The sequence below is a fragment of the Chiloscyllium plagiosum genome, unplaced genomic scaffold (assembly GCF_037043375.1).
Source record: "Chiloscyllium plagiosum isolate Xiang-an unplaced genomic scaffold, Cpla_swu_hap1 HiC_scaffold_15, whole genome shotgun sequence".
Classification (NCBI taxonomy): Eukaryota; Metazoa; Chordata; class Chondrichthyes; order Orectolobiformes; family Hemiscylliidae; genus Chiloscyllium; species Chiloscyllium plagiosum.
In genome coordinates, this window is record NW_028270153.1 from 16,603,838 (window position 1) to 16,733,603 (window position 129,766).

At 41.8% G+C, this 129,766-nt stretch overlaps 3 protein-coding genes across 8 annotated transcripts in view; all 3 read left to right on the forward strand.

Annotated features, from left to right (window-relative positions):
* Positions 1-654: 654 nt before the first annotated feature.
* On the forward strand, positions 655-19,290 carry sack1d (scaffolding CK1 anchoring protein D). The gene is made up of 4 exons (XM_043710728.2): positions 655-1,668; positions 10,705-10,872; positions 14,754-14,878; positions 15,495-19,290. The coding sequence occupies exons 1-4, from the start codon at positions 1,195-1,197 to the stop codon at positions 16,495-16,497; spliced, it is 1,770 nt and encodes a 589-aa protein (XP_043566663.2). The 5' UTR covers positions 655-1,194; the 3' UTR covers positions 16,498-19,290.
* Positions 19,291-28,986: 9,696 nt separating this feature from the next.
* dhx35 (DEAH-box helicase 35) lies at positions 28,987-96,917 on the forward strand. The gene is made up of 22 exons (XM_043710727.2): positions 28,987-29,026; positions 31,538-31,671; positions 40,143-40,235; positions 41,277-41,354; positions 45,091-45,195; positions 54,575-54,636; positions 57,098-57,167; positions 59,587-59,646; positions 61,619-61,731; positions 63,477-63,573; positions 66,297-66,455; positions 68,524-68,734; positions 75,027-75,151; positions 76,452-76,506; positions 79,295-79,390; positions 81,509-81,603; positions 84,067-84,144; positions 90,083-90,212; positions 91,890-91,971; positions 92,499-92,570; positions 92,906-93,017; positions 96,308-96,917. The coding sequence occupies exons 1-22, from the start codon at positions 28,987-28,989 to the stop codon at positions 96,344-96,346; spliced, it is 2,106 nt and encodes a 701-aa protein (XP_043566662.1). The 3' UTR covers positions 96,347-96,917.
* Positions 96,918-127,815: 30,898 nt separating this feature from the next.
* Positions 127,816-129,766, forward strand: part of LOC122560241 (zinc fingers and homeoboxes protein 3-like) — an 89,495-nt gene continuing 87,544 nt past the window's right edge. For 4 of the 6 annotated variants that reach the window (XR_015759524.1, XM_087994773.1, XM_043710718.2 and 1 more), the window contains exon 1: positions 128,492-128,809. The gene's annotated coding sequence lies outside the window, so the exon portion shown is untranslated. Of the gene's footprint in view, positions 127,947-128,488; positions 128,810-129,766 lie in introns of those variants that run through there. The other 2 variants (XM_087994774.1, XR_015759525.1) reach the window with 2 other exon arrangements.

Consider the following 129,766-nt stretch of genomic DNA (forward strand, 5'->3'; position numbering starts at 1 on the left):
AATTCCACTCCATAACCCTCAGAGAGAAAAAAAATCCTCATTTTTGGGGCGGCACGGTGGCACAGTGGTTAGCACTGCTGCCTCACAGCACCAGAGACCCGGGTTCAATTCCCGCCTCAGGCGACTGACTGTGTGGAGTTTGCACATTCTCCCCGTGTCTGCGTGGGTTTCCTCCGGATACTCCGGTTTCCTCCCACAGTCCAAAGATGTGCAGGTCAGGTGAATTGGCCATGCTAAATTGCCCGTAGTGTTAGGTGAAGAGGGGAATGGGTCTGGGTGGGTTGCGCTTCGGCGGGTCGGTGTGGACTTGTTGGGCCGAAGGGCCTGTTTCCACACTGTAATCTAATCTAATTTCTATTTTAAATGTGCGCCCCTTTATTCTGAGATTATGTCCCTCTTGACCTGAACTCCAGGCTGGCGACTCCGCACTAAATATTGCAATTGGAGTTAAACTCTAAAAGGGCTGGTACTTGTCCACGTTTTTATGTCTCGGACTGGATCAGCTACGAAAGCATAAATTTAAAATAGACTGTCAGTCAGTGGGCGGAAAAATCCCAGCTGTTTTTGGATGAATTTAAACCAGCAGCCAATCGCGGTGGGGCTGTTGTCAGAATCCGTTAAAGAGTAAAAGGGAGAGTGCTGAACTAACAGTGGGTGGGAGGCGCAGCCGGGAAACTGGTTAGACGGCTCTCGCTGTAACCAATCGCTTCTCGTCGGCTGTGGGTTTGAATTGTCTGTCGGTGAGTTTCAATTGTGGAATGGAAGACAAGCAGCGAGCGAAGGAATGTGGCTGCTTTTGTTAAAGAAAAAGTATATTAGGACCCCTGCCTCTTCAAACCAGCAGAAGACCCCCGTATCTGTGTGTGCAAACCAGAAGACCCCCGTATCTGTGTGTGCAAACCAGCAGAAGACCCCCGTTTCTGTGTGTGTACACCAGCAGAAGACTACCCTATAGCTGTGTGTGCAAACCAGCAGAAGACCCCCGTTTCTGTGTGTGTACACCAGCAGAAGACTACCCTATAGCTGTGTGTGCAAACCAGCAGAAGACTCTCCGTATGTGTGTGTGCAAACCAGCAGAAGAGTCCCCGTTTCTGTGTGTGTACACCAGCAGAAGACTCCCTGTCTCCGGAGTGAAAGGGGACGCTGATAGCAGACTCTGGGTCTGAAGTCTCCAGCCTGAGGTGGACCGTGACCATGAATGATTCCCAATGCCTGGATGACCTGCCGATCGTTTCCAGGTGGTGCGGTGCCCCCAGGCAGGAGCTGGGACTACGGGAGTTTTACAGCGAGACCCAGCGCCTGGCTTTGGAAGAGCTGATCGCCGGCGGCGAGGGGGCTTACAGCGCCTTCCTGAAGAGGGAGAGAGCACAGGGCTTCCTGTCGGCCGATGAGATCTCCAGCATCCTGCAGTCCACCATCAGCCCCCCTGGGCTGGAGAGTCAGACACTGGAGCAGTCCTTCACTGGGTCCAATGACCTCTCCTCGGGGACCTACTTCCCCGATGCCTCGGACACTGAGGTGCCTGTTCTGGACATTGGGTGGCCAGACTATCCGAGCAACTGGTACCGGGGGGTGACCCAGGTGGAGGTCTATTTCCAGCCCAGCTATGGGGAGCTCATCTACAGCTGCAAGGAGGCGATACGGAAGCTCATCAGAAAGGCAGAGAAGGTATTGGAATGGGGGCATATGATTAATCTGGTATATTCCCCAACCCCTTCCCCCTGTACAGAATTTGTTTCATTTTGGACCTTTCATTTCAATCTAGAATCTTTCGTACGTCGAAGCTTTAATCTACGTTATATACTGAAGATGGAAACTTTTTTTTAAAATATAGAGCTACATTTAAGAGACTTGATCTAGCCAGTGGAAGGAAAGGTTGACAGGAGACAGCCAGTGGTGTTGGTGGAATGCATAGAGTCACTTTCAGCTCTTTACTTGGTCCACATTAGTCAGCAGGGCCTGGGTGTAAAAGCCACTATTTCAGGCACAGAATGAAGTTCAAGCTCTCCAGTGCTGGAATGATTATGATCTCTTGTTTTTGCCCACTCCAGCCAGGGTGTGATTCTGGACCAGGGAACAATCCCCCACCATTTTCTCAAAGGTTTAGGTAATGCACTTTGTAATCCTGAATTTTCATACTCTGGAGAAATAGGTTCAAATCCCACCATGGCAACTGGGGCAATTCAAATTGAATGTCTAAATCTGAGAATATGAAATAATGTCTAATATAACAGTGGCCATCCAGTGTTGTAAAAACCTTTCTTGCTCAGGAATGAATCTGCCATCTTTGCCTATTTTGGCCAACACGCATCATGGCTGGCTCTGAAATGGGTCAGCAAGCCCTTCGCTTCAAGGGGAATTTATGATCCGTAAATAATACAAACCTTCATAATGGGTCCTGCATCCCCTTCAAAGATTAAAGGGGAAAAAAAATTCCAAGACAATTAAAGCTAAATACCAGGAATAGCTCAGGCATAGTCTGAGAATTAGGGCCAGACAGTTCAGGAGAGATGGTAGAAAGCACTTCCACACACACTGTGTTAGAGGTTTGGAATTCTATTCCACAAATGGCAGTGGATGCTGGATGCATTGTTAACTTTAAATCTAAGATAAATATGTTTTTGGTAAGCAAAGGGATATGGGCTAAAGACATCATATGCAGTTTGGCCAGACATCAGCCATGATCTCATTGAATGCTGGAATGAGAATGGCCTACCCCTGTTCCTTTGTTCTGATGAGGGGTGGCACAGTGGCTCAGCAGTTAGCAATGGTGCCAGGGACCCGGGTTCAATTCCAGCCTTGGTTGACTGTCAGTGCGGAGTTTGCACGTTCTCTCCATGTCTGCGTGGCTTTCTGGGTGCTCCAGTTTCCTGCATATTCCAAAGATGTGCGGTTAGGTGGATTGGCATGCTAAATTGCCCCAGTATCCCCAGGGATGTACAGGCTAGGTGGATTAGCCGTGGGAAATACAGGGTTACAGGGATAGTGTCATAGAGATGCACAGCATGGAAACGGCCCCTTCGGTCCAACCCGTCCATGCCGACTAGATATCCCAACCCAATCTAGTCCCACCTGCCAGCACCCATCCATATCCCTTTAAACCCTTCCTATTCATATACCCATCCAAATGCCTTTTAAATGTTGCAATTGTACTAGCCCCCACCACTTCCTCTGGCAATCCCTTCCACACATGCACCACCCTCTGCGTGAAAATGTTGCCCCATAAGTCTCTCTTGTATCTTTCCCCTCTCATCCTAAACCTACACCCTCTAGTTATGGACTCCCCCACTTCAGGGAAAAGACCATGCCTATTAACCTATCCATGCCCCTCCATGATTTTATAAACCTCTATAAGGTCACCCCTCAGTCTCCAACGCTCCAGGGAAAACAGCCCTAGCCTATTCAACCTCTCCCTATAGCTCAACTCCTCCAATCCTGACAGCATCCTTGTAAATGTTTTCTGAACCCTTTCAAGTTTCACAACATCTTTCCGATAGGAAGGAGACCAGAACTACACACAATATTCCAAAAGTGGCCTAACCAATGTCCTGTACAGCTGCAACATGACCTCCCAACATCTGCACTCATTGGATCAGTGTTTACTGTGGAAAAGGACATAGATGTAGAATGTAGGGAACTAGATGGTGGCATCTTGAAAAATGTCCATATTACAGAGGTGGAAGTGCTGGATGCCTTGAAATGCATAAAAGTGGCTAAATGCCCAGGACCTGATCATGTGTACCCTCAAACTCTGTGGGAAACAAGGAAAGTAATTGCTGGGCCTCTTGCTGAGATATTTGTATCATCGATAGTCACAGGTGAGGTGCTAGAAGACTGGAAGTTGGCTAACCTGGTGCCGCTGTTTAAGAAGGGTAGTAAGCACAAGCCAGGGAACTATAGGCCAGTGAGCCTGAGGTCAGTGGTGGGCAAGTTATTGGAGGGAATCCTGAGGGACAGGATGTACACGTATTTGGAAAGGCAAGGACTGATTGGGGATAGTCAACATGGCTTTGTGCGTGGGAAATCATGTCTCTCAAATTTGATTGTTACTTCCTCAAAAAACTGAGGATTGATGAGGGCAGAGCAGGAGATGTGATCTATATGGACTTCAGTAAGATGTTCGACAAGCTTCCCCATGAGAGACTGGTTAGCAAGGTTAGATCTCATGAAATACAGGGAGAACTAGCCATTTGGATACAGAACCTGCTCAAAGGTAGAAGACAGGGTGGTGGTGGAGGGTTGTTCAGACTGGAGGCCGGTGACCAGTGGAGTGCCACAAGGATCGGTGCTGAGTCCATTACTTTTTGTCATTTTATATAAATGATTTAGATGTGAGCTTAAACTTAGTTAGTAAGTTTGCAGATGACATAAAAATTGGAGATGTAGTGGACAATGAAGAAAGTTACCTCTGATTACAACGGGATCAGATGAGCCAGTCGGTTGAGTAGTGGCAAATGGTGTTTAATTTAGATAAATGCAAGGTGCTTCGTTTTGGGAAAACCAATCTGAGCAGGAGTTATCCACTTAATGGTAAGGTCCCATGGTGTGTTGCTGAACAGAGAGATCTTGGAGTGCAGCTTCATAGCTCCTTGAAAGTAGAGTCGTAGGTAGATAAGCTAATGAAGAAGGTGTTTGGTATGCTTTCCTTTATTGGTCAGAGTATTGGGATAGAGGTGTGTCTGGTGGGATGCTCTTTTGAAGGGTTGCTGTGGACTCATGGGCCGAATGGCCTGTTTCCAGTTTGTAGGGATTCTACTTTTTTAAAAAAGTTTTACACTGAATAGCATTCCAAGAGGTGCAGAATTAATCCTGAAATTTCAGAAGAGAAATATTTGGAAAATATGTGTATTGTTAATAGTGAATGTGAGGAATTTTAATTGATGGAGCTAGAGCTGTTGTGGTTGGTAAATTCGTATATTGGTTTTATAATGAGACAAGTAACCTACTCATACCAATCTGTTCTGTCAGTTTTGTGACAAATTTGTGCTAACGTAGCTCCGATACTGTGATACCCTTGTCCTGCGAATGAATAATATTTAAAAAAAACTATCATCTGGGCATTTGGACATGGTAAGATTGCAGTTAAAACATGTTAAGTCAATGAAAGGCTGATTTGCTATTCTGTGTCCTGATTAATAGATGACCCTCTTATGGCGCAATGGTAATGTTCCGTCCCCTGGACTAGGAGGCCAGCTTCTAGTCCCACGCTCCAAAAGTGTGCAATAATATCTCTGAACAGGTTGATTAGAAAAATAGGTTAATTGCCCAACAGATCCTGCTGTGCACAATAAGGTCAGAACTTCTTTAGTATAAATTTTGCAGGTGACGCAGAAGCTATTGTTCATTTAGTCATCTAACACCTGTAGTGGAAGCAGATATGGCTCCTGTTTCTTATTCAGTGTCTGCTTTGGTTGTTTTTCTAAACAGTGAGTTCTTATGAACCAAGCTGATGTCAGATATTTAAATGTTATTTGCATGATTTTAAAACTGTGAAGTTAGTTATTCTGTGCCTCAGGCAAAATGTGTGGAGACAGAGATTTTCTGCAAAAAAAAAAGTGCAAAATACTAAAGATGCTGGAAATCAAAAGCAAAAGCAGAAAATGCTGGAAGCAGATGATGACACGTTACATAGTGCCTTTTAGAGCAAATAAGCAAGTTACCTATTGGTAGCCCCCTCACCTCTGAGTCAAAGAGCTGAGAGTTCAAACCCAGGCCCAGAAACATGAGCACAAAGTCTATGGTGATATGCTCCGGGCAATACCAAGGGAGGACTGGATATGCAGGAAGTGCCTTCTAACACAGCTGCCCCTTTGAGTGGACAAGGTCCCAAGGCATATTCTAAGAATAGCTAGATGAGTCTTCCCTAATATCCTGGTCAATATCTGTGCCTCAAACAAAACCAGAGATATACAACATGGAAACAGACTCTTTGGTCCGACTCCTCCATGCTGACCCGATATCCTAAATTAATCGAATTACATTTCGCCCATATCCCTCTTAAACTTTTCGTATTCATATACCCATCCAAATGACTGTTAAGTGTTGTAATTGTACCAGATTCACCACTTCCCCGGCAGCTCATTCCATATACGCACCAATCTCTGGGTGAAAAAGTTGCCCCATAGGTCCCTTTTAAATCTTTCCCTTTTAAAAGTTATGTCACTTTTGGAATACTGTGTTAAATTCTGGTCTTCCAACTATAGGAAAAATGTCGTCAAATCTGAACGGGTTCAGAAAAGATTTACGAGGATGTTGCAAGTGTTGGAGAGTTTGAGCTATAGTGGAATAGGCTGGGGCTGTATTCCCTGGAGCAGAGTCTGAGGGGGTGATCTTATAGAGGTTTATAAAATCTTGATGTATGGATAGGATGAATAGTCAAGGTCTTTTCCCCAGGCTAGGGGAGTCTAAAACTACAGGGCATACATGTCAGGTGAAGGGGAAAGAGTTTTCCATGATGCAGGATACTCTTAACTATGAAAGTAGGTAATTAGCTTGTTTGACTGAGTCAAATGTCTTGTCTTTAAAATTTTCATATTTGTTTTCAAATCACTGCATGGATTTACCCCCCTCTTTGTCTCTGTCACCTCTTACAGCCCCACAACCCTCCAAGATGTTTGTGCTCTTTTAGCCTTTTGTACATTCCCAATTAACCTCCAATGCTTAGGCTCCAAGCTCAGGCATCCCTCTCCACACATGTCTGCCTCTGTATCTTGCTTTCTTCCTTTTAAGATGCCCCTATAAAACCTACCCATTCAGTCAAGCTTTTGATCATCTGACCTGATATCTTTTTGTGGCTCATGTCATAATTCTGTTTTATAATGCCTCTTGGGATGTTTCCCTATATTGAAGACACTTTTTATATAAATTTTAAAGAACTTTTGGACATCCTGAAGTCATGAAAGGAATGTGGAAATGGCATTACATTCATTCTTTAGCATGAACAGAATCCTGTATGATGCTATAAAACAATCTTGATTCAAACTGCTCTAGAAGGTAAATTGACCCACTAAAGTGAATGGAAGGAGTGGAAATGCTAGCTGACTTGATGGCAGTAACAGGACAAAAAGCACATTGCCCTTAAGTTCCAATTACTGGAATCTGCTATTGTTGCCATGGAGATAGCAAGGTTGATCGTAATAAATAAGGAACATAGTGTTTGGGTGTGTGTGGTACAGAGGTGATTCTGTCTGTGGGAATACATAATAGTGCAGTGATTCACTCTTGTGTAATAGATGCGCTAACGTATAAAGAGCAAAGCTTATAAGGTTTCCGTCATGTGAGCCTTCAAGATTGGATTTCTGCTCTCTCCAAACCCACTGTAAAATATCAATGTACACATTGATCAGCTGCCTTAGAGAAATGGTGTACAATAACCTCAGGCTGGAATATCAAATTATTAACTTCCTTGGCTCTCTCCTGTACCTACACCATTAACAGTAGGGACAAGAGTTGGTTGTTCGGCGCATTGAACCTGATCCAACATTCAATAGGATCATGGCTGATTCCACGTTCCTCACACCCATTTTCTTACCCTCGCCTCATAACCCTTGATTCTCCAATGGCACATGTGACAATAAACTAATTCAATTCAATTCAATGAAGTAGATAAAGCACATGCTGCCATCTGTTTCCATTGCTAGTTTCTCCTGGAACAAGCTGTCACCAGTGTTACAGCTGGAGTTGAATCACTCCAGATCGAGTAAACTGTCAAGGAGACATTTTTCCCCTGCCTCTTGCCATCCGCCATTGGCAGACCATTAGGATTAATATTGGCCACGTTATTCATGCACTTTCTTTCGCCACCAAATCCTAGTGTGGAACTTGAATCTAGAGCTGCTAGCTCACAGCCAGTGCCACAAGAGCTCCCCATGTGGTTCTTTTAGGAAGGTGTTTTCCCACTAGTTCATTGGATATAAGAATTACTGGCAAATTGCCTTTGAGAAGGGGATGGCGAACAATGGTTCGGAATACTGCAGTGAGTCATTCAACTCCTCATCCCTTTGACGTATCACCACCATTTACAAGGCATAAAGTAGAATGAAATATTATCTCTTGCTTCAATGAATTTGTTTCCAACAACATTCAAGAAGCTCAAACATTGGGATAAAGCAACCTGTTTGGCAACACATCTAACACCTTCAACATTCACTCCTTCTATCACTGATGGTCAATAGCAGCATGTGTACCATCTTCACTGCAGCAACTCAGAGGCTCCTTCCAAATGTGTGATTTCTGCCACCTGAAACAAAGTCCTTCCATGGGTGGGATGCAGCAATACCACCATCTGCAAGTTCCACTCCAAGCCATTCATTGTCCAGACCTAGAACTGTATCACTGTTTTAAAATCTTGTTTTTGAAAGCTTGGGACTTTTTTTTTTAGAAACCCCTGCCAACACTGTGTAGCTGGAACTACACCTTGAGGAGTGCAGCAGTTCACAAGATGAAAAACCACACTGTTCTTAGGAGTAGCTGGAGCTGGGTAATTAAATGCTGGCCCAGTCAACAATGCCCTCATCCAATAATTGATGTCTTTTAAACTATAAAGTACTGCAGTCTGTGATGTTGAGGACTAAATACCAGGATTTTGATCCAATAAGAATTATGTGTAACTTGGAAGGGAACTTGGTACGGTCTGATGCTCATTTACACTTATTGTCCTTCACGATGGTGGAGGTTGTGGATTAGGAAATTGCTGCAGAAGAAGCTTTGAATTGCTGTAGCGCATCTTGGAGATTAATTCGCTGCTGGTGGTGGACAGAATGAATTCAAAGTGTAGTGCATTCAAATCAACTTTTCATTATGCAAGGCATTACTGCATTCACAATAGAACTCCACTGGCAGAAGTGGGAAGCAAAGGCTGATGGGTGAAAAAGAACAAATCCGTGTACTTACTCGATGGTATGAAGTTAAATACACTGGATGTCCAAAGAGACTTATGGGTTCAACTGCATGGATCTTTTAAAATACCACAAAATAGGTGCAGAAAATAATCAAAGTTGAAACTTTATTGCTGGAACAGCACAGCAGGTCAGGCAGCATCCAGGGAACAGGAGATTCGACGTTTCGGGCACAGGCCCTTCTTCAGCATCTGCAGACCTCACTTTCTCCCCGCAGAAAATAATCAAGGCTTCTAATGAAACACCAGCTTTTATTATCAGAGGACTATAGTATAAAGATGCAGAAGTTATGCTGCAGTTATACAAAATCCTGGTGAGACCCCACATGGAGTACTGTGAACTGATTTGGGTACTACACCTTGGGAGGGATATTTAGGCCTTGGAGTAAAATATGTTTACAAGATCGATAACTTAACCCCCAAAGTCCAGGAGTTATGAGGAGGCCTGTCTTCTTTAGAATTTACAAGTTTAAAAGGTGACCTGATTGAAGCCTTCAGGATATTAACGGAAAAAGATAGTTTATCATTATCTATTCTCTCTTTTCCTGTGGGGATTCAGGAACTAGGGGACATAATCTAGCAATTAAGGCCAGACCATTCAGAAGAGATGATATAAACCACTTCTATACTCAAGCATGGTAGAGGTTTGGAGCGCTCTTCTACAAATATTAGTGGATGCTGGATCAGTTGTTAACTTTTAAATAAACAAAGGCATTAAGGGATATGGGCCAAAGGCCACAGGGATATGGAGTTGAGCCACAGATCAGCCATGAGACGTTGCTGAACAATGGAGCCCCTTTATGAAGGTGCTTTGTAAGTGCAAGCCCAACTATCCTTTGTATGAATGAACTGTTTATATTTTGGCTTGAGCTGGTACTCATCCATTCATAGAGTCATAGAATTCACTCTAAATAAATTCCCAACCTAGAATGAATGACCTCCTCCTCTACTCTGACCTGTTGATTACAGGCCAGGTAAGTGATGACCTCCACCCTCTGTACATCAGTTAGCTATGTGCTGGCTTGGGTTTAGCACTTCCGCACCAAGGCCTAAGTTAGCTCAATATGAGTTAAGCCATCACCTTCTAATGGCCCACACAGTGAATAAGGTCTGAGTTTTCTCTTATCTTATGAAGGCTGAATGAGTTATGGCCTCTTTCTTAAAATATTATTTAAAAGATTGCACTCTTCAGACAACTGGGGTCAAACAAATAAGAGATGATCAGAGTTTCGCTATCTGATCACTGTCTTTTTTTTTTTTCCCCTCCTTTGCAATAGTTTTTATTACACTTGCATAGTTTACAACCACATCTGTGTCCTGAGGGTGGCAAGTCATGTTGTAAGTCCAGGGAAGAAGAATGCACTGCTTCATTCGGACCTTTTGAGTCTTTCTGGGGAGTGTGCTGGCTGGCAGAAAATATATCTTGTGTTTTATCAGCTAACGTTTAGCAGTGGTTCAAATTCTGAAACCTTTACTTGAATGAGGTAGCCTGTAGTATCCATGATAAATTATACAGGAGAGAAGACTTCAGTAGTGATGTGCTGTGATGGTTCTTGCAGTAAATGCTACTGAAATCACCTTTCCTGCAGTCCCAGTTGCTACTCTCCCTATAAGGTAATGTGATGCACTTCTGGGCAATGTCAAACCTATTCTAGAGGAGTTATGACTGTGGTTGGAATGGGCTTGGCTATTTCTGATTGCAAAAGTACATCTCCTTTATCTGTCTTCCACCCTCCCAAGCTAAACTCCGTACAAAAATTTGAAATATTAAATTCTAATATTGTCTTCCTCTTCTTTGGTCCTTTTAGGTTATTGCCCTGGTAATGGACACCTTCACCGATATCGACATTCTCAAGGACCTCCATGAGGCTTGCCGGAGGAGACGTGTCCCCGTTTACATCCTGCTCGATCAATCCGGCCTCCCACTCTTTCAGAAAATGTGTCGGGATGCTGGTGTCCAGGTGGAGGAGGAGAGGGTAAGTCTCTGTTTAAATGGAGATGGTATAGGATGCCACCTTTGTCAGAAAACATAGCCACTGTGCATCGAGAGCATGTGCAGGACTTCAAAAGGTTCAGGGCAAAGAGGAAAAGATGGGGAGATTTTTGAGAATCGTGGTTTTGTGCACCAAAGAATTATTATACTGTACATTTTCTACCAAAGCCCAGAGATGGAGAGGAATTAGACCAGAAACTGAACTGGACCAGTCACGTAAATAGCATGGCTAGTACAGCTGGCCAAAGGCTAGAAATTCTGAGGTAACTAACACATCTCCTGATTCCCTGAAGCCTGTTCATCATCTTCATGGCCCAAATCAGTGTGTGTGATGGAAAGTTTCCCACTTTCCTTGATATATCCAAGATTCTTTAATGCTTCAGAATAAAGCAGCCTGCTTGAACAGCATTGCAGCAACATGCCAAGGGTTCACTGATACGACATTCCAATTCCAGGGCAAAGGCAGTGGGTGTATGGAAACACCGTCATCAGCATGGGCCCCTCCCAGCCACACACCATCTTGACTTAGCTATGTAAGAAATAGGAACAGAATGGGGCCATTTGGACCCTCCAGCCTGCTGTGCCATTCAATAGGATCCTCTATCCCTCTTCCTTCACTGACATTTAGATCAAAGTCCTGGAACTCCCTCCCTAATGGCACTCTGTAAGCACAACATGGACTGCAATAATTTTAGACATCAACTCACCACCACCATAAGATAGCTTGGGAATGGGCAATAAATGTTAGTTTTGTCCACACAGTTCACATCCCATAAATAAATTTCCAAAAATTTGTGGTCCTATGATAATTCCTCATGAATTGGCAAAGGATTGACTTTTCACTGTGGTCATTATGACAAGTACGAATTGGAGACTGTAAAGCTTTTGTTGTTTGTCTATTATGGTTTTTTTTAGATTACATTACAGATTACATTAGATTACATTACAGTGTGGAAACAGGCCCTTCGGCCCAACAAGTCCACACTGACCCGCCGAAGCGAAACCCACCCATACCCCTACATTTATCCCTTATCTAAGACTACGGGCAATTTAGTATGGCCAATTCACCTGGCCCGGCACATCTTTGGACTGTGGGAGGAAACCGGAGCACCCGGAGGAAACCCACGCAGACACTGGGAGAACGTGCAAACTCCACACAGTCAGTCGCCTGAGGCGGGAATTGAACCCGAGTCTCTAGCGCTGAGGCAGCAGTGCTAACCACTGTGCCACCGTGCCGCCCACAAAGCAGCTCTTTTCTTTTCTAACCACTGCTATTTTACAGTCTGTCTAACTGATTTGATTGTTTTCCATTTGCATCCATACAAATCCTGCTTTCAGTTGCCTCCAATTGCTTGCTGCTTTGAAAAATTAACTTATTCTTTTCACGTCCTCTCCTGACATTATTTAAGATTGTGGCGTGTTGGAAGAATGAGCACAAAACCTGATTCTCCCACAGACCAATGCAATACCAATGTGCTGTGCCTTCTGCTCTGAAGAAGAGTCACGGAACTCGAAACATTAACACTGCTTTCTCCCTACAGGTGCTGCCAGACCTGCTGAGTTTCGCCAGCAAATTCCTTTTTGTTTTGTTACTGTGTCTCTGTCTTCAATTTCAGCCGTCCACAGAAAAATCAAACTTGCTTAAAACTTTAGATTTTTTTATTTAATTAAAACAGAAACCACCAAAAATACTCAGTGACTTAGGGGATGGTAGCCATGATGTGGAGGTGCTGGTGTTGGACTGGGGTGGACAAAGTTTAAAAATCACACAACACCAGGTTATAGTCCAACAGCTTTATTTGCAAGCTCTAGCTTTCGGAGTGCTGCTTCTTCATCTAAGCTTGTACTTCCAAATAAGCCTCTTTCAACTATAACCTGTTGATGTGTGATTTTTTTTTTTTAAATAAAGGGGATGAGAAGGTTCACATTTTCAAATTAATGACTTGCTGCCAGAATTGGGGGAAAAATTAATGATGTCATAGGTTTTAAGCAAATGGGAGGGATGGGAATGGATTTGCAAAAAAGCAAAAGGAAAGGTCTGTGATAGATGGGAAGAGATTTAAATAGCAAAAAAAGGTTGTGGTGCAATCGAAGGCAGTGGTAATGGGACAAGTAAAGAAACAAAAGTTGGCCGGAGGTGGTGTGAATGGCAGAATGGAGAAGAGCTACTGTCTTGAAACAAAAACAAGAGAGGAGAAAAAGATAAACGTGAAAAAAGGATGGGGAGGGAAAGATGGGACAGAGGTTGCAATATGAAATTGTTGATCAAAATGTTGAGATCAAAAGCCTGATGCAGGACACCAAGGAGAGAGTGGGAACCAGTTATGGGATTGAACCTTGGAGTCAAGTTTATGGAATGCATAAAGATGATCTACAAAGTGAACTCCCTACAATGGAGGAGATGGTATTGTGAGCAGCAAGTACAGTATACTGAACTGAGAGAAATACAAGTTATTGTCAGAGAAAATGGGGCGATGCCAGTGGCTCAGTGGTTAAAACTACTGCCTCACAGTGCCAGGGACCCAGCTTTGATTCCAGCCTGTGTGGAGTTTCCACAGTCTCCCCGTGTCTGTGTGGTTTCCTCCGGGTGCTCCGGTTTCCTCCATAGTCCAAAGATGTACAGGTCAGGTGAATTGGCCATCGTGTTCAGGGATGTGTAGGCTAGGTACATTAGTCAGGGGTAAATATAGAATAATGAGGTAGGGGAATGTGTCTGGGTGGGATACTGTTCGGAGGGTTGGTGTGAGCCTGTTGCCAAAAGGCCTGCTTCCATACTGTAGAGATTCTATGAATTTGTAGGGGTTGCATACCCAGGGCAAATTCCACCAACTGGGCCCTTGTCTTGAGATCAATCATACTGTACAGTTGCATCTTGTCCCAGCTCCCAAAGCTCTCTCGCTTTTCCTTCTATTCTGTTAATGACTCATAAAGCTCCTTCAACAGCAAAAACAAAGCAATGGAGAAACCCAGCAGGTCTGGCACCATCAAAAAGCAGAGTTAACATTTCGAGTCCAATGACTCTTCTTCAAAACTGGATCGTAAAACTCCTTTGTGGTAATGATGCCTTGCAACTTCCGCACTGAACCAAAAACAAAACACAAGATGCCACCCTCACCTATTCAAGGTGACTCCTCCCCTTGATTTCCAGTTTTTACCAATGCTGAGAGCCCCAGCTTGGGGCCTGAGGTTGTCACCCTGATTTTTCCTTACCCTACCCTAGGGGCTGTTCTAGTCATTGCTTCCTGTAGAAGGATTGTTTTAGGGCTTGGAAGGTGAAAGGCCAAGTGAAGTTGGAAGTGGGGGAGGTGGTGAGGAAGGTGACTTGTGGAATGTTCCAGCTATAGCAGATGGAATAATACCTTCAGGTTTCAGAAAGAGGAGGGGAAGGGAAGACACCTTTTTGGTGATGTCATGCTGGAGGTGGAAAATAGCGACCCATTGTGTAGATAGTCTTGTGGGATTCAAAGCTGCATCCTAACCGGAGTCTGGGAGGAGGGTGAGGGCTGAGAGTTGAAGTGTGGGAATCGGGACAGATCCATTTAATATCCTTTCAACTATGATAAGGGCAAGTCCTCAGCTAAGGAAAGAAGGAATATTCAAAATGTTAGTCATGTGTTATTATAGATGTGCAGCAAAATCTGAGATGTTATTTGATTATGCTTAGGAGGAGAAACAGACTATCTTACCATTCCCAAATCCAAGCATCAAGGTCTAACGATAGTGGCCTGTTGTTCTCTGGCTCATGTCCAGCATGGCTCTGTACACAGTCTCTTAACCAATGCGATGGGGATATATCACAAAACTGTCTCTGTGGTTTGCTCATTTTGGCCTGGTATCAAATGCATTTGTTTCCTTTCCTTGCAGAAGATGAGAGTCCGCACAATAACGGGATGCACTTATTGCACAAGAACAGGAGCTAAGGTTATCGGCAGAGTTCATGAAAAATTCATGTTAATTGATTGTGATAAAGTAGCCACAGGCTCTTACAGGTGAAAATTAAATGTTATTTTTATTTTATTCTCTGTATAGTTTGCAGTCAGTCAAATAGCTAGTTCTGTTCTACTTTAGTTCCTTTTTATATTATTGTCTGATTAGCCTCCCAAAGCTGTTTAATGGGTGAGGGTGATGAAAGAAAGATTCTAGGAATGCTCTTTGTCTGGAAGTGAGTGTGAGTGATAGATATTCTACACCCATATCTGCTGCTCGCTCTCTTTAGGTTTACTTCTCTAATGCAAGATTTTTTTTTTACTCATTCATAAAATATTATGTATAACTAAGTTGGTCATCTGACTGCAACATTGAATGCCACAACTGACTTTCTGTTTCTTGAAATGGGAAGCAGGAAGTCGGGTTTGGATGTCTTCAGTGTGTATGATTCAATGTTAGTTAAGAGTAACCACTTGGAAGGGTCACCCAACAGCCAGTGGTATGAGCCTCAAAGAGTCACCTGCTCCTGGGCTAGATTTGGGACAGAGGAGCTGGAATTGCTTTGGAAGTTGTTGCTTAGTTTAAGGTTATTCTGCAACCAGTCCTTGGAACAATCATTGTAACTTGTATAATCAGTGTTTGTCTTTTTCTGACCTTGCTGTTGTTTTCCTTCTGCAGTTTTACTTGGACTGATGGGAAGCTGAATCGCAGTAATTTGACTGTGCTCTCAGGACAGTTGTCTGAGTTTTACGATGAGGAGTTCCGAATCCTGTATGCCCAGTCACAGCCAATACCAACCCAGTCAGCAGATTTCAGAAATTGTGCCATCTATGAAGAGATTGCAGCAAAGAGGTTGGTGTCTAGACAGCCCACTGCCAGCAATGCCGTCAACAGACAAATAGTGCCATGTTCTCCATTAAAGTGTAAACACGAGGTTGTGGACCAAACAGCTGAGAAAAAGCCATGCTCACAAACATCTGTTGGCTCAGCAGAAAGCCATGTGTCAGAAACATCTACTCTCAGTGACAAAGCCCCTCATAGAACCAAGGATGTGAAGAGTGTTTCTATACAGACTGACCTGGAGGTACAGCCAGGGACTGTCATGCACAACACTTCCACACAAACCTGTATTGTGCTGAAGGATGTGGAAACCCAAACTGCACTCCTGTCAAAATCGAGCTCCACTCAGACCTACACTTGTACCAGAATTGGTGCACAGGCTGAAACTTTCACTGCTCCTGCTCCATTGTCCGTCACTGAGCAGTCAGATACAGATGGATGTCCAGCCATTGGAAAGTCAACTGACACTCCCGATCAGCCTCCTCCCTCCCCAACAGAGTCCAGCGATGGTTCAAGTCGTTCTTCATCTTCCGCAACCTCTGAAGGTCAGCAGTGTCATAATTCTGCCAGCTATCATCACGCAGGTTTCCACAGCACCAACTCCACACTGAGGAACTGCTTCCAGAAACTCACCAAAGAACGCCAGTTCCATTACATCACCATTCGCTCCAAACTGGACAGCATGGTTGCCATTCTCTCGAGGAGTCGACACTTGAACAAGTTCCATAGCCACGAGCTGGACCAGTATAATGTGAGAGGTAGCAGAGAGTTAATGAGCAGGAATAGAGTTTTGGGATTCAGGGAGGTATCTGCATTGGCTTCGTTGGCACTGCGTAACTAAACATTATTTCAATTCGCATCTGATTGATTTTTCACCATGTTGTGTGTGGATTATTTAGTGATTGATCAAACTTTGGTAGTCTTTAGCCAAGTTTTAACATCAGTAACCAGGATTTCTTTTTTAAAAAAGGATTTGTGATTCTATAGAATGTTCAGTTATCAAGTCAAACTATGATTTTTGTTCTTACTAGCATTGCCTTGTATGAAAGAGGATGACTATTTCCACAGGTGACACTTTGAGCCCTCTAAAATAAAAGTTGTCAATATTTTTTGAATAAACTACCTTTTGTCACTGTACTTCAGGTGTTGCTCAGTGGGTAGCAGTATAACCTCTGAGTCCTGATTCAAGTCTCACTCAAGTCCTGAGTACAAAGTTTAGGATGATACTTTAATTCAATACTAAGGGAGCATTGACTTAGTAACCTGCTAGTTAATGGATGAGTTATTAAAATGATGTCCTGTCTGCCCTCTTGGGTGGATGCAGAAGTTGTTGTACAATGAGTTAAAAGCATCGAGGTCATGAAGATGTATAAATGCAAGCCTTTCTTTCCTTCTGAATCTACAGTACCTTGTTAGTATTTTGATTTTCACAAATTATGGGTGTGATAAACGAGGACTGAAAAGTGACAATGTTAAAATATGAACAGAGAAGCAATCCTAAGCGCCAGTGATGGTAGATGCAGCAAGCTGAAAAGAAATTGGATTCATTCTGAGTTGGTTGTAAATTCAAATTTTGTATTTAAGGTGGTTCATTCTTAAAAAATAAAAAAAAACCTGTAAAGCTTAATATAAAACATGCATGTGAAAATATTCAATGCGTTCTCTCATTTGCAATTGAAGATGACAGTTTTGATATTTAACTCTTCTCTTGTAGCTTGATGTACTGAAGTGGACCATATTGGTTGACTTTCCAATTTTTAAAGGAGAGGAATTTTCTTTAGTCACCACAACTGCATTTAGTTCCTAAATTCAGAAACGTATGTACGTACGTAATTCCTCCAGTAGGAACCAGACGGTGCTTCATAGATTATGTACAATAAAATGACATGTTCATATCTCTCCATGTAGAATTTAGTGAAGGGAACTGGCCATTTGGTCCAACTGGCGTATGCTAGTGTGTGGCTCGTGAGTCTCCTTACACATTACTTCTGAACCTATTACGATATCCAGCAAATGTAGCACCTAGTTTTCCCTTGAATGACCTGTGCTATTTGCTTCAGCCAGTCTATGAAGTAGGTTCCACATTTTCATCACTGAATAAAGAAGTTTTTTTATTGGATTTGTTGTTGACCATCTCATTTATAACCCTTTGCTTTCAACAATCCCACTAATGGAAATGCCTTTACCCTAACTTGCCCAATGTTTCTAATCAAATGCTCTTAACATTTTTTCACTTATTGTGAATTTTATGTGCAAGTCATGGGAAAATTAGGTTTTGGACACTTATTTCCAGTATCTGGTTGGGTAAAGGCTGAAATCCCAGTTAACATCAGGAACAAAACTGGATATGGCTTTTAGAAAGCAATGGAAGAATTGCTATCCCATTTTCAAATTCCTGTTTGGATATTATATAACCTGCTAGACTGCCCCAGTCACACAATACAATCCTAACTTCTGCACTGTGAGAGAGATGTTTTATTTTGTCTCATGTCAACAATTCTGTAATTTCTTCTAAGTTGAAATAACAGTTCATGTGAATATATAGAAGATCATTTTGTACATAGCCACGGGAAATGCCTTGAAGTGCCTTAACTTTTCATTAGCAGGTCCTTACTAATGAACTCTGAAAGAATGCTGGTGTCAAATTAGCTGCATGAGCTAGAAATTCCTGTCAAATTGTTCTGGCTCAGCATCTACTAGTGATGGACTCAATCTTTTTTAAAAACATATTCTCAGTAACATTAAAAATGTAGCAATATTGATCAATGGGAACGTAATGTTCAGAGAGTTTGAAGCATGATTTGTAATGCCTTACATTTAAAGTAGCCCCGAATCGGTGCATAATTCAAGCTGTCAAAGTAACCACAACAGATTGTTGCCCAATTGCCATGTAATCTACTCCTAGCAATATCATTTAAGGGGTTTGCTTATAAATAGTATAAAACTGAGAGTGCCCATAGTACCTTCCCTAATGTTTTAAACTTGTATGTCAATTTCTCACACATTTAAATTGGATTGATGATGTAAACTTTATATCCATTTAATTTGGTGGCTGGGATATCTGATGGTATTTGTATGTTTGTTTATTGACTATTAGCTTTCTGTATTGTCTTTTTAAATGTATATCCTTATGCTGTAAAATTAAAGAATTGGTCTAAGTTCACTGCCACTCTGGGCTCCCAGACTGAATCTGTCCCTTGGCTTTTCAAATGATTGAATGAAATCCTTCATTTTGAGGATTGTTGCTATGGGAAAATTATAGAAATGGTGTTAATATTTGATCTACAGAGATTTGCAGCATCTATCTGCAGGTTGCAAGACTGGCTATTGTGGAATGCAATAAAAGATTTTTTTAAAAAATACTGATGACATTTTTAATTCTGAAGTGTGTTTAAATGGTGTACAGTACATCTTGTTTTTAATTAGTAACTCTGAAGCTGAGAATTATTTCTCATGATTTCAGAATTCTGAAGCCAAAGAATATGCCACATAGCAATTGCTATGTTTTTTTATTTCCATTTATATTAATGTACTTGAAAGTGGTGGATCAAGTAACCATAGAAATTGCCATACAGGCATGTTGTTAATAAAAAAAAACTTTACAGAAAAAGTATCACTTGTAGTTTTTAATTCCTTTCTGTGATGTGAAATGCACTGAGAGTTAAGAATGAGAAACTGTTTTCATCACTAGAAAGCATGGAGTTTGTTGTGAGAAACATCAAATAGCTACAATACTATAAGTAATTCTTCTGGTAATTGGAGTAAAAAGATATTTGTAATTCATGTATTCTGTGTTCTTACATACATGGATTCCATGATATAACATGCTTAAATATTTTTGATGCATTCAGGCTTGAATCTCTCAAAATGATGTTTAGTGAACCAAACTGTGTAATTGATATTCTGTCGAGACACAATTCACTTTCTTCCCTCCTTGTTTGAAACAGTTCTGGTTATGAGTGGGAGTGATTTAGACCCAGAAATCAATTTCTCTTTTATATTTTAATAGGCAGATTGGTAAATGGAGTCCTGATCTATATGTTTGTCAATGGAGTTCTGGTTTGAATGCCAGGCCTCTCGGACTTCCTGTGTGTGTCTTTGTTTGGCCGGTCCCAGGCTGGCTGCATTGTTCATGCTACCACACAAAATCAATTACTGATGAAGTGAAAGGACCCGATACCCACAGCCAACAGAACGAATATCCGATCCAAAATACCCTGCAACGACTGCAACAAACACTACATTAGACAAACCTGACAGGAAACTAGCCACCAGGATACATGAGCATGAACGAGCTGCCAAAAGACATGACCAACTATCACTAGTATCCATTCACACAGACTAAGAGCAACACCTGTTCTACTGGGACAGGCTAAACAAAGATACAGTGGAATTCCAAGAGGCCTGGCATTCAAACTGAAACATTCTTAACACACACATCGATCTGGACCCCATTTACCAAACTCTCAGAAACCGAACCAGAAATTATATCGGCCACCACAACAAACCAAGACCCACAAATAGCAAGCAGGGCAGAACACCAACGCTTCACCTGATGATGCCTAGCTATGTGACAAACCATCTGAGAATGAACCTATCAGCTCAGAGAGCCAACTGATGACGTCAGCCACAACCTGAGCTACAAACCTTCTCCAAAGCTTCAAATGTCAGTAAACATTCATTATTTGCCAGTGATTTAAGTGATTAAAATAAATCCCAAACTTAAAAATGAGTGGTATAGTCCAAAAATCATTAATAAATCTCAGATGATAACATTTCCAATAGGAAGGAGACCAGAGTTGCACACAATATTCCAAAAGTGGCCTAACCAATGTCCTGTACAGCCGCAACATGACCTCCCAACTCCTGTACTCAGTACTCTGACCAATAAAGCAAAGCATACCAAACGCCGCCTTCACTGTCCTATCGACCTGTGACTCCATTTTCAAGGAGCTATGAACCTGCACTCCAAGATCTCTTTATTCAGCAACACTCCCTAGGACCTTGCCATTAAATGTATAAGTCCTGCTAAGATTTGCTTTCTCAAAATGCAGTGCCTCGCATTTATCTAAATTAAATTGCATCTGCCACTTCTCAGCCCATTGGCCCATCTGATCAAGATCCAGTTGTAATCTAAGGCGACCTTCTTTGCTGTCCACTACACCTCCAATTTTGGTGTCATCAGCAAACTTACTAACTATACCTCTTATGCTCACATCCAAATCATTTATATAAATGACGAAAAGTAGAGGACCCAGCACCGATCCTTGAGGCACTCCACTGGTCACAGGCCTCCAGTCTGAAAAACAACCCTCCACCATCACCCCCTGTCTTCTACCTTTGAGCCAGTTCTGTATCCAAATGGCTAGTTCTCCCTGTAGTCCATAAGATCTAACCTTGCTAATCAGTCTCCCATGGGAACCTTGTCGAACGCCTTCCTGAAGCCCATATAAATCACATCTACTGCTCTGCCCTCGTCAGTCCTCTTTGTTACTTCCTCAAAAAACTCAATCAAGTTTGTGAGACATGATTTCTCATGCACAAAGCTGTGTTGACTTCCTAATCAGTCCTTGCCTTTCCAAATATATGTACATCCTGTCCCTCAGGATTCCCTCCAACAACTTGCCCACCACCGAGGTCAGGCCCACTGGTCTATAGTTCCCTGGCTTGTCCTTACCACCTTTCTAAAACACTGGCACCACATTAGCCAAACTCCAGTCTTCCAATGCCTCACTTGTGACTATCAATAATACAAACATCTGGAGCGTCCGAGGCTAAGGGATGACCTTATAGAGATTTATAAAATCATGAACGGCATGGAAAGCATAAATACTCAGGGAGTCCAGAACTAGAGGGCTTAGGTTTAGGGTGAGAGGGGAAAGATATAAAAGAGACCTAAGGGGCAAATTTTCCATGCAGAGGGTGATACGTGTATGGAAAGAGCTGCCAAAGGAAGTGGTGAAGGCTGATACATTTACAACAGTTAAAAGGCATTTGGAATGGTATATGAATAGGAAGGGTTTGGAGGGAGATGGGCTAGGTGCTGGCAGGTGGGACTAGATTGGGTTGGGATATCTGATTGGTATGGACGTGTTGGGCCGAAGGGTCTGTTTTCATGCTATACATCTCTAGGACTGTATCTAAATAGCATTTGTGAATTAAACTTTGGTTTCATAGATACTTAATGTTATGTACTAAATCTGATATTCTCTTGTAAAATCCAGTGAAATAAATCATCGGTGGCTCCAATAGTAAAATTTTCTATCAGTCAGTAAATTGTGCAAGGTTATAACTTTTTAAAGTAAATCCCAATTTCAGAAGAAGTTGGAATTTGATTCTTGTTTTTTGATATTGCCAACACTACCTGTATTGTTCTTCTACATGTCTGTTATTAGTATTGCCAATTCCTACAATTATATCTGGAGAATGACCACATGTCAAGGTTTTCATGTTAAACACTTTGTGTGATTAGTACTGAACCTTCCTGAAGTGTTGATTTTGCCTCCTACCTTATCCAATGGTGGTTTCTCCATTGTCAATACCTTTTGTTTCTCAGATTCCTCCAATCTGCTTTTTCCCATCCCCACTCCAACCTACATCTTTAAGTAAATAGATCAGAGTCATGCAGCATGAAAACAGACCCTTTGGTCCAACCAGTCCATGCTGAACATAATCCCAAACTAAATTAGTCCCACCCATCTGCTCCTGACACACATTCCTCCAAACCTTTCCTATTCATGTACTTATACAAATGTTTTTTAAACATTGTAATTGTACCCACATCCACCATTTCCTAAGGAAGTTCATTCCACACTGTGTGACACAAATTTGTCTCTTGTTTTTTTTTTAAATCTCCCTCATCTCACCTTATTGTTCCTCCCTAATCTTGAAATCCCCCTCCTAGGGAAAAGACACCTACCACTAACTCTATCTGTACTCCTCCAGATTTTATAAACTTTATCAAGTCGCCTCTTGATCTCCTACGCTCCAGTGAAAAAAGTCCAAGCCTATCCAACCTTTTTTTTAATAAGTCAAACCTTGCAAAGGTGGCAGCAACCTGGAAAATCTCTTCTGAACCCTCTGCAACTTAATAATATCCTTACTGTAACTAAGTGACTAGAGCTGGACATAGTACTCCAGAAGAGGCCTCATCGATGCTCAGTGCAACCTCAACATAACTTCCCAACTCCTATAGTCAAAGGATTAAGGAAGGAAGGCAAGAGGGCCAAATGCCTTTTTAACCATCCTGTCTATATGTGATGCAAGCATCAAAGAATTATGTTCCTGAACCCCTAAGTTTCTCTGCTCTACAACACTACCCAAGGCCCTAATTGTCTAACTTCTATCCCCTTTTGTTGTATCAAAATGCAGTACCAGAGTGAAATCCATCTGCCATTTTTCAGCCCATTAACCTATTTGATCAAGATTTCTTCGTAGTCTCCAATACCCTCCTTCGCTGTCTACTATCTCACCAATTTTGGTGTTGTCTGCAATTACTAACCATGCCTTCTATATTCTCATCAAAATCATTTCTATAAATGACAAACAAAAGAGGACCAGAACTGATCCCTGTGGAACACTGCTGGTGACAGGCCTCCAATCTGAAAAATAACTCTCCACCATCATTCTGTACCCTGCTATTAAGCCAATTAATATTCAATTGGCAAGCTCATTCTGAATCCCATGTGACCTAACTTTACCAGTTAGTCTGCCATGTGGAACCTTGTTGAAGGTTCTAAAGTCCATGTAAACAACGTTACTGCTCTGCAATCATCAATTGGTTTGGTAACTTCCTCAAAAGATTCAATCAAGTTTGTGCTACATGATTTTCCTCGCACTAAACCATGCTGACTATTCCTATTCAATGTTTACCTCTACCTCTCTTAAATGTCCATAAATCCTATCTTTAAAAATCACTCCAATAATTTACCCACAACTGAAGTTACATTCACAGGTCATAAAGATGTAAAGCACGGAAACAGACCTTTCAGTCCAACCCGTCCATGCCGACCAGATATCCCAATCCAATCTAGTCCCACCTGCCAGCACCTGGCCCAAACCCCTCCAAACCCTTCCTAATCATATACACATTCAAATGCCTTTTAAATGTTGCAATTGTATCAGCCTCCACCACTTCCTCTGGCAGTTCATTCCATACACGTACCACCGTCTGTGTGAAAAAGTTGACCCTTAGGTCTCTTTTATATATTTCCCCTCTCACCCTAAACCTATGCCCTCTAGTTCTGGACTCCACCAACCCAGGGAAAAGTCTTTGTTTATTTATCCTACCTATGCCCCTCATAATTTTGTAAGCCTCTATAAGGTCACCCCTCAGCCTTCAATGCTCTAGGGAAAACAGCCCCAGCCTGTTCAGCCTCTCCCTATAGCTCAAACCCTCCAACCCTGGCAACATCCTTGTAAATCTTTTCTGAGCCCTTTCAAGTTTCACAACATCTTTCCACTAGGAAGGAGACCAGATCATTAGTTCCTTGATTTCTCCTTACCACCCTTTTTAAAGTACAACATTAACCACCCTCTCGCATTAGGTGCCTCACCCATAGTTATAGATGATGCACATATTTCTGCAAAGGGTCTTGCAATTTCTTTCCTTACCTCCCACTTCTGGGATACATTCGATCAGTAAAACCTTATTTTTTAACTTAGCCAGTCATCTTGATGTCACAATGTAGTTAATTCTGTTTCTTAATCCAAACAGATAAACAACTATACTGCATTCCATATACTACACAAACTTTATTGGAACAGAATATATAGCTCAAGTACCTTTCAATAAATCTTTAAAGCACCCTTTGAACTTCCTTTCTGGAAATATCTCAAACTTAAGTATATTTTCTTGCTGAATCCACTTTAGAGATTTTCATTGTGGTCAACAGCTGAACATTTAATCTGCTAGTGATAACAAAGATGTTTTAGGTTATTGTCAACAATATGAAAATGTGTACAGCAGCCTAGGATTCTTTACTCTTTTTGATCAGACTTGAGTTTATTTTGACTGCAAATTTGGATTATACATCCATGTTGTGGATTAAATGTCTTAAACATTAAGCATTATTCCTGTAGTGTCGTAAATGTAAAGTATTCCTCATCACATTTTTTTTCTTGACAATATCTCATTCCTATAAAACAGTGAGTAGTTAAGGTCTGGAATGTAATGCCCAGAGATTCAGGTTAACTTAAAGCATTCAAGACTAAATTGGATTGTTATCTGGAAAGAAAGAAGCTGCAGGATTACAGGGAGATGTTGGGAATAGCACTTGATGTGTTGCTCACCCCAAGAGCTAGCACAGACGTAATGGCCTGAATGGTCTCCTTCTGTGCTGTGACAATCCTGTGATAAAAAGATGCTCTGACTTGTTATTAATAATTCAGTTGGGGAGCTTTCATTTAATGTAATGAAAAGCTGAAGCACTATTCATAATCATCTAAGTTAAAAATCATACAACGCCAGGTTATAGACCAACAGGCTTATTTGGATGTACAAGCTATACTATAAATTCTGTGTCCTATGATGCTGTCCCACCAGCTACCTGATGAATGAGCAGTGCTCTGAAAGCTTATACTTCCAAATAAATCAGTTGGACTATAACCTGGTGTCGTGTGGTTTTTAACTTTGTCCACCTCAGTTCAGCACCAGCTCCTCCACATCACATCATTGTCTAGGGATTCCTTTCATCCCAAACTCTGATTTTTAACCTGATAATCCACTTCCAATCTGTACTGCAAGTAGTCCCCCATTCCGTGGTTCTCTATTTAGATATTTCTTATATGGTTCATTATCAAATGCCTTTACAGGATTGATTTATATATCATTCATTGATCCTTCTGCATCCAAATACATTATTGACTATCAAAGAAGCCCATTCAGTTAAATTTACCCTCTGGCTAGAAGACCAAACAGGCTCTTCTAATCCATATGCACTTTCCAAGCACTCTCAGATTCTGTCCTTAGTGAAACAATTTAAGCAAATAGACACAATGATGTTGTTTGTCTCTCTTTTTAAATAAATAATTTGCCACCACATAATTTAGTTATTGAGAGTGTAAAGTACATCTTTAACTTCTTTGTCATTTTCTTTTTAAGATCAATATCTAATCATTTCCCTTTGATTATGTAATTTTATTAATTTCTATAACCTGTCTGTTTCTTTTTATCTCTCGCTTCTATGTACATTTATTATGACATTTTTCATCTTTAGTGAAGAATGAAGCAAGAAACTGTTGAGCAATCTGCTTAGCATCTCTGACTTTTAACGATCTACTAACATTCAGTTGGGGTTTTGTCATTATGTGTGGAACTTCTTACTTCTGAGTCAGAACAGAAAAGCATTTGTGACACCTACTAATCCTTCCAACACTTTGCCACCGATCTCCAAAGAAAGAAATGTGTGAGAAGATACAAAATGACAATTTACATTCAAATTTGTTTTAATTAGCCCACCTTTTTGCAACCACCTTTTGCTCATGCATTTATTATCCTGACTATTACCCTTTATAAACATCTTTTCATTGGCCTTTATAGGTGATGATTGCTGTTCAACATCACTGTTCATCAGAACCAATAATTTATTTCAATATATTCCAATTCCTTCTTCATCCCTTGACTATTTAATTCCTTTGTTTATGACTTATTTTCTGTTATTCAAACCTAATGGTGCATCAATTATTTTACTGTTCCCAATATGTTGTTAGTACACAAGAATGAATTCTTTCGAATGATTCAGAGATGCCGGTGTTGGACTGGGGTGTACAAAGTTAAAAATCACACAACACCAGGTTATAGTCCAACAGGTTTAATTGGAAGCACACTAGCTTTCGGAGCGACGCTCCTTCATCAGGTGATTGTGGAGGGCTCGATCGTAACAGAATTTATAGCAAAAATTTGCAGTGTGATGTAACTGAAATTATACATTGAAGAATTGATTGTCTGTTAAGCCTTTCATCTGTTAGAATACAGTGATTGTTTCACTTCTTTCATGTGTAAATCACAAAACCCTTTTTTTAAAGTTGCATTCTCGGGTTAGCTATTAACAATGGTGATAGCTAGACAATGTGTTGAAGGTGTTAGCCCCCTGTGTTCTCTGTCTATGACCTGATGTTTAGATTGATTCCAATCTAAAAAGTGAAATAACAGAGTTTTACATAAATTCATGCAGTTTTTGAGCTCAGAGTTCGACATGAATCTATGTGGTTTTTGAGCAAAGTGCAATGTAACTTTGTACTAAAAAAATTCACCACACACAATATATACGTGTGCATGTGGGTCTTTGTCTGTCTGTGTGTGTGTCTGTCTGGGGTGGGAGTTGTGAATGTGAGAAAGTGTGTGTGTGTGTCTGTCTGGGGTGGGAGTTGTGAGTGTGAGAAAGTGTGTGTGTGTGTGTGTGTGTAGTGAGTGCAGAGTGTCTTAAGTCTGTGAGGGGGTGCATGTGTGGGAGTCTGTGTGTCTATAAGGGTGTGTGTGGGTGTCTGTGTGCGCGTCTGTGTGTATCTGTGTCCGTGTGCATGTGAGAGTGTGTGTGTGTGTGTAGTGCAATGGTGATTACCTGTAATGTGACATGAACCCAAGGTCCTGGTTGAGGCCCTCCCTATGGGTACCGAACTTAGCTATCAGCCTCTGCTCGGCCACTTTCCTCTGCTGCCTGTCCCGAAGTCCACCTTGGAGGATGGTCACCCGAAGGTCCGAGGCTGAATGTCCTGGACCACTGAAGTGTTCCCCAACTGGGAGGGAACCCTCCTGTCTGTTGATTGTTGTGCGGTGCTCATTCATCCGTTGTCGTAGCCTTTGCTCAGTTTCCCCAATGTACGATGCCTCCGGGCATCCCTGCCTGCAACGTATAAGATAGATAATGTTGGCTGAGTCACATGAGTACTTGGCATGTACACGGTGGGAGGTGTTCCCACGCATAATAGTGGTATCTATGTCCACAATCTGACACGTTTTGCAGCGTCCACCGTGACAGGGTTGTATGGAGTTGTCCTGAGAGCCGGGCAGTTTGCTACGAACAATGATCTGTTTGAGGTTTGGCGGTTGTTTAAAGGCAAGTAGTGGAGGTGTAGGGAAGGTCTTGGTGAGGTGCTCATCTCCATTGATAATGTGTTGCAGGTCACGAAGAACATGGCGTAATGTTTCAGCCCCTGGGAAGTACTGAACAACGAAGGGTACCCTGTCAAAGATACAAGATAATTATGGTGATTCAGGGCTGTTTGGCCCATCTTAATTAATCATTCCAAGAACTCCAGTGTTTCTGACTTGAAATATCTAATTGTTTCTTAAATGATTCCAGAGCTTTTACATACACTCTTCCATCTGGGAGTCTTTTTCAAACATTTTGTCATAATTAAATCAGGTGCTTCTTGCTCCCCATGTTAAATGAATGGCTTGTGCTTTTGAAGGTTACTTTGAATGCATTTTGTACACATTCTGTTATTTCTGTCCAAATCAATGTGCAGATATGGTATTTCTCTTGCCACAAGCTTTCATGATTTGCAACACATTCCTCTTAAATTATTATTCAACTGCTGTATATAACATTCACCAGAGTATTATGCACTCTTTGGTTTGCCTGGAATGATTCCAGGGCTGATACTAATGCACATATGGATGGCTTCACCATTCATAATGTCAACTATTATTAATATAATCGCTCCCTTCTTTCATTTCTTTTCTAAAATATCCTTTACATACCATCCGAACCCCATCTAAACTGCAACTGGGACCGTGCAATTTCCTGCCATGCCTTTCCTTGCTCCATTTTCTCCCTCCAATTCCACCCTTTAGCTGTAATACTGTAAGCTTTGGCACAAAGATAACTTGTTTGGTTGGCCGTTTCCTCAGAACTATCGATGCAATCACTTCTAGTGACTTAACATCGTTACCTAAGGAATCTAATGCCTTAATCATCACTCTACCTCTATGACCATTTTATATTTCAATTTGGTCCACCCCACCTTACTCGTTCAAATTCTTCTGCCAGTTCAAACGTTCTGGTCACACCTTTCTTATTTAAAAACAAGTCACTTTCAGATATTTGTTTGGCAGTTTCAGTGTTTTCTTTTGTTTGAATCAGTGTCCCAACATTTAATGTCATGAAATAAATCAGGACCTTCTATTTCTCCTCTTCTAATTGGTCTACTATGAAGCAAACCAACAAATGCAATGCGACCTTTATGTACATTATCCATTTTTATGTTTTTTTAAAAATACCAAGGTCGTGTTAACTGGGCTGACTGTGACCCAATGCAGCTCTGCAAAGTGGGAGCTTGGGTGACATCATGATGATTGACAGATCGTCCGGTGACCTTTCACACCAAGATGGCGGCCCCCATGTTAGTGCCGAAGTTTTGGAAACCAGGTAAAAAAATGAAATATTGAAAGGAATGAGTTAAAATCCGGAGCGGCAGCGGCGGGGGGACATTGCTGCGCAGCGGCAGGTAGCCCGTAGAGCCATAAATTAAAGAAAAACTTTCACATTTTAATACGAAGAGGACGGCTGTCAGCTGCTGCAGAATGGACGTTATTTCAATTTGGAAAAGGGACTATCGCAGGAAGGTGCCCGGGGAATTGGTTATGGTAACTTTGTCTCGACGTTTAAACACCCGACAGGGTTTCCTGATCGCTCTCCATCCCCAATGTCATTTTGTTGCCATGTTTATTCTTGCCCTGGCCGACCTCTCGGGCAGGATTGAGTCTCTGACTGACCCCTTCCTGGTCTGAAGGGCTTGTGATGGCATTATAAAGAAATTGCATAAAATAAAAGAAAATCACTGCGAATGCTGGAGATCTGAAGTAAAAAGAGGAAATACCGGAGGCACTCGGCAGGTCTGGCAGCATCTGCGGAGAGGGAAACAGAGTTAATATATCAAGTTCGAAAATTCTCTGAAGATGCTGTTGAGTGCTTCCAGTATTTACTCTTTATATTTAAGATCTCCAGCATCTGCAGTAATTTACTTTTGTTTTTATGCAATTTCCTTATAGTGCGATCACAAACAACAGTTTGCAAATTGCTTTGCCTGGGGTCTATAACGAAATTATTCATATCAAATTTAAAATAAAATGCTGAAGGAACTCAGCAAGTCTGGCAGAATCATTTGGAGTGCTGAAGAAGAGGCACATTGAACTTGAAACATTAATTCTGTATCTTATTCCACAGATGCTGTCTGACTTGCTGAGTTTCTTCAGCACTTTTTTTGTCTTTAATTTTTTAATAGGAATTTATGGTTAAGAAACCTCAGGTACTGAGCAGTTTGTAAACAGTTGAATGATTAAAAACCCAATGAACTTCAATATGTTTGTAACTGGCCTCTTCTGAGATTCCTATGTTGCAATGAAGGATGGAGTTTTCCTTTTCTGACTGACCTTAATTAAACATTTATGTCTAGGAGCAGCAGCAGTGGACTCACTGTGTTTCCTTTGTTCCATGTGACTTTCTGGAAATGCCCAAGTTCTCTTTTCCACCAGTGATGATTACATGACTGAGAGTGTGATTCCCATGGTTAATCTTGGTGGAGTTCCTGTCCTACTGTCATTGTATGTCTACCTAATACAAATTGGCTGTAATGTTTCAAGAAGGCAGCTTCTCAAAGGTTGCCATAAGTGCTGGCCCACGTTCCATGAATGAATAAAAGCCCCCATCCTATTGCTTAGTGAAGCAATGTATTGGAGTATCATCATGTTGGGAATGAGAGCACAGGGGCCATATTATATGATGAGTATTCCAAAAGTCCAAACTAACAGTTTGGAGACATGAATTGAAAAATCATGATGAAAATTAGGGAATTTAAATTCAATTAAGTTAATAAATCTGGAATTTAAAAATAGTATCAGTAATGGAGCTAGTGGATTGTTGTAAAATTCCATCTCATTCACTAATATCCTTTTGGGAAGGAACTCTGCCTTCCTTAACTCACCTGGCTAACATGTGACTCCAGATCACTGCAAAGGACTGTAGTTTGCTGTTAACAGATTAGCCTAACGCGCCATTTGGTTGTCTTCAAGATTCCAGCTCATCAGGACCTTCCTAAAGGAAATTAGAGATGGACAATAAATGCTCTGCCAGTGCTACCCACATTCTGTGAACAAATTGAAATAAAATATTTTGATGAGTTTGGATTCCAAGCCACTTTGAAACATGAATCCTAGCAATCCAACTGAAATTTCCTTGGTTGGTTTTCTGTCTGGCTATAAAAATGAGTGTTGACAGTGGAAAGAATTTATATTTGTGAGATGACCTTCAAGAATGTCTGAAAATACTTTTATATCCAATCTAGACTTTTCAAGTCTAGTCGCTATTCTTATGTAGGAAACAGAGATTTCTCACTAAGCCTTGGTTTAAAAGCTCATCTAAAAGATGCACCACTGACATTGCAGCACTCCCTGAATGTCACCCTAGATTTGTGTGCTCAGTTTTCTGGAGAACGAATTGAACCAACTTACCTTTTGATTAAGCAATACAAATGATGAATCTAAACCAGGGCTGATGTTCTTAAAGAGATCAGGACTGGCTATTATTGTAGGATTATGCCTTTAGACTATAAAGGTATGAGGGGCCAAATGGTCTTTATTCCTTTTTCTTACGGTTTGTAAGATCCTATCTTCATTCAATTCTGGGACAGTGGAGGCGAAAGCCATATTTCTGACAGGTGACACGTTATGACCATAGTGAATAATGGGTAAGACTGAAAAGTATCTTGTGATCAACTAATGAGTTAAATACCTCCTCTAATTGTTGAGAAAGTTCGCAGGTTAAAACACATACTTTGGCAGGAATGTGAGTTCTTCAGGAGGGAAATGAGAAGGATTGCATTTTTATTTCAAATAAAAAGGCTGATTTTAAAATTGGGTTTCACTGTATCCCATTGTTTAGGTACCGAGGGACCTGGTGTGGGTTTATCTGAGGAGCGAGTGAGTTCTGCAGAATCAAGTGACACTGCAGTGATTTACAATCGATATGCATCCCTCTCTATAGAACAACAGAGGCAAAAGCTTCCTATCTTTAAGGTATATTGATAATAATTTATATTTATTATGTCTGACATCCATTCTTAAGTTTACTTCTAGGAATGTAATTATTTCTGCTGTTTCTGTTTCTCTTTTCTCCCTACTGATGCAGCCACACCTGCTGAGTTTCTCCAGCAATATATATTTTTGTTTCAGATCTCCAACATCTGCACTTCTTTGTCTTTTTGTATTATTTATGCTTGTTTGACAGATGAATTATTTTGGCTAGTTTTTATCTTTTCCTTAATAAAGGACAAGCAAGTCTTTTTCAGTTTTATTTTCTTGAGTGGAGGCTTTTTAAAAATGATAAATATTTCAGTTTTATCATATTTTCCACAAGGATGTAGCATTTAAATTATGGTAATAATGAGAAATATCTGACAGCTCCACATAGCCAACTAAAAAGTTTTGTTGTCTGTCATGGACAAAAGGGAAAGGGGGGTGAATTTAGGTTATGATTGCTTTTTCACTCTCAAACATGAGACAGCAAGGTGGTATTTAGTTGAATCCTTTCAGTTTTTACTCTCGTCCCTTATTGAGATAAGGCAAAGCATGTTCTGTAAACCAGTTTTTCTCAGAATACAACTTTGAAATAAACCTAAGGCAAGGTCCTTTTAAATTAAAATGAAATGTAAGGTTTATTAACAAACATTAAAATTGCAAGGAATTGCTTAGCTATTTTATTCACAGAAAGCACGCAAGGTAGAAAGAAAGGGAAGGAATGCCAACATATTGATTTATTTTTTAAAAAATTAACAATGTTGGTGTTCATTTATATTAATTGGAGTCAAAGGACAAAAAGCCAACTATCGATGTTCTGTGTTCCAACTGCATCGAGCCAGCTGTAGACAGGGGGAAACATCATGACCCAAAATGCTAAAAAGAGCACTGATGCTTTTACAGTTACCTGGTCACCAAGAAATGGAAGTTAATTTCTTCCAATTGGGAGTCAGTTGGCTGATCTCAGAATAATTCTTTCCCTAGGAGTTGGGATGCATTTGGATGGCACTTGAAGTTTTGTATTATGCAATACAATCTTTGTATTTTCTTTCTTATACTCAGGGCGGCACGGTGGCTCAGTGGTTAGCACTGTTGCCTCACAGCACCAGGGTCCCAGGTTCGATCCCAGCCTCAGGCAACAGTCTGTGTAGAGTTTGTACATTCTTCCTGTGTCTGCGTGGGTTTCCTCTGGGTGCTCCGGTTTCCTCCGGGTGCAGGTCAGATGAATTGGCCAAGTTAAATTGCCCATAGGTTAGGTGCATTAGTCAGAGGGAAATGGATCTGGGTGGGTTACTCTTCAGAGGGTTGGTGTGGACTTGTTGGGGCGAAGGGCCTGTTTCCACACTGTAGGTAATCTAATCTAAAAGTAATCTAATCTAGTCCAGTTTGGCAGCAGGTATCTGAGATGCTTTGTGATGCTTTTGAGAAAGAGAGATGAAGGGAAGGCCTTTTATCTGCTAAAGCCTGGAGCTGCTCTTCTCATAATGTTAAGATAAGATTTAGAATTCCAGGGTTGTATATTTAAGCAATTCAACAAGCTCTGATTTCAGTCATGTGACAAAAACATTTCATAGAACAGTTCAGCACAGTACAGGCCCTTTGGCCCTTGATGCTGTGTCAAGCTTTTGTCCTACTCTAAGATCAGACTAACCTACATACCCTTCATTGTACTATCTTCCACGTACCTATCCAAGAGTCGCTTAAATGTCCCTAATGTATCTGACTCTACCACCACTGCTGGCAGTGCATTTCACACACCCCACTCTCTGTGTAAAGAACTACCTCTGACATCTCCCCTGGGCGGCATGGTGGTTCAGTGGTTAGCACTGTTGCCTCACAGCACCAGGGACCCAGGTTCGATTCCTGCCTCAGGCGACTGTCTGTGTGGAGTTTGTACATTCTCCCCGTGTCTGTGTGGGTTTCCTCCGGGTGCTCCAGTTTCCTCCCACAGTCCAAAGATGTGCAGGTTAGGTGGATTGGCCATTCTAAATTGCCCATACTGTTAGGTGCATTAATGAGAGGGAGATGGGTCTGGGTGGGTTACTCTTCGGAGGGTTGGTGTGGACTTGTTGGGCCAAAGGGCCTGTTTCCACTCTGTAGAGAATGTAATCTAATCTAAACTTCCTCCAATCACCTTAACATTATGCCCCGTCATGATAGCCATTTCTGCCTGGGAAAATGTCTCTGGCTATCCACTCTATCTATGCCTTTCATCATCTTGTACACCTCTATCAAGTCACCTCTTCCTCCTCCTTCGCTCCAGCGATAAAAGCCCTAGCTCCCTCAAACTTTCTTCATAAGACATGGCTTCCAGTCCAGGCAGCAACCTGATAAATCTCTTCTATACCCTCTCTAAAGGTTCCACATCCTTCCTGTAATGAGGTGACCAGAATTGTACACAATATTCCAAGTGTGATCTAACCATGGCTCTGTAAAGCTGCAGCATAACCTCGTAGCTCTTCAACTCAATCTTCCTGCTAATGAAAGCCAACACACCATACGCCTTCTTGACAATCCTATCAATTTGGGTGGCAGCCTTGAGGGATCTATGGATATGGACCCCAAGATCCATCTGTTCCCCCACAATGCCAATAATTGTGCCTTTAACCCTGTATTCTGCCATCAAATTTGACCTTCCAAAGTGAATCACTTCACACATTTCCAGGTTGAACTCCCTTTGGCACTTATGCATCCTGTCAATGTTCTGTTGCAACCTCCAACAGTCTTCCACACTATCTACCAAGCCACCAACCTTCGTGTCATCAGCAAACATACTAACCCACCCTTTCACTTCCTCATCCAAGTCATTTATAAAAATCACAAAGAGCAGGAGCCCCAGAACTGATCCCTGCGGAATACCACTGGTCACCAAGCTCCAGGCTGAATACTTTCCATCTACTACCGCCATCTGTCATAGAGTCCTAGACATGTATAGCATGGAAACTGATCCTTCGGTCCAACCCGTCCATGCCAACCAGATATCCCAACCCAATCTAGTCCCACCTGCCAGCACCCGCCCATATCCCTCCAAATCCTTCCTATTCATATACCCATCCAAATGTCTCTTAAATGTTGCAATTGTACCAGCCTCCACCACATCCTCTGGCAGCTCATTCCATACACGTACCACCCTCTGCGCGAAAAAGTTGACCCTTAGGTCTCTTTTATATATTTCCCCTCTCACCCTAAACCTATGCCCTCTAGTTCTGGACTCCCTCACCCCAGGGAAAAGACTTTGTCTATTTATCCTATCCATGCCCCTCATAATTTTGTAAACCGCTATAAGGTCACCCGTCAGCCTCCGACGCTCCAGGGAAAACAGCCCCAGCCTGTTCAGCCTCTCCCTGTAGCTCTGATCCTCCAACCCAGGCAACATCGTTGTAAATCTTTTCTGAACCCTTTCAAGTTTCACAACATCTTTCCGATAGGAAGGAGACCAAAATTGCACGCAATATTCCAACAGTGGCCGAACCAATGTCCTGTACAGCCGCAACATGACCTCCCAACTCCTGTACTCAGTACTCTGACCAATAAAGGAAAGCATACCAAACGCCTTCTTCACTATCCTATCTACCTGCGACTCCACTTTCAAGGAGCTATGAACCTGCACTCCAAGGTCTCTTTGTTCAGCAACACTCCCTAGGACCTTACCATTAAGTGTATAAGTCCTGCTAAGATTTGCTTTCCCAAAATGCAGCACCTCACATTTGTCTAAATTAAACTCCATCTGCCACTTCTCAGCCCATTGGCCCATCTGGTCCAGATCCTTTTGTAATCTGAGGTAACCCTCTTCGCTGTCCACTACACCTCCAATGTTGGTGTCATCTGCAAACTTACTAACTGTACCTCTTATGCTCGCATCCAAATCATTTATATAAATGACAAAATGTAGAGGGCCCAGCACTGATCCTTGTGGCACTCCACTGGTCACAGGCCTCCAGTCTGAAAAACAACCCTCCACCACTACCCTCTGTCTTCTACCTTTGAGCCAGTTCTGTATCCAAGTGGCTGGTTCTCCCTGTATTCCATGAGATCTAACCTTGCTAATCAGTCTCCCATGGGGAACCTTGTTGAACGCCTTACTGAAGCCCACATATATCACATCTACTGCTCTGCCCTCATCAATCTTCTTTGTTACTTCTTCAAAAAACTCTATTAAGTTTGTGAGACATGATTTCCCACGCACAGAGCCATGTTGACTATCCCGAATCAGTCCTTGCCTTTCCAAATACATGTACATCCTGTCCCTCAGGATTCCCTTCAACGATTTGCCCACCACTGAGATCAGGCTCACCGGTCTATAGTTCCCTGGCTTGTCTTTACCGCCCTTCTTAAACAGTTGCACCACGTTTGTCAACCTCCAGTCTTCCGGCACCTCACCTGTGACTATCGATGATACAAATATCTCAGCAAGAGGACCAGCAATCACTTCTCTAGCTTCCCACAGAGTTCTCGGATACACCTGATCAGGTCCTGGGGATTTATCCACCTTTAACCGTTTCAAGACATCCAGCACTTCCTACTCTATAATCTGGACATTTTGCAAGATGTCACCATCTATTTCCCTACAGTCTATATCTTCCATATCCTTTTCCACAGTAAATATTGATGCAAAATATTCATTTAGTATCTCCCTCATTTTCTCTAGCTCCACACAAAGGCCGCCTTGCTGATCTTTGAGGGGAGAAAGTGAGGTCTGCAGATGCTGGAGATCAGACCTGAAAATGTGTTGCTGGAAAAGCGCAGCAGGGCAGGCAGCATCCAGGGAACAGGAGAATCGACGTTTCGGGCATAAGCCCTTCCTGTTCCCTGGATGCTGCCTGACCTGCTGATCTTTGAGGGGCCCTATTCTCTCCCTAGTTATCCTTTTGTCCTTAATGTATTTGTAAAAACTCTTTGGATTCTCTTTAATTCTATTTGCCAATGTTATCTCATGTCCCCGTTTTGCCCTCCTGATTTCCCTCTTAAGTATACTCCCATTTTCTTTATACTCTTCTAAGGATTCACTCGATCTATCCTATCTATACCTGACATATGCTTCCTTCTTTTTCTTAACCAAACCCTCAATTTCTTTAGTCATCCAGCATTCCCTATACCTACCAGCCTTCCCTTTCACCCTGACAGGAATATACTTTCTCTGGATTCTTGTTATCTCATTTCTGAAGGCTTCCCATTTTCCAGCCGTCCCTTTACCTGCGAACATCTGCCTCCAATCAGCTTTTGAAAGTTCTTGACTAATACCGTCAAAATTGGCCTTTCTCCAAGTTAGAACTTCAACTTTTAGATCTGGTCTATCCTTTCCCATCACTATTTTAAAATGAATAGAATCATGGTCACTGGCCCCAAAGTGCTCCCCCACTGACACCTCAGTCACCTGGGGAGGAGGTAGTAAAGAGTACAATAGGTGAATGGGGGTGGGGATGGAGGTGATAGGTCGGTGGGGGGGGGAGGGTGGAGTGGATAGGTGGGAAGGGAGATTGGCAGGTAGGACAGGTCATGAGGACAGTGCTGAGCCGGAAGGTTGGAACTGGGGTAAGGTGGGGGGAGGGGAAATGAGGAAACTGGTGAAGTTCACATTGATGCCCTGGGGTTGAAGTGTGCCAAGGCGGAAGATGAGGCGTTCTTCCTCCAGGCGTCGGGTGGTGAGGGAGCGGCGGTGGAGAAGGCCCAGGACCTGCATGTCCTCGGCAGAATGGGAGGGGAAGTTGAAATGTTGGGCCACGGGGCGGTGGGGGTTGATTGGTGCGGGTGTCCCAGAGGTATTCCCTGAAGCGCTCTGCGAGGAGGCTTCCAGTCTCCTTTTCTTTGTGTCCTTTGTGTCTGCTTCAGTTGGAATACCTACATGGTACATGGGCTTCAGAAGCTTCTGGAAAAATGATTGTGGTCAATGTTGGTCATTTTCAGTCCAACAGAAACAAAAACTAAATCCAAAATATCAAAGAGAATACAATTTTCTTTGGTATTTTTCTTAATACCCTCAGCTGTGTCATATGTGATTGCTGTTATTTTGGATGAAAGCAATTACACCAACTCCAATTGTACATACGAACACATATTTATATCGTACTTTTAACATTATAAGATTGGCCAAGTTGCTTCACAGGAGTATTATGACAGGAAATTTGAGACTCAACTACTTAATGTGATATAAGGCAAATGACTAAAAGCTCAATCAAAAAGTCGGTTTTAAGGAGTAGAAAAAAAAAGGTAGATAATTGGTGAGGTATAAGGAGGGAATTCTTGAGTTTTGGGTCTTGGCAGCTGATTATATGGCTATTGCTAGTGAATGGTTGAAATCACAACTTCTTGGGAAGCCAGCAAAGATAATGTTGCAGATGACATGAACATCGGAAGAACTCCCTATTCTTTGAAAAAGATCACTGGGTCTTTTATATTCAGCGAAACAGAAATATGGGCCTCAACTTAACATCTGATCTGGCATCTCTGAATCTCTCAGTACTGTCAGTTTAGATTAGTTGTTCAGTTTCTGGGTAGGAGCTCAAATACACGATTTTTTTCAAGTGCTACCACTGCGCCAAACTGACACTTTAAAATATAAATACAAAAGTGAAACATTCAAAGGTTCAACAGTCTCTTATTTTTCAAAACCTTTGGGAAACCTGTATTGAAATCCCCCCATTTTCAATGGGTACTGAGGCTGTTTGCCACAATGAATAAATACCTGTACTGGTTTTCTGATGGCTCTTGTGGTCAACTGTCAGTACTGCAGTACCAGAAAGCCTGAATATGAGAATGCTTTTACATTCTGTATTTTACATTTTCTTCCTGTCAAAGCAATGGTACATGATGTGGCAGCAACCACTTTGCTTCTGGTGGGTTCAATATTGGTATCACAGCTAATCTCCATCTGAAATCTATGAAATTCATGACTTCTGTCAAATACAGTGTCATTAGGAAAAAGGAGATTGAGGGGGGAACCTGACTGAGATCTACAGAATCATGAAGGGTATAGACAAGTAGATAGAGATAAGCCTTTTCCCAGGGTGAAGAATTCAATAACAAGAGGTCACGCTTTCAAGGTGAGAGGTGAGATATACGTGGATAAACGTGGCAAGTACTTTACACAGAGGGTGGCGGGTGCCTGGAATGTGTTGTCAGCAGAGGTAGTAGAGGCAGGCACAATAGATTCATTTAAGATGCATTTGGACAGATGCATGAGTAGGTGGGGAGCAGAGGGATACAGATGCTTAGGAATTGGGCGACAGGTTTAGATAGTAGATTTAGATTGGATCAGGCTTGGAGGGCTGAAGGGCCTCTTCCTGGACTGTAAATTTTCTTTGTTCTCTATAATTAAATAACTAACCTTCTACATCTGGATGCTGGTGACCTGGGAAAATTGACCTCCTCGTGAAGTTCCTGGCAGTGTTCATTCATATTAGCTATATATGATATCAAGAAACAACTGAAGACACTTGATACTGAAAATTTTAAAGATTCTCTCAACATCCCGACTTTGGTACTGAAGACCAGTCCTCCTGAAAAACTAAGCCCCAAGCAAGGTTGTTTCACTGCAGTTACAATCCTGGGTTTCTACCTGACAATGTAGAAAATTCCCAGTGTATGTCCTGTTCTCACAAAGCACGACATATCCATTCTTGTCAATTATCACACCGTCAGATGCTGTCAGCATTTCTCAGTTTGGGTTCCACCAGGGCTGCTTGGCATCAGATCTCCCAGGACATCACTGCGGAAGTTCCTCAGGACAGAGTGCTCAGCCCAGACATCTTCAGTTCTTTCATCAATGATCTTCCCATCCATCTTCAGGTCACAAATGGGATATTAGCTGCTGATTTTGCGGTATTCAGCACCATTCATGACTTCTCAGATACTGAATCAGATGGTATCTGCAAGATCTGAACACCATCAAGGCCTTTGGTCATAAGTGACAGAATCTGACTGTCTCTGCTTGACCTTCAGTAGCATTACCATCTCAGAAAACTGCCATCAACATTGTTCAAAAATATAACTGGATCAGCCATATAAATACTGCGGCTACAAACACTGGGAATTTTGGGGTGAGTAGCCTGTGTCCTGACTCCAAATTTTTCTTCATCTGCCAGGCCAAAGTCAGGAGTGTGAAGGAATATTCCCACTTCCCTGGATGAATGTTCAAGTAGTTTAATACTGCCCAGGAGAAAGCAGCTTGTTTTGCTTGAGACTTTAAATATTTTCTAGTGTTTTGTTGATCAGATTCTGTGATTTACACCATTTAGAAATTGAAGTTATAGTTTGTACTGATTAGTCAGTTTGTATTGTTAATACTTGTGGTTTCTTGCCACTAATCCTCCTTTTCTCATGAAAACTGCGTCATTGAATTTACTAAATTTCTAAGAACTTCTAGCACGATTTGTAAACCCTGATAAGGGTGATAGCATTTTTACAGTTATTTGTGGGTGGGACTTTTATCTTAGAGTGGCAATTTGCAGTGAAGTTTCTCTCTTGTTTTTTAGCACAGGAATCACATCCTTTATTTGGTAGAAAACTATCAGACCGTGGTGATAGTTGGTGAAACCGGATGTGGAAAGAGTACTCAGATTCCACAGGTTGGTAACATTGATCTGAAACATATCTCCATCTCTCAGAACGAATTGTCACTGAGGCATTCAATGTCTTATCATGCAGGCTCACTCAAAAACTACATTTGCACTGCCTTTAGGATATTTTATTGAAAATTATGGTACTTGTACAGTCAACAGTTGTGGAATTGCAGAGTTGAGGTTAAAATCAGAACAGGTTCAAAGGGCCCACTGTTCCTTGTTCATGTGTTTGTATGTAACACATATTATACAATAAATCGATAAGAAATTAAATCTGTACTTGAAAAGGAGACAATTGCAGGGCACTGGGGAAAGAGTAGGATAATTTGATAGCGCTTTCAAAGAAGTTCCACGGGCCTAATAGACAAAATGGCCTTTTTCTCTACTGCATTATTCTAATTGTAGAAGTTCCTGGGACTGTTGACTCACCATGGGCAGCTCAGTGGTTAGCACTGCTGCCTCTCAATGCCAGGGACGCTGGTTCAATTCCACCCTCGGTAAACTGTCTGTGTGGAGTTTGCACTTTCTCCCCATGTCTGTGTGGGTTTCCATCAGGTGCTTCGATTTCCTCCCACAGTCCATAGACATGCAGGTTAGATGGATTGGCCATGTTAAATTACCCATAGTGTTCAGGATTGTGTAAGGTTGGGTGTGTTAGCCATGGGAAAGGCAGGGTAGAGGGGTGGGTCTGGGTGGGACCCTTTTTGGAGGGTTGGTGAAGGCATCTAGGAACTGCTGAACCATGTTGCTTGCCCTAACATCTTCCGAAGTTTTTTCTTTGCAGCCATTTTTGAAGACTAAAAGGAAGCCCATAGATCAAATTGGAAGTGGGGTGATTTATTCAACCTTTTAGTGCTCAATAGTATTGAGTTGCCATTAATGATTGAGCAAATTGGGAAGGAAGCTGTTTGAAGAACTAGCGTTATTAGGAAATGCTTCTGTATTAATGTGTCTTCCACAGCACCCTGTCAACAAATGTATAGTAGGAGAAATAATGAACAGGACTGATTGCTCTTCTTTCTTCCACCTCCAACCATTTGTTGACAGTACCTGTTGGAAGCTGGCTGGACAGCAGAAGGCCGGGTGATCGGTGTGACACAGCCCCGGAGAGTGGCCGCAGTTTCAGTAAGTACCTAGCGTGCATTTTGCTTTTCTCAGATAATTACAAAGCTGTCAGTGCAGGAGTGGTTCTCTCACAGTGGACTTCCAAGTTCGACAACAGTCTTATGAAATTGTTCAGGCTTGTGATTAGGGGCATGCCACTTCTCCAAGTGTTAAAACTTTATAGGTCAGAACAAACAGTCGCCTAACCATGTAATAGGTAAATTAACTGTTGTTCATCATTGATATGAGCAGTTTGGCATTGGGCATCGGAAATACAATTTCAATGTTTGTAGATAATGCCGAACTGTGATGTATACCCTGAGGAAGACTGCAAATAAGAACTTGTTGTGATCTGGAATGCACTGCCTGAAAGGCAGTAATAATGTTGAAGAGGGAATTGGATAAATACTCAAAAAGAAAATTTACTGGGCTCTTATGGAAAGGGCAAGGGAGTGGAATTCATTGGATAACTCTTTCAAAGAGCTCGCATCGGGCACACATCGGTCAAATGGACCACTTCTGTGCAGTATAGCTCTATGTAAATGCACCTGTTGGTTTGACCCAGGAAGAGAGATTGTGATGAGAAATTGAACTATCACTGGGTAGAAATCCTGGAACTTCATCTCTATCGTTACTATGGATATACCTACACAGATGATCTGCAGAGGTTCAAGAAGGCAACACAACACCAACTTCTGAATGGCAAGTATATAGAAGATAAATACTGGCATTACCAGTGATACCATCATCTCAAGAATGGAAGGTATTAGTTAATAGGAAGAACGGTAGTATTGTAGTATAGGTGCCTCTCTCTTAAAGTAGAATTCATTGAAGTGACATCTCAATCTTTGTCTGATCCATGATTTTGTCATTATATATTCATTGTTCAATCCAATACAGCAAACATGAATTAAATTCAGCATTCACCCTTTCCAAAATCTTTCATATATATTGCATAAATTGTTTGCTTCAGTTAGTAGCTAAAGCAAATGAATTGAGAGGATCTAAGTTCTTAACTACTGCTTGGTCTAAATCAATGTTATTGAATGTGCATATATACACAATGGGATATCTAATCAAACAGATCATTAATTTGAATGATGTTTGATCTGAACCAGTTCAAATTTAGATCTTTGGACAGTAAATAAGAAGTCAGGGAACCTTCTTTAGTTATAACCGTGACAGACTACCTTATAACAATGAGGTCAAACAGAATGATGAATTGGATTATATGTTTCAAATTTAGTTCATGAGCATTGACATGATGTTTTGTTTTGTAGTCTATGAAAAGTGTTGGATGTGACAACATGAAAAATTCCTGAATTTAGTACACTCAGTCCTAGTTGGCATTCCATGATTAGCAGTAACAAATCTGAGGTTTAGACTTAGCTATATAAACTTGAGGTGGATCCAAAACTCTGTTACACATATCTTAGCCTGCAACTAATTTATCAGCATCCTTTCTCCGCAACATTCCATCCCCCCGCCCCCACTATTGCATAAATGCTGCCCCCTTCACACTTCACATCAGCTCTGATGAAGGGTCACCTAAACTTGAAATGCTTGCTTGCTCTTGCTCCATGATGCTTCCTGACCCACTGTGATTTCCTAGGCAAAAAAGTGAGTACTGCAGATGCTGGATATTAGAGTCAAAAGTGTGGTGCTGGAAAAGCGCAGCAGGTCAGGCATTATCCGAGGAGCAGGAAAATCGAACCCAGCAGCACAGAAAAGATTTATCCTGTGCAGTAATCTGTGAAAATTCGAGAAGCCAAGATCTATTTAAAGTACAAATTAACAACTTTATTTCTTTAAGGTATAACAGAGAATAATTAACTAACAACTATTTACAACTCCTTACTCTAACTTATCTTTTATCTTCCCCTTCTACAATACTAGTCCGATAAAACTCCCCCCCAATTAAGATTTACCAAAAATTCAAGTTTTCAAAACCAGCCAGACATCGAATCTTCTCTTCCTCAGTTTTCTTTTCCTCTTTGGGATTTCTGTTTCACAGGTCACTGATCGATAAAGGTATCTTTAAGAGAGCTAATCTCTGGGCAGTCTGCAGATGCTGGTGGCTTGGCAGTTCTCCCCCAACTGTTCAGGTTTTCCAGGTCTTATACCTCCCAAGGCATTGGATTGTGTCATTGGCTTTTAAGATTGTCAATATACTAAATTCAAACTTGATTGGAGTTTGGTATTTTTGGGGTATAATTTAAACTGATTGGCCAAATTTGAATTTGTTTTGTCGTCTCCAGGCAACCCAGCTAATCTAGCTTCTGGCCGAGTGTTACATTGTTACCTTATTCAGAACACATGGTGCTGTGTCAGGTAGTTCTGCTAGCTTTTAACTCTCTTAAAGGTACAGTACACCCACATCGTCATAACACTGAATAAGACTACATGACACGTGGAGGCCAGACCAGGTATGGATGGCAGTTTTCTTCCCTAAGGGACATGAGTGAACCAGATAGGCTTTTCCTGACAGTTGACAGTAGTTTCATGGTTATCATTAGACTCTCTTAATTCTAAATTTTTATTGAATTCAAAATCCATCTCTGCCATTGTATTGTTTGAACCCAGATCCCCAGACCATTTCCTAGGTCTCTGAATTAATAGTCTTGTGATATTACCCCTAGGCCAACACCACCTTCCTTAAAACTTGTCTCTCTAGCCAAACATTTAATTACTCTTCTTATTATTTTTTAGCTTGGCTTGGGAATTTAGGTTCCTTTGCTGTGTAACTGTGGGTAGTGCTGCTGTATATTGCCAAAGTTCAGTGGTTTTTCATGTTGGAGACAATGTATTAATGCAAATTGTTGTTATATTGGATGACTACTTTGAATGATAGGCCTTGGTGCAGGACATCCTTCCATAGGGAGGGATGGTGCTGCACTTGGAGTATTGTGCGCAGTTCCGGGTCCCATATCTCAGGAATGTACTGGCCTTTGAGTGTGTTCAGAGGAGGCTCATGAGAATGGTCCCAGGAGTGAAAAGCTTAATGTACGAGGAACGTTTGAGGACTCTGGGTTTCTACTCGATGGAGTTTAGAAGAATGAGAGGGGATCTAATTGAGACATACAGAATGCTGAATGCCTGGACAGAGTGGATGTTGGAAAAATGTGTTTATTGACAGGAGAGATGAGGCCCCGAGGGCACAGCCATAGAATAAAGATAAGTATTTTCCCCTGACGTTCAAGCATTACGGCAAAGCTTTTCAACTGAAGGTGCCCCCTGCATTTCTGAAGAAGTCAAGTTCAAAGGGACAATTTAAAAATGGAGAATTGGAGTGGATATGCAATGGTGTGTGCCAACCTGCAGAATAAAGAATAAAGATAAGCCATAGAGTAGAGATAAGTATAAGAATAAAGATAACTTTTAGAACAGAGATAAGGAGAATTGTCTTCAGCCAGAGAGTGATGAATATATGGAATACATTACCACAGAAGGCTGTGGTGGCCAGGTCATTGAGTACATTTAAGATTGAGATAGATATGTTCTTGGGGATCAAGGGTTACAGGGAGAAAGCGGGACAATGGCTTTGAAAAACTTATCAAACATAATTGAATGACAGAGCAGATGCGATGGGCTGAAATGCTTAATTTCTGCTCCTATCTCTTATGATCTTATGGAAAGGTTCTTCAAGCAGTCACTGTTACAATACACTGAGTCCACAATTCAGAGAGTGGTCTCTTGGTAGCAGGTAATTTCTGAAACTAGTTTGGGTTCTGTAAATTGTTTTTTCTTCTGTTGACAGGTGGCAGGACGAGTGGCAGAGGAACGTGGCGCAGCCTTGGGTCATGAAGTTGGCTACTCTATCCGTTTTGATGACTGTACTGATTTCTATGCAACAAGAATCAAGGTACGGTAACAATTGTTGATATGCAAAGTTAAAAATCACACAACACCAGGTTATAGACCAACAGGTTTATTTGGAAGCACTAGCTTTCGGCGCAGTGCACCTTCATCAGGTGGTTGTGGAGTATAAGATCGTAGGACGCAGAATTTCTAGCAAAGGTTTAGAGTTTGATGTGACCGAAATTATATATTGAAAAAGACCTGGGTTTTGTTAAGTTGTTGGTATGCGTCACCAAGAATCGAACAACTGGATAATGTCACTCAAACCATGAAATTCCCAAGGCAGTGTGCAAACAATTACTGTCAGCTGAAACTACAACCTTATCTGCTCTCATCCTATTACTGACACCTTCCCTGCAACTCCCCACCTTGCTTTCTTCCACTGATTTTTCACCTTGTATGTTTGTCTGTTTGTATTATGTTTATGAATAAACATATTAATTAATAACTTATTAATTAATATTCCACTTTACTATCATGGCTTATACTTCGTGGTCATTAACAGGCCACATCTTCTGCAGGTTTGGCACCCATCATTGCATATCCACTCCAATTCCTTCCTCCAACTCCATTCTCCATTTTTAAATTGTCCCTTTGAACTTGACTTCTTCAGAAATGCAGGGGGCACCTTCAGTTGAAAAGCTTCGCCGTAATGCTTGAACGTTAGGGGAAAACCTCAATTCGCCCCCTTTTTACGACACCTTCTGCCATCAGGCAAGTTTAAATATCCAGCGTGGATGCTGGTGAATGGATAAGTGGATGAATGAGTGAATGAGCAGAGTGGGTAAGACAAGTCGGTGTAATGGCTAGTGGCTTGGTGCTTGTCAGATTATGTTGTCTGGTGTGTTAGCATTGTAATTTGGTGGGGGCTAATGGGCAGGGTTGGAAGGGTGATTAAATGGTGGGGGGGTGCTTTTCAGGTCTGATTGGGTTGGACATTTTGGGTAAGGATTAGTCGGGGTGAGGGTGTTGTGTTGGGGTGGGGGCTGTCATTGTGAGGGATTTGGGGCTCAGTTGTGTAGTTACCTGGGAGTTAGGAAGGGAACGTGTAGTCTACTCCGTTTAGCACAGTGGAAATGTCCGAAGTCGCTGATTATGTAACTTATTAATGTAAATTATGGAACTCATAGTTGGACACTTTTCCTGGTGAGCAGAAGAATTGCCGATTGGAAAGTGAAACTTCCTGGAAAATTCCCACAGAGGTCAAACGCTAGGACTTTTGTGGCATCCCAGGGCATATCTTGGATTGTACATCTGGTCTCCTACAATCCAGAGACCGGAAGATCTGGGCCAATATAGAGTCAGAGTCATACAGCATGGAAACAGCCTTCGGTCCAATTTGCCATGCTGATCAGACACCAATGTGACCTAGTCCCATTTGACAGCATTTGGCCCATATCCCTCCAAACCCTTCCTATTCATATACCCATCCAGATTTCTTTTAAATGTTGTAAATTAAACGCTTGGACCACTTCTTCTGGCAGCTCCATATGCACACCACCCTCTGCGTGAAAACTTGACCACTCAGGTCCTTTTCAAATCTTTCCCCTGTCACTTGAAATCTATGCTCTCTAGTTTTGGACTCCGCCACCTCAGGGAAAAAAAGACTTTGTCTATTTATCCTATCCATGCTCCTCATGATTTTATAAACCTATATAAGGTCACCTCTCAGCCTCCAGCGCACCAGGGAAGACAGCCTTAGTCTATTCAGCCTCTCCGTAGAACCCACCCTTCCAATCCTGGCAACATCTTTGTAAATCTTTTCTGAACCGTTTCAAGTTTAACAACATCCTTCTTTATAACAGGGCGACCAGAATTCTGCACAGTATTCTAAAAGTGGCCTCACCAATGTCGCAGAGTCCATCACAACACAATGCCCCAACTTCTATACTCAGTCGTAGAGATGTACGGCACAGAAACAGACCCTTCAGTCCAACTCGTCCATGCCGACCAGATATCCCTAGCCAATCTAGTCCCACCTGCCAGCACCCGACCCTTTTCCCTCCAAACACTTCTTATTCACATACCCATCCAGATGCCTTTTAAATGTTGCAATTGTACTGGCCTCCACCACTTCCTTTGGCAGCTCATTTCATACATGTACCACCCTCTGCGTGAAAAAGTTGCCCCTTAGATCTCTTTTATACCTTTCCCCTCTCGCCCTAAATCTATGCCCTCTAGTTTTGGACTCCCCCATCCCAGGGAAAAGACTTTGTCTACTTATCCTATCCATGCCCCTCATGATTTTATAAACCTCTATAAGGTCGCCCCTCAGCCTTCGCACTCAAGTGAAAACAGCCGCAGCCTATTCAGCCTCTCCCTAGAACCCACCCTTCCAATCCCAGCAACATCCTTGTAAATCTTTTCTGAACCCTTTCACGTTTCACAACATCTTTCTGATAGGAAGGAGACCAGAATTGCATGCAATATTCCAACAGTGGCCTAACCAATGGCCTGTACAGCCGCAACATGACCTCCCAACTCCTGTACTCAGTACTCTGACCAATAAAGCAAAGCATACCAAATGCCTTCTTCACTATCCTATCTACCTGTGACTCCACTTTCAAGGAGGTATAAACCTGCACTCCAAGGTCTCTTTGTTCAGCAACACTCTCTCGGACCTTACCATTGAGTATATAACTCCTGCTATGATTTGCTTTCTCAAAAATGCAGCACCTCACATTTATCTGAATTAGACTCCATCTGCCACTTCTCAGCCCATTGGCCCATCGGATAAAGATCCGGTTGTAATCTAAAGAAACCTTCTTCGCTGTCCACTACACCTCCAATTTTGGTGTCATCTGCAAACTTACTAACTATACCTCTTATGCTCACATCCAAATCATTTATATAATTGACAAAAAGTAGTGGACCCAGCACTGATCCTTGTGGCACTCCACTGGTCACAGGCCTCCAGTCTGAAAAACAACCCTCCACCACCACCCTCTGTCTTCTACCTCTGAGCCAGTTCCGTATCCAAATGGCTAGTTCTCCATGTATTCCATGAGATCTAACCTTGCTAACCAGTCTCCCATGGGGAACCTTGTCGAACACCTTACTCAAGTCAATATAGATCACATGAATCACTCTGCCCTCATCAATCCTCTTGTTACTTCTTCAAAAAACTCAATCAAGTTTGTGAGACATAATTTCCCACGCACAAAGCCATGTTGACTACTCCTAATCAGTCCTTGCCTTTCCAAATACATGTACATCCTGTCCCCCAGGATTCCCTCCAACAACTTGTCCACCACTGACATCAGGCTCACTGGTCTATAGTTCCCTGGCTTGTGCTTACCACTTTCTTAAACCGTGGCACCACGTTAGCCAACGTTCAGTCTTCCAACACCCCACCTGTGACTATCGATAATACAAATATCTCTGTAAGAGGCCCAGCAATCACTTCCCTAGCTTCCCACAGACTTCTAGGGTACAACTGATCAGGTCCTGGGTATTTATCCGCTTTTATTCATTCCAAGACATCCAGCACTTCCTTCTCTGTAATATGGACATTTTTCAACATGTCACCATCTATCTCCCTACATTCTATATCTTCCATGTCCTTTTCCAGTGTTCTGACCGAAGAAGGCAAGCACACCAAATGCCTTCTTCACTACCCTGTCTACCTACGACTCCACTTCCAAGGAACTTTGCACCTGCACCCTTAGGTCTCTATCCGGCAACACTCCCTTGGGCCCTACCATTAACTGTATAAGTCCTGTCCAGGTTTGCCTTACCAAAATGCAACACCTCACATTGATGTAAATCATACTCCATTTTCCACTTCTCGACCTATTGGTCCATGTAATCAAGATCTTGTTGTACTCCGAGATAATCTTCTTCACTGTCCATTACACTACCTATTTTGGTGTCTTCTGCTAACTTTACTAACCATTCCTCCTATATTCACAATCAAATCATTTCTATAAATGTTGAAAAGCAGTGGACTCGGCACTGATCCTTTTGGCACACCATTGGTCACAGGCCTACAGTCGAAAAAGACCCTCTACCACCACCCGCTGTCTTCTGCCTTCAACCCAATATGTTTTCTGCAAATAATTGCATTCTATCCTCCATAAACTGATATTCTACAATACCCTTTTCATATAATTTCTTCCTGAATTTCCTGTCAAAAAATGAGATTTTCAGTTAAGAAAGCTGTGTTGTATTTGATGGCGCATTCTGAGAGGTTGGGGTCCTGTAATTGATCAGTCAAATAATTGATCAAATCTGGAAACTGATGAATGCTTAATCAGGCTAAGTTTTACTTTGGGGTCTAGTGATAATTACTGAGGTAAACTTGAGCTGACCTGTACACATCCATACCAAAACGATGGTGAAAATTGCATGCACAGCTGGATATGATTCAAGGCAATTAGGGATTGGAACTGGGCAGTTTGTCATCATGGTGACAATATTTTGACTTGTAAGGCTTTTTTATTTCATTTCTTCAATCTCTCTTGGCAATTTAAAGCAGCAGGCATGGAGGCTAGGACAGTTGCATGCTACTTTTGCAGGATGTGGGAGGTAAGGGTCACCGCTGGGGTCACTGCTGACTTCGCCTGCGAGAAGTGCACCCAACTCCAGCTCCTCACAGACTGCATTAGGGAAATGGAGCTGAGGGAGTGATAGAGAGTAGTTAAAGGGAGGTAGTCACATCTTAATTACAGGATAAAAGTACCTAGGTGACTGTCAGGAGAGGGAAAGGGAATAGGCCAACAGTGCAGGGACCCCCTGTAGCCGTTCCCCTCAATAATAAGTATACCGTTTTGGATACTACTGGGGGAGAAGAGGGGTTTGCTGGAGGTGACCTACCAGGGAAAAGCCTCAGCGGCCAGGAAGGGGGGAGAATAGGAGAATGATACTGATAGGAAGTTCAATGGTCAGAGGAACAGACAGGAGGTTCTGTATTGGCGAATGAGACTCCCAAATGCTATGTTGCCTCCCGGGTACCAGGGTCAGGGTTGTCTCAGATTGAGTCTACAGGCTGCTTAAGGAGGAGGGAAAGCAGCCAGAAGTTGTGGTACATATCGGTACTAATGAAATAGGTGGGAACGGGATTGCTACTGGTGACATGGTCTAGTGAGGCTAGGAACAGAGAGTGAGTGCAGATGAACAAATGGCTGCAGGGCTAGTGTAGGATGGAGGACTTCAGACATGTGAATCGTTGAGATACCATCTGGGGAAGGTGGGACCTGTACAAGAAGCACAGTTTGCACCTGAACTGGAGGGGCACCAACATCCTGGGCAGGAAGTTTGTTAGAGCTCTTTGTGAGGGTTTAAACCAGATTGGCAGGGGAGTGGGAACCGGAGCTACAGATTAGATGATGGAGTAAGGAGTAAACAGCCATATACAGCATGCAGAGAATCTGTGAGGAGGGATAGACAGTTGATAGGGCAAAGGTGCAGTCAGTGTTATGGGTTGAAGTGTGTCTATTTTAACGCAACAAGTGTCAGCAATAAAGGTGACGAATGTAGAGCGTGGATATGTACTTGGAGCTATGATGTTGTGGCCATTATGGGGGCTTGGATATCACAGAAGCAGGAATGGTTGTTGGATGTTCCAGCATTTAGATGTTTCAAAGAGAACAGTGAGGAAATAAAAGAGGTGGGGGATGGTATCACAGCTGCAGAAAGGGAGGTCGTCGAGGAGGGTTTATCTACAGAGTCAGTGTGAGTGGAAGTCGGACTCTCAGTAGCAACAGAGACATGGAGAAGATTGGAAAGCAAGTTTTGTAAAGGTGCAGAAGGTGTTGTCATGGATGACTTTCACTTCTCTAATGTTGATTAGAATCTCCTTAGTTCAAATAGTTTGGATGGACAGTTTTCATCAGGTGTGTCCAGGAAGGATTCCTGACTCAATATGTAAATAGGCTGACTAGAGGGGAGGCCACAGTGGATGTGGTGCTTGGCAATGAACCATGTCAGGTGTCCGATCTCTCTGTGGGACAGCATTTCAGTGATAGTGATCACAGCTCCCTGACCTTTACTATATCCGTGGGGAGGGATAGGAGCAGATGGTATGGGAAAGTAATTAACTGGGGGAAGGGGAATTACAATGCTGTTATGCAGGAACTGGGGCGCCTAAATTGGGAACAAATGTTCTTAGGGAAATGCACGATAGAAATATGGAGGTTGTTTAGGGAGTACTTGCTGATAGTGCTGGAAAGGTTTGTCCCACTGAGGCAAGGAAGGCATAGTAGGTTGAAAAAACAGTGGATGACATGGGATGTGGAACATCGAGTGAAGAGCAAGAAGGAAGCTTACTTCAGGTTGAAGAGGCAAGGATCAGACGGGGCTCTAGAGGGTTACAAGGTATCCAGGAAGGATCTGAAGAACATCAACTCACCACAAAACGACATGATCCACTCTCACTAGTATCCTTATATATGGCTGAGAAAGGACACCACTTTGACTGGGACAACACATCCATCCTCGGGCAAGCCAAACAGAGACACGCACGAGAATTCCTAGAAGCATGACATTCCAACCGGAACTCTATCAACAAACACATTGACTTGGACCCGAATTACCACCCCCTGAGAAAAAGCATAGGAAATGACATCACCAACCCAAAGAAACCCAAACATATAAATAGAAAGCAGGAATCATCAGCAGAGCTTCGTCTGGAGGCTCACAGAAATTGTTACCTAATATGGTGATAAAACTTCTGAAAATGAACCTTCCAGCTCAGTGAGCAAACCTACATCCAGAAACTGAAGAATGGACTTAGGAAAGCTAGAACAGGGCATGAAAAAGTTTTACCGAGTAGGATTAAGGAAAACCCTAAGGCATTCTACACTTGCGTGAGGAAAAAGGGGATGGCCAAAGTGAAGGTAGGGCCAATCAGGAATAGTGGAGATAACTTGTGCCTGGAGTCGGAGGAGGTATGGGAGGTCCTTAATGAATACTTTGCTTTGGTATTCACTACTGAGAGGGACCTTGACATTTGTGAGGACAAAGTGAACAGACTGATATACTCAAACAAGTTGATGTTAAGAAGGATGATGTGCTGAAAACTTTGAAAATCATAAGGATAGATAAATTCCCTGGGCCAGAGAGGATATACCCTAGGTTACTACAGGTAGCGAGGGAAGAGATTGCTGTGTCTTTGGCAATGATCTTTGCATTCTCACTGTCCACTGGAGTAGTGCTCGATGATTGGAGGACAGCAAATGTCATTTCCTTGTTCAAGAAAGGGAATAGGAATAATCCTGGGAACTAGAGACCAATCAGTCTTACATCTGTGGTGGGCAAATTATTGGAGAGGATTTTGAGAGACAGGATTTATGATAACTTGGAAAACCATAGCTTGATTAGTGCTAGTCGATATGGCTTTGTGAGGGGCAGGTCACAATTCTTTGAGATTGTGACAACACACTGATGAAGTAGAGCAGTGGATTTGGTGTACAAGGATTTTAGCAAGGTGTTTGATAAAGTTCCCAACAGTCGGCTTATTCAGAAAGTAAGGAGGTATGGGATACAGGGAAATTTGGATGTCTGCATGCAGAATTGGTTGACCCATAGAAGACAGAGGGTGGTAGTGGACAGAAAGTATTCCGCTTGGAACTTGGTGCTCAGTGGTGTTCCACAGATATCGGTTCTTTCTGATTTTTAAAAATTACTTGAGCGAGGAAGTGGAAGGAATGGTTAGTAAGTTTGCTGGTGGCACAAAGGTTGTTGGAGTGGTTGATAATATGGAGGGTTGTTGTAGGTTGCAATGGGACATTGACAGGATGCAGAACTGGGTTGATAAGAGACAGATGGAGTTCAACCTGGAAAAGTATGAAGTGATTCATTTTGAAAGGTTGAATCTGAATGCAGAATACAGGGTTAAAGGCAGGATGCTTGACAGTGTGGAAGAATAGAGGGATTTTCGTGTCCATGTCCATAGATCCCTCAAAGTTGCCACCCAAGTTGATAGAGTTGTTGAGAAGGCATGTGGTGTTTTGGCTTTCATTAGCAGAGGAACTGAGTTTAAGAGTCGCGAGGTTATGTTGCAGCTCTAATGAGCCCTTGTTAGACCACACTTGGAGTTCTAGTCTGGTTCAGTTCTGGTCATCTCATTATAGGAAGGATGTAGAACCTTTAGAGGGGGTGCAGCGGAGATATACCAGGATGCTGCCTGGACTTGAGGGCATGTCTTATAAAGTAAGGTTCAGGGAGCTAGGGCTTTTCTCATTGGAATAAAGAAGGGTGAGAGTTGACTTGATAGAAGTGTACAAGATGATGAGAGACACAGATAGAGTGGATAGCCAGAGCCTTTTTCCCAGGGTGGAAATGGCTATCACAAGGGGACGTAATTTTAAAGTGATTGGAGGAAGGTTTAGGGGAGATGTCAGAGGTAGAGGTTCTTTACACCGAAAGTGGTGGGTGCATGGAATGCACTGCCAGCATTGGTAATAGAGTCCGATACATTAGGGACATTTAAGCGACTCTTGTGTAGGTACGTGCAAGATAGTACAATGAAGGGTATGTAGGTTAATTTGAGGCACAACATTGAGGGCTGAAGGACCTATACTGTGCTGTACTGTTCTATGTTTGTAAATTCTATTTTACAAAATAGAATTACTTTCATTAGCCTTTTTATAATTGTTCCATCCCTATTCATTGGCCAGTAAAGTGAGTATCCCAGTGCCCATTTGGACAAGCCTATATTGAGCCACTTATTGTGGCATTGATTGATTAGACATTTTCCTGATCAGATGATTAGAACAAAATCTTACCACCATTCTGTTCATAGGCACAAACCAGACACCTGAGTCACCTGACCCTACTGGTGTGTCATTGTACTCTATCAATGGCAGCATTACATTTGAAAGGGTCAACACCACACTCTGCATTGAACTAAAAACAGAAAAATGCTGAAAATACTGGAGTTCAAGAAGCATTAATGATCAGTTAATCTTTTATCTCAATGAGTTTTCATCATAACTGGGAAGGTTAAAAATATAATATGTTTCAAGCTTAGTGAGATTGTGGAGATTGGGCAAAAGGTAATAAGAGAGAGTCTATGATAAAGACTGGACATTAAATGACAAGAATTGAATGATTTGAGCCAAAGGGAGTAGTAATAGGCAAGCAAAGAAATGAGAGATTTGTCTACCGTAGTTGTGATTGGAAAAATAAACAACAGTTGCTATCGAAATGCAAAACTGGGAGGAAAGCAAGATCAAGGCAAAAACATGCAAAGAAATGAGGTGCTGACAGAGATTATGTTCTGAATTTGTTGAACTCTATGTTGAGTCCAGAAAATTGCTAATTGCAGAATCAACTGCTGAAGTGCTGCTCTTCCAGCTTCCATTGCACTTCATTAGAAACCTGCAGTCACGTGAGAACTTCATAAATGAAACATAACTGAACACTGTACTGGTGTGTCTTAGTTTCTTACAGATGGAATGCTTGTTCGGGAAATGATGGCTGATCCTTTATTGAAGAAATACAGGTAACTATTGAAACTTTTATTCAATTAACCTTACTGAGAATTATATTAACCTAAATATATTTTAGATCAAAACGCTCCATCATCAAGTACAACAGAATATTGAAACATCTATGAATAGAAATCAAAACAAAAGCATTCCAGATATATTTTGTTCAACATCCTGGTTTATTTTACAAGCTTGGCAGTAATTGAAAATGACTTTGGCTGAAAGGGTAAAACATGAGACCCACTGCAAAGTGTTTCATTTGTTTGGTGTATATTGAAATGCTTTTGTTGCTGGCAGCATTAATCATTTATAACTTTTACGGACCAATTATCCCCTGGTATGAAACTTGTCACTTGATAAATATAGTTATGTCACAGCTGCTCATTCTTAAGTGTGAACATTGACACATATCAATGCAGTTACAGTCTTCAGAGTTTTACAACTGATGATATGAACTGAACACGGACCAGAATCTCAATAACATCATGTCCCAGTAAATGGGACAGTATTACAGAGGATAACAGGAGTGAGTTCAAGTCAGTTGTCTTAAGTCTGGCTTGATGTCTATTGAGTTTCCCTCCTTTAAGCTATAACGCTATATGAACCTGAATGATGACTTATAATTATGTCTCACTTCACTATGAAGTGCCTATTGAAACATAATTAATCAACTTGCTTTGTATGTTTTCTTGTAAATTTCCTTCCTTCCACTCTTTCTCCCTAAGGTTCCTTGCTGGGAGATTGGTTCCTCAGTCAAGTTGCGACTGTTCATGTTGTGAGATTTGATAGTGAGGTCTCAGGAAGCCATTTTGACTGATGGGTGGGGATATCACTTCAGAACCTAAAGCTGCCTCCATTAAGATAACCATATGATTGCAATATGGTTGTCCGAAATGAGAATCCTCTTCGCTTTTATTTTCCCTCCGATAAACTAGAGAGATTGAAGCCATTTGTAGCACCCCCCCCCCCAGCCCACTAATTCACAGAACTCAAGACAAACTGAGGACTGACCCTGTAATTCTCCTGGTCAATAGAGTTCATCTACACAATGAATAAATTTGCTGAATCATGAAGGTGGATTAAGAAGAATCAAGCATAAGATAAGAATAATTATACTATCTAAATTCATTTTGCAACAATCTAACTCTCCCAACTTTACTGCTCTGTTTTACAGATTATCCTGATATTTTTTATCCTTTACATTAAGCAAATCTTTCTTGTGTGTAAAGTTACTTTTCAGTAGTTTATATTTGCGACTTCCCTTACTTTATTTTCAAGTAATTTATTGAACAATTTCCTTATCTGACATGCTCTGAAAATCCATATGTTCATCAATTTTGAGTCTTATTATTTCTGTAATAATAAATGGAAACATTGAGAAAACTGAGAAAATATCCAGTCCACTTTATACCTGTAACCTAGATATTTTAATCCCAACATCAGCATATTTAAAATATACGGGTTAATGCTGATGTAAAAATTATATTAATCAATAAAACTAGGATTGTTATTTTCTATGGATGATATTCTTAATTTGAACAATACTGTCACCTTTCATTCATCTGAACCATTGACCTTGCTTACAGAATGACATACTCAAATGCGAGGAGGAAAAGAAATGGAAATAAATGCCACTAAATAAAGAAAACTATTGTAGATAGGTGTGATATGGCAGTCTGGTTTCTTTCTCCACAATGTCCCATCCAGAAACTTCCCAATCCTGACCAGGTCTTCTGATAAATGCTTCTCATTTAAAGATTGAAAACTGAATTAATCGAACTCAACCCCCGCCTTGTCCTCTTAAATCAAACTCGGAGTGTGATTCGCCGAACACCAAGAGTTGACAGATGGAGCACATTGTGTTCATGTGGTTACTTGTTAATTGGGAAGGAAAATCCAGGATGAGCAGTGGGGTTGAATTTCTATTAACTTCAGGACTTGACCACAAGAAACAGTGCGGCATTGAAGGAGTGTTGGACAAGTCATTAAATGCTATCTGCTTTGTCAACTGGATAAAAAATATCTAGTGGCATTATTTTGAAGAAATAGGATATCCCTACTTTGCTGGCCAATATAAACCCCTCCAGCAATTTCTGTTTTTGTTTTAGATTGCCTGCATTCACAGTTTTTTTGTTTTATATTAACCCCTCCTTGGCTGGCACATAATATGGACACCTGCTGTTCTCCAGGCAGCAGTTGAGATGTTCCATTAAATGATCACCTGTTATGTTTACTGTCTCTACAGATGTGTTATTTTTATAGTTTGTCATACATAGGAAGAATGTTGCAAAATGTTCATTTTTTTCTTTTCTTGATTTGCAATATGCATTGCCATTCTGAAGCATTTTTAATTGATCTAATTTGAGTTGTGATAGCCACCCCTTTGTTCTTGTAGGAAGTGAACTTGTACTAAGAGGTTTGATTGATTCATGTGATTGACTTCGTAATGGATTCTTTAATTTTCTCTTTTTTTAGCGTTCTACTGTTGGATGAAGCCCATGAGCGAACCTTGTACACAGACATAGCTATTGGCTTATTAAGAAAGGTCAGCAATCTGTAATGCTTTTGCATATGTTTGATGAATTTGAAAGTACAGCATGTTTTATTCTTGGAAGATAAGATCTCAGACTGTAGACGATTAGATCTCAGCTCTGCTGTCCTGCCACATCTAGTTAACTCACTGGCAAAGGAGGCTCTATGAATATCCCAATCCTCTATGGTTGGGGAACACAACACCTCAGAGCAAAAGGTAAGGCTAGAACATTAACAGCAATCTTCAGCCAGAAGAGCTGGTGGATGGTCCATTTCAGTCTCCACCAGAGGTTCCCATCATCACAAAATTCAGTCTTGAGTGAATTCAACTCACTCCATATGATAGCAAGAAATGGTTGGAGGCACCGGATACTGCAAAGGCTATGGGCCCCTGACAACATTCCAGCAATGGTCATGAGGATTTGTCCTCCAGAACCTGCTACACCCCTAGCCAAGATATTCCAGTACAACCACAACATTGGCATTTACCTGACACTGTGGAAAAATGCCCAGGTTTGCCTTGCTCACAAAAAGCAGATTAAATCCAACCCAGCTGATTACTGCCTCCTCAGTCTACTCTCGATCATCAGTAAAGTGATGGAAGGTGTCAGTGCTATCAAACAGCATCTGCTCAGCACCTGACCTGATTACAGCATTGATTCAAATGTGGACAAAAGAGCTGAATTCCAGAGGTGGGGTGAGAGTGACTACTCTTGACATAATGGCCACGTTTGTCCAAGTAGTATCAAAGAGCACTAACCACATAAATACAGTATCTAAAAGAGCAGGTCAGAGGCCAATAATCCTGCAGCGAGTAACTCCCCTCCTGATTCCCCAAAGCCTGTCCATTAGCTACAAAGCACAAATCAGGAATGTGAAGGAATACTCCCGAATTTCGTGGGTGGGCGCAGCTCTAACAACACTCTAAGCTTGACACCATCCAGGAAGAAACATCCTGCTTGATTGGCATGGCATCCGCGAACCACTGATGCTCAGTAGCAGCAGTGTGTGCTATCTACAAGATGCATTGCAGATATTAACCGAAGTTTCTTAGGCAACACTTTCCAAACCCAGGACCACTACTATCTAGAAGAACAAGGGCAGCACATACATAGGAATATTACCACTTGCAAGTTACTCTCCAAGCCACTTATCATCCTGACTTGGAAACATATTGCCATTCCTTCAGTGTATTGTCAAATTCCTGTAATTCCCTCCAAATTAGTATTCCATCCTTTTTACTTATCCAATAATGGTATTCTGTTCTCCATTAAATCCCCCCTCCTCGATCTCCCCTCGGTTGTAACATTTACATTGGACACACGGGGATGAGGAGCCAATTAGACACCTCATCCTTTTGATTAACTCCCTGTACTTCCTTGCCCTCTATGTCCTTAGCCCTATAAACAACCTCCACCTCCAAAACTCTCCATTCCTTGGCCTTGGTTGCCTTACAACTTCGATATCTATTAACAGGTGTGTCTTGGCTCCTTGCGCCCTGATGCCTTTCCCTCCTCCTTCTTCTCTTTCAAGATCCTTGTAAGCAACTTATTTAAGTTTTTGGTCATCTTCTGACATCTGCTTCTTTAGATTAGTGCCCGTTTTCATTCTCATTATGCTTATGTGAAGCACCATAAAATTTGGTTAATGGTGCTACATAAATGCAGATTACTATTGATAAACCTAAATGAGAGACTGGAAGATCAATCCCAATTCCCACTAGTGATCACCATCCTGTGATCGATAGAGGAATTATTTTGCCAGTTTCTTAGATGAGAGAAGGATCATCTCGATTATGTTATTCCCTGAGGTCTAAGACTATTAAACATTTAACATCAAACCTCATAGTTGAGTAATGAGTCACTTGGAAAATACATTGACATCTGTGGAAGTCTAGGGCATGAGCCTTAACCCAGTGATAGCACCATTGACATTGAATCAAATCATTTGTGCATTTAATTCCTGACGTAAGCACAATCCAAACTGATTTTTCAGTGATGAACTGAGAATGTGTTATACAGTATTGAGGAATTGTAAAATGATCTCACGACATTATTTCAAAGAAGCCCTTTGTGATGCCCAAATTAACTCAGTAACCAGCATCACTGTATGGTGGGGGGCTTTCTGTGAGCAAATTGATTGTTGTGTTCCCTGCAGTGGAGCAGTGATTACATTTCCAAAGTGCTTCATTAGCTGGTAAAAGGGCTATGAGACATCTTGAAGGCATGAAAGGCGAAATATAAATGCAAGTCCTCTTTTATTTCCCAGTAAAGTGTCGGCAGATTTCAAATACAAGGGTAAGTAAATTCATGAGAAAGAGAGAGGAAAAAATAAAACAGAACAGAGTTTGTGCAAAAGATCTTGGGGAAAAAATACATTAATTTTGTTGCCAAAGTGTGTTGGTCGTCACATACCTTTTTCTTTCTCTCCAGATTCAGAAGAAAAGAGGCGATCTTCGACTTATTGTGTCCTCTGCTACACTAGATGCAGAGGTATGTCCTATGCATTACAATACTTGTACGAACCCAGAGTAGGCATATCTTTCCTCTCCCTATCTCGATAAACTCCTTCACCCCCAGAACCCTCCGATCTATTCTAGCCTCCCACTTTTCCACAATTTTCTGTCCTTCACAATTAGTAGCTGTACTTTCAACTAATTTGGACTAAGTTCTAGAATTTCCTCCCTAAACCTTCGTGTGTGTTAGCCTCTCCCTCTATCCTTGAGAAAATACCCTGTTGCTAAGTGTTTGATCATTTCATTTATTATCTCATGGCCAAATATCGAATTGTGTTTGATTGTGCTCCAGTGAAGTGCCTTAGAGTGCTTTGTTTTGTTCAACACACTTTTTGAATGTGAATTTACATTACACCTCACAGCCTAATCTTAAACCAGAATAACACATATAGATACAATTCAGGTAGAAAGTTCAGTGATTGGAAGAACCGTAACACATTTGTGTACTGTAATGTAAAACTGGGGACAATTATAGATTGTCCTCCAGTAATATACTACAATTAGCAGTCCCCTGCAGGAATGTCCACATTAAAGTATTCCATTTCTGTGGATCATGAGAGGTTTCCTTTGTCTCTCATAATTCCAGTGGAACCTCCAGTGAAAAGCCACTTGTCTCCTACTTCTTGGCCTTCCACTGAGATTACCACAGAAAATTAAGCAAAATACTCTGAAACAGGGTAGCATCAACACTTGATAAACAAGCTGCTCTTGATACCACTGGGACCACGTTTTTTCTATCAGCTTTATCAGGTATGCCTTCTTTAAGATTTACAATCATATGTGCCAATGTTCCATGACAGTGAAGGAAGGTTGCTGCTCTTATGAGTAGGAGGAAAAACCCTCCCCATATATTAAATGCATGCATTCAGTGCCAGAGATAGTCATAGAGACATACAGCACGGAAACAGACCCTTTAGTCCAACGTGTCCATGCTGACCAGATATCCTAGACTAATCTAGTCCCATTTGCCAACACTTGACCCATATCCCTCTAAACCCTTCCTATTCATGTACCAATCCAGATGCCTTTTAAATATTGTAATTGTACCAGACTCCACCACTTTCTGTGGCAGCTATTACCACACCTGCACCACACTCTGCGTGAAAAAGTTGCCCCTTAGGTCCCTTTTATGTCTTTCGCCTCTCAACTTAAACCTATGCCCTCAGGTTTTGGACACCCCTAACCTGGCGAAACGACCTTGTCTATTCACTCTAACCATGCCCCTCATGATTTTGTAAGCTTCTATAAGGTCACCCCTCAGACTTGGATGCTCCAGGGGAAATAGCCCCAGCCTATTCAGCCTTTCCTTGTGGCTCAAACCCTCCAACCTTTGCAACATCTTTGTAAATCTTTTCTGAACCCTTTCAAGTTTTGCAAGCTCTTTCCTATGGCAGGGGAGACCAGAATTGCACAATATTTCAAAAGTGGCCTAAAACAATGTCATGTACAGCTGCAACACGAGCTCCCCAACTACTCAATGCAATGCACTGACCAATAAAGGCAAGTGTACCAGACACTTCCTTCTTCGCTACCCCATCTACCTGTGACTCTGCTTTCAAGGAACTATAAACCTGCAGTCCGAGGTCTCTTTGTTCAGCAACCTTCCCCAGGTTTCAGCTGGGGAAATGAGTGAGCATTTGCAATTGATTGTAGTACCCATGGATTATTGAATCAAAATTTGTTGACGTGACTTCAATAATGAGAAGTCTTCTGAGCAACTGTACAGGATGTTAGTGATGTGAACCACTCCATCATTTCTTTCTTTTTGAGGGGGTTCCTCACAGCTTCAGTTTGCTTCTCAGTTTGTTTCCAGCCCACAAATGTTGAACGTTTGACCTCTGACTTGTACATTTTAACAATAGTCGAAGTCTTTGGATTAAACTGCATCGCTGGTGTTCATGTTTATGAAGACTATGGTCTTTATATTTTTAAAAAATTCTTTGTTGCAGAAATTTCGGAACTTTTTCAATATGAATGAGACCAAGGACCCCAGTAAGGACACATGTGCCATCCTGACTGTGGAGGGACGGACATTTCCAGTTGACATATTTTATACTTTAAGGTATAGTCAGGGCTGTGGGAAAAGAACAAGAGTCCGTGACCATTTGAATCATTCTCTTACAGCAGTGGTTCTTAAATGCCTTTGTCCCGGGCCACTGAGGCAAGACAAAGGAGCCTGTATGCCACATTCCTGCCCAATCACCAATCCCCACCCCCCACACCCAACCCCACCTAACTCTATCCTTCATTTTTGCAAACCACTACAGGATCAAATTGGATTATTCTATGGGGAAAATGACATTGCTTTTGAGCAGACACTAGTGAGTGGTCCTAGGACATCCCTGCAGAAGTTCCTCAGATAGTATCTAAGGTTGAAACATCTTCAACTATTCCACCAAAGCCTTCCTTCCATCATACGGTCAAAAATCAGAATGATTGCTGATACAGGATTCAGCAGCATTCTTGATTCCTCAAATAAAGAAGCACTCTGTGCCCATGTGCAGCAAGACCTGGATAACATCCAATCTGATTCAGGACAGGTGAACAATGCTATCGTACTTGTCAAGAAAGTTCTGTTTGAGACCCTGACCAATCTTTATTCCTCAATCAGCACCACCAAATATGTTATAAAAACCGAAAGAGCTGTGGATTCAGAAACAAAAACTGAAATTCCTGGAAAAGCTCAGCATGTCTTGCAGGAAGTGTGGAGAGAAATCAGAGTTAACATTTCGGGGTCGAGTGACCCATCCCAGAACTGATGGCAGCTAGAAAATGTTGGTTTATATGCAGAAGATAGGATGTGAGAAGCAAATGATAGGTGGGGATAGAGTCCAAAAAGTACCTCATTTTCCACTTGGAGACCCTGCAGCCTTCTGGACTCAATATTGAGTTCAACAACTTTAAGAATTGAGTTCTGTCATCTCCTTACCCCCACCGCCACACAACAGGTCTTATTATCACATAGTCTGATTTTCCACATAACCCACTGTGAGCAACTAACAATGCCCATTAATAGCTATTCACCCTCCCAGCCAGATCGCTATCCACTTCTTTGTTTGTCCAACTATTCTTGTCTCTCTTTGGGCTCTATTCCCACCTATCATTTATTCCTACCCCCTCCCCGACCCCTATCTTCTCCGTATTAACTGACATTTTCCTTGTTCCCACCGGTTCTGAGGATGGGTCACTTGACCCTGAAATGTTAACTCTGATTTCTCTCCACAGATGCTGACAGACCTGCTGAGCTTTTCCACCAAATATGTTATCTGGTCACTTGCATCATCTTTGTTTGTGCATCAACTGTGCACCAAGTGTCATAAACCTGTTTCCTATAACCACTCTGCAAAACTGCTTCACTAGCTTTGCAAGTGGAAGCGATTCGGAACATCCGATGATTATCAAAGTTGTTATATAAATGCAAGTTCTTTCCGGATCTCATGCATTTATTCTCAATTTCCTTCCCTTTCCCCAATGCCAATGTGTCATTTTAGCATTTAAAAATGTATTTTCCTTGGATTATGCTGCGTTTCTCTAATTCTACATAAATTTCCAACAAGTATTTTTGTTTACCAACCAGCAGGAGGTACTGCAGACCAGCTGCTGCAAATTCATTCCCTATTTTAGTCTCACTGCTTCTTTCTAGGTTACAGCCAAAATCAGGATTTTGACATGGATGGGGATGTATGGAAGGTATAGGGAAGGTTATTGGGACTATCACAGACACAATTAATTTTTTTTCCATTCAATACTCAAATTCCATACAAAGCTTCTCCTTAACTGACTTTTTTTTTTCTTTTGTGTCCTCAGTCCAGTTCCTGATTATGTGAAAGCTACAGTGGACACGGTCACGAAAATCCACCAGAATGAGGGTGATGGGGATATCCTAGCATTTCTCACTGGCCAGGTACATTCTTTTCCTCTGTCCATGTAAATACTTTTTTTTTTCTGGCTTATTAACTGGTTAGAGCATGGATGTTAATGATGTTGAGGAAGAACGTTGTTCCCTGGGTTTTGTGGTCTCTCCAGAAATGGCAATATTGTAATAAAGGTTTACTAACCTCCTCAGCACACTGACTCTCTAAACCTGCACTGTCCCTCGAAATGTTTTTGGCCAGTGTCCTTGCCTCCTTATCCCTTCGAAAGATGCCATTGCTGGACTCTGTCATGTGATCACACTTCAAAGTTTTGATCAAGTAACTATTTTTGATGTTTGTGTGTGAGAGAACAGTTTTTTGGTTATTGCAGCTAAATCCAAACCTATTCTCAGTTGCTTACTGGTACTTTGTTTGGACACTGGACAGTGACAAAGAGCAGGAACTCTAGCCAGTCTCATAAGTTCAGGTATTCATTCTCAGAATATGAATATCACAGGCAAAGATGGTATTTAGTGTCCATACCAAGTCTCTCTTGAGAAGATGTTATTGAATTACAGCAGTCCAAGTGAGATTGCTAATTTCCACAGTCAAGTTTAAGTGTGGAGTTTCAGGAATTTAACAAAATTATAATGAAGAGCCAAAACCGAATTCTCCAATGGGGATGATTCGTAACTTGAAGGTGGCGATATGCCCATGCATGTGCTGTGCTCATCCATCTATTATCAAGAAGATCACAAGTTTGGATTTGGTGTTGAAGAAATGTTGACCAGGTGCTATAGTACATCCTGTAGACAGTGCATACTGCAATCGCAGTACACTGATGTAGGGAGTGAAAGTTTAAGATGGTTATAGGGTGCCAATCAAGTGGACTGCTTTGTAGCATGGATATTGCTAACAAGACTATCGTCAATTCAGTTCTGTATATCTTAGCTACTAGTTGACCTCAGTGAACCATTAGGGAGCTGGTTTCCAATGGTAACTTGCACTGATCTGTTGTAAACACCAGGTGAAAAGTGAGATGCTGTAGTTAGTCTGGCGCAATATCTGGTGCGTGATCACAAATTCAATTGCTCAAAGAACCCAGAGTCTGCAGAGCCCATTGATTTTCAGTTGCGAAGGCTGATAGGGGAAAGGTTGCTGACAGTATTGTTTGTTGCTAGGCAACCATGTGATATTTGCTGCCTCGAGGTCTCCATTGATGGAAAGAATGGAACCAGTGGCAAAAGCCAATGCTGCCTTAAAAAGGAAAGCATCTCTGTGAATTAAAATCATGACTGGCAGAATATTTTCCAGTAATGTCATTCCTGTAATGGCTTTAATCCAAAGAATATTTCTTCTGGGTGATCCTCTCTCCTTAACTTGCTTGGGTTAAAGCATTTAGTAACCATCTTGTGGATCTAAATAATATAGAAATTGCAGGCATTGCATCAACAAACCTTTTTGATAAAAATAATGTTTTGTGTAATTACTCGGTGCCAGGATTTGATGCAATAAAATACTTGGATTTGAATTTTACAAAAGAATCTACATTACCTTTGACTGAAATACCGCAAGTTACTGATAATGTACATTTTAATCTGCTGCCTGACTTTCTCCTCCATTTTCTCCTATATTTGGGAATTGTTTCATAGATTTTGTCATGTCCTTGTTCCCTCAAACTAACAACCATTCTTCATGTGTGGGCTTTAACAGTGAGCTTTGGTGTTCAGTTTGAAAGTGAGGTCATCATGGCTAAGCCCAAACTTGCTTTGCTTCATGTCAACACACAAGTACCTGTGACAGTAGTCGTTGAGACAGTTGTCCGAAAATGCTGTGGCCTCATCCTGGTCATGCACTTTCCCACCTCCAACCTTGTTTGAGGCACTCAATCTCTGCCATCTACGCCAATTTCACTTAGGTAATAGGGAATAATAGTCAGCACTACTTGGACTGAGGAGTGTAAAAGTCTTATTGAATATCCGGTTCCCAGTAGACAACATGTGGAAGTTATGGACATCATCTGAGGACAGGACAATATTCAGCATCTGGAGAATGCTCCACGTCAAGCTTTACATGTGAGGTTATGAACTTGGACTCCCATTAAGCAGCACCCCAATATAGGTGAAGAATATATAGGGAGAAAAAATAAATGAATGAAATTGGTTCTTTCCTCTAATTGAAAGGAATTTTGAAGATCTGTAAGGATATAAACATCAGTTTTAATATGCAATTTATAAAAGCAAATAATGGCTGCTTTAATCATGCTGAAAAGTGTTTTTTAGTGGGGAAGCTCTGTTTTTCATTACTATGGTATACTCATTTATCTTGAATCACATTTTCTTCATTTGTAGATCATTAGCATAGGCATTTCTGTGGTAAAATATGAGGCAATGGATGCATATTCTTAAGGCCATAAGGCTTTAATTCCCTCAGTGCACCATTTTTAACACATTGTTTACACAACTGTTTAAATGACTGTTAATGCACTTGTTGCCTTGATTATTCTGAATGTGCTGAGAACCAAGACCAGAATTAATGTGACTTTTAATAGCCACTTGAAAAATATAACATAGGGAGAAGTTAGGTTATTAGTGTTTGATGAATAGAGAAAAAGAGACAATGAGAAATAACTGGTGGTGCAGACTGAGTTGGAGTAAACATAATAGCCACTATTTTATAATGGTTTAAATATTTTTTTAATGTGGTAGGGTTTAACATGGTAGCACTAATAATTTCATTGAAATTCTTCCTCAGTCATATTTTCTTTCTGCAGGAGGAAGTGGAGATGGTGGTTTCCATGGTGATAGAGCAGGCCCGTGCTCTTTCTCGCAGCGGGATGAAAAAGCACCTCCGTGTTCTTCCAATGTATGCAGGGCTGCCTCCTGGCGAACAGATGAAAGTCTTTGAAAGAATGTCCCCTAACTGCAGGAAGGTGAGAATGCACATACAGATTTCTTGTTAGAAATGGGTTGCAGCTCCCAGTTATTCCAATATATCTACTTTGCCAAAATCTGTCCTGAGGCGACTGACATCAATCAGAGTGAGAGTTGTGCACTTTGCTGCTGGCCTCTGAGCAAGCAATGCAGTGTCAGCCAGGATTCCTTGGTGCTGTATAAGTCTGTGGGTATCAGGAGACGACAAAATAACTTGGTAGTAAAACTTTGGTCAAATAATCTGTATATACTCCGACCAGGATAATATCTGAAGAATGGCTGAGGTAATGAATGATAGCCAGTGGCCTTTATCCTGCAAAGGAGACAATGCCTTTAAAAAAAGAAAAATTACATTCATATTCAACATCCTTAGCTGGTTTAGTGCCAGATAGTTCCTATGTTACTGTTGTAACACAGTGAATCAAAGAGAAAAAGTAAAGGTTTGATAGATGTAGAAAGGTATGACAGGTTTGTGTAAGGTGGATAAAGGAAAGCTTTTTCTATTAGATGTTGATGCAAGGACAAGAGGACACAGATTTAAGGTTTTGAGCAAGTGATGTAAAGAGAATGAGAGGAAGGATTTTTTTTAATGTGGGGAGTATGAATGACCTGAAACACATGACCTGTGAAGGTGGTGGAGGTGGAGATGAGAAATGATTTCAAAGGAAAATTACATGGCACTTGAGGGAAATAAACCTGCAATTCTACAGGAATAGAATAGGTGAGAAGTGCTGACCAGATCATTCTGCAGACTGTTCTGCATCGACCCAATAGTGTTTTCTGTGCTGTTGTGATATTTTGAAATGCAGCGACCAATTTGCACACAGTAATGTCCCACAAAGCAACAAGATAACAGTATCATAAGTTAGTGTGCCTTGGTAGTGTTGTTTAAGGAATAACTATAGGTCAATTTTTGAAACTTTTCCTGCTCCTTTTGCGAAGTGCATGGGCTGTTTCATGAACAAGTATGTAGAACTCAGTTCTAACATCTCAGAAAATTGCTACCTCTGACTTGAAATGTCCTGGAGAAGTGTTACACTTAAAATGTTGACTTCTCCATCTCCTGATGCTGCCTGCCTTGCTGTGTTCTTTTAGCCTTCTGCTTGTCTATCTCTGACCATACAGCATTCCCAGAATTGCATTAAATTGTCAGACTATGTGCTCAAATCCTGAAGTGGGGCTTGAATCCTGAAGTAAGAGTGCTGTACCACCACTCCACTGGTTTAACTTGCACATTTAGCAGGCAGTTAGGTGACAGAATTATTTAAAAGTCATACAATTTATGAATAATACCCCACCAGCGAGGAATTGGTGGCACTTGGGAAAGCAAGAGAGTAGAATGTTGAAGGAAATAATTAACGGATAACGAGCCAATGTATGAAAAAGATAATTTGCATTTTTTTAATGAAACAATTGATTATTAGCCCCCAAAAGTTCAACATGTATTCAGAGTACACAGTACTCTACAATGCAGTGCTTCACTGTGCCACCATATGGTGCTGTCTCTTTTAATCTTTAAAAGCAGAAACAATGAGGAAAGCCAGCTTAAAATCATAATTGTACAATGCAAAAAGAGGTGTTCATCCTGTCATGTTTGTGCTGGCTCTTTGGAAAACGTTGTCTAATTGCCCTGTTCCCCTCGCTCTTTCTTCAGAATTTTTTTTAATGGATATATCCAACTTCTTTCTGAAAGTTAACTATTGAACTGCTTTACCTCACCTTTCACGTCTCTGACTGTAGTAATTTTCTGCACAAAAACATTCTCCTTGACTCCTTTATGATTCTTTTGGCAATTCCCTTAAATCTGCTTTCTCTGGTTATCAACCTCTAAAACTTCTACTTCCACCACCTTTTCACACAGAGAGTTACAAAGACTTAGGATCATCTGAGAGAATATTTTTGCTTCATCTCTGTTTTTGATCCCCTAGTTCTAGATTTTCATTTAAGAAGAAACATCTTTTCCACATTCTTCCTGTCAAAAGTCCTTAGGATCTTGTATGACTTCATTATTCTAATGCTCTATAAGTGTACAGCACTGATTGTATATTGCTTCATTTTTCTCTACAGATAGTGGTGGCCACAAACATTGCAGAAACCTCAATCACTATTAATGGTATTGTTTTTGTCATTGACTGTGGCTTTGTGAAGCTGAGAGCCTACAATCCCAGAACAGGTATTGAATCTCTCGTGGTAACTCCAGTCTCCCAGGCATCTGCAGCTCAGCGAGCAGGACGAGCGGGGCGAAATCGCTCAGGAAAGTGCTTCAGGCTATGCACAGGTGAGAGAATATCTGTAGGTAATGCTCGTTTCAAGCAATTCTGAGGCTCATCTGTGAAACTGGGCCTCTCAGGCCAGGAGCAAGGTAGCATTGTATTTTGCCTTCTAAGATGCTTTACTGGACAATTATCAGATAGAATTTGACATTGAGGCTCATAAAGAGATGATAGAACATACGACCAATTCTTGATCAAAAAGCTGGGTTTCAGGAAACTTGTTAAAATGGGAGAGGATGATAGGAATGTGGAGTCTGGAAAACTGAAAGCCCAACTGCCAACAATGAGACAGAAGAAATTGGTGACACACAGAAGGCCAAAATCTGAGGGATGTAGAGCTCTTGGAGGATTGTGGTACTAGAGGAGCTGGGAGAATTGGAATCGTTGTGTCTGACAGTATTAAAAGCACGGTGAGGGTTTCAGCCCCAAATGAGATGAATGGAGAGAAGTTGGTTGATATTCTGGAGAGAAGCAAATGGTCCTATTGGTGGGTAGGTGATTGTAGATGTGCAATGAGTGAGAATCATATCTGGCTTTACTGTACTGCCTCCATGGTAAGATAATGAGGAGAAAGTGAGGTCTGCAGATGCTGGAGATCAGAGCTGAAAATGTGTTGCTGGAAAAGCGCAGCAGGTCAGGCAGCATCCAGGGAACAGGAGAATCGATGTTTCGGGCATAAGCCCTTCTTCAGGAATGAATTCCTGAAGAAGGGCTTATGCCCGAAACGTCGATTCTCCTGTTCCCTGGATGCTGCCTGACCTGCTGCGCTTTTCCAGCAACACATTTTCAGCTCATCCATGGTAAGATATCCCACTGATATTTGCTATTTTCGCTTGTGGCTCAAATTTGATATTGAAAATGGGTAAGAGCTGGCACCTGTGGTATTGTATCTCAGCATGGATTTACCCTACAGTTGGAAGGATTGTGGAGGTTCATAGTGAATGGGTGCTTAATTCTGAATTGTAAACTATTTACTTTAATTCCTTTGGTAACCTCTATGGCAGTTTAAATGTGATGATCATGAATGAGATAGCAAAAGAAGATATTTTAAATCTTTATTCTGACCATACTTCACATTTTAAGAAAATTCCTTAAGTGAAAGCCAAGCTCATAACTTGAGTATGAATTGAAAACCTAGCCAATCCACAAGATTTCACCATGCTGGATAATTGTAATTAACAAACCTAGACAGCATCAGCAGCTCTGACTCCTGATGCCAAACTGATGGATTGTTCTTCAGTAGCAGGAGATCTCTGAGGATATTCCATAAAGACAGCAATAATGTTTGCATATCTATTTTTCTTCCTTTCTCAACATTCACTCTTCCTTGTCAGAATAATGACTCTTGTTAGGTTGCAGTGGCACAGGCACTGAGGGCACCCAGTACCTTAACTGGGTTTCTGTCCTTCAAATGCAAGCCTAGAAAGTGATAGTTGGCAGGCTACTCAACAAGAGGTGGATCACAGTTTAGCCTCCACTTTCCAGATGCCACTGGGCAATAAGTGGAGGAAAACTGCTTGCTGATTTACTTTCCCTCCATTGGGTTACTAAGCCCAGTTACGGTACCAATAGTGTGCCAGAGATCATGGTAGTAGAGAAATGATGGAGGTGCTCCAAATGCTAGGATAGAGTACGTAAAGAGACACTGCTTCCACTGACAGAAGAGTCAACAGTCAGATTTGAGATGATTGACAAGAGCACCAAAAGTGTGCTCTTGAGTGACCTCAAGAGTGACCTCCTCCATGAAGCAGAAATGGGTACTGCAAATGCTGGACATTAAAGTCAAAATTAGAGTGGTGCTGGAAAAGTACAGCCAGTCAGGCAGAATCCAAGGTGCAGGAAAATTGATGTTTTGGGCAAAAGACCTTCAGGAAGGGCCTGATGAAGAGCTTTTGTCCGAAACATTAATTTTCCTGCTCCGCAGATGCTGCCTGACCTGCTGTGATTTTCCAGCACCACTCTAATCTTGACCTCCTCCATGGACTGACCACACATCAGTTAATTACTGTAGCCGTTACTCCCAATGTGGTCTCCTCTACATTGGGGAGACAGAACATCTCCTTGCACAATGCTTCAGAGAACATCTCCAGGACACTCGCACAACCAACCCCCACCGCCCCGTGGCTGAACACTTCCAGTCCCTCTCCCACTCCGCCAAGGACATGCAAGTCCTGGGCCTCGGCCATCGCCACACCCTAACCACCTGATGCCAGAAGGGGGAATGCCTCATCTTCCACCTCGGGACCCTCCACCTACACAGCATTAATGTGGATTTCACCAGTTTCCTCATTTCTCCCTCCCCACCCCCACCCCCACCTTATGCCAGATGAAACTTCCAACTCAGCACCGCCGTCATGACCTGTCCACCTTCCTTCCCACCTATCTGCTCCACTCTCCTCTCCGACCTGTCACCATTACCCCCGCCTCCATCTATCTATCGTTCTCTCAGCTACCTTCCCCTCGCCCCACCCCCTCAGCTCACAAGCCTCATTCCTGATAAAGGGCTTTAGCCCGAAACGTCGATTCTCCTGCTCCTCGGATGCTGCCTGACCTGCTCTGCTTTTTCTGCACTACATTGAACAGTGAATGCACCCATCTATTTCTTGACATGAAATTTTTAATACTTGTTATTCAAGTATCTATTTTTTATGCACCCACATACTCTCACTCATCTTCCTTTATAGGAAAGGATCATTGGATAGTGATGAGGGGATTAAAACATGGAATGATTTCTCCCTGGCCTAGGGAAACAAATTGTAATAACCCTACTGCCTCCCAAGGCTGAGAGTAATATTTTTAGCGTCAGTTTGAAAGATGAAAGAACAAAGAAGACATGAAAAGTATTTCTTTCACTGTAATTCTTGCTTGTGGACTGAATCCAAAAGAAAAATGGCTTGTTCCCAGCCAGGGAGCATCTACTGTAGAAGAGCTATGACATTTATATCATCCACTGTTAACTGTGTTGAATCTCAATGCTGTTGCTTTCAGGTAAGACTTGTTGAATATTGGTTTATTAATATTTTTATAAGATGTAAGTAGGTGAGCTTGCAGCAGCGATAGGTACCTGGGACCTCCATGTTATGGCCATTTCAGAGACATGCATAGAGCAGGGTGAGGAATGGATGTTGCAGGTTCCAGAGCTTAGATGTTTCATTAAGAACAGGCAAGGCAGTAAAAGAGGGGCTGGTGTAGCCTTGTTAGTCAAGGATAGTATAACAGTGCTGAAAGAACTTTTGACGAGGACTTGTCTACTGAGGTAGTATGGGCTGAGGTTAGAAACAGGAGAGGAGAGGTCTTACTGCTTGGAGTATTTTATAGGCCTCCGCAGAATTCCAGGGAGGTGGATGAGAGGATTAGCAAAATGATTCTGGATAGGAGTGAAAGGAACAGAGTGGTCATTATGGGGGACTCTAACTTCCCCAACATTGATGGAAATGCTGTAACTCTAGTACGTCAGATGGATCAGTTTTTGTCCAACGTATACAGGAGGGTTTCCTGACACAGTATGTCGAAGGGCCGACAAGAGGGGAGGCCACTGTGGATCTGGTGCTTGGTAATGAACCAGGCCAGGTGTTTGATTTAGTTATTGATGAGCACTTTGGAGAGAGTGACCTTTAGTTTAGCGATGGAAAAGGGTAGGTACATGCCCTTAGGCGATTAGGCAGGAATTAGGATGCATAGAATGGGGTAGCAAAATGCAGGGGATGCAGACAATGGAAATGTGCAGCTGGTTTAAGGAACAGATATTGCGTGTCCTTGATAGATATATCCCTGTCAGACAGGGAGAAAATGATAAGGTAATGGAACTGTGATTTACTACAGAAATTGTATCTATTGTTAAGCAGATGAAGGAGATTTATGTGTTGATGAGGCAAGATAGATTAGATGAGGCGATGGAGAGTTACAGATTAGCTAGGAAGGATTTAAAGAGAGAGTTAAGAAGAGCAAAGAGAGGACATGAGCAGTCTTTAGTAAATAGAATAAAGGTGAACCCTAAAGCTTTCTATAGGCATATGAGGAATAAAAGGATGATTAGGGTAGGAATAGGGCCAGTCAAAGACAGAATTGGGAAGTTGAGTGTGGACACTGTAGAGATCAGAGAGGTGTTAAACGAACATTTCTCATCTGTTTTCACCCAGGAAAAGGAGAATATTGTACAGGAGAAGAATAAGATAAAAGATATTAGACTAGAAAGGATCGAGGTTAGTTATGAAGAGGTGTTATCAATTCTGGAAGGAGTGAAAGTAGACAAGTCCCCTGGGCCGGATGGGATTTATCCGAGGATTCTCTCGGAGCTAGGGAGGAGATAGCGGAACCTTTGGCTTGATATTTGCGTCGTTGTTGTCTACAGGTTTAGTACCAGAGGACTGGAGGATTGCAAATGTTGTGCCCTTGTTCAAGAAGGGCAATAGAGATGACCCAGGTAATTATAGACCAGTGAGCCTTACTTCTGTTGTAGGAAAGGTTTTGGAACGGATTATAAGAGATAGGATTTATAATCATCTAGCAAGCAACAATTTGATTTCAGATAGTCAACATGGTTTTGTCAAGGGCAGGTCGTGTCTCACAAACCTCATCAAGTTTTTTGAGAAGGTGACCAAGCATGTAGATGAGGGAAGGGCAGTTGATGTGGTATACATGGGCTTCAGTAAAGCCTTTGATAAGGTTCCACATAGTAGGCTGTTGGAGAAAATGCAGAGGCATGGGATTGAGGGTGATTTAGCAGTTTGGATTAGAAACTGGCTTTCTGAAAGAAGGCAGCGAGTGGTGGTTGATGGAAAATATTTAGCCTGGAGTCCGGTTAATAGTGGTGTGCCACAAGGATCTGTTTTGGGACCACTGCTGTTTGTCATTTTTATAAGTGACTTAGACGCAGGCATAGGTAGATGGGTTAGTAAATTTGCAGATGACACTAAAGTCAGTGGAGTAGCGGACAGTGTGGAAGAATGTTATAGGTTGTGGGGGACTTGAATAAACTGCAGAATTGGGCTGAGAGGTGGCAAGTGGAGTTCAATGCAGATAAATGTGAGGTGATTCGCTTTGGGAAGAATAACAGGAAGGCAGAGTACTGTCATTGGAAAGATTCTTGGTAGTGTGGGCGTGCAGAGGGATCTTGGAGTCCATGTGCATAGATCCCTGAAAGCTGCCACCCAGGTTGATTAGTGCTGTTAAAAAGGCATACAGTGTGTTAGGTTTCATTGGTAGAGGGATTGAGTTCCGGAGCCGCAATGCCATGCTGCAACTATACAAAACGCTAGTGCGGCCACTATTGGAATATTGTGTACAGTTCTGGTTGTCATATTTCAGGAAGGATGTGGAAGCATTGGAAAAGGTGCAGAGAAGATTTACTAGGATGTTGCCTGGTCTGGAGTGAAACTTTATGAGGAAAGGCTGAGAGACTTGGGTTTTATTTTCATTGGAAAGAAGAAGGCTAAGTGGGGATTTGATAGAGACATACAAGATGATCAGAAGTTTAGATAGGGTAGACAGTGAAGGTCTTTTTCCTAGGATGATGACATCAGCTTGTACGAGGGGGCATAACTACAAATTGAGGGGTGATAGATTTAAGACAGATGTCAGAGGCAGGTTCTTTACACAGAGAGTGGTAAGGGCGTGGAATGCCCTACCTGCCAATGTAGTTAACTCAGCCACATTTAAGGAGATTTAAACAATCCTTAGAAAAGCACATAGATGATGATGGGATTTTTTAGGGGAATGAGCTTAGAATAGTTCACAGCTTGGCACAACGTCGAGGGCCGAAGGGCCTGTTCTGTGCTGTATTGTTCTGTGTTCTTTTTTCTATATTTTTTTCTGTTGCTTTTTCAACAAAATCTATTTATTTTAAACTGGTACCACCCATGTCAATATGTGAAGAAATATCAATGAATGCCGAATGAGTTCATGTACTGACACTATGCCAACCTAAAGCGTGAAAGGAACCCCGCGGCAAAATAAAGATTGTCAATCTAATTTATCTGGAAAAATGATTTTTGTGTGCAACCATTCAAATGCAGAGTTAACTATCACTTAATTGCACCTAGATTTATGGAAAGTATATTAAGCTGTTGAAATTGGTGGCTTACTTTGTCATATCCCAGTTTAATTACTCTATATCTGAAACAAGCATTGAGGATCAGAATATGTGAAACAGCACCCCCTTGTTACGGAGTTGGCCGTAGACTAGAAATGTAAAATTCTAATTTAGCTTTTTGAGGTTTTACTGTGCAATTTGGGCAGGTTGGTGTGCAGGCTTCTGAAGGTTACTTGAGCTTTCATTCTCTCCCTGTGCTACTTCAGAGGAAACTTTTGAGAAGTTGCCTGAATCCACAGTGCCAGAGATGCAGCGCAGCAACCTTGCTCCAGTCGTACTCCAGCTAAAAGCACTGGGCATTGACAATGTGCTGAGATTCCATTTTCTGTCTGTAAGTAATTACTGCATGTTTAGCTAATGTCTATTTATTATCAAGTGAATGTAGTCCAGTGCATGAAGCCTGCAGAAGTGAAATGTGAAGCTTGTCGATTAAGTATTTTGATAGGAATTTCTCACAGCTCACAAAACTAGGCCAGGAGCAGTTTGTTATTTCTAGTCACTGATAGTAAATAGTTGTGACAGAGATTCTTAGAATCAGGAAATGTTGGAAGGAATAACAGCTCCCCTTCCAACATGGCTCCTGGCTCCCTTTTCATATTCTTACATTAATTGAAAATATATAAAAAACACAAGAAATCTTGTGATTGATTGTTTCAGCATTGGAAGAACCTTCTCTTCAGTTCCAACTTACCACAACTATGTGTTGACCTCTTGCAGTGCTGGAGGGCTGGGGAGCATCTGAATAAAGTGCTTTGGCTGCATAGTTATGTATGCCTAGCAGACATCTTGCGTTCTGAGGAGTTTGAATTGCTCTGCGTTAACAACTGTGTTATGTAACCCATAAAATAATTTTCATGCGAAGCATGTCAGTCATCACAGAAAAGTGCTGGAAAACACTTAGCAGACTGGGTAGTGTCTGTAGAGAAGGAAAGAGCTAAATGTTGAAAAATGCTCAGTTACATTCAGTTTCTATCTTCACAGATGCTGCCTGACCTAGTAAATGTTTTCTATTTAAGCGAGACACAACAGCCACTTCAGCATAATTACATTGCGCTGAAAATGACCCTGAAATCTCAGCCAGCAATGATAATTATTGAGTCTTATAATTAAAGGTGTGGGGCACATACATTAGAATGTTTTACTGAGGGTGTGGAACATATCAGAATGCACTGTAGTGAGGGTGTAGGCCATATCATAAAGAGAAATGGGACACACCAGAGTGTTGAAAAGAGCTCTTTGATATATCAGGGAACGAGATGGAGCATATTTGAGTAAATATGTCAGGCATTTTGTAGAATTTTATAGTGAAAGTTTAGCGCATATCACAATATTACAGTGAGAGAGGTGGAGCATATCAAGAAGTTACTGAGAAAAGTGTTATAATGAGACAGTTGGGGCATGTCAGGAGATGTTACAATGAGAAGAGTGGAACATATTGTGGTTCAGTGGGACATTAGTATTGGAGGAAGATGCAACACGCAAAAAAAGACTTTTATTGTCTGCAGATGTTGAAACTTGTTCTACCTTTTATAATAGACCTTGAGTATGGGAATGATATATGAACTATGGGGTTGTGATAGCCATGACACAAGTCAAACTCATGCATACCATATTCTTTGTACTGTTAACAGCCTCCACCGGCCCAGTCAATGGTCCAGGCATTGGAACTCCTTTATGCACTAGGAGGTAAGCATAAGTTTTTGTTTCTCGAAATTCATGTTCCCTGTAAATGATGTTTCAAAAGATAACCATTTTCTAAAGGTGGGACATGTACCCAACATAGAATTCAAGCACTTGCTTTTGTTTTGATAATTAAATTCTGGCATCTGCTATCTGCCCAATGAGGACTAAGTCTTGTTCTCATGTGTTATCTGATGGTCATTTATTAACTCCCATTTGCAGACTCATAAGAACAGGTGGAGCCTGCAATGATACAAAGACATTTTGTTATCATTCCATTATCCATCGGTTTCCAGTCATAATACTTGGACTTGGCTAAGCTCTGTTATTGGTGGCTGCAATGTTTACCATTAGAGCTTGACTAATATTCACAACCCAAGGGTAAGGAGATTCTTTGACAGTTCTGCAAATCCTTGATAACTGAATCTGCCCAGTAGGTAATTAAAATCTTTGGCGCTGATCTGTGAATCAAGCCATTCATTAAATTCCAAAGGCACTCGTTGATTGATGTGGGGGTGGGGAAAGGTACAAAATGTGGAATTGGGAGGAAAGAGGGGTGGGGGAAGGTACAAAATGTGGAATTGGGAGGGGGTGGGGGAAGGTACAAAATGTGTAATTGGGAGGGGAGGGGGTGGGGGTGGGGGAAGGTACAAAATGTGGAATTGGGAGGAAAGGGGGGTGGGGGAAGGTACAAAATGGTTTTGGGAGGGCAGGGCCAACATTCTTTGTATTCTAGTTGCTGCAAAGTTCTGTGGCCAAAATTCTTCCAACAGTTGACTTAGAGCAGGCTTCCAGGCTCTGCTCATTAAACATATCTGAAATCAGCAGGGACACTGAGCTATGTCCCTGCCACTGTTATCACATTTCATCAAGTGAATAATCATTGTTAAAGATCAACATTATCTTGAGTAATAGATCAGGAGAAACAACTATTTTCCTTTGTTGTTTTGACGAGGAAAATTATGTTAGTAGTTATTTTTAAGTTTTTAAAATCTGATTAATGTTGAGTAAACCATTGCCTTATATTGTGAACTTGACCAGATAGTCATACAACATCAAGAGCAGAAGAAGATCATCAGGCAAATCGTGGTTGATCTGATTGTAACCTCAAATCCACACTCCCTGCTAGCCCTGATGATATTTCAATCACTTGCTTAACAAGAATCTATCTGCCTTTGTCTTAAAAATATGCAGGGATTCTGCTTCTACTACCTTTTCCGGGATAGGGTTCCAAAGACTCTCAGCCCTCTGATAGAAAATAATTCACCTCATCTTTTTTTAAATATGCAACCCCCTAGTTCTAGCATCCCGGACAAAAGGAAACACTCTTTCCACATTCACTCGTCAAGACCGCCCAGGATTTCATATCTTTCATTCAGGTCACCTTTTCTAAATTCCAGCAGACACAAGCCTAGCCTGTCCCGCCTTTACTCATAAGACAACTGAGCCATTCCAGATAAATGTTTTCTGAACAGCTTCCAATTCACTTAGATCCTTCCTTAAATAAGGTGACCAATACTATAGTTGTAAGTGTGCTCGCTGAGCTGCAAGATTTGTTTTCAGACGTTTCGTCACCATACACGGTAACATCATCAGTGAGCCTCTGGTAAAGCGCTGGTGTTATGTCTGCTTTCTATTTGTGTGTCTTGGTCTCCTAAGGTGGACGATATTTCCGGTTCTTTTTCTGATGATATCACCGACTGTAAGAGATCGAAACACATAAATAGAAAGTGGGACATAACACCAGCGCTTCACCGGAGTTTCACTGATGATGTTACCTAGTATGGTGATGAAATGTCTGAAAACAAACCTTCCAGCTCAGCAAACAAACTTACAACCTGAACCTCAACCTGAGTTACCAAATCTTCTCAAAAATTGCAATGACTAATACGATGCACATTACTTCAGATGCAGTCTCAACAATGTGCTGTATAAATGAAGCATAGCCTCCCTACTTTTGTATTCAATTTCTTTTGTGATAAATAATGTCATTCTACTGGCTTTCCTAGTTACGTGCTAGACCTGCATACTAACCTTTTCCAATTCATGCATGAGGACACCCAAGTTCCTCTGCATCTCAGAACTCTGCAATCTCTCATCATTTAGGTAATTTTTTTCTTCCTTATAAAATGGACAACTTCACATTTTCCCATATTGTACTCCATTTGATACATCTTTTATCACTCATTTAATCTATCAATATCTTTTCATAACCTCCATGTGTATCCCTCATAACTCACTTCTCTGTTTATGTTTGTGTTGTCAACAAATTTGACAACCATACTATGCATCCAAGTCATTTTATAAACTATAAACAGCAAAGGTCCCAGTACTAATCCCTCTATGTATGTCCCATACTGTGAAGGAAAGGGAGCTGTAGGATCTATTCTGCAAACTGGAATACAGTGGCAAGGATTCACTTCTCAGTCCCTCAATATCGAATTAACTCCCAATGATGCTGTCCATCAGAGAAGCAACTCCTGAAATTGCCCTCAATTCATTTAATTTGTGAATTTTCAAGTAAAATATTTCCATTCAATCTGGACTTGATTGAACCTAGCATCCAGAAGTGAAGGGTACTGTAAAATGAGAGAATCTCAAAAGGTGACTGACATCTTTATTGCTTACAAGCTTGCAAGGAAATGCTGGGTCTATTTTAATTTCAACGTTAGATTTTTTTAAGTTTGCAAACATGAATTATTAGAGAGAGTGATAGTCACACTGCCTTAGATGTGTTTATCTGCAGGTAAATCACATCATTAAATGTAAAATTTGTTTTGTGTGCCACTTCCAGGTTTGAACGATCAGTGCTTCCTTACTGACCCTCTCGGCCTCCACATGGCTGAATTTCCATTGAATCCCATGTTTGCTAAAATGCTGCTGGAATCAGGTAAGCATTAGAAACAGAATAGCAAAGTATACTGGAATTGATAGCCCTGCTTGAGTTCAGCCTGAAACTCTGGAATTCTCTTCTTAAACCAACTATCTTTTTACCTTTCTCTCCTCCTTTCAAGCATTCCTTGTAAAACTATCTCTTTTACTAATTTTTTGGTTAACTGACATGAAGCCATTTTAGTGTACCTTAGCATGAAGTGTTGTGCTACCGTGCTCCTGGGAAGTGCTTTGAGGCATTTTACTTGGTAAAACAACCTTTCTGGAAGAACTGATTTTCTCTGTCTCAGAGGGAAGCCCCATCATGATTGACATGTTTTGTGTCGCTTCAGAAGGGGCAGTTGAGGTAGATTATTTAAGAAATAATGCAAGTGAGTGTGTCTGGTGTAGCCTAATTCAATTGTGACTTTTGAAAGAGAAATGGTGAGTTATTTGAATAGAAGAAACATTGCAGGGCTACTGGGGAAAGAAAAGGTGGAAGTGGTACAAGCTGTGGTTCTCTTGTAGAGACCTGCATGAATCTGATGGGCCAAATGGCCTCCTCCAGTGCTGAAACAATCCATCACACTATTGATCAGCCGATCTGGAGGAAGAGAAAGAGAAAATCAACCTTTGTGAAAATAGTTAATTGCACAAATGCAGACAATATGGGACACATTTTAACCTAAAACATTGGGCAGGGAAATGATAGGGATCAGGTCAGCCATTGTAGAACTGATGGAAAGTTGAAATGGAGTCACTCTGAACCTGACACTGCAAGTTGTGGATGCATACTCTGATTTGTTCTTTTTCCATATGCTCTGTAATATAACCCGCTCGCACCAGGAGAGACACTATCTCTCAATAGGGGAAACATCTGTACAGCCTACCAAACCTGACACTGAATCTGTAACCTACTGAAGAGAGGAGACTGACCAAATAGGGGGCTTTGAGATTATGAAGGGGCTTGATAGGATAAACCCAGAAGAGATTTCTCTAATTTTTCAGGAGATCAGAACTGGGGACTCTAAATTTCAGGTGGTGATTGATAGAGGAATGCAGCAACAATCTTCATTTATATAGCACCTTTGACATAGCAAAACATCTCTGGTTGCTTGACAGGAGGAACCTCTTCAGGCAAAGAGGGAGTAGAGTGTGAATCTTCCTACTGCATTGAGTATTTGAGCGAACACGTGCATTTAAGGAAAAGCTAGCTAAGTACACGAAGAGGAAACAAATAGAAGATTATGCTGACCAAGTAAAATGAATCAGATGAATGAAGGCTCATGAACATAAATGTTAGCACAAGCCAACTGGACCGACAGTCCTGTTTCTGCGCTGTAAATTAGCATGTGATATTAAGAACAATGTTCTTAATAGCATGTGATCTTAATAACAGTGTTCTTATGTGTTAATAAAAACAGTGCAGGGGTGTCCTACCACAAGGGTTGCTTATCTCCAGATCCGTTTCCAAAAACATAATGGAGAGCACGTGGTTATTTGAAAATACACGGTTGATACTTTTCTTAGCCTGTCTAGCCACAGGAATATTACACAGAGCTGGTATTACATGTGGATTTCAGGCCTGATGACCTGTACAGCCCAAATGAATACAAACACATCCTTCAGTTTGTGAGTTCCTGGTGAGACTGTGGTGGGGGGAGGGGATGCTTGAGGAAGGTGACATATGAAGATCAAACACTTCCTACCACAGCATAGTGTTCAGTAGCTAAGCTTGCAGAGTGAAACAACATTTGACATAGGCTTGTATTTTTTAATTTGAAAAAAAGTATCAGTACTGCTTGGGATTTAGTAAATTTAAATACAGTACAAGTTAATAAGAACATCAGCATGAATCTAACTGATTTATTTACAGTGCCTATATGCCAGTGGTCATGGTGTTTGCAAGAGGAGTTTATTGAAGTGTTCAGAACAGGCTGATTTTGACCAACAGCTACTTCGTCCAGGAAGTGGTACGCTGTGTGGTAGAGAGAAATCAGAATGTGCCGGAAAAGGGTATTTTTTAAATAAACATGATCAACATGGTCACATTTACTTGTGACACTGTGACTAATACAGATGCACAATATGGGTGACAATTACTAATCTTTTCTTCTTTTTCTTCTTTTAATTTGAGGAAACTTTGGGTGCTCCCAGGAGATTTTGAGTATAGCGGCCATGATGCAGATACAGAATGTGTTTGTGGTACCCCCAAACCAGAAAAGTGCAGCGGTAGGTTCAGAAGTTTTACAAAGTCTCACATCCTGCTCTCCCCCCTCCCCCCTCCCAAATTGAATCTCCAGAAATAGATTGGCCTCTGCGTTGTAACAAGCAGTAATCCAGCCTAGGGACCCCTAGGTTTTCTCCAAGGGAATGTGTGTTGGATCTTCATAGAGAGAACTGCAGTATTATTTAAGTGCACTTGTACAATAAAATGTTCTAAGTGCATGATAATTATTTATAGCAAATCAAATGATTTAGTGATAATGGTTGAGTTACACTCTGTTATTTTCCCATAGACCACCAACTCTTACATTTCTCACTAATGTGTACTTCATAATTATGATTTTATAAACCTAAACTTCATTTTAATTGCCAATTTCCATCCTCTCCATCACCACCTCTTCCATGAAGGGATTTAGTGCTTGCTGGGGTAGGGTTTTGCATGTATTAGCCTGCAACATCATATCTGGCACATGTGTGTCTACCTTGGCAGTGATTGCCTGCACTTTGTTTGACTGTGGAGGAAGTCACAGGCAAGTTTGATTCAGTGCTCACCCGATGCCTGTGCAGCACTCTGGACAATTGGCCTCACCCCCAAGGGCAAATGAATGGCACTCTTATTTCAATCCCAGTTTAGGATCAGCAGAATGGATTTCATGGACCCCAAAGTTCAGCTACTTATTTGATAAATGCAGTTGAGACATCAGTGGGTCCCTTTAAATTATTCTGAAGTTGTTATGTAACATAAGAAGTTCAAATCACGTTGCAATCCACGAGGTGCATCTGCTTTAGAAATAGTATTTGGAGCTCAGTGCCTTGTGTTTACTGATTTTTATATTTCCATTAATTTGGCTTTCTTTCTCCTTGCTTAAAAAATATGTTCTTTTTTATCCCTGTGTGCTGTATTTCATGGTAAATTTGTTTCTGAGGTTGAAGCAATGTGTTGTAAAAGCAGGCAGTTGAAGGATTGCAGCAACACATGATACATCCTGTGGATTTGCACGGTTTCATTTTACAAGGGTGAACTGGTCTCTGTACAATTCGTAGCACTATAAATTCGCTCCACTGTACCTAAGAAACATGATTGAAAGTTACCCTCCTTGAGCTTGAGGGGAAAAAAATCACCTGGTCCACTGAGTTTTTTAGATTAGATTACTTTAGATTACATTACATTACAGTGTGGAAACAGGCCCTTCGGCCCAACAAGTCCACACCGACCCGCCGAAGCGAAACCCACCCATACCCCTACATTTACCCCTTACCTAACACTACGGGCAATTTAGCATGGCCAATTCACCTGACCCTGCACATCTTTTGGACTGTGGGAGGAAACCGGAGCACCCGGAGGAAACCCACGCAGACACGGGGAGAACGTGCAAACTCCACACAGTCAGTCGCCTGAGGCGGGAATTGAACCCGGGTCTCAGGCGCTGTGAGGCAGCAGTGCTAACCACTGTGCCACCGTGCCGCCCGAGTTCTGCACACCTTTCATTTATTCCATTTGTTACAATAAAACGATAGTTTAAAATTGTGCGATACCTTACCTGCTGATTGTTATTATGTTAAATTTCCCTGAATTCTCTCAAATAAATGCTTTCAACCAAAAATAGGAGCAAATTATAATTTCCATTTTGCAGGGAGAAAAAAAACTGATGATCTTCCCTGTAATTGTGCTTTTCACAAATTTTGTTTGGTTTCAGTTTTAATTAAAGAAGCAGAGATCGTCTTTTGTTCCTAGGTCAAGGTGATTTAGTTTTTTTAAATTGCTAATGGGCTTGTCGCTATATTAGCAGAGGCTTGTTGTAATGAACAAGGTGATTGTTTATTGTACAGAAATAAAATACTGTAAACCTGAGATCAAACAGAAAATGCTGGAGTTTGTTTACTGTGAATATCTGGGAATGGGCAGTTCTGTAGATCCTAGCAAACAATCAGGTATTTCTTGTTACAGAAATATAAGTTTTTTTGGAGTTCCATACTTGTCTAAATGTAATATGTATATTACTAAAATCAGTGCTTATAACCTTCATCAACAAAGACTTTTTTCAAAAGCAAAAACATCCCCTCAGTGGATAATTAATTTATCTTTCTCAAGAAGTATTTTTATGGGTAAAATAATTTTTATGGCTCAGTTAGATCTTGGCTCATCTGTATCTAACTGCATTAATCAGATGTTGGTAAAGATTCTGAATCCTAATGATATGGAAAATGTCCAAGAGAGTATGACAGTCTAAGATCTGAAATTGTGGCAGTTTCAAATAATCAGTGGCTGGAACTTGCAAATGGAAGACAGTAAGTCTTTCTGTGAGTGAATGGGATATTGAGGGGAAGGGACTGGTGGTGGTAGAGATATGAAGCATTTATTTGGTTGTATTTCACCTGAGCCATATAACTTTTTTTTAAATGAAGTTGAATTTCACTTTGCTGCTTTTGTGAGTATCTCAGTGTTTTCCATTTAAATTCCCTTTCAAGGCAAGAGAGCACCGGAAGTTTGCTGTGGCTGAGGGAGATCACCTCACAATGCTGAACATCTATGAGGCCTTTGTTAAGGTTTGGATAAGCTTTTCATGTCCAGGTTGCAATAGTTTCAGAATTTATAGCTTATATAATAGTGGTGGAAGGTGGTCATAACCTATACTTAAAGAAAGTGCAAAATTCTACCATTATTAAACTTTGCCCTTGAAGTACTGATTTTTTTGGAAATATTCATTGATTTGTAACTCCTTCTGTTGCAAAGCTTGATGTTGGACTAAGCATTGCATTTCAAGATGGTTTTAGATTTAATTCGAGGTCTGTGCTGAGTTAACTGATTTCAGCTGAGGCTTCCAGGGTTCTTGTATTAGGCAAGGGTTTAAAAGAAAAACAACCAGTGTCCTAACTTCTGTTTATTGTACAGCAAAACCTTTATTGAAATATGCATGCATGTGGATGAGCTGTGGGGTAAAGATCAGACTTGGAGTCATGTTCCCCAGGCTTTAATAGCCTGCCAGAAATTAGTCTTGGTTCACAAAGTCTGGCTACTCCATCAGTATCTGTGGAATTGTAATGCAGTAGTGAAGCCAGTGCCTTCAGGAAAAGGGTGGGAAAATCTTTTGCTCTTCAAAGACATGTTGCTTATATGAAGTGGGTCCAAGCCTGTGTATTTACAGGTTTCTGCAGGTAGCTATGCTACAGTACTGTTTTAATTCAATGCCTTTTTATTTCAATGATTAGATAATTCCCTGATAGATACCAATAAGTAGAGCTCAGAGTGGTTGCTTTCTTGTGCTCTCTCTCTCTCTCTCTTTTGTTCAAGTGTTGGCAACCAAGCCTCAGCTGCTTGTGTTATAAGCTCTGGAATCCCCTCCCTGAAAGCTCTTGCTCTTTACTTTTCTGTCCACCTTGAAACCAACTGTTTGCAACCTAACTGTTCAGGGTGATAAAAACAAGGACTGCAGATGCTGGAAACCAGAGTCTAGATTAGTGCTGGAAAAGCACAGCAGGTCAGGTAGCATCCGAGGAGCAGGAAAATCGACGTTTCGGGCAAAAGCCCTTCATCAGGAATAGAGCTATTCCTGATGAAGGGCTTTTGCCCGAAACGTCGATTTTCCTGCTCCTCAGATGCTGCCTGACCTACTGTGCTTTTCCAGCACCACTCTAATCTAGACACCTAATTGTTCAGCCAAGGTATTGGCCTAGATTAGATTACATTACAGTATGGAAACAGGCCCTTCGGCCCAACAAGTCCACACCGACCTGCCGAAGCACACCCACCCATACCCCTACATTTACCCCTTACCTAACACTATGGGCAATTTAGCATGGCCAATTCACCTGACCTGCACATCTTTGGACTGTGGGAGGAAACCGGAGCACCCGGAGGAAACCCACGCAGACACGGGGAGAACGTGCAAACTCCACACTGTCAGTCGCCTGAGGCGGGAATTGAACCCGGGTCTCTGGCGCTGTGAGGCAGCAGTGCTAACCACTGTGCCACGTGCCGCCTATCATCGCCTTTGTAGCTCAGTATCAAATATTTGTTTGACCAAGTTCCTGTGTAGTATCTTGGGAAGCTTTTTGTGTTATCAACATTATAGAAATACAACTTATTGTTGTATTTGAATCAACAAGGTCGTGAGCGAGCAGTATAAGGAAATTATTCGGTTCATTGAGTTGATGGCTTTCTGCAAAACAATCCAAAGATGCCCATTTCCTCACTCTATCCCCATAGCCTTGTAAATTTATCTCCTTCAAGTTCTCATTCAGTTTCCTATTAAAGTTATTCATCATCTTCACTTCCCCCAACCTTGGAGGCAATGTGTTCTAGGTCATTACATCTCTTACCTAAAGAGGTTCTTTGGTAGTACAGGACTTTTTTCTAAACTCAATCAAGGGATGAGGGCATTACTAGCTGGGCTGTCATTTATTGCTCATCCCAGAGGGCAGTTAAGAGTCAACCACATTGCATGGGTCTGGAGTCACATGTAGGTCACACCAGGTGAGGATGGCAGATTTCCTTCCCGACAGGACATTAGTAAACCAGATGGGTTCTTCCAATAATTGACAACTGATTCATGATCATCATTAGACTCTTAATTCCAGATTATTATTGAATTCAAATTCCACTATCTGCCATGGTGGGACTCGAACTCAGGTCCCCAGAACATTACCTGAGTTTCTGGATTATCAGTCTTGAGATTGTACCAGTAGGCTGTCACCTCAAGGACTTGAGTATTGCTGAGTAAGTGCACACTTTGTTGAAGGTTTTTGTTTTGCACTCATCAGGACAATATGCAAGAATACCAACGTAAAGAGAAAATAATAATTAGCATTCCTTTCAGAATAATTCTCTAATTGATAGCAGGTGAATTTTGATTGGGAAACCCCAATTGAAATAAGATCTCTATGGGATGATCACCAATCCAGGAATGATGTTTGCTCATCTTATTAGCTTCCAACTGTAATACAAACACTTACAAATGTCATCTACCCTTCACTCTTAATCAAAATAAATTTAGCTCTGATCTAGTTATAATTTGAGAAAGAATTTTATAATATTGAAAAAAGAGACCTATTTTGTCAAAGCTTTTTAGTTTGCACTATTGTAACAAATGCCAAAGTAAAGGAGAGAGTTAATTGGCAAGCAAATGAAATCTGATTGACAGAGATGTTGTCAAGGACCATACACCAGGCAGATGATGACTGACAGTTTACTACCAAGTTTTGTTTAAGCTTTCAACCAAGCAGTTTCACTCTGATTCGTCAAGGTACACACTGAGCCCAACTAAAAATCCTAAACTGGTTGTTAATGGTTTTTTCCCCTAAGTTTGAGCTTGCAAAACTCAAAACACAATACCCAACATTAGATGTGATTCTGAAAATTGGATAACATTTTTGAAATAGTCCCGAGTGTGGCAAGCTTGTACATACTTGAAGCTGCATATATTAATGCACAGGATTCTGTCCTTGCATACAGAAAGAACATGTACATACACTGTGCCTGTTTCAACTCAACAATTCCCCGTGTCTGCGTGGGTTTCCTCCGGGTGCTCCGGTTTCCTCCCACAGTCCAAAGATGTGCAGGTCAGGTGAATTGGCCATGCTAAATTGCCCGTAGTGCTAGGTAAGGGGTAAATGTAGGGGTATGGGTGGGTTGTGCTTCGGTGGGTCGGTGTGGACTTGTTGGGCCGAAGGGCCTGTTTCCACACTGTAAGTAATCTATAAGACCATAAGACCATAAGACATAGGAGTGGAAGTAAGGCCATTCGGCCCATCGAGTCCATTCCGCCATTCAATCATGGCTGATGCGCATTTCAGCTCCACTTACCAGCGTTCTCCCCGTAGCCCTTAATTCCTCGAGACAACAAGAATCTATCAATCTCGGCCTTGAAGACATTTAGCGTCCCGGCTTCCACTGCACTCCGTGGCAATGAATTCCACAGGCCCACCACTCTCTGGCTGAAGAAATGTCTCCGCATTTCTGTTCTGAAATGACCCCCTCTAATTCTAAGGCTGTGTCCACGGGTCCTAGTCTCCTCGTTTAACTGAAACAATTTCCTAGCATCCACCTTTTCCAGGCCATGTATTATTTTGTACGTCTCTATTAAGTCTCCCCTTAATCTTCTAAACTCCAACGAATACAATCCCAGTATCCTCAGCCGTTCCTCATATGTTAGACCTGTCATTCCAGGGATCATCCGTGTGAATCTCCGCTGGACACGTTCCAGTGCCAGTATGTCCTTCCTGAGGTGTGGGGACCAAAACTGGACACAGTACTCCAAATGGGGCCTAACCAGAGCTTTATAAAGTCTTAGTAGTACATCTCTGCTTTTATATTCCAACCCTCTTGAGATAAGAGACAACATTGCATTCGCTTTCTTAATCACGGACTCAACCTGCATGTTTACCTTTAGAGAATCCTCAACTAGCACTCCCAGATCCCTTTGTGCTTTGGCTTTATTAATTTTCTCACCATTTAGAAAGTAGTCTATGCTTTTATTCTTTTTGCCAAAGTGCAAGACCTCGCACTTGCTCACGTTAAATTCCATCAGCCATTTCCTGGACCACTCTCCCAACCTGTCTAGATCCTTCTGTAGCCTCCCCACTTCCTCAGTACTACCTGCCTGTCCACTTAACTTCGTATCATCGGCAAACTTCGCTAGAATGCCCCCGGTTCCCTCATCCAAATCGTTAATATATAATGCGAACAGCTGTGGCCCCAGCACCGAACCCTGCGGGACACCGCTCGTCACCAGCTGCCATTCTGAAAAAGAACCTTTTATCCCAACTCTCTGCCTTCTGTTAGACAGCCAATCCTCAATCCATCCCAGCAGCTCACCTCGAACACCATGGGCCCTCACCTTGCTCAGCAGCCTCCCGTGTGGCACCTTATCAAAGGCCTTTTGAAAGTCTAGATAGACCACATCCACTGGGTTTCCCTGGTCTAACCTACTTGTTACCTCTTCAAAAAATTCCAACAGGTTTGTCAGGCATGACCTCCCCTTACTAAATCCATGTTGACTTTTTCTAATCAGACTCTGCTCTTCCAAGAATTTAGAAACCTCATCCTTAATGATGGATTCTAGAATTTTACCAACAACCGAGGTTAAGCTGATTGGCCTATATAAAGTAGTGGCTAATTAGATTAGATCTAATCTAATCTAATTCTTAGGCAATGCCTTGACCAATCAGAGTCAACTTGCCTGGTTTAAAATTTAAGGAGAAAGTGAGATCTGCAGATGCTGGAGATCAGAGCTGAAAATGTGTTGCTGGAAAAGCGCAGCAGGTCAGGCAGCATCCAGGGAACAGGAGAATCGACGTTTTGGGCATAAGCCCTTCTTCAAATTTAAACCAAGCTGAGCAGTTAATGGTCTGTCGTCATCTAATTGATGGATTCTTTGTGGCAACATCTCTACTGATTGGATTTCACTTGCCATCCAATTGCCTCTCTCCTTTCATATAATATAAATTTTGCTTATCCTTTACTTTGGTATTTATGGATCGAGTCATAGAGTCATAGAAATGTACAGCACGGAAACAGACCCTTGAGTCCAACTCGTCTATGCCGAACAGATATCACAACCTAATCTAGTCCCACCTTTTTTGTGAGTTGTCCTCATGACTGAAAAATAAAAACTTCGACAAAATCTGTCCTACTTTTCAGCAACGCTACAAAGTTGTTTTTTGCGTTATAACAGTTTGATTATACCTCGGTCAAAACTAAGTAAATTTGTTTTGATTTCGAGTGAAGGATAGAAAACAATTGGAAGTGTTTATATTAGAGCTGAGAGCTATGCTAGGTAAACAAAAATCATTCCTGGATTTGTGATACATCCCATTTTAATGAGGATGTCCCAATCAGTAACTATTATCGCAGTAAAGGGATGTGCTATATTCTCCGCCTGCAAAATACCTCCTGTATTCTACACCCTGGAACCAATCTGCATCTTGTGGAAGCTGGGAGGAAGATATGGGTGTGGTACATAGATGGTGAAGTCTCAACAGGAAAATATCGAGACATTTGGTCCTGCAGAGTAGAGGAGTATGTTTTTTTTATTCATTCACAGGATGAGGGCTAGCGCAGCATTTATTGGCCATCCCTAATTGCCTATCACAGAGGGCAGTTAAGATTTAACCAAATTGCTGTGGTCTGGAGTCAGACGTTGGCCAGACCGGGTAAGAATGGCAGCTCCCTTCCCAAAAGGACATTAGTGATCCTGACAATCGACAATTGTTTCATGGACTCTTAATTCATGATTCGTTAATAGAATTCAAATTCCACCATCTATTGTGGTGGGATTTGAACCCAGAACCCCAGGGCTCTAGATTAACAGTACAGGATAATACAACTAGGCCTTTGCCTCCCTGTTTGCAATATGCAGTGAAAAATGGTCATGCTGAATTGTTATGTTCCTAAGTTCTTTAATATTTTGGAGCATGATCAATCTGTGACTGTGAATGATGAATTAGAGGTTGACACTGTCAGTATGTTTTTCTTTGTCTGTTGCAGCACAATAAAAACTCTCAGTGGTGCCAGAAGCATTTCTTAAACTACAAAGGACTTATTAGAGCCACAACAGTACGTGAACAACTGAAAAAGTTATTGTCCAAATTCAGAGTGCCGAAGAAGTCAAGTGAAGGTACCCACATGGAGTATTTGAAATTCCTTATATGGGGCAGAGTCGTCAAAGGCCAACTATTGTGCTGTCCCTAGCTGTGTAAAGAAAATAGTTAATAACAGTTGGAAGTGGCTGCTCATGTTTCTATGACAGTTATGTCAGTGTCTGATGTTTGCTGCCAGCAAGAGTCTGGTTCACCATTGCTGATAGGTGGTGGGGAGTGTGTGCTTCTGAATTTATTTATTCAGACTTAGTGGAACTGACAGTCTTTATCCCAGTTTAGCAAGAATTCCCTCTTTCTGATATAATTTTTGCTCTTATCAATATCACTCTGCAACATGTCAATGAGAAAAATCCAAGGTATCGATTTTTAAAATTCTTGATGGAGTCAAATCTGGCTTCCATCTGCTTCCTCGCCCCCCCCCCCCCCCATCTCAACTGTCAGACTATCAGATGGGGCTTGCTGTCTGCCACTGAAACACTCATTCATGCCTTCTTTTTAATTCTCAACTTGTCTATTCCAATGCACTCCTGGCTGGTCTTCCACGTTCTGCTCTCTGTAGATGTGAGGTCATCCAACTCTGTTCCCAGTGTTGCCACTTGCTGCCTTAACTTGCACCAACCCCTTTTCCCTTGTCACCCATGTGCTTGCCGATTTGTATTGGCTCCCAATCAAACAACACCTTGATTATAAAATTCCCGTCGTTTTTTTAAAGATTCCTCATGGCCTTACCCATCCCTATCTTTGTAATTTCTTCCATCCCCACAACCCTCCAAGATGTTAACATTCATCTAATTCTGGCCTCTGGAGTATCTCTGATTTTAACTGCCCTGCCACTGGTAGCTATGCCTTCAGTGGTTGAGGTGCTTGAATACCCCTGCCTGATCTTGACTACCCTCCTGACGCCTTTCTGACTCTCTACCTCATTTCCTTCTTTTAAGACACTCCTTAAAACCATCCTCCTTGATCAAACCTTTGATCTGATCTAATATTTCCTTGTGTGATTTGGTGTCATACTTTGTGAAGTGCTTTGGAGCATTTATAACATTGTAAGTGCTATATAAATATAATTTGCTGTGATTGCAGTGAATTACAGGCCAAACTCAATATTCTGTCTGTTTGCACTACTGACCTGAAAGTTCCCTGGTTTAACTCACCAGCTCAAGGTCATGAATGTTTGTTACAATATCACATGGATGGACATAGAGATTCATAAAATGCAGGGAATGGATTTAGTGCTTATTTCATTATTGCTATTTCCTATTAGAATTGTGAGAGAGTTATTTGTTTGGTCATTTCATTGTTTAACTCCTTGCATCTGATGCTGGAAAGTGGAGAAAGGTCTCTTCCACGTGAATGTTTTGTGTTTGATATGCACATTTTCAGTTCATATAATGCATGAATGGAACCTTGAAATGATAATCAGCATTACGTTTGTGGATTTTACGTAGATTTTTGTGAGACGTAATTCCCCAGACTCTTGTGTGACTGCAGTGAAATTAGTGATTAAAAGCTGATGTCAGAACCGTGGTGTAGCCCCACCATGGAACCAGCCAGGCCTCGGTATTCTCTAGTCCCACTCCTGTCTCAGTTCCCATCTCAGCCTACTCTACAGTCCCAGATTAGCCAAACCTGTGTAAAAAATAGTCACTCTACCTGAAATGAGAGCTGACCAACTCTACACTCTGTCTCCTCAGGTGACCCGGATCCTATTCTGCGATGTATTGTTTCAGGCTTCTTTGCGAATGCTGCAAAGTTTCATTACTCTGGATTCTACAGGTAACAATGAGACAGTTTTACCATCACATTTTTGATTTTTTTTCTCATGACCTTACAAATCTCTTTACTGAATCTAACATCCATCATTGTAAAGGAATTAGATATAACACATATCCTGTTTGATGTATTGCACACATTTTGTAATCGCTCTCTTTGACAAGTACCATTCCAGACCCCTTTTGAAACATTCTGCTTACAGCTCTGTCTTTAATTTGGGCTGAGCTCTGATACCCTTGGGATTAAACAGTCTGCCTGTACCTACTGTCAAGACCCACACATAAATAATGACCGCTTGGATGAGCAGAGTCAACACCCATGGAAATAAAAAAAGAGAGATCTATGGAGAAGAAATATTCTTTCTATGACCCTCTGTCACAATTTGATAATGAGATATCCACTTTACAACGCTCCCCATTATTTTTATTACAAAGAAACTGCACTCTGACATATCCTACACATTTTACCATGATATTCTCCAGTACAGACTGCATGTATAAGCATATTTTTAAAATTTAATTTATATATAGGACCATTCGAGATGATTATGAACTTCATATTCATCCAACCTCTGTGTTATATGGAGAGAAGGAACCACAATGGTAAGTTTGACTCAGTGATGAATGTCACATCATTTTTTTTGCATGTAATGTATTGAAGTGTAGAATTGTTACAGCATGAAGGAGGCCATTCGGTCCACTGTACCGATGCCAGCTCTTTAAAAGCTATCCACTTTGTCCCATTCCCCATTGGTATACAGTTTTCTCTTCCCCTTTTGAGTACATACCCAGTTCCCTTTTGAAAATTATTCCAAATCAGTTTCCACCTGATTTCGGTTGCTAAATACTTATTTGTGTGTGACTAGGGGGATAGTAAACTGTGAAATAACAGTTGTGAGTTTCTAAACCCGTCACTGTCACATTCCGTCTGTTACCAGGGTTGTGTATAACGAGATCATCCAGACATCCAAGTACTTTATGAGAGATGTGACTGCAATCCAGTCTTCATGGTTGTTAGAGTTAGCCCCACACTTCTATCGAAGAAGAACTGTAAGTATCTACCTGCGTTGTGCTATGTTTGGGTTGAAGGGTTATGGACAGTGGACAGGAAAATGGAGCTCAAGATGAAATGAGATCAATCATGATCGTACCCAATGGCAGAACAGGCTCGAGGGCTGAATTGCCTACTTCTGCTGATTGTTACGTTTGAAACTATCCCCTAATGTGTACAGAGGAACCTCGATTATCTGGCATTCGATTACCTGAATATCCGATTATCCAGCAAGATCGCAAGGTCCCAATGTTCGGCTAAACTATGTTATCCAGCATTCGATTATCCGGAAATGGATTGACCGAGCGAAATACTGCGCCCCTCCTCCTTTGGATAATCGAGATTCCTCGGTAAACCATCACTTGAAGATGGCTGGCAAGAGCAGAATAATGAAATATAATACTTAATGCAATCAAGGAGTACAGCTGTTACAGTTAGGAAGAGAGGATGATGATGCCAAGAAGATTATAATGCTGTGTCTGAACCTAGGAATAATGAAGTACAAAATTGGAATAAATATATCATCCTCTGTGAGTTCCAAAGCACCTTGTATCTAAATAAACCACTTCTGCTGTATGGTCACTATTGCTCTTCAGGCAAGCACCGCAACCAACATGCACACAGTGAAACCCCACAAACAGAAGTTGATACGAAGGGGCTAGTTGATCAAAATTAAGTTTCAATGGCTATGAGAAAAGTGTTGGCCTGTTTTCTTGTTAGGTTTGCTCCATTGTTCTCCTGAAGAAGTGGAAGAAAAAGAGGGAGCAAGTTACAAATGTCACTTCAGCACTCACCTATCTCCGTATGATAACATTTTATGATTCAAAGCATTGGACAACCTCCAGTATCTTCTGAAAATGGCCTTTTTTCCATGAGCCTTGATAATAGGTGTTGATTGGCTGTTGAACCAATGGGGTCATTGTAGCTAAGCTCTATTCTGCAGAACATACTGTCTAGTGTAAGAGTGCTGCCTTAGCCAGGTGCACAGAGGCTGGATGTAGCACCCATCTGAGAACACTGAAGTTAAACTCAGATTGGAGATAGAAACTGGGACCAGTTTTTGTTTCCATCTTTAAAGATAGAATGGGCTCATTTGAGAAAGGAATGAAGTGACTCAGCCCCAACAAGCCCTGGTCTGATTCCCAGTCCATGGTTGCAAAGAAAGAACTGCATTATTTTTCAGATATCCCAATTTTTTTAAATATATGAAGTGGACTGTTGGCCTCGGGGTCCCTTAACCAAGATGATGCAAATGATTCTTGATTTTGTACTGGAGAATGCATGGACTGTCAATAGCAATAGATTTGGACCTGGTGTTAACTCCCACTTTTGAGTAGCTCACTCATTTCATGCATGAAGAATTATTATTAGGGCAAGAAATCTCAAGATGCCATAGAACTGTCATCCAAATAGATGGAACTGCATCCACCTGGTTTCATTCTTATCCATCTCATCGTGGACAGAGAATGGCTTGCAGTGGCTTAGTTGCAATGGCTATACCATTACCCCTTGTAAATCCAAGGACCTATTCTTGGTGCCCTCCTATTTTAAATCTGCAAGCTACCCCTTGGCACAATCATCTGAAAGCAAAGCAGTAGTTTTCACATCTACACTGACAACACCCAGCACAATCTCATCACCGTTTTCTTGCCTTCTGCAATATCGCTGAGTTCCCAGACTGCTTATTCAACATCCAGTGCTGGATAAGCAGAAATTTGTTCCAATTAAAAATTGGGAAGACTGAAGTCTTCTGAGTCTGTTGCAATCTGTGTTGTCTAGCTACCAACACCATTCCTGAGACTTGTAACTATCAGGCACTAAAGCAGATCGATGTGGAACATTGTACTGTATTGGACACTGAGACGAGCCTTTGCTGAGAGTACAGATTTTCACTTCTGCAATATTGTTCAACTTTGTCTTGTCTCAGCTCATCTGCTGCTGAAACCATCGTCCATGCTTTGGCCAATAATCCCATCAATTCCGACACACTTTCAGAAATTCTACCCTCCCTAAGTTTGAGGTTGAGCAAATCACTGTTACCTGTACTGTAGCTAACATCAAAAATCCCTCACTTATCACTCATGTCATGGTTAACCTACATTGTCTCTTGGTCAAGTAATGTCTTGATTTTAACATTGTCGTCCCTTCTTGGCCGTGCTCCTCTGTGGTTCTATAGCCTTCTCTAGCCCTGCTGTCCTATATACTCATCTATTTCTGGCCTCTTGAGTCTCCTCAATTTTAATTTGTTCGCCTCTGCTGACAGCACTGTCCATTTGCAACACTCCAACTCTGAAATTCTTTGTCTGCTCTGAGCCTCCCTACCTCAGTTCCTCAGCATTTTTGCTCCCATTATATCGACCTCCAAGGTCCACATGCAGCAGTGAAATCAAGGTCAAGGCATTGGCATGCCAATTGGAATCTGCAGAAAGCGATAGTGCACCGCCGTGAACATTGTTATCTATCTGATGTCCATCCATGTTGACACACCAATCAAGAAAGCACAGTAACACCTCTACTTCCTCAGAAGGCTAAGGAAATTCAGCATGTCCATTAAAACCTCTTTAAAATTTTCATAGAATGCATCGCAGAAAACATCCTGTCTGCTCTTCCCAACCCAGCAAGAAAGTAGAAAGTTGTGAACATAGACCAGTCCATCATACAAACCAGCCATCTATCCATTGACTTCATCTATATTCCCTGCTGCCTCGGGAAAGCAACCAACATAATCAAAGACCCCTCCCAGCCTGGTTATATTCTCTTCCACCCTCTTCTGTCAGACAGGAGATACAAAGTTTGAATGCACGTATGAACAGATTCAAGAACAGCTTCTTCGCCACTGTTAGCACACTTACAGACGGAACTCTCAAATATTAATTCTGGTCTCTGTCTGCACCTTCTTAGCAGCTGTAAGATTGTATCTTTCACTCTGTGCTGTTACCCTCATGCACTTGTATAGTACAATCTGCCTGTACAGCATGTAAGACAACATTTGTTCAGTATCTCTTGGTACACCTAATATTACCAAACCAAATCAAGTATCTCCCTGAATGACACACTGCTTGAAACCATTGAGCAAGATTTTGGTCGTCATTGTCAGATTTTGTTTTATAATGCTGCTGTGAAGCATTTTGGGATATTTGGCTATGATAAAAGAACAATATAAATGTGAGCTGCTGTTGTTTTCTAAAGCGGTAACATAAATATGAGTTTTTATTGTTATAGTCAGTTTGTTTTTCAGGAAGTGAGCCTTGGTTGTTAATTTTGTTTCTGTTTTTATTGTTTGTTTCAGTCCATTTCTCAGAGAGTAAAGAAAGCTCGAGTTACCTGATTGTTCATGCAAATCTCCTCACGCCTGCGAGTGATGGGTGAAACAGCTACTTGCAAAGCCAAATTCAGTTTGTTTTCTTCATCTGTTTGTGAATGAATTTCGCAGCTCACACCATCAGATTAGTTATTGAATAAAATTACAAAGCGGCATTCATTTTGAGATGTCTAGTCCGCAGGCACAGAGCCCTGGTAATCGAGCCACCAAAGGCAAGGCATTCAGTTGCATTTATGCTTATATCTCTAATTTGCTGGTTGGTCCTGTTTGATTTTCTTGGGTCTGCAGGTTTAGAGAGGGTTGTTTTCAGCACTGTTGCCTCACTTGAGCCTAAGTTCTAAATCATAATACCAAGATCTGCTTGTATCAGCAAAGTGAGATATATACAAATTAACTGGAAGCATGGATGTAAATTCTCTTGATATGTGGTCCCTAAGCTTCCATGGTGCACACTTAGTTAGTCAACAGGACAATAAACTTGTACATGCATTTTTAGATTAACCTATCTAATATACAATGTGCATAGTCTCAAACTGACGCCATCAGTGTCCAAGTTGTGGAGGTTAGAACATTATACCTTACAAAAATATCTCTTATGGAATAATTATGCTCGGCTGCTGAAATCTGGGCTTCCAGAGTGATCGTGGGTGTTAACAGTCACAATAGATGCACACTTCCTTGTTCATTATTTAATCTTCACCTTCTTCTATGAAGAATAGTGCTTTCAACAACAGTTGTGAATGAGTATGCTGTCTTGGTACCTTCACATTGTAAGCATTTGTGGTGATGATGTGTTCCTTTCTAAAATGTTTTTTTTTAATATAGCAAAATAAATCCATGCCTTAAATTCATAAGTGGGTCTGTGTCCTCTGTACAATTCATTAAGTGCTTTTTTGTTTAAGTGTACTCTCACTATCCAGGAGTTCAAGGACCATTTCCTTTCAGCCCATAAAAGTTTCCATTCTTCGTCAGGTTGGCAATAGAACTGCCCGTGTGGGTGTTTCCTAGTGTCCCAATATTGGCCTGTTCCCACACAAACTCCCCTTAAATCATAGTCCAGTTCCTTGTTTGACCTGTTTGTCTTTAATGTGCTCGGAGGTTCTGAAAGGGTTCTTTTTACAAAAAGTAAAATTGCCTTATTTTTGGACAAATGTTGAATCAGGACAGCAGGGTCTGTTATACACAAAACATTTGAGATTGTGGTTTTAGAATTCAAAGTTCAATTTGAATTTATCCAAAACTGATATTCCCCTCCCATCCTGAACAAGATGGAATAACCATATCCATAAAAAACTAATAAAAGACAAAAATTTGTTCTCTCATTTCCAGAAACTTGCTATAGGGTTGAATTCATAGGAATCTAGAATGTTTGCCTCCCCTTTTGCCAAGGAATGTTACAGAAATTCAAGAGCAAAGTGCTTCTGTTCACATTGCAAAGCTTCCAGTTACTGGATGGAGACAGGCCTTGCAGGCTAATATTGGGAAAGTTTCTGGAAGAGTGTGAGTATTCCCTCAAATCTGGTCCATTTGTTGCGGTCTGTTATATCTGGGTTCTGTGAAGTTTATCTGTAGTTGCTGATCGAGTATTTTAGTGCAAAGAACCACCCTGTTCTTGAATCTGACACGGTTCAAACACTGGAATTTCTGCTGTTAAGACATTCTTCCAACAACCTTATTACCCCGAAATGCGATCTCTTTCCTGCAGAGCTTTAAATATAAACTTAATTCACTCACTTGACCCAAGGTGATTGGAGCATGGCTTCTGACAAGAATGGCTCCAGGATTTCCCCTTGACTGCCCCAGTTCAAATTCTCCTTGTTTTTTTTTGTCGGCAGCCACTCCACCAAGCTCACTGCGTTTGGCATGCCTGGCCTGATTTAAGTTTCTCTTTGGACCAGTTTTCTTTTCTTCCACCTAATGAAAGGTGTATCATAACTGTTAGAAAACCAAATTAGAATCAGTAGTTGGCTATCTGCTGTTTACTCTGTGACAGGTATAATTTCTTCACTTGCAGTAGCAGGTAGGAGTCGTGTTCCTTTTCAGCTTTGAAAGGAAAGCGGCTCCGGGAAAGTCATTAAAGGAAATCAGTTGAATTCCAGAAAGGGTGCAATTAGTGCTGGAAATATACAAGGAAATAGACAAATGGTCATATAGGAATCAGTTAGCATTTGACATAAAGCTCGATAATGGGCAATGTTTTCCAGGCTTGCCTGGAGTGTTTTTTAAAATACGGGGTTAGAGGTGGTAATCTTAATCAGTTAGGAAACAAAAAAAAAATGCCATGAATATGAATGGTCCCTCATAAACATCCTAGCCCGCTGGGCGACATTCACGGGTGCTATCTTGTCAGCCAGAAATGGGAAACACATCTGTTCACAAACAGGACTATATACACGTGACGTGTACCTGATGTGGTAGTCATCTTCCAAGTTTCGGTGAGTACAAGCATCATACATCACTTTGCTGCATAGTAACCAGAGTGTTTCTTTGCACGCATGCTTGCACAGCTAGGAGTGCAGACTCTTAATGTTGGTCTCAGTCGCACACTGTATAATGTGGCGGGATGATGCCTGACACCAGCAAACCTGACTGGGACAGGCAAGGTGTTCTCAACTCAAAAGGGGGTTCAACTCAGAAGGCCATCTTTTAAAGTCGTGTTCTTGTACCAGGCAAGTCTTTGGACAGAAGCTGTCGGATGCATATGTTCTCCTTATTGTAATGAAAGGTCTGAGTTGTAACGGTGCATGAACTGCTAAATGTTGTAGACCCTTTTAAGATTTAAGTGTGCCAGTGGTGCTACATTGATAGCTGCACCGAAGCAATACTTTTTAAATTCGTTAGTGGGATGTGGGTATGGCTGGCTAGGCAAGCATTTATGGTCCATTTGTAATTACCCTGGAGGAGGTGGGATAATCTAACTACTTGAACTGCTGCAGTTCCTGCTGTGTGGGATGCCCACAGTGCAGTTAGGAAGGGAGTTCCAGGATTTGGATCCAGCAACAGTGAAGGAATGGTATTGTAGTTCCAAGATAGCATTGTTACAGTTTTGGAAGATCCTGTTGAAGGAGACTTGGTGAGTTATTATCGTGAATCTTGACGATGGTGTGGACTACTGCCAATTTATATTGGTAGTAAATGTTAAAGGTGATGGATGGGATGCCAATCGAGTGGGATGCTTGGTCCTGGATGGTGTCAAGCTGCTTGAGTGTTGTTGGAGCTGTTCTCATCCATGGAGAATAATCCATCACGCTCCAGACTGATGCCTTGTCTATGGTGAACAGGCTTTGTGGTGGACAGACAAAAGGCGAGCTACTTACTGCAGGGTTCCTTGTGTCTAACCTATTGTAACCACCATACTAATATTGCTGCTTTAGTTCAGTTTCTGCTCAGTGGTGATTCCAGGATATTAATAGTAGGGGATTCAGCGATGGTAACACCATTGAATGCCAAAGGCATTGGTTAGATTCTGTTTTGTCGGAGATGTTCATTGTCTGATGCTTGAGTGACTCGAATGTTACATGCCACCTGTCAGCCCAAACTTGGATGTTGCCCAGGTCTTGCTGCACATTGGCACAGACAGCAAACATCCCCACTTCTGACCTTTTATAATGGAAGGAAGATCATTGATGAAGCAGTTGAAAATGGTTGGGCCAAGAACACTATCTTTAAGAAAGGGTTGAAGAGTGTGATGCTGGAAAAGTACAGCCGGTCAGGCAGCATCCGAGGAGCAGAAGAATCGACGTTTCGAGCATAAGCCCTTCATCAGGAATCTTTAAGAAAGCCTGTTGCTGAGGTGACTGATTTCCAACAGCATCACCCATTTTCCTTTGTGCCAAGTATGATTCCATTTAGTGGAGAGTGTTCCCCTTGATTCCTATGGACTCCAGTTGTGCCAGTGCTCCTTGATGCCAAATGCTGCCTTGATGTCAAAGGCAATCATTCTCTCCTCACCTCTGGAGCTCTATGCTTTGACCAAGGATTGTAATGAGGTCAATAACCGAGTGGCTCGGCTGATCCCAAACTAAGCAGCAGTGAGCAGCTTATTTATTTTCAAGTGTTTGACAGCATTGACAGTGGCCCCTTCCATCATTTTTACTGGTGATCGAGAGTAGACTAGGATGGTAATTGGCTGGGTTGGAATTGTCCTATCTTCTGTGCACAGGACATACCTGCGGATTGTAGGGTAGATGCCAGTGTTGCTGCTGGACTGGAACAACTTGACTAGAGGTATACCTGATTCTGGAACAAGTCTTCAGTGCCATTACTGGAATGTTGTCAGGGTCCATAGCCTTTACAGTGTCTTTAGTTGTTTCTTGATATCACGTGGAATGAACAGAATTGGCTGAAGATTGGCCTTGTGATGGTGGAGACTTTAAGAAGACCTCCTAGTATTCCTAGGGAGAGTCTCCCCCTCACTTCTGGCTGTAGGTGGCTACGTGTGGTTCGGCCTAGACATTTGTGTTGATGTGCTGGGCTATCCATCGTTAAGGATGGAGATATTTGTGATGCTTCTACCTCCTATTAGTTATTTCCTTAGCTGCTACCATTCATGACTGAATGTGGCAGGTTTGCAGAGCTTTGATCTGATCTGCTGTTTGTGAGATCGCCATTTCTGCTGTTTGAGATGCAAGCAGCACTGTGTTGTAGCTTCACCAGGCTGACCCCTCATTTTCAAGTGTGCCTGCTTCTGATGTGCCTTCCTACGCTCTTCATTTAACCTGAGTTTATCTCCCGACTTGAATGTAATGGCAGAGTGATTGAATACAATTCTGCTGACGTTCCACGGTATTTAATGGCATTGCCAAATCTGTTCAAAGTCTATCCAAGTTATGTCAGTAATAATGTCACACATCACGATAGATAATATCGTCAGTGTGAAGACTTAATTTCCATAAGGGCTGTGTCCTGGCAGGGTACAGTAGATCATTCATCTTCTTGCAGCACTGGAGGCAGGGATCACTTGAGCTGTCCTTGGGTGCTGGCCTCCTCTGCACCTCTGTCCAGGCTGCCTTTTGTCAGTCAGGATGTCTTATTGTTGCCATCTTTATTATTGCCAGAACTTCGCTTCAGGACAGCATTCAGGAGAACATCTAGGGAGGCAACGTTGAAGCCTTCTGTTGTATTTTTGCCTAGTTTCTGACACCTCCCAGGTGTGAGCGAGGGTGTGGAGCAGACACTGAGTGACGATCCTGGGTTTAGAGAGTGAAATTCTATAGGAATCTGTTTTAAATACAACCCCCAGAAGTTGGAGTCTGGAATATCCCAGTGAGCTTCAGATCTTGCTGCCAATAAATTTTACATATGCACACTCTTGCAAAATGTTATGAGCTGAGAAGAACATAATTGCACAGAAAACCCAACCTGTCCCTGAGAGGTACACATTTTTTGGACCCATCTTGACACACAGCGTCAGAAGATAACATTCTGTTCAATGTTCCACAAAATCCTTCATCACAACATTAAATAAAAGTCTGTTATTTGGTTTAGAATTTGTTAAATTGAATTCTTTTCACTTGAAAAGAGGAACAAAGCATCACACTGAAAGAGACAGGTAATTGGAATGAGGCATTCAGCCCTTTCTGCTTACCCTGTTATTTTGATCTGTGTTCTAAATCACTTTAGGTTATATTTATCTCAGTCTTGGCAGAAGAACAGGGCTGTATTCCAGTTGAATCTTGGCTCAACTAATTTATTTTCAAAGCGTTTCTTCCAAGTATATTCTATATATTAACAGTTTCATAATTGAAAAGTTATACTTACGTTCAGTTTGAGGTTTCCTTTGTGTGTCATATACAGTACAGATCTGCCAGGGTGATATCAGGGCTAAAAGGATTAAATTATGAATACAATTGCAGAGATTAGGTTTGTATTTACTTGAGTATAGAAGATATTCAGCACCATTCGTGACTCCTCAGATACTGAAATGATCTATGTCTAAATGCAACAAGACCTGAACAATATCCAGGCTTAGATTGACAGGTGACAAGTAACATTCACACCACACAAATGCCAGGCAATGACCATCTCCAACAAGATACAATCTAACCAATGCCCCTTGACATTCAATAGCATTACCATGACTGAATTCCTCACTATCAACGTTCTCAGAGTCACCATTGATCAGAATCTCAACTGGACTCACCATATAAATACAGTGGCTTTAAGAGAAGTTCAGTCAGAGAGTCATACAGCACAGAAACACCCTTCAGTCCAACTAGTCTATGCCAGCCATGTTGCCAACGTAAACTAGCCCCAATTGCCTGCTTTTGACCTATATCCCTTCACACGTTTCCTATTCATGTATTCATCCAAATGTTTGAAATGTTGTAATTGTACTTGCATCCATCCCGTTCTCTGGAAGATCATCATTGCATGTAACTCACATCCGAACTCTCAAAGTCTGTCCATCAAGACACAAGTCAGGAGTGTGATGGAATACACTCCACTTGCCTGGATGAGTGCAGTTGCAACAATACTCAAGAAGATTTACACCATCCAGGACAAAGCAGCGTGCTTGATTGGCACCACATCCACGAGCATCCATTTCCTCACCATTGACACTCAGTAGTAGCAGTGTGTACAATCCACAAGATACGCTACAGGAATTCAACAAAGATCCTTCGTGTCTTCCAAACCCATGACCACTTCCATGTAGAAGGACAAGGGTAGCAGATACATGGGAGCATCACCATATGCAAGCTCACCTCCAAGCCACTCACCATCCAAACTTGGAAATATATTCCTGTTCCTTCAGTGTCGCTGGGTGCATATTCTGGAATTCCTTCTCTGAGGGCATTGTGGTTGACTTACAGAACATGGACTGCAGTGGTTCAAGAAGGCAGATCACCATCTCAAGGATAACTAGGGACATCCTCATCTGCAATAGGATAAAAAAAAGTTATCTGACTAAAATGTTTCATATGATAAAGGAGTTCACATTGGAGACAAAGAGAAATAGTTTTCTTCATTGGGAGAGCCCAGAACTAGAGGTGGAGAGTGCAACCTTAGAATGAAAGCTTGACCATTCAAGGGTGGTGTCAGATTGCATTTACTTATGCAAACAGTAGTGGAACTTGCCCAACTTCAAAAGGTCATTAAGGCTGAGGGCTAAGTGAAAGTTTTAAGTTGAAATTGATAGATTCTATTTAGGCAAGATAATTAATGATTGTGGAACCAAATAGATGGAATTCATCAACCATTTTCTAAACTCTCATCACCATGTTCAGAATCCTAAAATGTTGTGGTTGTGTATAACATAGATTCCTGAAGAAGAGCTTATGCCCGAAACGTCGATTCTCCTATTCCTCAGATGCTGTCTGGCCTGCTGTGTTTTTCCAGCACCACATTTTTCAACTATAACATGAAATTCCAAAGCATGTTTTTAAGGTAGGGCTGTTACGGCCAAAAATGGTTGTGAACATAAATTTTTCTCAAAGAGAGGGGAACCCAGAATGTCACAAGTACAGATGCCTTGCTTTGTTGCGAGCAGCCTGCTGTGGGTTATGGCCTAGGATGATCCCTGGAATGGTAGGTCTAACATATGAGGAACGGCTGAGGATCCTGGGATTGTATTCATTGGAGTTTAGAAGATTAAGGGGAGATCTAATAGAAACTTATAAGATATTACATGGCTTGGAGAGGTGGACGCTAGGAAATTGTTTCCGTTAGGTGAAGAGACTAGGATCCGTGGACACAGTCTTAGAATTAGAGGGGGTAAATTCAGAACAGAAATGCGGAGACATTTCTTCAGCCAGAGAGTGGTGGGCCTGTGGAATTCATTGCCGCAGAGTGCAGTGGAGGCTGGGACGCTAAATGTCTTCAAGGCAGAAATTGATAAATTCTTGATGTCACAAGGAATTAAGGGCTACGGGGAGAATGCGGGTAAGTGGAGTTGAAATGCCCATCAGCGATGATTGAATGGCGGAGTGGACTCGATGGGCCGAATGGCCTTACTTCCGCTCCTATGTCTTATTTTGCAGAATCATTTTGTGTTCCCCTTTGAAGAGTACACAAGGACAGGAGATGAAATAAGCCATTTTCAATTCTTTTGGAAAAAGTGAGGGCTGGAGATCAGAGTCAAAAAGTGTAGCAGGTCAAGCATCATCTGAGTGCAGGGGAATTGATGTTTTGAGCATAAGCTCTTCATCACAAGTGGGATGCAGGGGAGGGGCCAAGGGGACTGAGAGATAAATGGGAGAGGGATGGGGCTGGGGGGAATGTAGCTGGGAAGGCGATAGGTAGATGAAGGTGAGGGTTGATAAGTCGAACAGAGAGTGGAGCGGATAGGTGGGAAGGAAGATGGACAGGTAGGAAAGTTCAAGAGGACAGTGCTGGGTTGGATCTGGGATAAGGTGGGGGGAGGGGAGGTGTGGAAACTGGTGAAATCCACATTGATCCCATGTGGTTGGAGGTCCGAAGGCGAAAAATAAGGCATTCTTCCTCCAGCCGTTAGGTAGCTAGGATTTGGCAGGGGTGGAGTCCCAGGACTTGCATGTCCTTGGCTGAGTGGGAGGAGGAGTTGAAGTGGTCAGCTATAGTGTGGTTTAATGCATGTGTCCCGAATATCTCTGGGACACACTAAACAACCTCACCGCCCTGTGACCAACCACTCCAACTTGCCACCGCCCTCTTGAACTGTCCTACCTGTCCATTTTCCTTCCCACCTCTTACCCCACCCCCCCACCCCCGCCCAACACACACACACATTCCTGATGAAGAGCTTATGCTCGAAACATCAACTCTCCAGCTTATTGGATGCTGTTTGGCCAGCTGTGCTTTTCCAGCACCACTTTTTGACTCAAGTCTTTTGGAGACCACTAATGAAGTTGAATGTTCTCGTGTATAAGAGAGTGATTTCACGTTAGGTTATGTATTACTATCCTCCTAGTTGCCAGTGTGATGCAGGTTATGGAAGATCTTTTGTCATTCCAAGTGCTGCAAATCAGACAAAAGGAATCAGGATAACAAAAGGCACTCTCTCACTCTGAATGCTGGAATTCAATCACCATCAAAAGGAATCAAAACTACGGAATGGCAACCCATCCTCAAAACCAAGGACAGTGAAATTGACTGTTCACAACTATCGACAAGTACCAATGTCAATACCACCCAGTAGATGTACTGAAATGGCCACAACATTCAACAATTCAGAGACTGATACTTTAAAAAAAACTTATCGTTTTGGACTTATCTGTAATTCATGTGTATACGTGTTATGTTACTAATTATTCTGTTGTTTAAGAGTTAATAACCTCATTCTTTGTTAACTCAAGAAAGCCTGGTTAAATTGGCTTCTTTAAAAACATAAGTTGGTTTGGGTCTGGGGAAATGGTATTCACAAGGGACAGGACTGTTTTCAAATTAATGTTATCAAAACCAACAGAGGGGCAGCTGAATAAAAATGGCCCTAAAAGGCAGAAAACCCACAATTTTAAAAAGTGGCCAACAGTTTACAGGTGAAAACTGAAGCTAATGAAAGGGATCAAGTAACAAAAGAGAGATTAAAATTAGAACAGAGGTTTGAATTTGAGAAAAAGAAAAGGAACAAGAAAGAGAGTAATGGGGAAGAGCATGGAGGAAAGAGAGAGAAGTTCAGAAAAAAGGAGTTTGAGCTAAAATAGCTCATGCTGAGGAGCAGGAACTCTACGAGATTGGAGGATGGTGACAGATCAGTTTACCCATTTAATTCCTAGGTTTGAGAACTCAAAGATAAAAGCTTTCTTTATCTCTTTTGAGCAGGTGGCACTGTGGTTAAATGGCCAGTTGAATATTGATCCTTTTTACTGTAGAGTAAGCTTATGGGGAAAGCTCACAAAGTTTACTCCCTCTTGCCTGAGCCAAGTGCTTCTGATTACAAGTGAGTGAAAAAGGGCTAATTTTACTGCGTAACAATTAGTGCTGGGAGTGTACTGTTCTATATCCAATATTCCATTTTCAGAAACAGAGCTGACCAGAGGTACCTAGAATTAAAAGTCTTAAACACTGTACTTTTGACCATTGGGTATAAGCACTTAAGACAGAAACCATTTTCAATAAGGTCTGTGAAATCATTCTCTGCAAGGATTTAAAAACTCCCTCCACTTCCCAAGAAGAAAATGCTAAAAGGAACAGAAAATGACTGGGTTAGGGCAGGTCACCACACGGGCTGATGACTATAAGCTGGTCCAAAGCCTTTGTTCTAATATTGCAGCCAGCACACAGGATTCCAATGGCTAGGCACATTGGTATATTGCAAAACCCAAGTCCACATCAGCCAGCAATTTTACTGGCCTCCGCTCCACAGGAATATAAAACACAAATAAATTGCAGGAGAAACTCACCTGGCAGATGCTGCTGGATCTGCTGAGTTTACCCAGCAATTTCTTGGTTTTCTTTTTAAGATTTCCAGCGTCCCCAGTTCTCTTTTTGTTTCCACAAGGATAAAGTAAGGTTTGCAGTACCTGCCAAACCTGACCGGTTGTGGGAATGCTCCAACCCACAATAAGACCATTTTTTAATTCACTTATGGGATATGCCCATCCCTTTTTGGCCAGTATTTATAACCTATCCCTAGTTGCCATTGAAAAAGGGGTGGTCAGCTGCTGCTGTCCATTTGATGTAGGTAGACCCACAATGCTATTAGGGAAGGAGTTCCACGATTTTGACCCAGTGACACTGACAGAATGGGAATATTTCGAAGTCAGAATGGTGAATGGTTTGGAGGGGAACTTGTTGGTGGTGTTTCCTTACATCTGCTGCCTGTGTCCTTTCAGATGGGGGTGATTATGGGTTTGGAAGATGCTGACTAAAGACCCTTGGTGAATTTTTGTAGTGCAAATTGCAGCTAGCACACACTCCTCCTCCTGAGTTTCGGTGGTGGAGGGAGTGAATGTAGTTTGGTGCCAATCAAGCAGGCTGCTTTGTCCTGGATAGTGTCAATCATTTTGATTGTTGTTGGACTGCGCTCACTCTAGCAAATGGGGAGTATTTCATCACATTGCTGATACATGCCTTCTAGATGGTGGACAGAGTCTGAGGAGTCAGGAGGTAAATTACTTAGAGTCACAGAATCATAGAGATGTACAGCACGGACACAGACCCTTCGGTCCAACTCGTCCATGCCTACCAGATATCCCAACCAATCTAATCCCACCTGTCAGCACCTGGCCCATTACCCTCCAATGCAGATAATCTGCAGTTCGTGTATGTCGATTGGGGGATAAATGTTGGCCAATATACCAAGAATAAACCCCCTTCTCTTCAAAATAGTGCCACAAGATCTTTTACAGCTGACAAAGACGGCAGAACAGAATCACATCTAACAGATGTATTGTTTCAGGCTTTGCAAATGAGGACTGGTTGAGGATGATCTATTTCTCTGTCTACTGTGAACAATGAAAAGAACATGTGAAGTGATTTAATAAGCCAATTGCTTTAAACAACAAGGTGCACTGCCACTAAGATTCACAGAGAGCTTCTGGCTATGTTGTGCTTCTGACATCACATCCCATTATACTTAAGAGGTCGTTCATTTTCAAGCTATCGAGCACAAGTAGTAAGAACAATACTCATTTTATTTCAGTTATATTCCTCACTCATCACTTTTGGTCATACTGTCTTATTATTCTTCACATTATGCCATCAACTTTAATTGAAACAAATTGAAAGAATTAATTTTCTAATTAAAGTTATCACAGTATCCTGGCAGCCCCACTGCCTCAGTAGTGTGTTGAGAGAACCTGGAATGAATAAAATGTAAATTGACATTGTAGTCAGCTGTCCTTTGTATATGTAGCAATGTACAGGAAGTAGTTTGCAGGGCCACAAAGGTCCATTCAACAGCCCAGTAGGGGAAATTAAAAGTTTCTCATCTAACAATTGAGGAACAGTGAGCACTGTCATAGCATTAAAATCCAAGTTAATGTTCTGATTCATATCAGTGAGTAATATGGCACTTTGCAAAGTTCTTTAACGTTGTTCCATAATGACACTAATGGTCATTCAGCAAACTGCAACAACGTTACAAAGTTACAGTGGATATGGAGAGGATTTCAATCATAGTGAGGCTTTTAGAAATTGAGATGAGCACATGGAACAGTTGAACAGAAGAGAAACACAGAGAAGGGAAGGATTTAAAGGAATAACCAAAGCCAGGCATACTGGAATTCCCAGTTTTAATTCCCTGTCTGTGCCAAGGTGCCAGCAGTACAATGTGCTTTACTATGTGTGGAGGGGAGATACTCACCAGGATTACTGCTTATGATTCCTATCCAGTGAACCCAAGTGGAAAGCACATGTTTGATGAGGATCAGATTAATCTACACAGAGGGAAAATGGTGCAGATTCTGGAAATCTAAAATAAAAGAAAATCATAAAAAATGCTGGAAATATCACAATAGGTCTGACAATACCTACAAAGGGACAACTGAAATAAAGCATCAGGTTGGTGACTTTTTCAGAACAGGGCATGGTTAGGAACATGGGACTGGGATATCATAGAAACATGGCTCAGGGATGGGCAGGTCTGGCAGTTTAATGTTCCAGGATACAAATGCTACAGGAGGGATAGAAAGGGAGGCAAGAGAGGGGGGGGGGGGGAGTGGCGTTTTTGATAAGGGATAGCATTACAGCTGTGCTGAGGGAGGATATTCCTGGAAATTCATTCAGGGAAGTTATTTGGGTGTAACTGAGAAATAAGAAAGGGTTGATCACCTTATTGGGATTGTATTATAGACCCCCTAATAGTCAGAGGGAAATTGAGAAACAAACTTGTAAGGAGATCTCAGCAATGTGTAAGAATAATAGGGTGGTTATTGTAGGGGATTTTAACTTTTCAAACATAAACTGGGACTGCCATACTGATTAGATTAGATTAGATTACTTACAGTGTGGAAACAGGCCCTTTGGCCCAACAAGTCCATACCGACCCTCCGAAGAGCAACCAACCCAGACCCATTCCCCTACATTTACCCCTTCACCTAACACTACGGGCAATTTAGCATGGCCAATTCACCTAACCTGCGCATTTTTTGGACTGTGGGAGGAAACCGGAGCACCCGGAGGAAACCCACGCAGACACGGGGAGAATGTGCAAACTCCACACAGACAGTTAGATGGAGAGGAATTTGTTAAGCATGTACAAGAAAATTTGCACCTACTGGAGAAGGTGCAAAACTTGACCTACTCTTGGGAAATAAGGCAGGGCAGGTGACTTTGGTGTCAGTGGGGGAGCACTTTGGGGCCAGCGACCATAAATCCATTAGATTTAAAATAATGATGGAAAAGGATAGACCAGATCTAAAAGTTGAAGTTCTAAATTGGAGAAAGACCAATTTTGACGGTATTAGGCAAGAACTTTCAAAAGCTGATCGGGGGCAGATGTTCGCAGGTAAAGGGACAGCTGGAAAATGGGAAGTCTTCAGGAATAAGATAACGGGTGAAAGGAAAGGCTGGTAGGTATAGGGAATGCTGGATGACAAAAGAAATTTGAGGGTTTGGTTAAGAATAAGAAGGAAGCATATGTCAGGTATAGACAGGATAGATCGAGGGAATCCTTAGAAGAGGATAAAGGCAGTAGGAGTATACTTACGAGGGAAATCAGGAGGGCAAAAAGGGGACATGAGATAACTTTGGCAAATAGAATAAAGGAGAATCCAAAGGGACTTTACAAATACATTAAGGGCAAAAGGGTAACTAGGGAGAGAATAGGGCCCCTCAAAGATCAGCAAGGCGGCCTTTGTGTGAAGCTGCAGAAAATGGGAGAGATACTAAACGAGTATTTTGCATCAGTATTTACTGTGGAAAAGGACATGAAAGATATAGAATGGAGGGAAATAGATGGTGACACCTTGTAAAATGTCCATACTACAGAGGAGAAAGTGCTGGGTGTCTTGAAACACGTAAAGATGGAATACATTCCCAGGACCTGATCAGGTGTACCCTAGAACTCTGTGGAAAGCTAGAGAAGTGATTGCTGGGCCTCTTGCTGAGATATTTGTATCATCGATAGTCTCAGGTGAAGTTCCGGAAGACTGGAGGTTGGCTAATGTGGTGCCACTGCGGTAGATGTGATCTATATGGACTTCAGTAAGGTGTTCAACAAGGTTTCCCATGAGAGACTGGTTAGCAAGGTTAGATCTCAATGCATACAGGGAGAGCTAGCCATTTGGATACTGAACTGGCTCAAAGATAGAAGACAGAGGGTGGTGGTGGGGGGCTGTTTTTCAGACTGGAGGCCTGTGACCAGTGGAGTGCCACAAGGATCAGTGCTGGGTCCACTACTTTTTGTCATTTACATAAATGATTTGGATGCGAGCATAAGAGGTGCAGTTAGTAAGTTTGCAGATGACACCAAAATTGGAGGTATAGTGGACAGCGAAGAGGGTTACCTCAGATTACACAGGATCTTGACCAGATGGGCCAATGGGCTGAGATGTGGAAGATGGAGTTCAATTCAGATAAATGCGAGGTGCTACATTTTGGGAAAACAAATCTTAGCAGGAGTTATACACTTAATGGTAAGGCCCCAGGGAGTGTTGCTGAACAAAGAGATCTTGGAGTGCAGGTTCATAGCTCCTTGAAAGTGGAGTCGCAGGTAGATAGGATAGTGAAGAAGGTGTTTGGAATGCTTTCTTTTATTTGTCAGCGTATTGAGCACAGGAGTTGAGAGGTCATGATGCTGCTGTATAGGACATTGGTTAGGCCACTGTTGGAATATTACGTGCAATTCTGGTCTCCTTCCTATCAGAAAGATGTTGTGAAATTTGAAAGGGTTCAGAAAAGATTTCCAAGGATGTTGCCAGGGTTGGAGGATTTGAGCTAGAGGGAGAGGCTGAACAGGCTGGGGCTGTTTTCCCTGGAGCGTCGGAGGTTGAGGGGTGACCTTATAGAGGTTTACAAAATAATGAGGGGAATGGATAGGGTAAGTAGAAAAGTGCATAACTCCCTGAACTAATGCACTTTTCCCTGGGGTGGGGGAGTCCAGAACTAGAGGGCATAGGTTTAGGGTGAGAGGGGAAAGATATAAAAGAGATCTAAGAGGCAACGTTTTCACACAGAGGGTGGTACGTGTATGGAATGAGCTGCCAGAGGAAGTGGTGGAGGCTGATACAATTGCAACATTTAAAAGGCAATTGGATAGGAAGGGTTTGGAGGGATGTGGGCCGGGTGCTGGCAGATGGGACTAGATTGGGTTGGGATATCTTGTTAACATGGACGGGTTGGACCAAAGGATTTGTTTCCATGCTGTATATCTCTATGACGCTATAAATGGAAAAAGCTGGTGTTATGACATGTATTAAGCAATTGCAGAGGCAGAGCAAAGATGGTGGAATTGTGGAGGGAGGAGAGGATAAATAGCAAAATGGATGATGGTAATGGGTTGAGGAATGGAACAAGGGGTGGATTTGAAGGAGATGCAAATGGTAATTGAAGAATCATGACTAACAAGTCCTCCCTGGAAAAAATGGTAACAGTGATTATGACCAAAATAGTTGAGTCTGGAAGTCTGGAAATGCAGAGTTACTTAGGACATATAACATAAAACATGTAATTCAACCCTATGAGTACATGCTATCATTTATGCTTTGCTTCAGCCTCCTCCCATCTTCCTGTCATTGGAACACACTTTCCCCTTCTCCCTCAAATGTATAAGTTCTTACTAAATGCACTGACAATATTCATTCCAACCACTCCATAAGAGATGGGGTTCCTCCTGATCAAAAGTTGAAGTTCTTTTCCTCAAGCCTATGTTGAACTTGTTAGAGCAGTCCAAAGCCTGAGGACATAGACAGCAAATGGCTGGAGAATTACATGATAGGAGACCAGAAGCACAGGATCATGCTTGGGAATTGAGTGAAGGTGACCACCAAAGTGATTGCCCAATCTGAGTTTGCTCACCTCCATGAAGAGGTTATATTATAAGTGATAAATGCATTCTACCAAATTTTAAAACATATACCTAAATGACTATTCACCTGGGAATATTGACGATTTTGCATCTGTGGGCTTGGTTAGGAAGTTGCTTTAGAAAGTGAAGTGTGTGTTGGAGGGTATTCAAAAAATATCACAGGTTATCGCAGAGGACAGCATCTCTTTGGAATGGAAAGGGCAGGGGAGGGAAGATGTATTTAGTGGTAACACAATTATGCTGGAAGTGGTTGAAATGATGGGTGATAACCCTTAAATAGGGAGGCTGGCGTCATGGATGGTGAGGACAAAGGGTGCCGTGTTGTGTAAAGGGTGGGATCAGATGTGAGAGAAATAGCCCAGACATGGCCAAGGGCCATGTCAAATGCAGTGAAGAGAAATCCTTGACTGAGGAAAAACAATCATTTCTAAAACACTGCAATGCAATGTGGCATTGTCATTCATAGAACATGGAACAGTACTTACACAGGAACAGGCCCTTTGGCCCACTTCGACTGTGCTGACCATAATGCCATTCTAAACTAATCCCATCTACCTGCACATGATCCACAGTCTTTCATTCTCTGCCTGTCATGTGTCTGGCTAAATGCCTCCAAAACTTTGCTCTTGTATCTGCTTCTCTGACCTCCCTTTGACACAGCTTTCCAGGCGCTGACAATCCTCTCTGTAAACAATCTTTCCCCTCGTCTTAAACCTATGCCCACATTTCCAGCTGGGAAAAAGACTTTGGGTATTCACCTTATCCATGCCTCTCATAATTTTATATATTTCTAAGGTTGCCCCTCAGCCTCCAATTCTCTTGCAAAAACAGTCCAAGTTTATAGCTAATACACTCTAATCCAAGCTAAATCTTGGCAAACCTCATTTGCTCCCTCTCCAAAGCCTCCACAACCTTCCTATAACATGGAGACCGGGACTAAACACAATACTCTGAATGTGGTCAAAATAAAGTTTTATACAACGTTAACATGACTTGACAACTCTCACACTCCATGCCCATATCAATGGAGGCAAGCCGTGCACACTCTTTAATGTCGTAATAATTTGTGTTCAGGGAGTTATGCACTTGGACCCCAAGATCCCTTTGTATATCAATGCTCCCAAGGGTCATGCCATTAACTGTATTTGACGTCCAAAAATGCATCACCTCATACTTGTCTGGATTAAACTCCATTTGCCATTTCTCTGCCTAAATGGCCAATTTATCCATATCCTACTGTATCCTTTGATAACCTTCCTCAGTATCCACAACTTCACCAATTTTCATGTCATCTACAGACTTCCTAATCAGACTACCTACTCAATCATTAACTCATTTTCATGTATTACAAACAACAGAGGTCCCAGCATTGATTGTTGTGAAACACCACTGATCACAGACTTCCAGTCAGAAATTTACCTCTCCACAACTACCCTCTGTCTTCTATGACAAAGCCAATTTTGTATTTAATTTGCCAGCTCAAAGCATTTTAAAGAATCCCAAAGCATTTTATTCTTATATAAGAAGCAAGCGGGTAACTAGAGAAAGGACTGGTCCACTAAAGGATAATGAAGGAAGGCTGTGTGTCAAACCTGAGAGAATGGGTGAGATTCTCAATGATTACTTTGCATCAGTGTTCACTGAGGAGAGGAACATGATGAATATTGAGATTAGAGATAGAAGTTTGATTACTCTGGATCACATTGGCATAAGTAGGGAAGATGTGTTGGGTAGGCTAGAGGTTAATAAGATGCCAGATCCCCAGGACCGGATGGGATCTATCCCAGGTTACTGAGGGAGGCGAGAGAGGAAATAGCTGGGGCCCTGTCAGATATCTTTGTGGCATCCTTAAATGCAGGTGAGGTGCCAGAGGACTGGAGGGTTGCTTATGTTGTCCCCCTGTCCAAGAAGGGTAGTAGGGATATTCTGGGTAACTATAGACCAGTGAGCCTGACGTCGGTGGTGGGGAAGTTGCTGGAGAAAGTACTGAGGGATAGGATCTATTTATATTTAGAAAAGAATGGGCTTATCAGTGATCGGCAACATGGTTTTGTGTGGGGGAGATCGTGCCTTGCCAACTTAATAGAGTTCTTCGAAAAAGTGACCAAGTTGATAGATGAAGGAAGGGCTGTTGATGTCGTATACATGGACATCAACGTGTTTGATAAGGTTCCCTATGGTAGACTAATGGAGAAAGTGAAGTCACATGGTGTGCAGGGTGTTCTAGCTAGATGGATAAAGAACTGGTTGAGCAACAGGAGACAGAGAGTAATAGTTGAAGGGAGTTTCTCGAAATGGAGAACGGTGACCAGTGGTGTTCCACAAGGGTCAGTGTTGGGGCCACTGTTGTTTGTAATAGACATAAATGATCTGGAAGAGGGCACTGTTGGAATGATCAGCAAGTTTGCAGATGACACGAAGATTGGTGGAGTAGCAGAAAGCATAAGGGACTGTCAGAGAATACAGGAGGATATAGATAGACTGGAGAGTTGGGCAGAAAAGTGGCAGATGGTTTTCAATCCAGACAAATGTGAGGTGATGCATTTAAGCAAGACTAATTCTAGAGTGAATTATACAATGAATGGAAAAGCCTTGGGAAAAGTAGATGGGCAGAGAGATCTGGGAGTGCAGGTCCATTGTACCCTGAAGGTTGCTGCACAGGTGGATAGCATGGTCAAGAAGGCATATATTTTGCTTGCCTTCATTGGACAGGGTATTGACTATAAGAGCTGGCAAGTCATGTTAACATTGTACAAGACATTGGTTCAGCCGCATTTAAAATACTGTGTACAGTTCTGGTCGCCACATTACCAAAAGGATGTGGACACTTTGGAGAGGGTGCAGAGAAGGTTTATGAGGATGTTGCCTGGTATGGAAGGTGCTAGCTATGAATAGGTTAGGATTGTTTTCATTAGAAAAAAGGAGATGGGGGGGGGGGGGGTGGGGACCTGATTGAGGTCTGCAACATCATGAAGGGTATAGACAGGGTGGATAGAAATAAGCTTTTTCCCGGGGTGAGGGATTCAATAATGAGAGGTCACGCTTACAAGATGAGAGGTGGAAAGTTTAAGGGGGTACATGTGGCAAGTACTTCACACAGAGAGTGGTGGGTGTTTGGAACATGTTACCAGCAGAGGTGGTAGAGGCAGGCACGGTAGATTCATTTAAGGTACGTCTGGATAAATGCATGAGTAGATGGGGAGCAGAGGGGTACAGATGCTTAGGAAATGACCAACAGGTTTAGACAGTACATTTGGATCGGCTCAGGCTTGGAGGGCCGAAGGGGCTATTCCCTGGGCTGTAAATTTTATTTGTTCTTTGTTCTTTACAACTTACCATGGCTTCCATGTGACTTAATCTTCTGGCCCAGCTTACCGTGGCGGACCTCATCAAATGCCTTAGTAAGGTCCATGTAGACAACATCCACTGTCCTACCCTCATCCATCATCTTTATCTTTTCCTTAAAAAACTCAGACAAATTTGTGAGTTAAGACATCTCCCACAAAAAGCCATACTGACTACCCCAAATAAATGCATTCTTTTCCAAATGTGAGTAAATCCTGTCCCTAAGAATCTTCTCCAATAATTTCCCTCCCACTGATTTAAGGTTCACTGACCTATAATTTCCTGGATTGTCCCTGTTGTCCTACTTAAACAAAGGAATGACATTGGCTATTCTCAAGTCTTCTGTGACCTTGCCTGTGGCTAAGAAGGATACAAGATCTCTGTCAAGGCCTTGGCAATCTCCTTCCTTACCTCTTTCAGTATCCTGGGGTGGATCTCATCAGGCCCTGGGGACTTATCTGCCTGAATACTTTTCAAGACACCCAACAGCTCCTCCTTCTTAATATTGATATGCTGCAGAATATCAACATACCTCTCCCTAATCTTACTGTCATCTATATGCTCCACCTCAGTGAATACCGATGGGAAGGATCTCATCCACTTCCTCTGACTCCATGCCTAAATTCCCTTCTTTGTCCTTGAGCGGACCTTTCCCTATTTACCCAATTGCTCTTAATATAAAATGCTGTGGGATTCTTTTTAATCCTACTCACTAAGAACATTTCATGGCCCCTTCTAGCTCTCCTAATTTCTTGTTTATGTTCTTTTCTGCTTTCTTTATAACCCTCAAGGGATATTGTTGTTTTCAGTTTCCTAAATCTTACATATTTTTCCTCTTTCTTTTTGACTAAACTTTCAATATCTTGTTATCTAAGGTTCCCAAATCTTGCCATGTTTGTCTTTCATCCTCACAGGAGCATGGTGGCCCTGAACTCTGATATGGTGGAGACCTGTATTTGTGTTTTTGTTTTTGCTGCTGTTTACCTATTATTTACATATCTATGCTACTTAACTCTGTGATCTGCCTGTATTGCTCACAAGACAAAGCTTTTCACTGTGCCTCGGTACACGTGACAATAAATTCAATTCAATTCAATTCAGTTTCAATTATAATGTTAAAATGACATCAGCGTGGATACATAAATAGAAAGGATTTAGAAGATTATGGGCCAAATACAGGCAAATGAGACAAGGTCAGATTGAGATACTGGTCAGTGTGGACAAGTTGAACCAAAAGATTTTCATGCTTATGACTCTATGAGTCAGACCTGGATAATGTGAAGGTGAGGTGTGACAATACAATGGCATTAAGAAGTGTATTTAGTTCTAGTATTTTTTATAAAGAAAGGCTGAGACAGAGGTGTCAAGCAGTCTGCTCAAAGCCAATAAAGTAAACCTTGCGAGGCCTTAGGGTTTTTTAAAATTGAAACAATAGAAGCAGCCTGAATGGGTGGGGTCAAGCTCCCACAGAACAGGACTTTTAGTTTTAGCTTTCTGTAGTTGCTGGGCCTTGAAGCTGGATGTAGAAGCTCTTATTCCTCTCTCTGTTACAGCTAAAAGCTGCTAGAATTGCATGTGAGACAATCTATTTTACTGAATTTGCTTTTGCCAAGGGTGTGTTTATGGGATGTTGTTAATATTGACACAGTTGTTTATAGATATTATTTTGTCAAGCATTTCACTGGAGTTACAGTTAAACTTTTTTTTTGTCTGTATTTTAACTGTTGTGTAAAAATAAAAGGTGTTTTGCTTAAAGTTGAGTAGTTTGACCAACTGAGTTGCGTCTGGAATGCAACATCTTACACTTACCTTTAAAATAAGAAAAAGTTAGGTTCTATGCTATCTTCTTAATATATCTTGAGGGGGTTTTGTCTGTTTCATAACAAAAGGAAGGTTAAAAATTGGAGCAATGTTACTGAGATTTTTCAGTTCATGATGAGTGACGATTCAACGTCCACTGATACAATAACGATACAGTATACACTGCAACAATGATACAAGGCAGATTGATAACATAATGATATAGTGCTTTATGATTGTACCTGATAAGGAAGAGAGAGATGAGACCTGAGTACAACTTGAACAAGGTATCTTCCAAATATCTGCCTCCTCTATAGGATGAACTGTAGTTCCTGGCTCAGCTGAATATTGTATCAATGTTCACGCTCATTTATGAAGTGAAATAATGAGGTTATGGTGTATATCATAGCAAAACAACATGATCGAGGGAAGTAATAAAAACAAAATACTGTGGATGCTGGAAATCTGAAATAATAGCAGAGGGTCCTTGAGAAACTCAGCAAGCCAGGCAGCATACTGAAAAGCTTATGTGTACCTGGAGGTAATATATTGTGCTGAAAAATGTGTTGCTGGAAAAGCGCAGCAGGTCAGGCAGCATCCAAGGAGCAGGAGAATCGACGTTTTGGGCATAAGCCTTTCTTCAGGAACGAGGAGGGTGTGCCAAGCAGGCTAAGATAAAAGGTAGGGAGGAGGGACTTGGGGGAGGGGCGTTGGGAATGCGATAGGTGGGAGGAGGTTAAGGTGAGGTTGATAGGCCGGAGAGGGTGTGGGGGCGGAGAGGTCGGGAAGAAGATTGCAGGTCAAGAAGGCGGTGCTGAGTGTGATGGTTGGGACTGAGAAAAGGTGGGGGAGGGGAAATGAGGAAACTGGAGAAATCTGCATTCATCACTTGTGGTTGGAGGGTTCCTAGGTGGAAGATGAGGCGCTCTTCCTCCAGGCGATGGAGGAGGCCAAGGACTGCATGTCCTTGGCGGAGTGGGAGGGGGAGTTAAAGTGTTCAGCCACGGGGCGGTTGGGTTGGTTGGTGCGGGTGTCCCAGAGGTGTTCTCTGAAACGTTCCGCAAGTAGGCGGCCTGTCTCCCCAATGTAGAGGAGGCCACATCGGGTGCAGCGGATGCAGTAAATGATGTGTGTGGAGGTGGAGGTGCAGGTGAATTTGTGATGGATATGGAAGGATCCCTTGGGGCCTTGGAGGGAAGTGAGGGGGGAGGTGTGGCTGCAAGTTTTGCATTTCTTGCGGTTGCAGGGGAAGATGCCGGGAGTGGAGGTTGGGTTGGTGGGGGGTGTGGACCTGACGAGGGAGTCTCGGAGGGAGTGGTCTTTCCGGAACGCTGATAGGGGAGGGGAGGGAAATATATCCTTGGTGGTGGGGTCTGTTTGGAGGTGGCAGAAATGATGAAGGATGTTACGATGTATCTGGAGGTTGGTGGGTGGTAGGTGAGGACCAGTGGGGTTCTGTCCTTGTGGCGATTGGAGGGGCGGGGTTCAAGGGCAGAGGAGCGAAAGTGGAGGAGATGCGGTGGAGAGCATCGTCAACCACGTCTGAGGGGAAATTGCGGTCTTTGAAGAAGGAGGCCATCTGGGTTGTTTGGTATTGGAATTGGTCCTCCTGGGAGCAGATGCGGTGGAGTGAAGGAATTGGGAATATGGGATGGCGTTTTTACAGGGGGCAGGGTGGGAGGATTCAGCACCGCCTTCTTGACCTGCAATCTTCTTCCCGACCTCTCCGCCCCCACTCCCTCTCCGGCCTATCACCCTCACCTTAACCTTCTTCGACCTATCGCATTCCCAACGCCCCTCCCCCAAGTCCCTCCTCCCTACCTTTTATCTTAGCCTGTTTGGCACACCCTCCTCATTCCTGAAGAAGGCCTTATGCTGGAAAAGTCAATTCTCCTGCTCCTTGGATGCTGCTTGGCCTGCTGAGCTTTTCCAGCAACACATTTTTTAGCTCTGATCTCCAGCATCTGCAGTCCTCACTTTCTCCTTGGTGATATATTGTGTTATAATTACAAGATGCATTGAAGAAACACGTAAAGCTCCTTTGAGATTACAAACCTATGGCCCCTACCATAAAGAAGGACAAAGACAGTAGATTCATGGAAACATCACTGGCTGCAAGTTTCTCTCCAAAACACAGACCAAATCTTAGCAGAGTGGAACTATGTTCTTCTTTTCACATCTTCATTTACACCAATCTTGTACCTCGATTGCTCCTTTACCACCATTAGCACTGCCTTTGACTTTTGCTCAGGTCACCCTTGCCATTCATTCCACTTTCTCCCCTTCTGCCTCTGACAAAAATATAAAAGCCATCACTTTCCAGCCTCTTCTGGTTCTGAAGAAGAGTCTATCAGACTCAAGACATTAACTCTGTTCCTCTCTCCAAAGATACTGCCAGACCAATTGAGTTCCTCCAAATGTTTTGTTTTTAAACCACACACCATTCTGACATTGAGCTATTCCTTCACTGTTGCTCAGTCAAAACCCCATGAAAGCATGAAAGCACTGTGTGTGTGTGTGTGTCTACAGTTATTCAAGAAAGCAATTTACCATGCCCAATTGAGGATGGGCTGGGGCATTCGTGACTTGTGAAAGGATACGAGTAAATTAAGATGGACCATTTGTGTAGAAGTGGTGACCTTCTGTGGGGATGAAGAGGGGAGGGCCACTTCCCAACAGACCTTGCTCAATCCAATGAGGAGATCCTGTTTTGATTGTGTCAGTTGTGGTTCTGTTGAGAGCATTCCTATCTGACTCAGAAAGTTCCATGTTCAAGTCCTGTTTCAGGACTTAAGTGCAAATAAAAAAGGTCTAGTGCTGCCCTATCAGAGGTGCTTGTCTTCTGGCTGAGCCCTTGCTTGCCCAAACCAGGCTCCCATTGTGAAGAAAAAGAAAGAGGTTCCCTTTGGTGTTCTGGTCAAGATTAAGCCATCAATTGATGTCGCTAAAATAGATTATCTAGTCATTATCACATTGGTACTCGTTCAGAGGCTATGAGGCAACTGACTGCTGCCTTTTCCAGATTGTGACTACACTTCAAACAATGCTTAATGTGCTCTCATTCTGATTAAGAAAGGCACTATATAAATACAAGTCTTTCTTTCTCTTTTTGATTTTCAGAAAACCTTGAGGTATTTTTAGTTCCTTTCTGAAACTGAAGGTACTGAAGCAAATAATATGAATTGCAAAAGGTTAGAGTGCAGACACAACAAGTAATTAGGAAAGCTAATAGAATGTTATCATTTATTGCCAAGGGAATTTAATACAAAAATGAGGAGATTAAGCTTTCAATTATACAAGACACCAATGAGATCCCACCTGATGTATGGTGCACAGTATTAGTTATGTATCATTCCTGATGAAGGGCTTATGCCTGAAATATCGATTCTCCTGCTCCTCAGATGCTACCTGAACTGCTGTGTTTTTCTAGCACCACACTCAACTCTGATCTCCAGCACCTGCAGTCCTCACTTTCTGCACAGTATTGGTTACTTTATTTAAGGAAGTATGTCAATGTGTTGGAGGCAGTTCAGAGAAAACTTACTAGACTCAGACCTGGAATGGGTGGATTGTCTTATGAGCAAAGGCTGGAGAGGCTAAGCATTTGCACGCTGGAATTCAGAAGAGCAAAAGCGGACTTGATTGAAACATATAAGATCATGTGTGATATTGTCAGGCGTGGAGAGGATATTTTCTCTTGTGAGAGAATCTAGAAGTAGAGATCAGTGTTTAAAAATCAGGGTTACCCATTTCAAATGGAATATCATGTCTTTAAAACTCTCTCCCTGAGAAGTTGGTGGAATCCAAGTCCTTGAGTTTTTTAAAGACAGAGGTAGATAGATTGTTGTTAAGCAAGGTTATCAGGAATAGGTGAGAATGTGAATTTGAGGTTACAATCAGATCAGCCATGATCTCCTTGAATGGCAGAGCAGGCTCGAGGGGCTGAATGGCCTATCCATACTCCTCGTCCATATGTATGTTGGTCTGTTCTATCAAATTAGTGGTCATAACTGAGACCAGCATATTAAAATTACAATGATCAATTCATGGAATATGAAAACCAAGGTGGCACAATGGTTAGCACTGCTGCCTCACAGTGTCAGAGACCTGGGTTCAATTCCTGCCTCAGGCGACTGTCTGTGTGGAGTTTGCACATTCTCCCCGTGTCTGTGCGGGTTTCCTCCAGGTGCTCCGGTTTCCTCCCACAGTCCAAAAATGTGCAGGTCAGGTGAATCGGCCATGCTAAATTGCCCGTAGTGTTAGATGAAGGGGAATGGGTCTGGGTGGGTTGCGCTTCGGCGGGGTCAGTGTGGACTTGTTGGGCCGAAGGGCCTGTTTCCACACTGTAAGTAATCTAATCTAATCAATCATAGTGTGTCCATACTTTATGTCTATCTACTCAGTTGCTAGAAGTCACTGCACTTAGCAGAGAAATATTGGCTGATCTCATGTGGATGGGTTAAAGAAACTGGGATCGTTTCCTTTAGAGCAGAGAAGGTCACAGGATGCCTAACAGTGGTGTTAAAATCATGAAAATGTTCACTTGGGAAGGCACCAAAAAGCATCAAGAGGAACATGCAGAAGTGAAGTCAAGGCACCAGTGAGTGCACATAAACTTCCAAACACCGCACCTACCCAAAAGCTTAAAGGACTGACTGCTCTGCCTGTGGCAAAGTCTGCAGGTTGGACATTGAAATTATCAACCGTTGCAGAATCCAATGGACCAGAATGAAATCGAGTCATTCTTAATGCTGAGGGACTGCCAGACAGCAAGAACATTTTTTTAAATTATGAGTGGTTTTGATAGAACAAACCTGTTAATAGAGCAAGAATTGTCTACCTTAGCAAATGTGTCAGAACTCAGAAATCATAGACTTAAAATCATCAGCAAAAGGAACAGGAATGGAAAGGGGTTTTTATTCCACACAGGAGGCTGTTAAGCTCTGAAGCAAATTCTACAGAGACTTTCAAAAGGCAGTTGAACATGTTTTTGAATTGGACTAAATTGTGGGGTTATGGGTAGAAGATGAATAGTGGGATTAAATAATTATGATGAGCCAAATGGCCTCCTCCTATGTTATCCATGTTATTTTTCCTCTTAAAAACTCTTATATTGCCCCTTTGGATGACCTAAGTGACCAGGAAGATCTTAACCTGTGTGGTTCAGTTCCCCAACAAACAATACCTTTACTAATTGAGTGATGGAGTGAGTTTTCAATTTGGAAGGGTTCTCATAAAATGTCCATCTGGAGTAAGGGTCATATGTTGTAACTCTGATCACTTCATTGTCCTTGCTGGTTAAACCAGATGTAACTTTCAATCTGTAAAGAAGATCTGATGAAGAATCAGATGAAGTCACAAGCTTCCAGAGTTTTGGTGTGAATTTCTTTCCCCAAAGGCCATTATCAAAGTTGCTTCCCTTACTATGTTGTGTTTATCTCATTTAGACACAACATACTGCTTTGGTGGTAATAGTCATAAGGTGTAATTATGAATTGGCTACTTTTGTGTCAATAGAGGTACCAGTTTTCAAATATCAATATGGATTTGGAAAACTTTATTTATGTAAGTACAGTACATCAATAAAATCTCTGTATCAATTAATAACATGCTCATATGCTTAAAATGCCAGTTACTTCCATTGATAATATCAATAGACTAGAAGTTAATTAAATCAACAAATAACATTTCTGCAAATATTTGGTGGCTGATCTTCTGGCTTCAAATATCCATCGAAGGTTTTGAAATTCCAGAATTTGTCAATATGTTTTCTTTCTAGAGCACAAACTAAATATTACCCAATGATCAGCAAATTCAAATTTGTCAACAAATGCATTGATATTTCCAAATTCATCAAGCTACACTCCATGAAGTCTCTCCGAATGCCAGTCTTCTTGTCAGCTAGTTATTTCACCATTTTAAATGTAGATTATGTGAGAACCCCAAATCTATCATTGCCTACCTTCGAGATGTATATTTTCCTGATGGATTATTCGTTGGCCATGATATCAGTCATGATCAAGTGGTAGAAAAGACTTGATAGGCTGAATGGCCTAATTCTGTTCTACATATATGGTATTATGGATGAGTCACTAGGTAACAGTCAGGACTAGTAAATCAATGATCACTATCAACATCCTGGGGGTTGCCACTGACCAGAAATTGTATTGGGTCAGCCACAAAAATGCAATGTCTCTAAGAGAAGTCAAAGGATGGGCAGCCTGGAGGGAATACAATCTCCTGACTGTTCAGAAGTTCTCCATCATCCAGAAGGCACCAGTCAGGAAGTTCACAATACTCTTCACTGAATGTGGTCCAACAACACTCAAGAAAATCAACACCATTCAGAATAAAGTTGCCTGTTTGATTTATTCCCCATCTAACACTTTCAACATTCACTCCCTCCACCACCAGGGCACAGTGGTAGGAGATTGTCTGATCTACAAAATGCACAGCAGCAAATCTCAAAAAGTCACACAGGACTTGAAACATTAACTTTGTCCTTCCCTCTGCAGATGCTGCCAGACCTGCTGTGTTTCTCTAACCCTTTGTTTTTACCCTCCTGTCTTGGAACTATATCACCATTCCTTCAGTATTATTGGGTCAAAGTCCTGGAACACCCTCCCTAAGCATTGTGGGTCTACCTACTGCAAATGGGCTGCGGTGATTTAAGAAGGGAAGCTCACCATCACTTTCTTAAGGGCAATTAGGGATGGGCAATAAATGCTATTGACACCCAGCCAGTGACACCCACATCCCATAAATGATTTTTTTTAAATCAAAGAGTTTAAATAAATGATTTGTATTGTTCATGAATCACTCTGAACACCATCCTGGGCATTACCATTGATCAAATGAACTGCACTAGTCATTGTACATACTGTGGCTACAAGGGCAGCTCAGAGGGGAGTCCTATGGAAGGTAATACACCTTCTGTTTCCCAGTGCTCATCCATCAGTTATAAGTCATGATTTATCAGTGTGATACTCTTCACTTGTCTGGATGAATGTAGCTCCAATACTCAAGATGCACAGAACCATCCAGGACACAGCAGCCCTGTTTGGTCAACATCCCATCCACGACAATGAATGTTCATTCAGAATGTGTTACTCTTTGTCAGTGACGTAAGAACCCAGTGTTTCAGATTCTGGCATCTAGATGACACTTGCTCACAAGCCCTGGCAGACTAGCTCTGAAAGCCCAGGCACCATTCACAGGCATGTTTCTTACTTAGATTGGCTTGCTTTTGGGTGGGAGGTGGGAAGTGTTGGAAAGTGCTGTTATCTTACAGAAAATGTTGTTACCTTAAATCTAAGCACAACAACTATAATGTGCACTCGTATAACACCTTGAACATTACAAAACTTACTTCTTTGGGAGCAAAATCACATTAAATCTAACACTGAGTTAGATAAAGAGATTCTAGGATAGGTGATAGTAGAACAAAGGAGGCAAGGCTTCTGGGAACAGAGTGGAAAGCAGAGATGAGACCATAACCAAATCAGCCATGATCATACTAAACGGCAGTGCAGGCTGGAAGGGTCAAATCTTGAGCGATCAATACCTTGATCATGAAGTCATGATTCGGAGATGCCGGTGTTGGACTGGGGTGTACAAAGTTAAAAATCATAGACCAGGTTATAGTCCAACAGGGTTTCATTGGAAGAACACTAGCTTTTGGAGCGACGCTCCTTCATCAAGTGATTCCTTCATCACTTGATGAAGGAGCGTCGCTCCGAAAGCTAGTGTGATTCCAATTAAACCTGTCGGACTATAACCTGGTATTGTGTGATTTTTAACTTTGATCATGAAGGTGGGTGTCAAGCAACAAGTTAAATGAGAGACACAGAGAAGTTTAGGGAGGGTATTCCAGTGATCTATCAGCAATTAACAACTTGAGCTATATGCAAATTAGTTTCAGAATGGCAATCTGTATCAAGTTGGGTGGCATGGGGTCAATTTTGAGTACAATTACTTAAAAAAATTGATTGGGTGATGGAAGTGAAGATACTATTGCAAGTTTTCAGATGACATAAAAAAGGTGGAAAGGCAAGTATTGAGGCTGACACAAACTTAAGTGGATGGGAAATATAATGTGGGAAAATATAAAGTTATGCACTTTGGCAAGAATAGAGAGCTGAAAATTATTTGAACAGGGGATGACTGTAGAACGATGCAGCAAGGAGGGATTTGGGAGATCTTGTGCATGAACTATAAAAAGTTAATATCCAAGTTCAACAGGTAATAGAGAAGGCACATGGACTATTAGCTTCATTTCAAAGGAATTGGAGTTTAAAAATACAGAGGTCTTGCTAACACTACACTCCGCACTAGTCAGACCACACCTGGGAACCAGAATAATTTTGGTTCTCTTTTTTAAGAAAACATACAATGGGCATTAGAGGTTCACTAAGTTGATTTGAGATGTAGAAGGATATTATTGTGAGGACAGGATACATACGTGCACTCGTGTTTATGCTAATAAGAGGTAACCTTATTGTCACATATAAGATTCTTAGGGGTCTTGTTAAGGTAGATGTGGAGAGGTTGTTTCTCCTGTGGGAGAGTCCTGGACCAGGTGAGGAGGGTTTTCTTCTCAGTGGGCAGCACAGTGCCTGAGTGGTTAGTACTGCTGCCTTGGAGCACTGGGGACCTGGGTTTGATTAGATTAGATTAGATTAGATTACAGGTCCTTCGGCCCAACAAGTCCACACTGACCCGCCGAAGCGCAACCCACCCATACCCCTACATTTACCCCTTACCTAACACTACGGGCAATTTAGCATGGCCAATTCACCTGACCTGCACATCTTTGGACTGTGGGAGGAAACCGGAGCACCCGGAGGAAACCCACGCAGACACGGGGAGAACGTGCAAACTCCACACAGTCAGTCGCCTGAGGCGGGAATTGAATCTGGGTCTCTGGTGCTGTGAGGCAGCAGTGCTAACCACTGTGCCACCGTGCCGTTTGATTCCAGCGTCAGATGAGTGTCTGTATGGAGTGTGCATATTCTCCCAGTGTCTGCGTGGGTTTCCTCCAGGTGCTCTGATTTCCAAAGATTGGCAGGTCAGGTTGCCCATAGTGTTTAGGGATGTGTAGATTAGCCATGGAAAATACAGGGTTATGGGGGGAGGGTGGGTTTGGGTGGGATGCTCTTGGGAGGGTCTGTGCAGACTCAAAGGGCCGAATAGCATGCTTCCACACTGTAGGGATTCTATGAAGATAGTGAATTGGTGGAATTCTTTCCTGCTGAGACTGGCCCATTAAGCACATTCAAAGCTGAGATAAAACAGATTTTCAGTCAGTAAGGCTTCTGGGAAAAGGTAGGAAAATGGAATTGAGGATTATCATCAAGTCATCGAACGATGGAGCAGTCCCAAAGAGCAGTGTGTCCTACATATTATGGCGTTATAAAAAGTACAATCAAACTTCTCAGTTGATCATGGTGGTGGAAGCTTCCTCTAAACTATGGGCTCGGCAAAACTTGCGAAATGTAAATTCCCAAGAGTTAAAAAATTATAAGCGAAATTGCTGGAGGGAAAAATGTGCGGAGAGAACAAAAAAGAGTTAAAGGTTGGAAATGTTAAAACTGTTTTTCTGTCCACAGAGGCGGCCACACCTGCTGAGTTTCTCCAGCGATTTCTGTTTTTTTCTTTCAGATCTTCAGCGTCCACAGTTCTTTGTTGCGTAGAATAATTGTAACTTGAAAAGGAAAACAAGGATTAATTTGAAAAATTGAACTCTAAGTGAAAGGTCATTGACCTAAAACATTAAGCTTGGTCGTTCACAGATACCGAGCAATTCTAGCACTAGCTGTTGTTATTTCAGATCTGCGGCATCCTCAGGGGGTTGGTGTTGAAACAGCAAAACTACTTCGGCACAGGGAATTACAAAGCTAGGAGGCGATATTGCCATTTTAAGATTTGATTAAAGTCGCCTACTTTTCCTCTGTACTTCTGATGGGGGCAAAGGGCATCAGATAATCGCGTTGTGGCTCAATATTAGCCAATTACTATTCCGCTCTTTAACTTTATTATTTTTAATTTCACTGCCAATAACATTGTAATTAACCAACAGGCACTGAGGTACAGTCGCTTATCTCAAAATCTCAGTCTTGTGTAAATATAACAAAACTCTCGCTTTTACTAAATGTGTTTACTTTGACACACAACAAGCTTATAACAACATTTTATTTTCTCTCCCGCCTGATAACGATTTCCTGGCTCTTTCCACTAAAAGATACAATTTACAAGGTTAATGCAGGAAGCGAAGCGAACTGGAGCGACTGGGGCGGGGGATATCTCAGCGACCTCTCAACTGCGAAGCGCAAATGCACTCAATATTCGAGATTACTTCTGTGTTTTTTTTACGCTCAGGAATGCGTAAGACGATCAGGGTGTGAGAGGGAATTCCCAAGGCTAGTATGAGGTTTTTAAAGACAGGAGGAGGGGGAATCCTTTCGAAATAAACAATACCCTGGCAACCAGAGAGAGGGACATGACCGTCAGCCACTTGGAGAGAAAGCGATCAGCAGCCACTCAGCAGAAAGGGACCAACAGGAGCAAGAATATCAGGTACAAAGGCGCTCATTTTAAACACAAACACACGCAGCCTTTGGCTCTGGTCTGGTCGTACAGAAAGCAGGATGCCGTCAGAATTCACGACCGACCCCCAGAAATACCAAAACCCCCGACTGTCTTTGTTTAAAAAATGTGACATTACTTTTCCAAAACAAAACACGAGATTTCCACAACATTTGATGCATCTGAGCATAGAAAGATGTACTGGGAAAGGAACAGCTGCCAGGACAGTTGTGATGTTTTATGTATATGATTGGGTGGCAAGTGTAGTGGATTGTATTTATTTTTAAAAAGTGTTTGAGGGTTTAAAAGCCCTGAAACACTGAAACCTTATATATAATGGACAGGCAGGTGTTGGTTTCCAGGACACTGTGCCCTTATCCCCTGTAATTACCCCTGAGAGCAGTGAGTAGAGCCCACAACTCCTCCTCTATTTAAAGCCCCCGAAAGTGCAGACAACTTCCAAAGTGTTTTGCATCGTTCGCAAGGGTTGGTGACGTTATCCATCACGTGTGTCAGCGTTCTGGCGTCCGATGGTTTTTTTTGGTGGTATATGTAAATCCGTATCGTTTTCGTTTCGTCTTTCGCTGTGTGTGTGTATGTGCTTTTACATTTGGAGGGTTTTTTTTTCCTTTTTTTGAAAAAAGTAGCGTGGAAAGTCATTACTCATCTCCCACGACAAGATCAGACACACACATACACAGGCAAGAAGCAATTTCAGCAACGATCGTGCAAAAAGGGGTTGTCTCTCTCTCTCGGTGTTTGAAGGAGCGAGTTAATTATAGATATAGCTGTAGGACAGGCAGTCCGAGCTGGGTGAAGAGGAGGAGGAGACTGCAACTGGATCGTGGAAGGGGGTAAGTTGTGTTTTGAGCTGCGAGAGCTGCTTTGCTACTTTAACATTGATACTCGGCTGTTGTCACGTTCTAGAAGGCGCTACAATGTTGCCAGTTTTGCCTGCGCCCTAGTCCCAGTCCCACTTGGCTCCGTGTCTCTCTCTCTCTCACACACACACACCTCCTGCCTTCAATCCACTTTTTAAAAAGAACATAAAATGTGGCGACCCAGACCTAAGGAGAAAAGTAACCCAAATAAAAATGGCGGCACAGCCACAACCGGAGGTGTATGTAACGATCCGAAAGGGGGGTGGGGTGGGGTGGGGGTGAAATGATTTGGGGGTGGTGGATGGGAAGTGGGGGTGCTGGTGGTGTTAGGGAACCGCTCTGTTGAGCACGGTGCTCTTTCCTTCTCCCTCCCGTTATCCTCTAACTTGACAGAGGGTGCCCAAAACACAACTGACTTCTATTCCAACCTCTTCTTGCCCACTCATAAACGAGGAGGGGGGGGAGGTGGTGAAGCAAAATAATAGATTAAATCGCAGTTATCGAAGTAAATTGACTTTACCCCTGACTGTCCGAGAAGTGTTGGTTCCCCTCACCACACACCGCTTGGAATTGGGATAGGTGAATGGAGCTGAGGGGAGAAATAGATCGCACTGATATTGATTGAGGCTGCAGCTGACCACACTGGAACCAAGCAGCGCTCCACTGACTCTGTCCGTTCAGCGTTTCCCTGCAGGGACCAGTCTGTGGCTAATTAGCATGTTCCAGTGCACACATGTCATTTATATTGCTGTATCCAACACTGCTTTTAAACGGAATCGCAACCATATAACAAACTACAGTTACTGTTTAACATTGTAATAGTTGGATGACAGGGGCTGTCTATGAAAACAACCGTAGCTCTAATCTAGGTATTTGTCATTTCCTTTCAAAAAAGTAAACGATTCAAATTTAAAAAAAAATGCAAATAAA

What these genes read in the sequence shown, in the direction of transcription:
- sack1d (XM_043710728.2), top strand. Translation starts at nt 1,195, where the DNA reads ATGAATGATTCCCAATGCCTGGATGACCTGCCGATCGTTTCCAGGTGG. An exon ending in TCCAGGTGGAGGAGGAGAGG is followed by an intron (nt 10,873 to 14,753) that starts GTAAGTCTCTGT and finishes CTTTCCTTGCAG; the next exon opens with AAGATGAGAGTCCGCACAAT. An exon ending in GTAGCCACAGGCTCTTACAG is followed by an intron (nt 14,879 to 15,494) that starts GTGAAAATTAAA and finishes TTCCTTCTGCAG; the next exon opens with TTTTACTTGGACTGATGGGA.
- dhx35 (XM_043710727.2), top strand. Translation starts at nt 28,987, where the DNA reads ATGGCGGCCCCCATGTTAGTGCCGAAGTTTTGGAAACCAG. An exon ending in AAAAGCTTCCTATCTTTAAG is followed by an intron (nt 31,672 to 40,142) that starts GTATATTGATAA and finishes CTTGTTTTTTAG; the next exon opens with CACAGGAATCACATCCTTTA. An exon ending in CAAACCAGAAAAGTGCAGCG is followed by an intron (nt 81,604 to 84,066) that starts GTAGGTTCAGAA and finishes TTCCCTTTCAAG; the next exon opens with GCAAGAGAGCACCGGAAGTT.